General features: G+C 45.3%; 4 protein-coding genes across 7 annotated transcripts; 2 read left to right on the top strand and 2 right to left on the bottom strand.

Annotated features, from left to right (window-relative positions):
- The first annotated feature begins 8100 nt into the window (after positions 1–8100).
- Positions 8101–39236, top strand: PCP2 (Purkinje cell protein 2). Its single transcript, XM_061616586.1, has 4 exons — positions 8101–8202; positions 21822–21942; positions 23402–23576; positions 39134–39236. Exons 1-4 carry the CDS (start codon positions 8101–8103, stop codon positions 39234–39236), a joined length of 501 nt encoding a protein of 166 aa, XP_061472570.1.
- A 1976-nt stretch (positions 39237–41212) lies between these two features.
- LOC133380065 (protein PET100 homolog, mitochondrial) lies at positions 41213–48135 on the bottom strand. Its single transcript, XM_061616587.1, has 4 exons — positions 48026–48135; positions 47201–47287; positions 41829–41861; positions 41213–41612 (listed from the first exon to the last, which is right to left on the bottom strand). Exons 1-4 carry the CDS (start codon positions 48089–48091, stop codon positions 41535–41537), a joined length of 264 nt encoding a protein of 87 aa, XP_061472571.1. The 5' UTR covers positions 48092–48135; the 3' UTR covers positions 41213–41534.
- Positions 48136–48150: 15 nt separating this feature from the next.
- XAB2 (XPA binding protein 2) lies at positions 48151–65590 on the top strand. Its single transcript, XM_061616585.1, has 19 exons — positions 48151–48337; positions 49494–49642; positions 50000–50123; positions 53393–53590; positions 54316–54450; positions 54600–54764; positions 56183–56327; positions 56914–57065; positions 57771–57890; positions 58311–58442; positions 59194–59325; positions 60632–60745; positions 61376–61538; positions 62160–62350; positions 62921–63043; positions 63455–63626; positions 63731–63857; positions 64909–65018; positions 65371–65590. Exons 1-19 carry the CDS (start codon positions 48293–48295, stop codon positions 65430–65432), a joined length of 2559 nt encoding a protein of 852 aa, XP_061472569.1. The 5' UTR covers positions 48151–48292; the 3' UTR covers positions 65433–65590.
- A 1114-nt stretch (positions 65591–66704) lies between these two features.
- On the bottom strand, positions 66705–117800 carry CAMSAP3 (calmodulin regulated spectrin associated protein family member 3). Of its 4 annotated transcripts, none has more exons than XM_061616580.1 (18): positions 117341–117800; positions 97034–97299; positions 89739–89873; positions 88753–88851; positions 86840–86887; positions 84956–85094; positions 84685–84824; positions 84045–84138; positions 81712–81763; positions 78088–78164; positions 77193–77265; positions 73520–75242; positions 72428–72561; positions 70144–70373; positions 69848–69944; positions 69177–69295; positions 68771–68889; positions 66705–68454 (listed from the first exon to the last, which is right to left on the bottom strand). In XM_061616580.1, the coding sequence occupies exons 1-18, from the start codon at positions 117486–117488 to the stop codon at positions 68152–68154; spliced, it is 3996 nt and encodes a 1331-aa protein (XP_061472564.1). In that variant the 5' UTR covers positions 117489–117800; the 3' UTR covers positions 66705–68151. The 4 variants fall into 4 exon arrangements, with proteins under 4 accessions (XP_061472564.1, XP_061472565.1, XP_061472568.1 ...); XM_061616581.1 differs by having other exon boundaries at positions 78088–78161; XM_061616584.1 differs by lacking the exon at positions 86840–86887 and having other exon boundaries at positions 78088–78161.
- Positions 117801–129770: the final 11970 nt, after the last annotated feature.

Genomic DNA, 129770 nt, shown 5'->3' with positions numbered 1-129770 from the left:
TGTTGTACTGAGTTGTTGGAGAAAATAGCCTGGAGGAAACTGTGTTCAGGAAATGTGCATTTATTACACAAAACTATTGCTCGTAGGGGGGAAATTCCTTGAGTACCTAGGTGCTCTAGGCTGGGGTGGCTAACCTCTGGTCCTGCAGGTGTTGCTGGACTCCATCAGCACCAGCCAGTAATGGTGAGGAATTGTGGTCTAGCAACAGCTGGAGGGCACCAGGTTTGCTACCCATGTTCTAGGGAGCACTAAATATGCATTAGATTGCATTGTAGCTGTTGGCTTTGGTGGGAAGTCTCCAATTCCTAGTTTAAATGGCATAAAAAAAGCCAGTTTTCTTGAACAATTTGTTTGATCCAGAAGACTTGATAGGAGGAATGGAGATGATGCACCATTTTCAAGATAGGCAGTAGTCTGATCTAGATAGATCTTCCTTGCAGTTATCCGTAGCATTTTATTGATGCCTGCAACCCCAGACTCCAAAGAGACTGAAGGTTAAGATCCTGCCCCCTGAATTTTCTTACTCTGAAATGAACACTGAGCCAGGATGCAACTCCACTTAAGAAGCAGGAGCTGCTCATCATTACCATGTATCTCACCGTTGTGTGCTCAGAGAACATCAGCATAACTGCTTTGGGCACACTCAGTGAAGGGGGTGTGGGGATAGCACAGCCAGTTTCTCTGAACCCCAGGCTTTACGCACCTGCCAGAAAATGAACAAATTTGTTCAACCAGAGTAGTGGCCCCTATCATTGACCTTCTAAGGCCAAATGTCCATGCAAATTACCTGGATAGGGAAGCCAGGCTTCTCATTTGTGGCCATAGTACAATCCTGTAAGTAGGATTGTGCAAGTAGGTGTTACAGATGATACACATCTGGAGGATTCTAGACTACAGGAATACTTCATGTTTGTGTCACCCCCCTGGCACAGGCTGAGGTTGTAGAAATTGACAGAAGAGACAGTTGGTAGCCACAAATAGGAAAATTATAAGAAGTTAACTGAACTCAGTGCATTTTTGACTCCCTTGAATGCTGCTGTCACCATGAAACAACTTTTTAAATTGCTTTTAAAAAATGTGTTTTTAAATTTGTATATTTTGTTTTTAATGTTTTTAATTGTTGTAAACCACCCAGAGAGCTTTGGCTATGGGGCAGTATACAAATGCAATAAATAAACAAACTTCTCCTCCAATATTCTAAGTCTGGGAACCTTTGGCTTCCAGATATGTTGGACTTCAACTCCTATCAGCCCCTAGCCAGCATTCCCAGCATTCAGGAAAATTATAATCTAGCAACATCTACGGGTCCACAGGCTCCCCATGCCTGTTTCAAAGGCTAGTGAGTAGAAAGAAAGTGCCGACTTCATTGTCCTCACCTTTACCTTTAAAGGTAACATTTGCTTTGACATCCTTATTAAGGGCTGTGTTGCCTCAGGAGGGTACGTCCTAGGCAGAGAATCCATGTGTATGGAGCTTCTAACAAAGCAGGACTGGGGCAGCACCTTATCATGCAGATTAGTGCCATGCTGGTGAAAGTAAGGCCATTTCTACCATTAGGCAGCGTTCTGGCAGCTGATTTGAGGTGTCATGAATGGGCAGCAGAGAGTTATTTTTATAGGATATAGACTACTGAGAGCAAGGGTGGGATATAAAATAAATAATAGGCTATAATTCAACTCTATTTCATTTTAATTCTATTTTTATATTTTTACTCTCTCTGGAAAAAGTCCTTTTGTCTTTGTCTTTTTGCCTGCCACAGGTGCCAAAATAACTTGGTGAGCCTTGGACATTACCTATCTTGACTTATGGGGGATGGGTTTGCTGTTCTGCCTCAGGCAGCAAAATGTCTTGTGCCAACCCTGGGTGAAAGGCAAAGCCAGGGGCTCAGCATGACACAAACAAAAAACAGTACAGCCATAAGAGTACAACAGTCCTATAATTCTTTGTCCAGATCTATGAGAAGAATGGCAGGTAGTCACATACGCACATGTGGACAACAGCAGTCATTGGGAATGACTGACATGGCACCTACGGACCAATCTGACTTTCCTGCTAGGTGCTGCATTTGGATCCCAAGACACCTACTTCTTCTGAGGATAAGACTGCACTGCCATTCTGCAAGTCAATACTGAGCAACTCTTACACTCTTCTACTGTTGCAGGTGGCTAGGCCATGGTTCCATGCCTCGATTGGACCTGTGTGGAGGAGTCAGCCATTGAAAACCAGACAAATTAACTTAACTAATGTTCATGCTTACTCTGAGTGAACCTCACTTCCTCCCATCTTTACTGAAAACACTATTTTTATTTATTTATTATTTATTTATTAAATTTCTATACCGCCCCATAGCCGAAGCTCTCTGGGCGGTTCACAACAGAATAAATACATCAATATACAATTAAAACCACATATAGAAATTAGAACACTCAAAAATACTAACGTTAAAAATACTGATATACTAAATACTAAAAGCATAAAGTATAAGATACAAAGCTGTTATAATGTTGAATGATTAAAATGATTAACATAATTAATTAAAATGCCTGGGAGAAGAGGAACGTTTTAACCTGGTGCCGAAAGGATATTAACGTTGGCGCCAGGCGTACTTCAAGGGGAAGAACTATGAACTCTCTTAAATGCTGCTGTCACCCTAAAGCAGTTCTCCCCTCTGACAGTCTAATGCTAAGGACAGTATATCTGGATTCCCCCCTCCTGCTCCCTGCATCTCCTTTTGGCTGACACTGCCCTCTTCCAAAGACAGAGACTTTCCAACTCAGTTATTCTCTGCTGCTGTGTATTGCAACAGGGGAGTTCTTTATCTCATCCATCCCTTTTAAAGGCCAATGAATGAACGAGTGTGACTAATGCTCACCCTTAAGACCAGTTTTCTGCTCCGTATCGCTCCCTTTCTTACCACCCCTCCCTAGAGAAGCCAGTGCCATAGAAACTTGCTTTAGATAGGTTGGCAAATGGCAGTGATTACTGGAGTTAACAAGGCTCCAGGGGGCACAAAACTCCATAGGCCCTGGGTTTGATAGTGTGAGGAAGTGGAGAGCGCACAACATAGCAGAGATAGAGGAGAGGGGTCTCCCGCAGGCAGTGGATGTGAGTCGCATTTCAGGTAAGGGAGAAGAACATGGGTGGCGGGGAGTCAAGAGTTTTTCTGTCTGTAGTTTAGGCGGGCTAGCTCACTCTGTTGTGCCTTTTCCCTCTCATAAAGTACATCACAAACCAAAGGGGAAGGAAATAGCAAAACTACAGGTATCTGTGGCAAAAATAGCTCCTCTTTTTGGGGAAGGGCCACAACTCAGTGACAAAGTACATGCTTTGCATGCAGAAGGCCCCAGGTTCAATCCCTGCCATCTCCACTTGAAGAGATCAGATAGCAGGTGACAAGAAAGGCCTTTCCCTGCTGGAGAGTCGTGGCCTGTCAGAACTGATAAAATAGGCTATATGGACAAAGAGTGTCACCTGATGATTTCCTCTGTTCCTAAGGATGAGATGGGATATTGGTTGAAAGTTTCACCTGATGTCATAGTGATATTAGATTATTGACAGGTGGGTGGCCCCACTTACCAGTCAAATTGGCCCATGGGGTTGGGGAAGGTCAGAATCCAATCCATTGGCTAGATCCAGTTCCCCAACCCACTTTAAAATTTCAGTCTGCAGAATATGATGTAATGCAAGGATAGCTAATGTGGTGCCCTCTGTGTTGTTGGACTCTGTCTCCCATCAGCCCCAACCAGCATGGGATGATGGGAGCTGTAATTCAGCAAACATCTGGAGGGCACTATGTTGGCTAACCCTGATGTAGCAGCACAGTCTCTTGCTATGATCCTCCATCAGTCACTTGAGACATATTCCTCACCCACTGTAGAACAAAATTGGAGTCCCACACACTAAAGGTAGAATGAAAAGAGTGCAGGCAAAGGGAATGATAGAGGAACAGGGCAGAAGCTGTGGCTGCATCATCTTGTACAATAGCTCTCATTTGCAACCTGGCAGTGGCAATTCTAGCCCCAAGTATGGAATGCCAATCCTGACTGTGAAGTAAAACCCACCCACTGAGTCTTCCCAATTTATATTTTGCTGTGATCCACCTCCACCCAACATGCTATCTCTGCTTGTAGTAGATCCTGTTTGCTTCACAGAATAGCATATCTGAAGGTATATGGAATAGAGCTTTCATAGACAATCTTAGAATTATAGAATAGTAGAGTGGGAAGGGGCCTATAAGGCCATCCAATCCCCTGCTCAATGTGGGAATCCAACTGTGACCACATTAACACCATACATTTATTTCACTATTATTCCACTTTAAACAGGCGTGGCTTCCTCCAAAGAATTCTGGAAAGTATAGTTTGTGAAGAGTGCTGAGAGTTGTTGGGAAGCCCCTATTCTTCTCACAGAGCTACAATTCCCACAGTTCCCTGGGAAGAGAGATTGGTTGTTTACAACTCTAGCAATTGCAACTCTGTGAGAATAGGAGTCTCCTAACAATTCTCAGCAAGTTTCACAAACTACACAGGATTCTTTGTGAGAAGCCATGACTGTGTAACATGGAATAATAGTGGAATAAATGTATGATGTGAATGAGGCCTTAAAACATACTAAACAGGTGGCTGTCCAGCTGCCTCTTGAAAGCCTCCAGTGTTGGAGAGCACACCACCTCCCTTGGAAATTGGTTCCATTGTTGTACCACTCTAACAGTCAGGAAGTTTTTCCTGATGTTCATTTGAAATCTGGCTTCCTATAGCTTCAGCCCATTATTCAGTGTCCTGCACTCTGGGACAATCAAGAAGAGACCCTGGCCCTCCTCTGTATGACAACCTTTCAAGTACTTGAAGAGTGCTATTGTATCTCCCCTCAGTCTTCTCAAGGCTAAATATGCACAGTTTTCAGTCTCTCCTCATAGGGCTTTGTTTCAAGTCCCCTGATCGTCCTTGATGCCCACCTCTGAACCTGTTCCAGTTTGTCTGCATCCTTAAAGTGTGGTCTCCAGAACTGGACGCAATAGTCAAGATGAGGCCTAACCAGTGCCAAATAGACGGGAACTAGTTCTTTACATGATTTGGAAACTATACTTCTGTTAATGCAGCCTAAAATAGCATTTGCCTTTTTTTGCAGCCACAAGCTGTTGGTTCATATTCAGCTTGTGATCAACAATTCCAAGACCCTTCTTGTCAAATATTGTTGAGCCAAGTATCCTCCAACTTATAACTGTGCACTTGGTTTCTTTTTCCTAGATGCAGAACTTTGCACTTATCCCTGTTAAATTTCATTCTGTTGTGTTCAGCCTAATGCTCCGGCCTAGCAAGATCCCAGGGTATTAGCTATCCCTCCCAATTTTGTACTGTCTGCAAATTTGATAAGCATTCCCTTGACCTCCTCATCCAAGTCATTAATAATTTTTTTGAAGAGCACTGAGCCCAGGATGGAGCCCTGTGGTACCCCACTCATTACCTCCCCCCAATTTGAAAAGGAACCATTGATAAGCACTCTTTGGGTATAATTCTATAGTCAACTGTGGATCTACCTGATAGTAGTTCCATCCAGCCCACATTTAGTTAGCTTGTTAATCAGAATATCAGAATATCATGGGGCACTTTATCAAAAGCTTTGCTGAAGTTGAGATATATTATGCCCACAGCATTCCCACAGTCTATCAGGGCTGGCAGGATTAATTCTTGATAAAACCATGTTGGCTTCTAGGAATCACTGCATTGTTTTCAAGGTGCTTAGGTGGATAGATGGAGGAAGGATGACTACACAGAAACAGAACTTTTTTCGCAGTCTAGAAGGGCAATCTAACATGTTATAGAGCATCTTTATTGATTTTTTCAAAAAATCCCATCTTTTAGTGCCTAGTTTGATAATGTAAAGCAATGGTGACTGTGGTACATAGAGTTTGAGGGGAGGATGCTAGAACTGGTGGGGCACACTTGGCCATCCACCTGTCTACCTCATGCTGGCAGCTGCAGTAGTGGGCACATGCCCAAAGCAACAATTTGGGCCTGCTTGAAGTGAGCATTTTTTAACCAAAGGAGGAGGGGATTAGGTTTTCTTGTTTACATGTGAGGGAGTGCTACAGAAAGGGGAATTACTACCTGCTCAGCCATCTACACTGACAGCAGTTTCCAACTAAGGACGTTGCCAGCCCTACGTGGAGATGCCAGGGATTGAACCCGGGACCTTCTGCATGCAAAGCAGATGCTCTACCCCTGAGCTATGCCCATTCCCCACTTTTGCTCTCCTGCCTTGTGAAAGTGGTCGGTTTCTTGGCTTAAGGCTACTCCTTTCTGTTTTCACTGCTTGATTGGAGGAGGAGGTATTTTCAGTGGAGGGGAGGCAGTCCTGTACCTCCTCCATCCATCACCTTCCAGAAGTCAATTCCTGCAGTGTAACTTCATATGAAACCCTCTCTATCATGTGCACAGTCTTTACACATGATCTGCCCCAAAGCACCATCAAACTGTCTGTCTCCCCAAACTCAACCATTAAAAAAAAATCATAGATCTGTTGCTTCTTAGTGCCAACCTGGATCTGTGGCATGCAGCCATATAGATCCTCATGATCTTTACAAGGACCCACCCCCAACTACATTCAAATCATGACTGTGTAGATGTCGCCTCAAATTTGATTGTGGTTTGGAGCAGATCCCAAGACAAATCTGTACCCTGGATTTCTGTTTTTGTGGTGTGGCATTTGCCAGATCTGTAATTTTTACAATTCAGTCCACTGAAATAAATGTGACCTGTGATTTGTTGGTGGTTGGTGAATATCAGCTATAAAAATCATGTTACAGATGTATTTTTTTCTTGGCAAAGAAGGTTTCTGGACCATATTTTATATGCCCATGTTACAAACATTTTTAAAATTAAAATCTTCCATATTTGCAGCATTTTGTGATCCTGGCTCTTTTTCTGCTCTTTTAGATATGGCAGCCATTTTGTGATATATCATGTCCCATGGCAGCCATTTTGTAATATGCCACACATCCCACAGCAGCTATTTTGTAACTGGTACCCATAGCAATTTCTCAAAATTCCAAATGTGCTCACAAGCCCAAACATGTTGGCAACCCCTTTCCAAAGTGGATCACAAAGCAACCAATAAATCAATATAATAATATCAATTCACAAGCAATTAAAAAATAAAATAAACCAATAACATTAAGTAACACTGAAAAACAGCAGTAGATAAGATAAACCCATTATTAAAATACAGTGCTATAAAATCACTCCAAAGTTCACTGGAATAAAAACCTTTTAAGAGTTCTTCTAAAATCCAATGAAAAAGGACCGTCCTTGTCTCCCTCAGGAGGATATTTCAATATGGGAAGCCACCACAGAGAAGGTCCTGTCCCTGATACCTATTCAGTTAATTTCTATAGAAATGTGACATCATTGGGATCTATAGGGTTATACTGTTTTGAAACTACATTTTACATCTCTCTCAAAATAATAATAATAATCCAGCAACCTGAAAGGGTTACAACCCATAGGTCACCTTGGCTTTTGACCTGGGACATAATCTAGCAATGAAAAGATGGCACTGGAAAGGACAAGGGAAATGAAAGTTGATGATAGAACAATGGTTTTGTTGGGGCTTGTCTTGCTGCTTACATTTCTTAATTATGTTTGTCTCTCTGCATATTTCATCCCAGACCATCACTGCAACATCATCACCTGCACAGTGGGAACATGTCTGCCCAGGTAGGGATTTTTTCATATGAGAGGGTAGTCCAGGGCTACTGCTGGATTTGGGATGTATTCTGAGAATCTGCTTACACTTGGCCTCAATGGCTTATCGGAAAGCAGTAAGCATGGCCCTTGAGAAGCCCATTCCTGGCCTCCTGAGAATTGCAAAAAGAGAATTCAAATGGCTGTGAGAGAAAGCTGATAGGGAGAAGAGCACCAGTTAGGAAGGGAACGAACAGGCATAGTGTGTGTGGGGGGGAGAGGGGGGATAAGGAAACTAGGGCATCCATTTCCCCATCTGATCCCAACTCTGACATTTTCTTAGGTGATAAAGAAGAAGAGTCATGGAAGTGTTAAGCGTCCACGGAAGTTCTTCCTGTGCTCACTCAGAGCTTTGTCCATGCCTGGCCGCCAGTACCAGGCCTTGCCTAGTGCCTTTCTTGGTGACTATGATACCAGCACCTGCTATACCAGCACCAGGACTACCAAGATGCCTCTTTCAGTGAGTGAGTGACACGGCACCCTCCTCAAGACTCTCCTGTGTCCCTTCCATCACGCTACCCCATCTGTTGGACCTCATTGCAATCTAATGTCCCCCTCCCTAAGGGATTTACCATTAGGGGCAGATTCTTCTTTCCTTCTCCCCTTACATGTGCACACTGTCCTGTCCCAGACCCTGCCGCCAAGATTTGCTGGGCACATTGCCCAGAGCAGCAATATGGTTCTGTTTTAATCTGGGACCAGGAGTTGGTGCCACCATTGTGCTTGCAAAGCTGTACAAATCCTTTGGCATCCTTCTGCCCCAAAAGATTCACTTGCCACCTGTTGTACTCAACAGTCAGCCAACTGCATCAGCTGGACCAGATCAACCTTTGACACTCAACAACTTGAGTGTTTTTAGCGCTTTGTTTGCTGCCCTGGGCTCCTGCTGGGAGGAAGGGTGGGATACAAGTTAAATAATAAGTAAATAAACAAACAAACAAACAACTTTTTCTCACACTGTGGAAGTCTTTTGGCTCAGTGGCTTGGCCTACCTACCTACCTGTTCTCTCCTCCAGTCCTTTGCTGTAAAAAGTTCACTACTAACAACTTTCCCTTCCTTTTCACCGTAGACTTTTCCTAGCTACCAAAGCCCATTTTTCCCTTCAAGAACCTTAAAAGCCACTGAAGAGCATTGTTGACAATCCCCACCCATCCGCCATCACCCTTCCAACTTTAACTGCCACATTATAAAGGGTTTCCCACCATTTAAAAACTCTTAATTGTATGCCTCATGCAGTGAGTACATCCAGAGTACAAAATCCTTGATCCCAACTAATTCCTTTCAGTTTTTATCCTTTGGGTCTGGAATAATCACGTGCAGCTGTGCCCACAAGCATCCCTTTATTTATTTATTTATTTATTTATTTATTTATTTTATTTTATTTATATACCGCCCTAAGCCCGAAGGCTCTCTGGGCGGTGTACAAAAAGATAAAACAAGCACAGTGTATAAATACAATAAATACAATAAATCAAGAAACAAAAACAAACAAACAATAAAAGAACCAAACAACGTCCAAAATACAAAATAATAGTGAAATACTGTTAAAATACACTTTAAAATGCCTGGGAGTATAAAAAGGTTTTCACCTGGCACCGAAAAGATAGTAGCGTCGGTGCCAGGCGCACCTCATCGGGGAGACTGTTCCACAGTTCGGGGGCCACCACTGAAAAGGCCCTATTTCTAGTCACCACCCTCCGAGCTTCTCGATGGGATGGCACTCGGAGGAGGGCCTTAGATGTTGAGCGCAGTGTACGGGTAGGTTCATATTGGGAGTGGCGTTCCACCAGGTATTGCGGTCCCATGCCGTGTAGGTTCACTTTTATCCTTGTGTTCCACCATGAGAAAGGAAAGTGTAGACTAAAGGTAGGATGAAAAGATTATCCTTCCTTATCTAAGAGAATGTTGGTTGGTTCCCATGATCCTTTTACTCCGATACAAAGTGTGGCAGGCAATATTGTTTGGGGGTTGCATTTTGTTTTGGCAGTCAACACGATTTTGTTCATGCTTTTTTGACACTCTTGATCCTAGTGTCACACTCCAAGAATCAAGGTGCTGTAACAATCTGTACTGTATTATCCTTGGGGTGAAGCTTCTGACAATCAGTTGGCTGAGCTAATGTGATGGCAAGGAATGTTCATGAACATTCCGAAGCTGTCAACATATTTGCAGACCAGCTTATCTGAGGGAAACCCTTCCAAACACACAGGGCCCAGAGATGGGAGTAACTTGGGAGGAGCAGACTGAGGACTGGAAAGAAAGCCCAGAATGTAGGAAAGCTTTGGGGCAGGGAGGCTAGAGTCAAGGTAGCTGAAGGACAGGAACAAAGTACACAATGCACTACAAAAAAGGAACCTGAAGAGAAGAAAGGTGAAAAAAGAGAAGGCTTAAGGGAAAATGTTATCAGAGGCAATTTCACATATTGATTTGGAGGATTAGCAAGACAATTCTTTGGCTGCAGGTTTCCAGATTGTTTAATGTCATTTATTGGTGCTGTTAATGCAGTTAGTTTGTAGCCAATGCAACATGCATATGGGCAAACACCCACGTGTTCGTCTGTATTCAGCAAGTACGAATGTGGGATGTTTGCTGATGTGAAAGACAACATTCTGTGGACAGTCACAGTGGAGGGCTAATTGTGCAGTTGTGTGTGTATAAGAACCACTTCTAACTATCAAAGCAGTTCCTGAAAGTGCATTGAGAGAGACAGGAGCAGTAAGATTATTCTAGGTATAAAAGACAGCATTGCACCCTCAAACGCTGGCTGTGTCTGTCCACCTTATGCTGTAGTTGTCAGCAATGATTTAAGTTCACAGTGCCCATTCATAAAATAGGCTGTTACTTTGACGAGTTTCTTCAGGATTTCTGCAGTAGAGCAAAGAATCTAAGCCAGGCCTGATCCACTCAGCAGTGGGGCACCCTTTCCCACTCTGAGCCATGACACCAAGAACAAGGAATCCAGCCCGTTCATATGGCAAAGCAAGCATTCAGGAAGATAACTAGCTTTTTAGCCTCGCAGAGGCTTGGCAAGCTAGAGCAGCTTATTGTAAAACAAACTAATGGGCAACTGAAGTGAAACCTCAGAGCAGGTAAGGAGTTGCATTCAGTAATGTAACAACATAGTGTCTCCTTCTGCCTGTTCCTAAAGAGATGGGTCATGCATACTACAAACACCATTTTGACCATTATAAAACATGTGTGAGCAAGCCTGTCAAAAGCAATTATTTGGCCTACTAGGAAAATGCTGTATTTACATACTCCTCTTAACATGTATATCACTTTGTGATTTGGATTATCTGCAGTTGGGTTTCAAGCTTCAGTCTGAAAATGCTGTTACCAAACATTTTCTTTATAGCAGGAGTGAGGAGCCTGTGGCCCTCCACTTGGTGAACTTCAGCTCCCATCATCCACTGGCCATACTGCCTACAGCTGATGATAGCTGGAGTCCAACCACATTTAGAGGGCCACAGACTTCCCCTCCTTGTGCTTTATAGTCTGGCATCCTCTCTAGTCCCCTTGCATAGATTTTGACCTTAGAAGGGAGTCCATAGAAAGGTGACCCTGTGTTACTTGATGTTCACCATTCCCACATGATAACTACAAGATGCCCTTAATCAAAATCAATATGCCCCTTTTATGGATTCTTATTAGAAAGCATCCAGATTTATTCCCTTCCATTTCAAAGTTGATCTTAATTTATATTTTTTAATGAAGAGTTTAAATGCAACTAGAGGACAGGATTGAGGGGCCTTGTGACTTTGAACTTCATGAATCAATTAGGGGTGGCTAACCTGTAATTCTGCAGATGTTGTTGAACTCCAACTCCCATCAGCCTCAGCCAGCATGGCCAACAGTGAGAGCCGTCAGGAGTCCAACAAACAGGAGGGCACCAGATTAGCAACTCCTGACTTAAATCATTTTAGTTCAAGAGGAATGGGCTGATTTTTACTATATGACAGACTTGAGATCCTGTGCTTGAATAAATCACTTTGGTTATTTCTTCTTTCTGCATCACCTCCCCCCTTCCCTAGCCTAATAACTAGCACTATCTCACCAGTAAATGCAGACTTAACTCAGTTCCTCAGAGCATTTCAAGATTTAGGTGAGGAAATAGCAATCTTAAATTTGTGTCAGAGATCCCTCAAATAGCAATCTTAAATTTGTGTCAGAGATCCCTCAAATATCAAAGATTGGGGATGAGGTAGGGAATGATACTCTAGGCTCATGTGGAAAGTTGGCCATGCTGGAAGCAGCACAAGAAACTGCTTTTGGCATGATGGGTGTCCCTTGAACTATACTGGCTGCCCAGTCTAGGCCCTGAATGGAAGGCACACACCGGATACCTATTCTTTTGCCCATATTGGTGTTCCAGTCCTTCGTTTGAAATGTTTACGCAAGGGATTTAACATTCTCAAACTCCAGATGGCTTCTGTCTCTAGTTTTCTCAGAATTCCATTTATTTATTAGGTTTCTTGGATTGAGGCCTTTGTGTCTTGGATTCCATAACAATCCGGTCTATAACATGAGAGACGCTGAAAACTTTCAAAGGTGTGAAGTGGTGAGGATTGCAGGACCTTCACTCCACCTTTCAATTTGCTTTGCACTTTCACTGACCGTTGCCTGCACAGCTATGAAGCTTTGTGTTTTTATGACTATCCAAAATTCAGACTGAACAGCAGACTGTTTTTCAAGATAATACAAGTATGTAGTTAATGTGAACCAACTTTCTTTTAGTCGTTTTTAAATTTTGAGCCCTCATCCATGTAATACGGACTGCATTTTATCAGTTATTATCTTGTGGATATTTGAAATTTGTACATTACAAGTGGGATGTGCAACAAAATGTTGTACTGTTCAGGCTTCCAGCCACTCCATTCCATCATCCTACTCCCCAGTTTTCTGTTTTCGTCGCAACAGTCAGCAGTCCATGGCCAGTGCCACGGAGCATGCTCAATCCTCATTGGGCTGTCTGAGGATTTCCCTTCCCCTGCTTACTCTTTTCTTCTTATTTTGTACTTCTGCAAATCTTGGGGCTTCCCCGAGCTTACTGATACCTCCCTCTTGTACCCAGGTGGTACTCCTTTGGCCACATAAGCAACAGCACTCACAGCCTGAACATCAGAAATAAAGGGAATGATGTATTTGTGTTATTGAAAATATTATTTGTACATTATACAATTTGTCTGGTTTCAGTTAGGATAATTTCGTTTGTGTTTGTGCCTGTTCTCTGAGTTTGGGGATAGACCGCTAGGGCTCTATTGGGACATGTTCAAAACTACCAAGCAAGGACCACTAGTGGCATGAGAAAATGGTTGAAGTTGCCTAATTGGGCCAGCCACATGATCACACAAGAGAACGCTGATCTTACGGAATTATCTGTCTCTTCTTATACTGTGCAATGTGAGTTTACTCAAAACAATTCCCAAAACGTTAAGCATAGGTTATCAACTTCAGTACAGCTGCTCCCCCTTCTTAACTGAAATGGGAAAGAAGTCAAATTTGACTTCTTGTAATACTGTTTGCTATTGTTTGTATTGTACCTGGGAAATAAAATAAACATATTAACTTTGAAACAAAGCACTGAGATGCATCTGATTCCTGGTAATGTAATCAGCAGCAAATTTCTAAGTAAAAAACAAAGCATGCATTTGCAGGCACTTAATTATGAAGAGAGAGAAAAACAAAACAAAAAAGCAAATGGATTTTAACCCCTTGTAAAGGCTGTAGTCTTCCTCACTTACAAGAACTTGCATATTCAAATCAGAAAGCAGCTTTCTGACTGACTGCGAGTTACATCTAAAAGCTAAACCAAGGCCTGGTAAAGCAAAGACATCTAAAAGATTGTTCCCATCCTTCACAACTCACGTAACCTCAATAATTTCTCATAATTTGAAAGAAGAAAACAGGAAACACAGCCCATACTTGGGAGAGACGGATGACATTCCAACCATGTGTTTGTTTCTGAAGTGAAGGCTGACATGATTCCCATGTAGATAATGAAATTAATTTTCTCTGAAGCTAAAATCCAATTAACAAAAGTAAAAGGTACCCAGGTGGCCTAAAAGGTGGCCTAAAAAAAAGTGCAAAATCCATATTAGGCTAATACCTTTATTAGGCTAAGAAAAATAGCACAACATAGTGAGCAAGCGTTCAAGTTCTCTAGTAGAAGATGGTAAACAAAGCTGGGGGGGTGAGGGAAGGAAGAAAAAAATGGCTGATGGTAACTCTGAGTCTCCATCTGATAAGAGTCTTAAGACAGCATGTGGGCGGAGGTAGCAGACATTCAAACAAGCCTTTTTTTGGTGCTATGCAGGTATCAGGTTGCACCAAGGCCAACTGGGAAGAAGAAACATACATAACTATTGATTACCCATCTCTGTTACCGAGATCTGCCTCTATGCAATAACATGCTGGGGAGCTCTAGTTCTGTTGTTTCACAAAGGACAAAGGAACACATTTTTTGTTTTTGAAATACCTCAAACCTGAACACACACCCAATTGCATAATTTCTGAAGCTGGAAATCCACAGACATGATAATTATTGTTTATTATTTATTTATTTAATTTGTATCCTGCCCTTCCTCCCAGCAGGAGCCCAGGGTGGCAAACAAAGCGCTAAAAACACTTTAAAACATCATACAAACAGATCTTAACATACATTAAAACAAAACAGTGTTAAAAACATTAAAAACAACAACTTTAAAAAGGTTAAAAACATTATTAAAAAAATATTAAGCAATTCTAACACAGACGCAGACTATTTGAGGAAGGATGGGAAAACAAAGCTTTGGGGTGATAAAGGAATGCCAACTGACCACGTTCTATTAATGAGAAAAGTAGACTTTTCTGAATACAAACTTTCTGAGAGAGGTTGTACAGGTTTTCAAATCTGGTACAAAAAGGAAAGTGATAATCGGGGACTGGGAATGACTAGAAATGTGTCCTCAATGTTTAGTCGTATTGGGAATTAAGTAATGGGAGTGGTTGCATGGGAGGAGGTGGGTGGATTCTCCATCATTCAGAGCTTCTACGTCAACATTTGTTGCTTTAGTCAGACAGACATAGTTGCCTTGGTACAGTAAGAACTCACTGTCCTCTTGTGCACAGCACTAGTGCAGGTTAGGGCTTTATGCTCTTCTCTAACCTGAACATTTTGGTGGCTGAGGGGGCAGCTTCACACATGACGAGTGTCCCATGGACATATTACTTGCATGTGTAGGGAATTAAATACGCATTGTGTGTGTCAGTTTCAGCATCTGCACATGTAACAGGCAACCCCAGGTGGCAGTGGTTTCCCACAACCCAGGGTTTGATGGATATTGTTTTATTGGATTTGTATTTTTGATTAATGTCTATGTCTATTATGCCTAGGACTCCATTGGGTGAAGGGTGGCCTAGCAATATTTTAAAGAAAGAAATAAAAGCCAAAAATTAGCAAATTAGGCGAGGAACGTGTAATGTAATAAAGGAAAGTAAGGAAACATCAAGGGGGTTATTATAGATCAGAAATATTGTATAGATCAGAAATATCATATCACACTCAGTGTACTTGATCCAGGCATGCTGTCATCCTGTATAACAGGTGTGGGAAACCTGTGGCCCTCCAGATGTTGTTGGACTTCAGCTCTCATCAGCCCCAGCCAGCATGGCCAATGGGCAGGGATGATGGGAGCTCTGGAGTCCAGCAACATCTGGAGTGCCACAGGTCCCCCCTTTCTCTTATAATGACATTTGTTTACTACAAGAATGCTTATCTCAAGATGCAGATGGTCTATAACGCAGGTGTGGGGAACCTATGGCCCTCCAGATATTAATGAACTACAACTCCCATCAGCCCCAGCAAGCATGGCCAATGACCAGGGATGATGGGGGTTGTTGTTCAGCAACATCTGGCGGGCCAAAGGTTCCTCACATGTGCCAAAAGGTTATCTTGGACTTTGGGCAAGTGGCTATAAAAAGCCCTAGTTTATTTAAACTAAGTGACTGTCAAAAGATGGATGTGTGTGTTGCCACTGATCACCAGCCTTCACTCTGTTGGAGAATTGGCTGGCACTATGGGATAAATTAAGGAATGATTAGAACTGGGCTCCTACTGGGAGGAAGGGCGAGATATAAATTTAGTTAATAATCATAACTTTTGCTACACTATGCTAAGCAGCTTTGGGAAACTGAAATAAGCATTACGTTTGGCTTCCTTTATTGAGTGTGTGCTTGAAGAAATGCCATTTTTATACTGAAAGTGATGAATTTCTAACTAAGCTGGTTTGTGTGATTACAAATAAAGAGCTGATTTCTGCATTATGCCCTATTTCTTTGAGCTACTACAGAGGATAATGTTAAAATCCCATATCTTTAGCAGTGAACTGACAAGTCACCTAATGGGAAAATGTCAGAGAAAATCCTAAAACAGCCTTCACTAACTAGGCACCCTTCAGTTGTTTTGGACTAATTCCCTGAGAGGAGTTGCAGTCCAAAACAGTTGGAGGGTAGCAAGTTGGTGAAAGCTGTCCTAACAGATGCTGTTGATTCCAAGGGAACAATATGCATGTTTTTAAGAAAGACACCCTCCTGCTCCATATATTTTGACCTGCCTGTCACCCTAGCTTCACAAAAAGCCTCTGTAACTCTTAACTCTGGATGCTGCTCCACGAGCTAGAGGGAGCCCCAGCTGACGAAGCGTCAAGGCGAGTTAAGCAGCAGAGCGAGTTCGGCAGCAGGGCGAGGAGGCCAGGGCCCCCCACTCTGCCCGTTTGTTCCCTGACCTCAACTAAACCGCAGTCTCCAACCCATTAACGTAATAAACCTTAAACAAAACTATGCAGGTAAGAAGGCAGCAGGGGTGTGGGGGCTTTCCAGTGTTTTGCACCGCCTGCAGCATGTACGACTATCTGCCTGTTGGACAGAAGTCGTGGGTGTGCTCTCGGTGCAATGAGCTCCTGGCTCTCCGGGAACGACTTCATTTCCTTGAGGCCAAGGTGGCGGACCTGGAAAAGCTGAGAGAGGCAGAGAGGTGTGCGGAGGAGGCCTTCAGGGACGTTATAGCTGTGTCCCACTCCAACAATGATAGCTCTCCTGCTATCATGGAGAACGATGGTCTCGGGGAAGGAGAGCATCCAGCTGAGGAAGAGGGAAACGATCCCTTAGAAAGGACCCATTCCTTGGGGGATGAGCAGCTATCCTCTCGTGCGGAGGATATATCTCCAGGGGGTGGAGGGATCCTTGTAGTGGGTGATTCGATCATTAGGAACATAGACAGTGGGGTGTGTGACGGGCGTGTAGACCGCAAGGTGTTTTGCCTGCCTGGTGCGAAGGTTGCGGATATCGCCCATCGTTTAGATAGTTTGGTAGACAGTGCTGGGAAGGAGTCAGTGGTCGTGGTGCATGTTGGCACCAACGACATGGGGAAATGCAGCCGTGAGGTCCTGGAAGCAAAATTTAGGTTGCTAGGTAGGATGCTGAAAGCCAGGACCTCCAAGGTGGCTTTCTCTGAAATGCTACCGGTTCCACGCGCAGGACCAGCCAGACAGGCCCAGCTTCGCAGTCTCAATGCGTGGATGAGACGATGGTGTCGGGTGGAAGCGTTCGGATTTGTTAGGCACTGGGGAACATTTTGGGACAAGCCGGGCCTGTACAAAAGGGACGGGCTCCACTTGAACCAGAATGGAACCAGACTGCTGGCACTTAAAATTAAAAAGGTGGCAGAGCAGCTTTTAAACTGACTGAGGGGGGAAACCCGACAGGAGCTGAGAAAGGTCCGGTTCGGAATAAACCTCCCCCCTGGGATAAAAACCAAAGAAATGATGAAATTTTAAAAGGGGTAGGCCTAGAAGTAGGCATTGTGAGAGCAGGGGCACAGGATATAAATTCAGAAGAGCAAAATTACCACAGGCCTAACCACAAGTGCCAAAGACACTTGAAGAGAGACACTGCTTACAAGTGCCTGTACGCTAATGCTAGGAGCCTCCGAACCAAGATGGGAGAACTGGAGTGCTTGGTCTTAGAGAAGAGCATTGATATAGTGAGCATAACGGAGACCTGGTGGAATGGAGAAAACCAGTGGGATACGGTTATCCCTGGATATAAACTATATCGGAAGGACAGGGAAGGACGTATTGGTGGCGGAGTTGCTCTGTACGTGAAAGAAGGCATTGAATCCAGCAAGCTCGAAACCCCAAAAGAGGCAGACTCCTCCACAGAATCGTTGTGGGTGGTGATACCGTGCCCCAGGAGGGACTTAATACTGGGAACGATCTATCGTCCCCCTGATCAAAATGCTCAGGGAGACCTTGAGATGAGATATGAAATTGAGGAAGCATCCAAACTAGGAAATGTGGTAGTAATGGGTGACTTCAACTACCCGGACATAGACTGGCTGCATATGTGTTCCAGTCATGACAAAGAAGCAAAGTTTCTAGATATTCTAAATGACTATTCCCTAGATCAGTTGGTCATGGAACCGACCAGCGGGACGGCAACCCTGGACATAATCCTCAGTGGGGACCGGGACCTGGTGCGAGATGTAAGTGTTGTTGAACCGATTGGGAGCAGTGACCACAGTGCTATTAAATTAAACATACATGTAACTGGCCAATTGCCACGAAAATCCAACACGGTCACATTTGACTTCAAAAGAGGAAACTTCACAAAAATGAGGGGATTGGTAAAAAGAAAGCTGAAAAACAAAGTCCAGAGGGTCACATCACTCGAAAATGCTTGGAAGTTGTTTAAAAACACTATATTAGAAGCTCAACTGGAGTGCATACCGCAGATCAGAAAAGGTACTGCCAGGGCCAAGAAGATGCCAGCATGGTTAACGAGCAAAGTCAAGGAAGCTCTTAGAGGCAAAAAGTCTTCCTTCAGAAAATGGAAGTCTTGTCCAAATGAAGAAAATAAAAAAGAACACAAACTCTGGCAAAAGAAATGCAAGAAGACAATAAGGGATGCTAAAAAAGAATTTGAGGAGCACATTGCTAAGAACATAAAAACCAACAACAAAAAATTCTATAAATACATTCAAAGCAGGAGACCATCTAGGGAGACAATTGGACCCTTGGATGATAAGGGAGTCAAAGGTGTACTAAAGAACGATAAGGAGATTGCAGAGAAGCTAAATGAATTCTTTGCATCTGTCTTCACAGTGGAAGATATAGGGCAGATCCCTGAACCTGAACTAACATTTGCAGGAAGGGATTCTGAGGAACTGAGACAAATAGTGGTAACGAGAGAGGAAGTTCTAAGCTTAATGGACAATATAAAAACTGACAAATCACCGGGCCCGGATGGCATCCACCCGAGAGTTCTCAAAGAACTCAAAGGTGAAATTGCTGATCTGCTAACTAAAATATGTAACTTGTCCCTCGGGTCCTCCTCCGTGCCTGAGGACTGGAAAGTGGCAAATGTAACGCCAATCTTCAAAAAGGGATCCAGAGGAGATCCCGGAAATTACAGGCCAGTTAGCTTAACTTCTGTCCCTGGAAAACTGGTAGAAAGTATGATTAAAGCTAGATTAACTAAGCACATAGAAGAACAAGCCTTGCTGAAGCAGAGCCAGCATGGCTTCTGCAAAGGAAAGTCCTGTCTCAGTAACCTATTAGAATTCTTTGAGAGTGTCAACAAGCATATAGATAGAGGGGATCCAGTGGACATAGTGTACTTAGACTTTCAAAAAGCGTTTGACAAGGTACCTCACCAAAGGCTTCTGAGGAAGCTTAGCAGTCATGGAATAAGAGGAGAGGTCCTCTTGTGGATAAGGAATTGGTTAAGAAGCAGAAAGCAGAGAGTAGGAATAAACGGACAGTTCTCCCAATGGAGGGCTGTAGAAAGTGGAGTCCCTCAAGGATCGGTATTGGGACCTGTACTTTTCAACTTGTTCATTAATGACCTAGAATTAGGAGTGAGCAGTGAAGTGGCCAAGTTTGCTGACGACACTAAATTGTTCAGGGTTGTTAAAACAAAGAAGGATTGCGAAGAGTTCCAAAAAGATCTCTCCAAACTGAGTGAATGGGCGGAAAAATGGCAAATGCAATTCAATATAAACAAGTGTAAAATTATGCATATTGGAGCAAAAAATCTTAATTTCACATATACGCTCATGGGGTCTGAACTGGCGGTGACTGACCAGGAGAGAGACCTCGGGTTGTGGTGGACAGCACGATGAAAATGTCGACCCAGTGTGCGGCAGCTGTGAAAAAGGCAAATTCCATGCTAGCAATAATTAGGAAAGGTATTGAAAATAAAACAGCCGATATCATAATGCCGTTGTATAAATCTATGGTGCGGCCGCATTTGGAATACTGTGTACAGTTCTGGTCGCCTCATCTCAGAAAGGATATTATAGAGTTGGAAAAGGTTCAGAAGAGGGCAACCAGAATGATCAAGGGGATGGAGCGACTCCCTTACGAGGAAAGGTTGCAGCATTTGGGGCTTTTTAGTTTAGAGAAAAGGCGGGTCAGAGGAGACATGATAGAAGTGTATAAAATTATGCATGGCATTGAGAAAGTGGATAGAGAAAAGTTCTTCCTCTCTCATAATACTAGAACTCGTGGACATTCAAAGAAGCTGAATGTTGGAAGATTCAGGACAGACAAAAGGAAGTACTTCTTTACTCAGCGCATAGTTAAACTATGGAATTTGCTCCCACAAGATGCAGTAATGGCCACCAGCTTGGATGGCTTTAAAAGAAGATTAGACAAATTCATGGAGGACAGGGCTATCAATGGCTACTAGCCATGATGGCTGCGCTCTGCCACCCTAGTCAGAGGCAGCATGCTTCTGAAAACCAGTTGCCGGAAGCCTCAGGAGGGGAGAATGTTCTTGCACTCAGGTCCTGCTTGCGGGCTTCCCCCAGGCACCTGGTTGGCCACTGTGAGAACAGGATGCTGGACTAGATGGGCCACTGGCCTGATCCAGCAGGCTCTTCTTATGTTCTTATGTTCTTATCCTTTTTCACTTTCCAGATGAAACTGTTCACTTTGGTCTTTCCCCAGCAGCCCAATGAACAAGGCAAACACATCCTCAGACACATACAAAACACACACACACTCACAACTCATGCCGCTCCCTGTTTGCCTTTTCCATCATCCAGCTTAAGTGTTATGCAGATTCCTGATATTTTTCTTTAGCATTTTCCTCCAGTGGGTTGACTGGAGGAACAGAGGACATAAAACCTAAAGCTCAAAAAACAATGCACCTATAGTTTTATGCATTTTTTAAAAATCCTATGCTTTTAAAGCATTTATGATTTACCTTTACAGATGTCTGGATTTCATAGTGTCTGATGTCATGCCTTGACTAAGAGCAGGAACGGGAAACCTGTGGCCCTCCAGGTGTTGTTGGACTCCAACCCCCATCAGCCCAACCAGCATGGCCAGAGGTCAAGGATGATGGGAACTGTAGTTCAATAACATCTGGAGGGCCACAGGTTCCCCTTCCCTGGCTTAAGTGTGACAGCTGTGAGCCAGGAAGTCGCCTGTTCAAATCTCACTGTTGCCACAAACTCTCAGGAAGCCCTCAGGAAGCCTCTTTCTTCCTCAGTCCTTATGGCCCCATCTGCAATATGGGGACAATACTATTTGCCTACCTTACTTGCAGAGCTGCTGTAAGGATCGTTGAGGAGATGTATGTGAGCTGCTTTGGATACTCAACATAAGCTCTATAAATGCTAAGTATTATAGCTGGTGAAGCCAGTCTTATGACTACACATGTCTGTCCATAAAATGCTGTGGAGGCCATCCTTGCTTCCTGACTGGTTTAGTCTGACAAGGCAGAGGAAGCCGCTTTCCCCAAAATTCCAGCTCTGCCAGATGGAGAAAGGATCCAGAGAGGAAGGAAAGCCCACATGGCACTGCCTGAGAGCCATCCTGGGGAAAAAAATAGTGTGTAATCCAGTATCGTATAAGAAGGTAGAAAAACCCACAGAAGGCATAATGGTGTGCCTCTCGCCACCCGGTCCTTGCAGAGTCCTTTGCAAAAAGTTAGAGAACTACATAGCTTTGCTCCTCATGTTGCTGATGAAGGCCGGGAAGGGCACATGGGTAGGTGATGTCAGGCCCTGTTTATTCATTGCTCTTCTTTTGCAGTCGGGTTCCCCAGAACAAGAAGGATTCTTCAATCTGCTGAGCCATGTACAGGGAGGGCGCATGGATGAGCAACGCTGCAACATTCAGATTGTTCACAAGAGTGGCTCACACCCTGAGAAGAGTGAGTTAACCAAGGCTGGGTGAGAGGAGCAAGTAAGGGGGGAAAGGTTCAGGTCAAGAACCATGTGTTTGGTGAGTGAATTTTTGGGAAAGCTAGCAAAGATCTTGGTCCCACCTACCTAGGTGAAGTCCGCCTGTCTCCTTGGAGGTCACTTCCTCATAAAATTGCTGGTTCCAGTCCTAGATGTGGATAATATGTGAAGATTAGTTAATGGATCTCCATGAGAAATTCTATTGCAGGTCATAAAGCCTTTATAGAATCATAGGTAAAAAGCCAGTAGCTTGAGAAACCTGTATGCATGACAGAATGAGGGATGGAGAAGAAATTCAATTCAGTTTACTTTTAAAGGTGAACCTACCTAAATTGCACTTTTTGAAACAATACGTGAACCAAAACAAAGTCATGCTTTGAAATCCACACCTCTCCAAATTTTGCAGTGCAGTTCTCCAGCCAGAGAGCCAGTGTGGTGTAGTGGTTAGAGTGTTGGACTACGACCTGGGAGACCAGGGTTTGAATCCCCACACAGCCACAAACCAAGCCATTACCTAGAGGATCTTGACTGCACTACACAAAAGTGTCAAAGAAAATGGACTACAGTCTTGAATGCTTTTCTATTGCACAATCAAGATCCTCTAACTAATAGCTTGGTTTGCCCATGAAGATTGTTTCAAACACTGGCTGAGCAATCATGAAAAGATGAGGAATATCACAACCCAGACCTGGAGCCAGATGAGCAAGGATATGACTGCAGTAGTACTGTAGTAGGTGGAATCAACAGGCTGTCATCAAAAATTCTGTGTCGCCATTTTCCACCCCAACACCGGATGTCTAAGAAGAAGCCTGAGCCTGTAGGCATAGAGGTCTTACTTTCATCTGGAAGGGCTGGATACAAATGCAAAAGGCAAGATATAGGGAAACCACTGTAATATTTGTTCCTAGGGTCCAGAACTTAATTTTTAATAGGAAGGTGCTCCTTTTATGATGGAGTTGGGATACACATTGAAACAGGATGTTGCAAGTTCTCCAGAGGTCTAAGAGGGCTTGGGATAGTCCCCATGATTCCCTAACAAGGTCAACCATTCAGAAATGGAGAAAGTTAATACATTGGCAACTCTGAATGTGGTCTGTGAGGCTCCCTTCTAGATTAAAACAGCAATGCTCAGATGCTGCCTTCTCAGTGAAACCATCTTGTAGCTCTACCAAATTGGGATCTAACAAATCCAACGCCCTGCATCAGGAAACCTGATTCCACAGAACAATGCTATACAAATGACAGGATGCTTTTTGTGTTCGGATTATAAACCAAATACTGGCCGCTCAGTACAGGTCCCCAAATGCACTGATAGAAAAGTCTGAGCCTACTGCATAAGATGTCCATGATACTTAAGGCAGGCTAAATCCTAGCGCTGTGCTCCTTCTGTATACCCTTCCCTAATGGCCATTTCTGTTTCTTGGGCAGAGGACAGCCCCAGCCCACCACCAGAGATGGACAACTTCTTGGAAATGCTGGCACACACACAGAGCCGGCGGATGGATGATCAACGTGTCAGCTTCAACTACCTCCCAGGCTTCCAGAACACTGACTATAATGCCAGCAACAAACCAGCCTCTGGGGCTACCAAGGTGAGAGGGAGGTGGGAAAGCATGTGGGGGCAGGGAGCAAAGAGACACTGGGCTGGATGTAGACTTAGACATGCTTAGAGTAGACCTATTAAGCCCCAATTAATAGGGCTTAAGATAGTCATGACAACCTTAAATTCCATTGATTTCAATGAGTCTGCTTTAAGTATGTCTAAGTCTAGATCCAGCCCCCAAGGTTATCTGCACAGTACAACAGCAGAATGGCTGCAAAGCCATACAGCCAGTATGCCACAATCATACCCTGTTTCTCCAACTTCAGAGGGCTCTTCTTATTAAGGCTGGAAACAGACAATAAGACTTGTAGATGCATCATAGTTAAATGCATTTATTTTCTTTTTTTAAAAGTATGCCCTATCTTCTCACTCTAAAAGCCCTCAAGGCAGCATACATAAATAACTCTCTCTCTCTCAAATATATATGTGTGTAAATATATAACAGTGACAGAAATTAAGAACAAGCTAAAATGACACCAAATAATGCAAAATGGAAAATGGAAATGGACTGCCTTCAAGTTGATTCTGACTTATGGCGGCCCTATGAAGAGGGTTTTCATGGTAAGCAGTATCCAGAGGGGACTTACCATTGCCTTCCTCTGAGGCTGAGAGGCAGTGACTGGCCCAAGGTCACCCAGTGAGCTTCATGGCTGTGTGGGGATTCGAACCCTGACCTCCCAGTTCATAGTCCAACACCCTAACTACTATGCAACACTGGTTCTCAAATAATGCAAAAACAGCAGTAAAAATACTGAAAAAAAGACATTGCAGCAAAAACAAAATGCAAACATACCTCCACCAACTCCACCGCACCATAATCATCATCAAAGGTCATGTTTTGTTGTCCAAACATTACAAAAACCTGCAAAACATGCTTATTAGAGATGAATATGGGAAGAGTATGAATTCCAAGAGCTACAATGCAGCATTGTCTGTCTACTAAGAAAGTTTCATCTGGGCAGCTATCGTGATTGTTGTGTAAAAGAAGTTCTACCCACTAGAGGGCAGTATCACTTGTCTCCTCAGAACTGCCCACTAGCAGAAATTATACCTTTTTTTAAACCAAAATAGTTTGCCTTGCATCTTCTTTAAGCCCAACTGTTACTGCTACTGGTAACGCTATCAAGAGTTTCAGCTAGTTTCCAAATTCACTTGCAGCTACAAGTGAGGGTTATTTATTTATTAGTATTTCTACACAGGGCACAGAAATGGCAAAGAGTTGGCACAAAATTGTTGTCATCATCATATATTTAGCATTTCTACAAAGAGGTTTCTGATTTTTTGTTTGAGTGGTTTATTTTGTTGTTCTCAGAAATCCCATGGAGTAGGTCGCTACTATTCTCATTTTCAAAGTGGAAAACTGAAGATGAATTAAGACTGCTCTCTATAAGGCAAGGCTAGGTTTGAACATTGGTCTTCCAGGTGAAAGTAGGATCCAGTGCAATTGCTGCTTTTAATATAGAAAACCTTCTAGCTTTCATGGCATATGTTTTAAAAGATGAAGGCAATGCCACCTAAAATCTCAAAAAGTTGGTGGGGTTTGGAGATTCCAGTCCTAATGCACATGTCCAACTAGTGCCCGTCCAGATCCCATGAACCTCATTCCTTCTTTTCCTGTAATAGCACCCCCTTTTTTCAAGCAGATTATTTAACCTAACAAGGATTATTAAACCTAACAAGCCCATTATTTAACCTAACAAGGATGTCATCACCTCAAGGAAAGTATTTCTTTGTTGAAGCTGAAATCCTAGCTTCCACCACACAGTCATAGGTTGTTTTCACATGCAAGATTTAACATCAGCTTTATTGTAAATAAGCTCCTAAAAAGTCTGCATTGACAGGGACATACTTTGCTTCTGAATTTTCTCCTACATTAATAGTATTCACACATGACACAAGTATCTCAAGAGAAAACTCAAAGCTGCTTTTTAATGTACGAAAATGCATACATACATGTTCAGACCCACACACACTTATGCTCTATTTCTGTCCCAAGGCCAGCTTAATTTTATTTATATCTACAAAATTGAAACATGTGCAACAAATATAGTTCTGTCTGAATGTATTATCATCATTATTAATTATATTTGTTACCCACTCTTCACCATAAAATCTCAGGGCAGATTACATCTAAAAGAAATATGATACAAAAAAACCCCCACCTCCACCCCAAAATCCCATACAATACAGTGCATACATATCAAGAAACCAGATGGTATATAGAGGAACACACTAACAATAACAGTTCAACTGTCAAAGCCCAAGGAGAAGAGGTGAGTCTTCAATGACTTCCTAAAGCTGTAAAGAAATGGCACCTGATGCATCTGTGTAAGGAGGGAGTGCCACAGTTTTGGGGCCATTACAGAGAAGGCTGTCTTGCAGGCCATCACCCCTCAAGGAGAAGGCAACATACAACTACACTGCAGATACCAGAGAGTTGGGATTAGCCACTACAGTATATAGCCACCATAGCCACAGAAATGAGATTGAGGGCTACTTCATTCTCTCCCCCTGCTCAAACTTATGTGGTTCTAGCCGCCTGCCAGAGCTGTGTAAACAAACACTAGGTTCTTGACCACTCATAATCAGTCATATTGTGCTTCTACTCTGTAAATGCTTTAGGTAATCTCCACTAAATCTATGTACTTTTTTTTGCAAAGTACTCAATCTATAACTTTCTTCCAGTGTGGAAGCAGAAACAGACACACACACACCCCACAGAACAGAGCACATCTGCTTTAGAAGCAATCCCTCCACACATTGTCTCTTTCCCATTGTCCTATTTACACTCCTGAATTATGCAAGTATTAACCTCCCTTGTTGGGTCTCTTGGACAGACTATCCCTAACCCTTGTCCTGCTCTGGGTGGTCTTGTGATATTCTCCTTGATACATAACTAATTAACTCTTTATTTCTGTTTCTTTCCTGTGTTTTCTTGCTGGAACAACCATGTCCTTCTGTACTGTATCTGTACTGTGTAGTATCGTGTCCACCAGAGGTATCTCCAAGATGGCACTTTCTATAAACTTTTTAACATCCTGGGGCTAGATTTGACTTGGCTGCATGGATGCAAAGTGAAGAGCAGAAAGCATTCTCTTGACACATACGGCCTCTGCAAATCTAGGACAATGGAAAGGGAATTAAACATTTTACAAAAAAACAGGGGCATTAGCAGCTGAATCTGGGCAAGGAGGACCGGGAGGCAGTTTGGCATATCCAGCCTTTTGACATCCCTATGGTCTCCTGACACCCACGAAACAGTGAAGCTGGCCTGGGGAGTAACATTTTAAGTGCTGAAAGTGGATCCAGCTGCTATAAATGATGACATTTGCCTAGATTCCAGTAAGCACCCAGAAATGCCCAGGACTCAGGTAGCATGCTGCCTCTTTTTTGCATGCTTGCTTAACTTTGGGGTGCTGGTGTCCTGTGAACTATGTAGTACCACTCACTAATTTGCCTCATCTCAAAGGGATGTAGGCATGTTACATTTGCACAGATGGTAACCACACAGTCATATGATGGTCGATATGATCAGATTAGTTGATACAGTCGGATTTACAGTACTTCCCATCTCTACAACTTTGCTGCAGAGGTTGTACATGGCACTGGTGTGTCAAGTTGGGGCTGAGCTGAGCTGAAAGTCTGTTGCAAAGAGACAGCATGTACTGAGCTTGTGCTGTGTAGTTCTACAGTAATGTCACAGCACTGTTGCCTGCTGCATACAAGTGCAGGAGCTTTGATGTCAGCTCAGCTTGCTGCTCATTTATTAGCCATATGCAAATAAATGCAGGTTTACTTAAACCATGGGGTTGTGTGTAGAGGGCATCCCACTACTTCCGTGGTTTTCAGAATAGTGAGGGGGGGGTGAGACCACTTAGAGTAGTTTGGTACACCAGGCAGGGCTCAACATTCCAGGGACTTATAGGAACTTGAGGCAAATGGAGTCTTCTACCCTCAACCAAGACAGATAGACTGAATACCCTCTAAGAGACGATTGTCATTGATTGCCCATTGGATGTGGGAGAGACACTGCTGCCCCACTTTGCTCCATCATCCTGACCTGATTTGAGCAGATGGGCTGTTTTAATATTGTTTCCCATTTGTGGTTTTAGGAGGTGCCAGAAAGGTTCTGTTCCATGCCTTTTCTAATGCCCTCTCTTATTATTGTCTCCTTAACCCCCAAACCCTCAGCAACTGCCTGTATGCAAGTGTGCTAGGATTGTTGTAAGCTCACCTGTGAAAAAGATGGCTGGTATGCTAGGTTTGAGGTAAAATATTTGAGAAATATTCCCCTAAAGCAGCTGTTACAAATAATTCACTAGTGCCTTATGAGTCACTAGGTTTCTGGCGATGGATATGAGATGCTCTGTCAATAAGGAAGTCTAGTATTGGGGGGAATAGGGGATTGACAGATGTGCCTTGAACAAAGGCAAAATTACATTTTAAGTTCCTCTGGAACAAAGCATTCAGTGGCCAAGTCATTCCTAACATGGGGCTGCAAGACATGGTTTTGGTTCTTCGCAGCAGGCAAGTGGTGACAGACAATACTTGGAGACGCAAGTCATCAATGAGTATAAGAAACAGCAACAGCACACACTGCATCCACCCACAACCTCTTGAAGTCTTGATGAAGGTCTGATCAGTCTGTATGTCTCTGTATTTATATGTCTGGTAGGGCAGCTCCATCGGGAAGGAAATGCTCCCATCTTTGTTGCACTACCACCGTTGTATTTTTTTCTTTGCAGAAATGAGTTCCTCCCTAATTCTGGTCAAGGAGAGCAGCAGACAGACACCGGTCTGATGCCACCAGGCATAGCATTCTGCCACTTGCCCAACAGCACCCCCTTATTGCAGTACGTGCCCTGTTCATTCTCTCTGCATGCCCTGCCATTCCAATAAAGGCTCAGAAGATTTGTTTCCTTGTTGGTTTCCTTAGCAGATGACCCTTAGCAGTGAGAGGTGGGAGAGCTACACTGCTGATACAAGGAACAGTCAATGCAAATAACCATGATCTCTTGGTAGTACTAGGGAAGAACACTGTGGTTTCTTGCCAAACACACACACACGGGAAAAGGAGGCAGGTAAAATTACACCAGCTACGTCACTCTCTACTCCCAACTGTTCAGGGAGTAGTTAAGAATACAACATAATGCTTTTGCAATAGGCTTCACCTCTGAGGTAGCTGGACAGCCATCTGTCAGATATGATTTAACTTGGATTTCTGCACTGAGCAGGGGGTTGGACTTGATGGCCTCATAGACCCCTTCCAACTCTACTATTCTATGATTGAGCAGCACTGCATACTGCTGGACTATCAAATTGCACTCATACCGTTCAGAAAAGAAAGTTGATATCTCCACCATTAGTCACAGGTGCTCTCCATATCACAACCACTACAATAAACTTACACACATGTACAGTACACATAGACTGTCACTATTTCGGGGGAGAATTCAATCACATGCTGACAAATTCCGTTTTCCCTAAGCCTGGTTTCCCTAAGGGGATGAAGCCTCCGCCACCATCTTTGTTGATGGCACACATGCATGCTACACGCGTGCATCTCTGCCATCAACTAAGATGGCGGCAGGGGCTTCAGTACCTTAGGGAAACCGCAGTTGCCATCTTTGTTAAGGGCAATGGTAAAAGACAGCAGACAGGTAAGTGGGGAGATGTGGGGGGACGTAGGGTAATGTGGATCACAGAAGGGGAGCAAAGGGGCAGCTGAGGGGGCCCCTGCAGCTCCAGGGGCCGTCGGGCCAGTGCCCAACCTGGCCGCTCTTTATCCAACATTAGTCATACTCATAGTAGACACATTGAAATTAACTTGGGTCTGTTCATTTCAATGGGTTTACTCTCTTAGTTGGACACAAACCTAAATATATAGGTATAGCTTAATGCCCAAACACTGACATATTTGGGCAGAAGTGCAGGGAATCACCTTGTGTGGACAATCGCAAAGGAGGCTAAAGTGTCCTTACTAGATAAAGGACTGAGGGTTTGTACACAACATATATTTAAGGCACTTATTTGGGAGACGTCATGTGCTTTAAATGTATGGCATGTACACAGCCATACACTCACTCAGTTTAAAGAGAATGAAAGTTGTGGAGCACAGAGAAAACATACAAAAAGAGCAACTTTTGCCACACACAAAAATGACTGAATGTGAAATAAAAGACACAAATGATAAAAACATGAACATGGCAGGAAGTCAAGATAAACTATTCACAGAATAAATAATACCAGACTGGTGGAGAGTTGCTTCAGTAACAAAAGAATAAATAAAGCTATGCAGAACTCTAAAACAAAATTAAAAAATAAAGAATATGTCTTGATCTAGCAAACAGCAAAGGAAACCGGGACTCAAAGGAATATACAGAGCTCTATCTGCAGAAGCTGTCTTCTTCAGTGCAATGTAGAGAGTAGCCGGAAGTGCCCCAAAATGGGTCTGCTACACAGAGTTGTCCTCTCCACTGAAGTAACTAGGCAAAACTCTTTGTGTGTGGTGCTTTAGATTGTGGCAAATCTTAACAAAGCCTACATCCCAGCTCCTCATTATTTAGATGGGTCATTTTAAACCCAATGCAACCAGCACTCACAGCCATTTCAATTTCTATAATGCAAATGTTTTTCAATTTTACTTGTTCATTTAGATGGATAATGCAAAAATTAATTTTCCAGTATGGCAACTAGCAATTTCAAAGACACATTTTTCACATGGTGAGTGTCACTATCATCATCAAACGCACAAGGAAGCGGATATTAAAGTAGCTAAGTACCATAATTGGCACTTTTTAGGTTAGGACGACTTCACATAGAAACAGAATCCGTGACCTGATAAAAGAGAAGTAAAGCACATCACACGCATCTCCAGGCTAAGACCTAGTAGATAATTGGCTAAACTTTTAGTTATGCTGCTACACATGACTGGAGGAGCTCTATGTACTATATATTATTTGTGATCAGCCACGGCAATCTGATGTGAGTGGGACCTGTTCCTAAAGGCTCTAGGATAATGGGGATCCAGCACATACAATAATAATATATTGTACAGTAATATTATAAATCAGATCTATCAGATCTATTAACAATTCCATAGAATTGAGTATTTATAGGAGTAAATGGATTTAGTTCAGCTCTTTAAAAGTTCTGATGAAATACTACACAATAACCTCACTTTCCACCTGACTTGTTTTATTCCTATCACTGTGTATATATGAACTCCATTTGGGGGACAGTGCCAGTCTATAACATATCCTGAATGGCAAAAACTGATCAGGTGAGCTACTGGGCAATTGATGATCACCATGCCTGTACTTTTATTGGTGCTTGGCGGCTTGCTTCATCACAATGATACACAAATCACAGCTGACCTCTCAGTTACAGCGGTATACAATGTGAACATAGACCAACAGGGGTCCTGGTCTGCATTATTAGTAGACAGGGCAGAAAGAAGGGAAACACCTTCCAGTGGCTTCACATTCCCTACTCCTCTCGTTCCTCTTTGTATTTACAGAATACAACATTGTACCAGGAGATGGCATACATCAACAATTGGAAACCAGACCATGGAACATGTACATGTAGTAACCACCACAGATGCTCACAGCAATACAACATAAGCAGTTTGGATAAAACACACCTAAGCATTTGTGATCCCCTGTGTGCACATCTCCATCTTACTCATGCCTCCGTCCTGTGTGTGGGTAGTGTCATTTTGGCTACATAATAATTGACACCCTGAACATTGCTGATAGAGGGAATGGTACTCAGGAATATTTGACAAGGTGGTGAGTAGAATGGGATCATGCAAACATCTATGTATTGTATGAAATGCACACATTAAGTGTATGAGCAACTATGACAGTTCTAGTGAGAATAAAATCTGGGAATAAAAGGGCAGGTACACACATATAGTGACTAAGCAAAGATGCCTCCTGGAACAAAGACAGAGTGATTGCACACATGTTAAGCACAGTCCAACACAGAGTTAGGCACCCACTAATGATTTTCATAAGTGTACATAACTTTATGGTGGATTGTGTCCATCAGCCATAATGGGCTTCTCAGTGGGTTATGATTCACAGCCAAGTGTAAAGCCCAGCCAACAAGTCTGTGACGATGACACTCTGATCCAGAATCAAATGCTACTTACACTTGTGCCCAGGTCAAATCACACACAATGATAAGATCCACTCATAAATGCACTGTCATTGCTGGATAACATAACTCCAGACTCCATGTAACCAGACAAGCAGTTGTCGGCAAATAATTAACTGCCAGGCCCAGTCCAACTGAAGGAAGAGGCTGCAGTTCTTCCCCTTTCAACCAGGAGAACATCCTTCTTTAAACCAACTGGAGCCTCTCTAACAGCAGCAATTTAAGCTAGCAGCAGAATCACTGAATGATGAAGAAATGCCAAGCACCAACAACAGACCGCAGAGTTTACACAGCATATGTAATCTGCAATTCCCCCCCCCCAAAAAAGTCTACCCTCACCTAATAAACAAACATTTTCAAGGAGGCTTACAACACTTCCATTAACAACAACCACCACAAATACCATCCTAAAAATTGCCATCCTTTAAACAAGAAAATGTCAGCAAAAACCTAAAACCACCTCATCAAAGGTAAAAGCTTAGGCAAATGAAATAATCACTTGGCACCTAAACAGTATTAGACTGTGCGCTAAGTGGGCAACACATTCCCCATTTACCAGTGCCTAATCTCTAGTGGTGGGGTCACCAGAGAAGGCCTTCTGCTGAGCTCAATAACTGGGCAGGTTCATAGGGGATTAGCCAGGTGGTCTTTTAGATACCCAGAACCCAACCTGTATAGGAGATTAAAGATTAAAAGCAGCACTTTGAATTGTGCCCAGAACTGCACGGGAAGCCAGTACTGCTCTTTTAAAACTGGTGATGTGTTCCAACTAACTGATCCCAGTCAATAGTCCAACTGCTGTTTTTGGAAACCTACTTAGGGTTGCCATATTCCAGTTCCACAAATCCGGGCAGGTTAATTTGCATATTATGTAAAGTATTTGCATATTATGCATATTAAAATTTGGATTGTCCAGTTGTTTTGTTTTTGTGCCTAGGAATTACCACCAAAAACTGGGGAAAGATGTGAGAAATCTTTTTTTTAAAAGCAACATTTTCAGCCTTAAATGCCTAGACTCTAGTTTCCAACACTAAGGAGTATTTATTTATTGATTAAGAGAATTTATATCCTGCCCTTTTGCTGTTAAGAACAGAGCTCAGCACAGCTTACAAATATAATAAAAACAATAAAAATACACAATCAATATAAAAACATAATAAAAACACAAAATAGCAACAAACAAAGTAAATCAGGGCAGCAGTACAGTTAACCATATACAATATATTTCAAAGATGTGGTGGGTGGAGAAAAACAAGAAGCCAAAATGTTAGGAAAAGGAGTCTTTCACACCACATGCTCAGTTCTAAATACTGTTGCAGCAAGTTTTACAAGTTCCTCCAGTATTCCACTGGTGCAGGCACTCAGACATTCAAAGTATTTGCATGTTTCTTAGGTTTTATAAAAGCAGAGCTTTGCTTAACTCAAAATTTCTTTTCCCTTTGATCAACCACATCTACACAGGTTCCACCTCCATACTCAAAATGAAACTGGGCCTGGAAGTGTGCAACAACTCCACACATACCTTGCTAATTAGATTACCAATGCCAGGATGTCTGTCTTATCAACTACTCTCCTGCTCCCCCCCCCACCGGGCATCATGAAAGACCCAGTCCTGGGCTCAGAAAGAAAATAAATATCTGGTCCTCTTCAAAGTATTGATAAGCCTCTTGTTTTAATTGAAATAATAATTATAAATTCTTGTTCTTATCACTAATGGGAGTTAATTATCTTGCATATGCTGCTGTTGCTTCTATAGCTGTAACGGAGTGAGGTTAAAGATAAGTGAAATGCAAATAGGAAAAAAAAACACAGAAGGCAGTAACACTTTCCTAAATGTAATACCATACCAACCACAACAAGATTCCTATGAGTAAGGCAAAAAACTAAGCATCTCACAACCAGTCAGGATTCCTAACCAAAAAGCAAAAATATGATAAATGAAGAAATATTTATATAAGCATGACTATCAAATATATTTATTATTTACACAAACTGTAAAGATATTTATAGTGCAATCCTAGGTTTATTTATTCAGAAGCAAGTCCCAGCGTATTCAGTGGGGCTTACTCAAACAGGGACAGAAATGCAACCTCAAGTGATAAGCAACTTCATTCACACAACCCAAAATTCCGAATCATGCCACTTTACGCTGTTTTGCAACTGTTTATACTTGTTTTATGGTTATTGGATTTTAAAGGGATTTATTTCTTGTTGTGAGCTGCCTTGGTTTCCAACCCTACCTCACAGGGGTGTTGGAAAGACTCCATACACGCACACGCACACACTGCAGATGTATAAATACATACAGCCCATATAATAGTTTATTGTCAAACCAGTTGGTCATTGCAGAAAAATCAGTATTAGTTTTTTAAAAAATCAGTATTACTTTCCTACAGAATAAAAACTGTAATACCTAAGTAAGCCCTGCCTACTTGCTTTAAAATAGGACTGGAGAAGGGGGCAGAAAGAGTTAGAACACAAACACAATTCTTTTTTACATTCACTCCAAAGTCCCATTGATTTTGAGCACATTCATAACCATGTCTACTCAAAAGTAAGTCCTAATGAATTCAATGGGATTTACTCTGGGCATATGGGATTAGCATGCTTTTACCCCCACAAAAGCAAGTATTGGGAAGGTTTTGAAAACACTGCCCAGGATCTGACTCCTGCACACAAGAGGAAAAGAAACTGAAATGTATATACTTACCCAATTTATGAGATTTCAGATAAACAGGGGGTGAAACCACCATTTTGTTTTCTAGACACTGCCTCAGGTGAATGAAACTGAAACACAATCCCTGATTGGCTGCAATGCTGAACGGGCGGGGTTAAAGCTACGAAGTGCTATAGCACTACTGTTTAAAGAAAGATTTAACAGTCGGGGGCGGCTGACGTTTTTATGTACATCTCGAGAACCGGACCACCTAGGAACTTAATTTTTTAAAAAAATTAAAGCTGAATCCGGGCCACCTAAGGGGCTAGCTGGTCGCCAGGTGGCATGCATAGAATCCGGGTAAAACCCGGCTAACCGGGCAATATGGCAACCCTAAACCTACTGTGATTTCAGTATAGTATTCAGACAGCCTCAGATATAACATGTTGCAGTAGACTAACCAGAATGTTACTAAGGGGTTAATAATAATGGCCAAGCTATCTCTGTACAGGAGGGGCCACAGCTGGTAAAAGACATTTTGTGCCACAGAAGTCACTTGAGTATCCACAGAGCTGAGGTACATCCCAATACTCACCCCAAACCCAACATGTCCTCACTCTGCAGTTTAATGTAGATATTAAAAAAGCATAGGGGTCAAACTAGAGCTCTGTGGAATTTAATAGGGTTAGGAATTTTAATAGTCCTCCAGAACCACTCCTGGAACGGATCCATCAGATAGAAATAAAACCACTGAAGTCCAGAGCCCTTTGATTTTTATCCAGACAGCTGGTCAAGAAGGATACCATGATCAATGGTGTCAAAATCCAATCAGACATCCTGGAGAATTAGCAAAGTCACACTCCCTCTGTTCTCCCAGTGCAAGTCATTCAACAGGGTGACCAAGTCTGTTTCAGTACCAAACCTAGGTTGAAAGCCAGATTTAAATGGATCTAGATAATCAGCATCATCCAGGAATGCCTGGAGACGCACAGTCACCATCTCTTCAGGCACATGGCTCCAAAAGGGAGGATCTGCAATCGGCCAATAAGAACAATGTTTGGGGAAGGTTTCTTTAGGAGTGATTTCACTCTTTCTTATAACAAGGCATTAATAATCTGTTTGACCCAGCTGGTCATCTCTCTTAAAAGACAGAGTTATGAGCCAGGAGGAATAAGTAAATGGAGAGGTCATGTGACTTCAAACAGCTTGTTCACATCCTTGAGGTGCAATAACAGAAATCCATCTTAACAAGATAAGCACCCTGGACATATCCTGCAACTGCATTGCTGACACAGTGGCATCCAACTCAGTATTATGCATTATATTGTAAATTGTTTTAAGCCTTTCTGAGAAAATGAAAGTATGATGTTTTAAAATAAACCAATAGAACGTGCTTCAGTTGTAAGAGCCAGGTTTATTTTATCTGATTATTAGCATTTATAGCACACCCCATTCCCAAGGCCTGAGTGGGAAGAGGTATCAATAGACTTTTTAAAGTGAAGAAATATTACATTAAAATGCAATTGAAATATTTTTAAACATCTGTGACTAGACTAGGCTAAACTCTTGGACTCACATCCTGGAGTTACAAGTTAACCACCAGAGGATAGGAATTAGTGGGGTCTGAATTGATCTGAGTATATCACTGCCACTTTCCCTTTATATATTCAGCTAGGAAAGCAAGACTGTCTCTGTATTATAACTTTTTCTAGTAATATACATGCCAGCAATATTTTTTAGCCTTAGAAGATGTAGTGCATTCTTAAGAACATATTAAGGCTAACCACCACGAATATTTAAACAAGGACACATTTATTAAGGCAACAGAAATATTAGGCACAGAAAAAAATGCTAAACCAGAGGGTTTTTTGCTTAGAATTCATTTCAGGTGCTAAAGCCAAATCACACAGCTTGGCTTCCTGGCACATCTTCTGTTTCCATTCCAAGGGTACAGAGCGGATTCATCTATTCAGAGGTGTGGATCTCATTATTGTGAGAAGATTCATGGTACATTGTAATTTCATCTATACGAGAGTTTTTTTATGTTGCTTACAAACATTTCCCAACATAAAATCAATGTCACCTTACAGTAATTGATTTTGAGTTTCAGTGTTTCAAAATAAAATATCATACATAAATGAAATTACAATGTACCATTTGTAATTCAGTAATATGAGAGCATCGGTCAGGGGTCTGATTACTCTTGCAAGACACTGTACATAGGTAACTGCTACAAGGTATCTGGCCCAAAGTCATCTTGTACTGGGAAAAAGTTCTTACAGATAACCCCAAGCACATTTGAAAGTATTGATCTCCTTACTCCCATGGAAAAGACACAAAGAGATAATTATTGTCTGAAAAAGGCAACTTCTGCCACTAGAGTCAGGCAATTTGAGACTGTGATTAGAATGTAGTAGATTATCATATATTTGCCTCTTGAAGTGTCTAACACCTTTCATCCATGGATAGTACACAAGATACTGGCTGATAATCAGACCGCATCGCCCTCTATGTGCCTGCCCGGGCCTGGAGATCCTCAGGAGAGGCCCTTCTTTCAATACCTTCATCCGTACAAGTACAACTAGCGAGGATATGAGATAGGGCCTTCTCGGTGGCTGCCCCTAGGCTTTGGAATTCCCTCCCTAAGGAGGTAAGAATGGCCTCTTCCCTGCAGTCCTTTCGTCAACAGGTAAAAACTTTCTTATTTCAGCAAGCCTTTGATTCCGAAGGCGGCTAAGGATAGGCCCAAAAGGAAGCTATATTGTTCTTGCTTATTTTTTAATTATTCTGATTTTATGAATATAGTTTCTAATTATCAGAAACAGTTTAATGCTATTTTAAATCAGAGTTCATTTTTTAATTATATCTATCTATATTTATTTATTTATGTATTATATGCTTTTAACTTTGGTAGGTTTTAATTGTATCTGTTTTTTATCTGGAAGCCACCATGAGTTCCAATTTGGAAAAACGGCGGGATGTAAATAAAGTTAATAATAATAATAATAATAGTGACAGGAACTACAGTGCTTCTAAGTTTTATTTTGCTGCATAATCATTCGTCTGTCTTCTCTGCATTGTGCAAGCACCTGAGTCCTAATCCTATTTCAGCATCACACTCAGGGTTCACAAATTATTCACAACTTGAAAGAGTGCACATGATTCTTTAATCTTGTTTCACAACCCATCAGGCCATTCTTCACTGAAACCCAATCTCTTCTAGGTCCTTGGAACTTGAAAGATGTACAGATCCGACCAGAGGCACACTGAAACCTATGGTCAACAACACCGTACCCCTACAGCAGGGATCACCTAACCTGGCACCCACAAGTATCAGGCTGGTGGGGCGTGTGTGTTTTGAGGGTCATGGAGGGGCTTTTCTAAAGTAGAGGGGGTGCTCAAGTATGCTGTATGTGTGAAAGAGATAAGAGAAATGGAGATGCATTTGGGCAGAGAGAGAGAGATGTATGTGGGGTCAGTGCATGCATACTTATCTGTCACTGAGTGGTATGCGAAGGAACTGCTAGGCTAAGTTGGCATGCGCCATGACCAGCAAGACATTGAGGACTCCCATGACAAGCATGGGAGTGGAGGGGGAAGGGAGGAAGCAGCGCTGACTATACTGTAATGTTGTTATGTCATGCCTCATGGCAGCCATGTTGTGTTATGCCGCACCCCCATGGCAGCCATTTTGTCACTGGTGTTGATACCACTTTCTCAAAATGTGCTTGCTGGTCCCAAAAGGTTGGTGATCCTGCCATACTGCAATGTTCCATTTTTCTCCACTGAATGGAGCTTCCTGTGTTGGACCTTTATTTCACAGCACACAGGTTAGAGATGCTTTCTTCTTCTTCAAATGAAGAAAAACAAATTTGTTTCATCCAACAAACAACTAAAGATATGGAATTACCAAAATTTCCATTAGCCACTTGAGGGTAAAGTTCACATTAAAACTAGGATAAGATCTGGATACATCTTATTGCCAGGGGGTGCACAAAGGATTAATAGGGAAAACAATACCTCCTCCCCCTCATCTGTAGGTTTGAAAATCACCACAAAAAAGTAACTATTAACTTGCTGAAGTTAGAAAGTAGCGGTCAATTACAACCTCCTGGGGATACTAGTTCTGTTCATGTGCAAAGCCTGCAGTTATTTTTCCTGTTCTTGTACACCTAACTGGGAAAGGAGAAATTAAAGCATCCTCTGTTTTAGACTATAGACTCTACAAGTCATTATCAAAGGCAAACAGTTAAAAAGGGGCATGATACTGGTCAGATCGGCAATCAGTATCACTGTAGCAAAAATTGTGTTTTAATTTTGTTTAACAAACGTTGCATTCCATCTCATCTTGAATCCCCAATATGTATTACAACAGACATATACTTCTTGCAACTAATGGATCTTTTCCAGATGGCTAGGATGGAATGTGAATTAACAGGCCAGAGTCCCCTGCAGAAGACCTTAAGAAGCTGTATCTGGTGGCCAGGAGCTGTCAGTAACATGACCTGCATTAGTTGCAGAAAAGGGTGGATGGGGCTAACGGTGATTCTGATGGCAAGCTAGAGGATGTATACTGTACAAAGCCACTGGGATCAGCAATCTGATGTACAGAAAAGGTATAATCTATGTTCATGCAAACCAGTCTTAGGATATCAGGATCACAGATGACATTAGATGAGGAGAGAAAAGAAGAATTAGAGATGAAACTGACATTTCCTTTATTTCAACAGGAGAGCAGGGACTTGGATTTACCAGAATGTGCTGCTTCAGATTTCTCAGTTGATCTCATCACACCGGTGGATGATTATTTCTCCTTCATCAACCGCATCCATGGCAAGTAGCTTGAAGTTGCTAAGGGCAAAGTAAAAAAGTCCAATCCTCAAACCTGCCAATGGCCAGGATCCTAGCACTTCCTCCTAAAAGCGTAGATCTGCAAGACCTCCTCTTCCAAATCTACCATGGTTTCCTTTAACCTCACCTTTCTTCCACCCCAGTGCTAGAAATGTAATCTACAAACACCTCTGACAACAAGGTTGTTTCTATCTTCCTCTTTTGAGATATTTAATCCCTTGTAATTTCCTCTTCCTGACTTCATCAAAAAGTCTATCATGATATGACCTCCTGTCAAGTCCTACTGCCCTTAGACATAAGCACACACCTTGTTTCTCAAATCCACTAAACACTCGCACTGCTTCCCTGTAGGATACAACCAGCTCTAACTCAAAAGCCTCCTAATACTCGCACCGTAGTACTTTACTTCTCTCCCTCTTAAGGAGTTGTAGCGATGTTCCCTCGCCCTTCCAGAGTGTGGCCTCAATGTAAGATTGTAATTTTAAAAGTTTTCTTAGAACAGAATATAAAACAGATGGTTATTTATGGGACAGGGTCATGTCAAGCAACAACAGAATATAATGAAAGTACCCTCAAAAGAGTTTTGGAGAATTGTAAAATCAAGTTTTCAAGGCACCAGGTAATTGCACAAGAGGACTGCCAGATTAACACTGGTCTAAAAAAAGTCCATTTATTTTTCAGAAGAAAAGGGAAAGATGAACAAAATGTAAAAAGATTACATCCGCCCCATGCTTTGAACAGGCTGCCCACTTTTTAGTGGTCTTTAGGCACTTCCATGCTTTTGAGGGTGAGGTTCAATGACATGCTGACACATTCAGTCTGTGCAATGAAAGTGGATTTGGTGCTGCTATGCCACAAATCCACTTCCAAAAAAAGTTGGAATTTTTGAGATAAGGAAATACATTACAACGTGCAAGATGACAATTGCTTAACACAATGTCATATAACCTCCCTACAAAATTTGCAAACAAATCAGGATAAATGCTCACTCAACAGGTCATCTAGAAGCAACCTTTGTTTTTAGAGTGCCACACATGCATTTATCCATTCATTCAACCTATCTTAAAAAAAAAGAGTTGCAAAATACTTTGATAAGGGGGAGGAGGGAAGGTGGCTTAACATCACATTACCAATCAATTGCAGGGGTAGCCAATGTGCTGCTGTTCAGATGTTGTTGGATTTCAACTCCTGCCAATGTAGACATCAACGTCAGGGAGCTGTAATTCAACGACATCTGAAGGGCACCATGTTGACTACCCCTGCAATAAGGGCTCTCTAGAGGTGGATCTTCTCTACATAACTCAAACCTTCTGAACCATTTTTCTGACGATCTCACACATTGAGGCAGACAACGAAAACAAAATGCTCCTAAAACATAGTGGTTTCTCTCACATACCTTTCACATAATAATGCAGCCATTGCTATCCAGAAATGTAGTTCTAGCCTCCAGCTCTCACTGACCTGGTTCACATATCATATTAAACCATAGCTGAATATGCTGCTGAAATCACAGGCACTTCACTCCTCCTCCACTTCTGCAGCTGCTGGGAAATAAGCCATGGCCTGGTTTGTCACGTTGTCTGAATCTGGAGTGATGGTTTCTCTCTAAACAATCGATAAGCGGAAGTCACAGTTTGTTCTTGACTGCTCATGGTGTGTTTGGAGAGTGACATGTCAGACCATAGCTTACTACCAAGAGACAGCTGGGATGAAGGAGGAGCACAGTGCCAACAATTTTAGCAGCTTGCACCGGCACGCTGCTTGTTCACATTAAACCACAGTTTATTTTAACTATGGTTTAATGTGATGTGCAAACCGGATCAGAAGAAAGCAGCGCAGAAGGACTTGCAAGGGTGCTTTTGGCTACCTTGATGAAATAGTGTGATTTGGGAGGGGTAAGTGAAACATAGTATGCACCTCTGAAGACACTGGGATACCTTTACTGTAAGATATGCAGAGGTTCAGCTTTTCCATATAGAGGTTTTTATTCAAAGTAACTCACATGAGTCAGCTGCCAAACTTGCGAGCAGAGTTCAGCAGCTGCACGAAGCAAGAGGCAGAACATGATAGAAGTACCCTAAACCCACTCCCCTTTTTTCTAGAAGGGCTTTGTGGGCCAAATGGGCATGCACAGAACCATTATATGGGAATACAAAGTGGAACTGTTGCAATTCCTTTCATCCCATAGTCCAAAAAGTCTTTTGGAGAGGCATTTATTAAGTTAAAACTGAAAAGACATTGGTGACAGCAACTTTCTTGAGAGTGCATCAAATCACGGGGAGACGTTATTACTCCGCAGTTGCCTGCAGCAGCCGTTCCTCCCGCTTCTTCCTCATTCGCTCTTTGAAATCTTCTAGCTCTTTTCTCTGGAAAAGACAGAAGTGCCAATTTCACCATAAATGTCCATTTGCTTAGCCCACGGATAGGGAATCTGTGCCCCCCCCTCAGTGGACTCCGTCAGCCCCAGCCAACATAATCAATAGTCAAGAATGATGGCAGCTGTAGGCCAACAATATCTGGAGAGCTACAGGTTCCTAACTCCTGGGTTAAACATACAATATTAATAGCTGAGACATATTTACCTGGTAACTATCTTCAGGTGGATAGATCTCTCTCTGCAGGAAAAGGATGAAGAAGAGAATCATTTGACTGGAGGGACTCAAAAGTCATGTTAAATCCAAAGGTTAATCCACACCATCTAAATTTTACCAAGTTCTACAAGCAGGTGAATTTGTCAAAGACACCAAGAGGACAGGGAAAATACATCCAGCTGGAGCAAGTGAACCAGCCACATCATATGGCAAGAAACCTGTATAACACAAAGATAGGAGGAACCTAGCAAGACAGCCAATCTCACTTGAGGTTTTTTCCATTTAAGCCTGAATGCAGTAAGAACATACCACACTAACTCAAAAGCATTTTACTGACATCTAGCAAACTCTGCTCCATCATACATCGCCCAGTTAATACTAACTCTGATGCTTCCATGGAAGGTAAGAAAACCAGAATTCCAGGAGAATTGAAAAGTCTTCCTAATTTTTAAGAGGCTGTCCCTGTGGTCTTATATAAGAACAACTTTCACTGCGACAGAAACACCACTGGGACAGAAACACAGAAATCCTGGCTCCCATTCACTCTTAACACGGCTGAACAATCTTGCGTATTCTCTTATAATCACGCTGCCTAATAGCAACTTGAGATAGCAAGTAATGTAATGTAGCCAAAATGGGGCCACAGTGAGAAAAATATCAGACTGCTTGGGGGAACTTTCAGAGTTGCAGAAATACAAAAGGGGGGGTCCCTAAGTGCCCCACTGCCCAAAATAGCCAATGAGTATTAAGAATGCTCATTAGCATGGAATATAGAGTGACAGTTGGAAAGGAAAAAAGGAAGCGTTCCCCCAGTTGTTAGAGAAAATACGGAGCTGAGGGCTCTTATAAACAACTATGATGGGAATGTAAAAAGTGCAACTGTTCTGTGCCTGTATTGTAGAAAAGATTATAAAGATAACTGGCCAAAAACTCAGCTTTACTCCAGAAATGGCACTGTTAAATCTATTTCTGGGAGATAATAGAGAGGTTCTCTACAAAAAACTAAAAAGCTTCATGCTGATAGCAGCTAGAACTGTAATAGCTCGCTTTTGGAGAGAACTAAAGGGATTGACGGTGGATTGCTGGTATAAAAAACTATGGGAAATTGCCCTACTGGAGCAACTTACAACTAAACTACACATGTCTAAAGGAAAGAAGAAAAAGGATGATTTCACAGCAAACTGGTGACCATTTATTTCCTTTACAGCAGGGAGCAGCATGAACTGTCAAGTCTCAAAGCCTTTTAAAGTTATAGATAATTTAAAACTTTTAATTTTATTTTATTATAATATGGAGCAAATATATGCATTGCCTGAGAATATAGGATTAACAGGATTTAGTGAAAGGGTCCCCCTTTAGGATGCACACTTTAACGTGGTGAAGGGGTTTGAGAGTGTTAAAAAAAGCTGAGAGCAATGCTGTCAGGAGTCTAGACCAAGAGGCTAGACTCCTAGCAAGGGCACCCAAGGCGGAATGGTCAAAGACTGAGACACCAGACTAAGATGCATCCAAACTCAGAGGAAGGCAATGGTAAACCACCTCTGGATACCTCTTACCATGAAAACGCTATGAACAGAGAATCCAAAATGCAACACGAGATAGTGCTGGAAGATGAGACCCCCAGGTCAGAAGGCACTCACTGAGCTACTGGGGAAGAACAAAGGACAAGTATGAGTAGCACTGTGAATAATGATGCAGCTGGGTCAAAGCCGAAAGGAAGCCCAGAGGCTGATGCGCACAGATGCAAAAGGAGAGTCTGGAGTTGTACGACACGCACAATAGGAACATGGAATGTCAGAAGCATGGACCAGGGAAAGTTAGAAATAGTCAAGCAAGAATTGGAACGTATCAACATTACAATACTTGGCGTGAGTGAATTAAAATGGACGGGAATGGGACATTTTCAATCAGGCAACTACAAAATATTTTATGCAGGAAATGAGATATTAAGAAGAAATGGGGTTGCTTTAATAGTGAGAAGTGATGTAGCAAAAGCAATTAGGAGCTACAACGCAAGTTCTGAGCGAATGATATCAATGAGATTAAATGGGAAACCTATTAACATAACCATCATCCAAGTCTATGCTCCAACAGCAAACGCAGAAGAGGAATTGTAGAGATTTTACGCAGAAGTACAGGAAGAAATTGATAACACAGCAAAACAAGATGTGCTCATAATCATGGGGGACTGGAATGCAAAAGTAGGGAATAGTGAACTAGGAATTGTGGGAAAATGGGGCTTAGGAGACAGAAATAAAGCAGGAGACTTATCGAATTCTGTGAAGCCAATCATTTGTTTCTTGCAAACACATTTTTTGAACAACTGAAAAGACGACTATACACTTGGACATCACCAAATGGTCAATATAGTAATCAAATTGATCATATAATTGGTAGCAGAAGATGGAGAAGTTCCATACTTTCTGCAAAAACAAGACCAGGAGCAGACTGTGGTACAGGTGATGAACTCGTCATATCAAAAATCACAGTAAAGCCAAAGAACAACAAAGCAATCATAATGCCAAAATACAATTTAGATAACATCCCAGAAGAATATAAAGATCAAATAAGGAACAGATTTGAGGCTTTAAACTTAGTTGACAGAGAACCAGAAAAACTATGGAATGAAGTCAGAGGCATGATCAGGGAAGAATGCAAAAAGACGATACCACTAGTTAAAAAGAGAAAAGGACCTCAATGGATGACTGAAGAAACTCTTAAAATGGTTAAAGAGAGAAGGAAAGAAAAAGCAAAAGGAGACAGAAACAGTCAGAACCCTAAATGCAACAATACAGTGACTAGTACGTAGGAACAAAGAGAACTATTACAATAGTTATTGTATAGAAATGGAAGAGGACAACAAAAAGGGAAGAACAAAAGCCCTATTGCAAAAGATCAGAGAAATGAAAGGGAAATTTAAACCAAGAGTAGGGATGTTGAATAATCAACAGGGGAACACACTGACTGACCGAGATGAAATAAAAGGAAGATGGAAGCAATACACTGAAGAACTCTATAAAAGAGATGCCAGGATGACAGATTCATTCACAGAGGAACCGTATGATGAAGAACCAGAATGTTTAGAATGTGAGGTGAAAGCTGCTCTTAAAATACTTGGAAGAAACAAATCACCAGGAACAGATGGCATACCAATAGAGTTGCTACAAGCTACTGAGACTGAATCTGTCCAAATTTTGACAAAAATCTGTCAAGAAATATGGAAAACTAAACAATGGCCCACAGACTGGAAGCATTCAATATATATCCCAATTCCAAAGAAAGGGGATCCCAGGGAATGCAGTAATTATCAAACTATTGCCTTAATATTCCATGAGAATAATGCTCAAGATTCTACAACAAAGGCTCTTACCACATATGGAGCGAGAAATGCAACGGATCATATCGCAAACATACGTTGGATAATGGGACAGACCAAGGAATTTCAGAAGAAAATCACCCTGTGCTTTATAGATTACAGCAAAGCCTTTGACTGTGTAAAGGTATCCCTGCACTTATAGTGCGAGTCGTTTCCAACTCTTAGGGTGACGTCTTGCGACGTTTACTAGGCAGACCGTATATATGGGGTGGGTTTGCCAGTTCCTTCCCCGGCCTTTCTTTACCCCCCAGCGTATGCTGGGTACTCATTTTACCGACCACAGATGGATGGAAGGCTGAGTGGACCTCGACCCCTTTTACCGGAGATTCGACTTCCTCCTTCTGTTGGAATCGAACTTTGGCCATGAGCAGAGCTTCGGCTGCGTTACCGCCGCTTACCACTCTGCACCACGGAGGGTCATTTTTGACTGTGTAGATCATGAAAAACTATGGAATGTTTTAAAAGAAATGGGGGTGCCACAGCATCTGATTGTCCTGATGCACAACCTATACTCTGGACAAGAGGTTACTGTAAGGACAGAATATGGAAAGGGTGTGAGACAGGGATGTATTTTACCACCCTATTTGTTTAATCTATCCACAGATATGGAAAGCGGGATTGGACCAAGATGAAGGTGTGAAAATTGGAGGGAGAAATATCAATAATTCAAGATATGCAGACAAGACCATACTACTAGCAAAAAACAGTAATGATTTGAAATGAATGCTGATGCAAGTTAAAGAGGAAAGCACAAAAACAGGACTACAGCTGAACATAAAAAAGACTAAAGTAACGACAACAGAAGATTTATGTAACTTTAAAGTTGACAATGAGGACATTGAACTTGTCAAGGATTATCAATACCTTGGCACAGTCATTAACAAAAATGGAGATAATAGTCAAGAAATCAGAAGAAGGCTAGGACTGGGGAGGGCAGCTATGAGAGAACTAGAAAAGATCCTCAAATGCAAAGATGTATCACTGAACACTAAAGTCAGGATCATTCAGACCGTGGTATTCCGGATCTCTATGTATGGATGTGAAAGTTGGACAGTGAAAAAAGAGGGAAGGGAAAAATCAACTCATGTGAAATGTGCTGTTGGAGGAGAGCTTTGTGCATACCATGTACTGCAAAAAGGACAAATAATTGGGTGTTAGAACAAATTAGACCAGAACTGTCACTAGAAGCTAAAATGATGAAACTGAGGTTATCATACTTTGGACACATCATGAGAAGACATGATTCACTAGAAAATACAGTAATGCTGGGAAAAACAGAAGGGAGTAGAAAAAGAGGAAAACCAAACAAGAGATGGATTGTTTCCATAAAGGAAGCCACAGACCTGAACTTACAAGATCTGAACAGGGTGGTTCATGAGAGATGCTCTTGGAGGTCACTGATTCATAGGGTTGCCATAAGTTGTAATCGACTTGAAGGCACACAACGACAACAGTGAAAGGGTATTCCAAGGAGGGAAAGAGGGTGCGAGGGAAGGTTTCTTTATTCTTATAGATCTGATATTGTCTCTCTTATTGTTATTGTGTTATGTGAAAATCTTGTAATAAATAAATAAATAAAAAGGAAGTGGAGAGGAGTGGAATGCACTGCTTTGAGGGTATAGGTGGCTGGAACCCTGAATAGGAACAATTGTTTTAGGATGGAGGATAAGCTGCAACATTCTGTTGCTGGTCCCAGTTATTGTTTTTATATTGTTTAATTTTGCTTATTCTAACAAAACAATGAATCCTGCTAAATGGTAGACTTTGACCATCTAGATGTCTTGTGTGTGTAATGCCAGACTTTTGCACAATTGCTTATACAAGCCAGGCTCCCAGCAAACGGGTGTTGAGGAAAATGCAACAAAAGGAAATCTGTGTGTTAAAAATTCTGATTCTAGAGCTAAAATCAGCAGCAGGATTTTAAATATAGATAAAAACCACACAGGAAAAGTTCACACTCTTCTTCTAATTACATGACAAGACTGACCTTCCGCTTGATTACATATTCTTCAAAATACTCTGCCTGATTTGAAATCCAGAACATAGCAACAGGAAAAGACAAATACAGCATCATCTGCAAGAGAAAGATGAGAAGTCATATGCTGGTAGAGGTGCATTGTTTAAATCCAACAAAGTGACACCTTGCAGAATTTTATTATACTCTGTCCAACTTGGCCCACGATGGTAGAAGCTCCTACTCATCCCTTTGCTAAAAGGTCTGGACGACCATCATATGGCAGAAAGGGGCATACACCAGCAAAGTTAATTATGCACTGGAAGGGTATGGGGAGAAGGAACCCGTTACTGGCAATGTTGCTTTCTGGGGCAAAATACTTGCAGCACCATCTCAGCATAATGAATAGCATGCTTCACTGATTTCAGCGTCAGGCTGCATATAAATTATAGCCACAGAAATCTTGGTGCGCGTGTCTGGGGGTGGGTGGCGGACAGTAAGTGTAGCTTGTCCATTATGCGTATATGAAACATAACAGATATTCAAAACTACGTTTATTTCGTTGCAAATAAGATAAAAGATTCTGAACCCATTCAAACGATCTAGTGGCCCGCTCTTTCAAAATATATTATCCCATAAACCGAAGCACCCCAGGGAACGTGCGCCTGAATAGAACCCAGACCCTATCGGTCCTTTCTTTAACTCGTATTTTGGTCGGAGGGTCCCCAAGAATGTAGAGAGGGTGGGGTGTGCAGAGCGGGTCACCAGGAGGTGGACCAAAGAGCGGGGGAGGCTTTGTCGAGGGAAGGTGCCGCGCGATCCCCTTTCACCCAACCCGGGGGACGCCGCATCACAGACCCGGAACACCTCCAGCTTCACCCCCATTACGCCTCTGAGTTGATTAGCTCCTCCCCCTATTGCCATCCAAAGATGGCGCCTGAGACCAACATAGTGCCGGAGGCGGAGAGAAGACAGGAAGGAAACGCCCCCACTCTCGGGAGACCAATAGGACTATTGCTGGTGAAGGGAGTCGCGACCGGAGGAGAGAGATCGATCTCCGGACTGTAGCGTCTCTCGTGCGTCATTACCGTGCGCCCTGCTTGCCCAGGGTGGGAAGATTCCGAGATGCCAGAGTTGGAAACGGTGTTGGGGAAGCGTGAGCTCTTTTTCGTGAGTAGGGCCGGACGGAGGTTGTCGAAAGGCGAAATGCTCGGATAGGTCCCCTCTCCAAGGTCCAGCTCTGTTTCCTTGCAGAGCTGAATTATTACCCCTTTGTAAAGATATGTGTGAAGTAAAATGAGAGCCCTGCTTTGAGCATGTGCAGAGCTCTGTTCCCGAATACTGAATAAATGTAGTTGGGCCACGTTAAGGAAAACCAATAGAGTTGTGGTGGGCTTCGTAATTTTGCGAATATGCCCCGAGAAGGTCTTGTTCTTGGGAAAAAGTAAGAGACCATCTACCTCTACCTCTACGGTCCTGTTTAATAGCAATGGGCTATCTTCAGCTGTGGATCAGTCTGGTTGCCAAGTATGCAGGAATGAAGGTTGCTTTGGAAGACATCAGTGAAGAAGCTATGGTCATCTTATGCAGCTATCTGTACTGAATCCTTCCAGAAAACTCCTCTTTTGAAAACTTAGGGCACAGAGAAAAGCATTCACATAGCAGGCTTCCTGCTAAGGGCAAGTTTTTGAGTTATAACCTTGCACAATAATTTGCTTTGCATTTGTGTAGTCAATTTTAAATGTTAGAATGCTTTGTGTACATTATTTCATGGCCAGGCCAAGTGTTATAAGAGCAAACTGATTTCTTTTTGTACTTTTTGACTCTCTCTTTCTTGTAACATCTCATACAAATAATGTGATAGGACATCAACATGTTGGACATCTCCTTGTCCTGCCAGCTAATTATGTGGAAGGGGGTGTCTGTCATGATGTCATTGTATGTTGTTTGAGTTGGGAATTACAAAGGAAGAGGCATAGAGTGACAGTTGTTCCAGTGGCTCTTATAACATCTAGTACTTTGGCCTTCAGTAATACTTTCAGTAGTCCTGTAAGATAAGGCAGTACTTCTCTCCTCCCCCCCACCCCCGGCTTGGAGCAGGAGGAGCTGAGAGTGAGCCAGAGGCTGCAATTTGAACTGATGACTTCCCAGTTTGCATTTCATATTATTAGCTACTGAGCTTACATGTAAAGTTTACATGCACCCTCCTTTTTTCAGTAGTCTGAAAGTCGCACTGGGAGTGTCTAAGCTGTAGTGTTGCACAAAGAAAGAGAATGGTATAGTCTTTCTCTAACTTTGAACCCCCTTGCTCCCCACCTCTACACAGGAAGAGGAAGACTTGCAGTATGAAGAAGAGATCTTGCGCAATCCCTTCTCTGTCAAGTGCTGGATCCGCTACATTGAGTTCAAACAGAATGCTCCCAAGCATATCCTGAACCTGATCTATGAGAGAGCTCTTAAGGAATTGCCAGGCAGGTATGCAGCTGTGTCTCTTTCTTAGATGGAGACTGCATGCAGGTAGTAGGATAACCTTTTTTCAGTCCAGGCTTTAATAAAGCATTATTGTTTTAAAACTGCCAATGAAGGGATAGCTGTAACTCCTCTAGACCAGTTTGAGGGGAGCTTATTATGATCTGATTTCTGGCCTGTGCTGAAAGGAGAGACAAATACCTTCAGTAGATGGAGTTCCTTGCTGCCCCTGTCAGTGTTTCCGTGATTTATTTTAGCAGAAAGATAGCATGATCACCAAAGTTGCCTAGCAATGAGAGATGGGAACAGCACGGCCAAATCTTTTACTTTGATGCTAATAGTTGCTCCTTTTGTGTTTTGCAGCTACAAGCTATGGTATAATTATCTTAAGCAGCGGCGGAAGCAGGTGAAGAGCAAGTGTGTAACAGACCCCTGCTACGAAGAGGTGAACAACTGTCATGAGCGTGCCCTTGTCTTCATGCACAAGGTACAGTGGCCGGTGATAGGCTTAGAGGGCTGGTAAAGCCTGGGAGGAGTGAAGAAGTCATAATTGCTAGTAATCTGGCAGGATTGTGATGATGTCTGTGTAGAGACCTGTGTAGAGGTCTTGTTTGATTCCAGACCTTTTTCTCCACAGCTGTACTGATGGGGTCTATAATGATGGTAGCTACTCAGGACAGAGATGGTGGTCATAGTAAAAAAATATATGAAAATGTTAGGCCAGTGGGTGCTGTAATGAAGAGTCAGAACAATTATATGCTCGTTATCAGTAGGAAGTGGGTTGCAAATAATATTAGTATCATAATGCCTAATTCTAAAACTGGAAAGCAAATAATTTTTTTTCAGAGTGTTGAAGGTGATAGGATAGAGCCATCATGCAGGTGGTATGTACACTCTACTAGAGACAATAGCAGGAAAACAGGCTTTGCAGGCTGTAGCATTTCAGAGACCCACAAAACATCTTTGAGGAGTGGCAACAGTAGGACCAAAGAAATGTGCATGTGTTGAGGGCAATCATGCTTCTACTGCACTATGTTCAACTCTCTTAAAGACAAGAATCTTCAGCCTATGAGCCCTTCTCAAAAGAATGTGATAGAGTTGGTTAAAATGCCAAACAGCAACCGAAATAAAACAATCAAAACAGCTAAGTAGCATCTTCCTTAAGAAGAAAGGTTTTAGAAGCTGGGGCTTTTTAGTTTCACGAAAAAGACTGATAAGTTAATTTTTTTATTTAAATATTTATAAATCCCACTTTCATAAAATCACAACAAGGCTGTGTACACCACACAAAAATTACAACAACAGTAAAACCATCAGTAAAACCATCCATAGATATTGGTTGATTAAAAGAAAAACTTCAAAGGCCTGTTTAAATAGCACTGTTTTTAGGCAGCATCTAAATGAAGGCAGGGATAATTCCTGCTGAACCTGTACTGGCTAAGAGTTCCACAGGGCAGGACCTGCCACACTAAAGCCTGGGCTGCTAATAAAGGCCAACTGAACCTCAGGGTGTGGAGAACTACCAGAACTGACCAACCAGAGGATCTCAGTGATCAAAGTGGAGCATAAAGGGATCAGACGGTCCTGAAGGTACTGCTCCTGTGAGCGGTCTAGTTCCTGCATTCTGTACTAGCTGCAGCTGCTGGACCAGATACATGGGTAGCCCACATAACGCACATTACAGGAGTACCCTGAATAACAGACACTTGTTTAACAGACACTCGCTATAACAGACATTCTCCAACTCCACCATACCCCACTTAACATATGCGCGCTTTGCAATAGTGGACACTGACGGAACGCCCAAACTTGCGTTCCATGTGCCACTTGCGTTGCGAAGTGTCGTCTCCCGCAGCATTTAGAGCGACTCTGAGCGACTGTCCTTTCTCTTCTGGTCTGCTTCATCCTCGTTTTCAGTAAATATTCTTTAAATTGTTTAAATTCTTAACTACAGTACTGTACTGTACTGCGATCAGAGCTGTGCCTGCCCCATCCTAGGTCAGCGGCGGCAGTGTGTGTGTGTGGGGGGCACCTCATGCTCTTTACAGTACTGTAGATCCCCCGATTTCATTTTATACTTCTCCATTGTCCCATCTTCCTTTCCTGCTTTGATTGTGATAAAAAAATAAAATTCTTTAGATCTCCCTGATTTCATTTTATACCTCTCCATTGTCCCATTTTATACCTCTCCATTGTCCCATCTTCCTTTCCTGCTTTAATTGAATACTTTTCTCTCTCTGCCTATCATTAGTTCTGGCTTTTGCCGCTGCTGGCTTGTGTGTGTGTGTGTGGGGTGTGCATTGGTGTGTGGGGTGTGCATTTCCCTTTCCTTCAGTACAGTACAGGTACTGTAGTACAGTACTGTACAGTATTATGTACAGTACATAATGGCAGATACAAAGAAAAGTCATAAATTTATCACCTTAGATATGAAGCTTATCTTATTTTATGTTTATTTTAGTTCTAAATGCGTTATTTACATCAGTTATGCCCGTATATGATGATTGCAGTGCAGTACATACATCGATAAGTGGGAAAAAATGGTGCTTCACTTTAAGTACATTTTCACTTTACATACACGCTCCGGTCCCATTGCGTATGTTAATGCAGGGTATTCCTGTATAGTACTGAAGGCTTGATGTTACCAGTGCATGGACCACTGTGGTCAGGCTACCATGGTCGAGGAAGGTCACAGCTGGTGTACCAGCTGGAGTTGGTAGAAAGCACTCCTAGCTACAGAGGTCATTTGGGCCTCTAGTGACAGAGATGGATCAAGGATTGTGGACCTGCTCCTACAGAGGGAGTACAATCCTATCCAGAAGAGGCAGTTGACCTATTTCCAGGACATGGGAACCACCTACCCATATTTATACAATGAAGATCAATTTTGAAGAATGAATAGAGATATTCTCTTAAAAACACTGGAGCTTGGGTCACCCAGTGAAATTGGTTGGCAGCAATAGGTTCAGGATAAGCAAAAGGAAATACACATAATAACTTGTGGAATTCCTTTGTTGCAAAATGTGGTAATGGCAACCAGCAAATTGGCCTTTTGAATAAAGAAATAGATACTAGTGGAGGTTACTATTGGTGGCCATTAGGCAGAATAGCTAAGAATGGAACTATTGTATTCAGAGGCAGTTACCTGCACGCTATTGCCATAATTTATTTCCTTATCTATTTAAGGCATTTATATACTGCTTTTTGGGTGGACCTCACAAAACAGTTTACACGTATTTGTTTCTGAAAATATTTATATATGGCTGTTCATTTTAAAAAAAAGCAAAGCAGTTCACAACATATACAAATACAGAGCAAAACGTTATACAAATTTAAAATAAAAAAGTCAGTCAACTACCTACTGCAGAAAGATACTGTCTCAGTTGCCTGCATAAACCTGGTGAAATAGGAGAGTTTTCAGGAGGCATATGAAAATCAGAATAGAAGGTGGCTGCTGAATCTCCATTGGCAGAGCATTCCCCAGGACTGGACTGATGATACTAAAGGCTTGATTTCTTCTTGTTGTCTCGCCTCGTTAACCTGGGGGATGACCAGTGATATTCCAGCAGATGATAATGATTGAGCTGGGATATAAGCGTTCAGGTGATCCCTAAGGTACCCTTGACCTAAGTTGTAGCTCACTTGTGAACTTCCCAGTGGCATATACCTAGGTCCTGATTGAATCAGGCTGCTGAACAACATGGACTGTCTGGTTCAAAAAGGTAGTTATTTTCTTACTGTCATGTGTGACTGTAGATGCCTCGGATATGGCTAGATTACTGCCAATTTCTCATGGACCAGTGTCGGATCACTCGCACCCGCAGGACCTTTGACCGAGCACTTCGAGCCTTGCCCATCACACAGCACCATCGTATCTGGCCACTCTACCTGAAGTTTGTGCGCCTTTATCCATTACCAGAGACAGCGGTACGGGTCTACCGTAGGTACCTGAAGGTAAGAGGGCTAACATGTCTTGCCTAGTACTTTTCATTTCTGAGCTACTTGGATGCTCTCTCTAAAGAAGGTGTTGTTTGCTCAGTCACCGCAGAATACATTTTTATGCTCTTTTAGACTCTTCTTTCCATTATTAGTATGGACTAGGAGCAGGGCAATAATTTTTTTCTTGTGTGTAGCCCTTGTGAGACTTTCTGGAATACTTTATTTGACTTGGGTAGACAAGGGTGTTTGGAAGATGTTCAAAGGCTAGAAAGGATTGAGAGATTGAAAGGCTGTGGAATAAATTCTTTAGTGGCACCAAAACAATTGAACTCATATTTGAATTGTCTTCCCCGACAAATCTTAATTAACTTCAAGTAACACACTACGGATAAATGATTTTGAGGTTTATGGCAGATAAATGATTTTGAGGTTTATGGCAGAGGTTTGTTTATTGACAACCAGCTTTTGAGTTCTTGTTTCTCTCCTTGTCCTCTATTATGTACTGTTGGCAGAAGATAACTTGTTTTGTTCCTCAGTCTTCTCTCCCAGAGGAGAGCTTTAGTTACTTGAGCAGCCAGCCAAATACCAAGAGGTGTAAACTAGTTCTTATGTACCTAGCTAACCTCAAGTCAGCGTTTCCAGCAGTATTGTGATTAATCTACGCTATCTATTCTACTGCCAACACTTTGGTATGGTTAGTGTTCTGATGGATTCTGAGCTAGACACATTTTATGTTGCAGCTGAGCCCAGAGAATGCTGAGGAATATATTGAGTACCTGCGCTCCATTGACCGCCTGGATGAGGCTGCTGTCCGCCTTGCTGCTGTGGTGAATGATGAACGCTTTGTATCCAAGGAGGGAAAGTCCAACTACCAAGTGAGACTCATGCAACTGCCAGTCAGCCCTCCAAAATTATATGGAGAATTTCTTTTTTTCTTCACCTAGAGTTGCCTCTTACAGGCCTTTCTGCTTTTCCTGCCTCTCAGCAGCCTGAAAATCTCTCTGATATCTTCTCTCTGTTGCAGCTGTGGCACGAGCTCTGTGACCTCATCTCACAGAATCCAGACAAGGTGAAGTCTCTCAATGTGGGGGCCATAATCCGGGGTGGCTTGACCCGTTTCACTGACCAGCTGGGCAAGCTGTGGTGTTCCTTGGCAGACTACTATATCCGCAGTGGGCATTTTGAAAAGGTAGTCACCTGAGCCTAAAGGCTTGCACTGTGATGCAGGGACATGTCTGGAGCCAGATCCCAGGGGGAAATTCATGATGTCACAGAGTGTAGCATTCATGTCTTTGAATCATTTCCTTTTAGTTTCATGATTCATCTGAAATGATTCATTCACTTTTAAATAAGGCTTTTATTGATCTTGTAGGTATCAGTTAGTAAACAGTAGGCACAACAACCCCCAGAAATCCATCCAAGCTACCAAACAAAAATGGAAATGGATAAACCTGGAAGGCTGCCAAAAGGGAGAAGCTACTGAGCACAGAGAAGGGACACGGGTGGGGTAAAGGTATGGCTGCAGTGGATACTACGCTGCATTGGAGGGAAGGTACTGCATGTATCACTGTTCAGAGAGGTACAAAATGTCCTGCTCCAAGGAAGTAAAGATTTTTGGAGAGAGTCTCCTACTATAGATTTGTATTTTATTAAATTATTTTTGTCCTGCCTTTGTGTCCATCAAATATATTCATGGCATCTCACACTACACAAAGCACAAATTAAGCATCTGTTGTTGCAGTCCTAATACATCTCAGTGCATGCTGTCACTGAAGACTTTTAAGTGGAGCACTTCCTTTCTTGTTCCTCTGGAAGTGGATGTTGTTTAAATGAGGTTTAGTTTCACTCAAAAGCAGGGATTCCTAAACTGGTTCGTGGACCACCATTGGTCCACAGGCTTCACTCAGGTGGTCTGCCACGTGTCTGTGCTTTTGTGGCTGAAGACAGCAGATGGCACATCAATCGCATTAAATAGTTATGTTGATTTTTTATTCCATTTTTATTGCTGCTGTTATTTTATGGTATAACAATTTGAATTCTATGGAATTCAAATGGTAACACAACAAAATATAATATATAAGAAATAAAGGAAGCAATAAAAATACAATTAAAGAGCATATAGAATCTAGCACAGTGCATTACAATCGCTACAATGGGCAGAAAAATAATGAAGTGGCCGCCAAGACTCTTGGCAGTTTTCAAGTGGTCCGGGGGGGGGGGGAACACCCCACATGTCTGTATGAGATATGTACAGACCAAGGAGTGCTTCACTTGAATATATTTCTTCACCAACATTTACAGAGAGAAGCCTGTAACTAGAGTCGAGAATTGGTTCCTTTCCTAGCTTCATGAGAACTGAGATACAGGCCTCATATTTTGATCTGATGCCTGTCACAACTGCTTAGCCACTTTCAGATCAAGAAAGCAGACTGAGCAAATTTTATTCAGTATCCTGCTGTGCAGACTGTATTTCCAAAGGCTTCCTGTCCATGAGGCTTCATAATTCCAATGACACACAGCAGGGCAGCACTGCTGTGGCTCTGTGTATTCCAAGTTCCTTTGCAGAGTACAGCAGTGCCAGCGACCCCTTTGCCCTCTCTGTCGTAGGCTCGTGATGTCTATGAGGAAGCTATACAGACGGTGATGACTGTGCGGGATTTCACTCAGGTGTTTGACAGCTATGCCCAATTTGAGGAGAGTATGATCGCTGCCAAGATGGAGACCAGCTCTGAGATGGGACGCGAGGAGGAGGGTAAGAGCAGTGCAGCTGGTGGAGAACAGATGCTGCTGCTTCCCTTCAGGAAGAGGAGCAATGCTTGTCTAGACTTGCATCTAGGGGAGACTGTGCCAGAGTTGCTGCCGCTCCTTAGGGTGTTTCAGTGTCTCCCTAACCCTTTTAAGTTATGGCAGATGTTTCTATTTCTGGCTGTATGATTGATAAAGCCTTATGTTAAAAGAGAGCTGCTTTCTCCCCTGTCCCTTGCCAGCTGGGTGTGGGCACATTACTTCCTAATTCCCTTCCTCCCAGTAGAGTGCGAGCAGTATGCTTCTGAAAACCAGTTGCCAGTAGCCACAGGAGGGGAAAGTGCTCTTGCGCTCAGGTCCACAGGATGCTGGACTAGATGGGCCACTGGCCTGATCCAGCAGGCTCTTCTTGCTCCTGCTGGGAGGAAGGGCGGGATATACATTTAATAAATTAATAAATAAAGAAAGTTCTTGCCCTCTGTAGCTTGGGATCACACGAATATATCTGTAAGAAAACAGAGGGGGAATTCCAGCTAGAAGTATCTGCTTTCCTGCAGTATCTCATTCCTGCTTTTTTCTCGGTGGGGTAACAGATGATGTGGACCTGGAACTGCGCCTGGCTCGCTTTGAGCAACTGATCACACGCCGGCCCTTGCTTCTCAACAGCGTCCTCCTGCGCCAGAATCCTCACAATGTCCACGAGTGGCACAAACGTGTGAAGCTGTATGAAGGCAAACCTCGGGAGGTAGGGAAACGTTAGCCATTAGTGAGGATTATGAGAGCAGAACCAGTGCTCAGAATGGGGGAGCTGCTGAACTCTTAGGCCAGCCAAGGCCGTGAATGTACAAACAGTGCTGTTCCACTTTATCGAATGCTGGGTTACAGCATCAAAGATGAATGGTGAAGTTCATGGTTTGGAGCTGAATCTGAACTCACTCCAAGGAGTTGCTGTCACCCAGGTATAGCCCTGACTGTGGCAAATGTTGACTCGGCATTTTGTCTGTGAATGTATTTGAGCTTCCCTTCCATGTAATCTAGTGCCATAAAGATTCAATCTGCTAATGGGAGCTCAGCACATTTGAGTTCCCAGGCTTGCTCAGAGGTGTGTTCATAGATGGGTACACATACTGGTCCAATTAAGCTTCCACCCTGAAAAGTGACCTGCCATATGGGACTGAGGTGGAGATGTGCTGTGAAGAGCCTTTAACAGGCTCTTCCTGGACTTGTCAACCATCCAGAGGTCCAGGGTACTCTCCTTTACATCTGCTAAGAAGCAGACTGCTTTCTACAATAAGGACTTGGTTGGGATTGTACTAGGAGGCAGCGTCTACTTTCTCTCTGCTGTGTTTCACAACACCCACCCAACGGTGCAGGAAGAAAGGAAGGAACCTGCCAAAGGTCAGTCAGTCTTACTCTCTCTTATTTTCATCCCTCTTCCTACTCTCTCCAGATCATCAACACGTACACAGAAGCAGTGCAGACTGTCGACCCCTTTAAAGCCACTGGGAAGACACACACGCTGTGGGTTTATTTTGCCAAGTTCTATGAGGTCAATGGACAGATTGAAGATGTGAGTGATGCACCAGTTTGGAGGCAAATTCTCTTCTATCCGTTTCTTTCAGAATGTTTTCTGCCTCGCTTTTCTAGCTGCTACCTAGATTCATAAGAGGGTTGAGTTCTGAGTTGCATATGTCCTTCACAACTAAGGCTAATCACCTTGTGTTTTTATTACTGTGTTTTATTCTTCTTGTAAATTGCTTCAGAAATTTTCGTTATGGGAAGTGATTCATACATTCAATAAACCTAACCAAACCATGATCATTATGAGATGATAGGGGTTCTAGGGAGGCCACCAGTCCTTGGTAATAACAACATTGCTCACATAACTTGCCACACTATGTAGCTTAGCCCACGGAGGAGAGATACTGAAACTGCAGGCTCTTTCCGGCCCTGTTTTTCCCCTCATCTTCCCTGCTTTACTTGTTCCCAGGCCAGAACGATTTTTGAGAAGGCCACCAAGGTGAACTTCAAGCAAGTGGATGAACTAGCCAGCATGTGGTGCGAGTATGGTGAAATGGAGTTGCGACATGAGAACTATGACCAAGCACTGCGCATTCTGCGGGTGAGGAGAGACAGTAGAGGTCTGGGAAGAGGGGATCTGAAAAGATTCCTAAGCTTTTATACTTAGATGTGAGGTCACCTGATCTTCCTGTCTGCAAAGTTAGAGGGGGTGTGTGTGTGCGTATGTGTACGTGTGTGTACACACAATTACTAGGGGCTCCACCCCTGCTCACGTTGCTCGCCAACCCCTCACCAATACCTGTACCCTTAGACCTCGCCAATCCCCCTCCCCAAGAAACTCATTAAACTAAGGGTGGGGAATTTTTTTTGCTCCTACCCTGTGGGCCAACTTTAATAGGTGAATGGAGCAATCTCAATGTCATTCACATGGCATGACTGCAATGTCACATGATTGACACTTGTCAAAGTTGGCCCACAGGGTGGGTTCTCCAATGCTGGTGTAATTAGTTAGTGTGTGGTGTTTAGACGTGGTTAAGCCTTCCCCCTGCTCTGTAGTGCTGCCTAAGCCCCCCACTTTCCCCCTCCCCTTTTAGACCATCCTATCAAGAATGTTCCTCCACAGCTTGCCTGAGCTGCTCCCTGCTGCCTCCTCTCTCCTCTACTGCTGTGGTATACTTCACAGCGCCACCTGTCTGTTGGGCTGCAGACTGCAGCTTGATGGATGCAGGGCTTACATTTTTATTAATATAGAAAAAAGAGCCCCATTCTTAATTATTAGTATGTGCTGCTAGTGTTCCATGCAACCTGCTTCTTGCACTTTCACCAGCATCTATTTTCTCTGGTCCCTGCAGAAAGCCACAGCCATCCCAGCTAAGAAAGCGGAGTATTTTGATGCCTCAGAAGCTGTGCAGAACCGTGTATACAAGTCCCTCAAGGTTTGGTCTATGTTGGCTGACCTGGAAGAAAGTCTGGGCACCTTCAAGGTAAGTGGCATTTTCTCTCCCAGTGCTTTTTGGGGCTGTGGGAAGGGCAAGTTCCTGATTTCCTGTGTGGAGCATTCATAGGAGCCCACCTCATCCAGACTGTAAAAGTATTAGCTTTGGACTCCTGCTCTTCTTTCTTATTATGGTACTTCTCTCTGGCTGTTTTAATTATTATTCAATCAGCTTTAATTTCCTTCTGCCCATAAGTGTTTGAGAGCTGTCAGAGGAAGTACTGGGCAGTAAAGGTCTCCTTGTGCTAGCAGGAAGAGACAGAATAAGGGTCAACATCTGTTAAGTAGACTAAAGACAAATTAGAAATCCAGTCCCAGTTTAGCAGGCAAAAGGATTAACCACTGGGACAAGCTGCACCAAGGGTGAATGACTTTTCACCACGTCAGCAGTCCTCCCAAAACAGAAAAGAGTCTTTCTGAAGAAGCTTCACCAGGCACAAACAAGCTGGCTTTTGAATTAATATTCCTTGGTTTTGGGTAGCACAGAGTCAAACCTTGGATATTCCATGGACCTCTTGGTTTGCTGGTTACTGCTGTACTTGGAGCTCTTCCAAGTCAACCAAAACGACTGTTTTGGAACTGTTTCCTAGTCGTCTTTTAAGCCATTCTAGAGAGTGTGCTCCCTCCTCTCCCCCTTCCATAGCTTTGGCTTTGAAATAATCCAGTGACGAAGCATGATAACTGGGGGGGATGGGGCACACAGCGGTTCCTGTAGCAAAACCATCGGCTCCTTCCCATGGCTGACTAGAGAAGAGAATTAGGGTCCAGACAACTGGCTCCCATCTCATGGAGCTGTTGAAAATCAGTAGTAGACCAGCATGATGCAACTCAAGCCCTTCCCATTCCCTGAAACTAAGTTTCTGCTTGCAGAATTTTGGTACCCACAGCTTCGGTAACATGTTTAGCTGGACTCTTGCCTTCTTTCTGGACTTCAATGTTTTCCCTTTTAAGAATGATTATTTCTAGCTACTTTGTAAAGCGCACTGTTTCAGGCTGCCTATGGCTATCATCCTTGCTCCCATATTCTCTCATAATCCAACTGGGGCCTACAGAAGCTCCTTGATCTGTGATCTGTTTGCATTGATCAGCTGTGGGCAGTAACCCTGCATGCTATTCTTGAAAAGGTAGGCTCTATCTACAGCAGAGACTCGGGTGTTTCCTCCCTCCTGATCTCCTTGCCCTGTATCTCTGGGCATAATTGAAGGGCTAGTGACTGAGAGCCCTAGGCTTTACCTATAACTCTGGTGTCAGGTGTCAGAGGCCAACCTAGTATTTCTTTCTGTTGCCATCACCAGTCTACTAAAGCCGTGTACGACCGCATTCTGGACCTGCGCATTGCCACCCCACAAATCATCATCAACTATGGTCTGTTCCTGGAAGAGCACAACTACTTTGAGGAGAGCTTCAAGGCATGTTGGCCCTACTTATCCCTCTTTCTGCCCTCTGTAGTACTTGGGGTAAAGGGGAGTTGCCCATCTTGGAAGCCACTGGGTCTTTTAAAGGCCTCTGTTGGAGGTGCTGGTGCAGAATAGAGAACCGTGACCCTGAAACATCTGCAGTATGCAGATCCTACATCTTTGAAACATGTAGATTAGCACAGAAATTTCTCTTCAGATTGCATGGCAAAGATGGCGTGTTACACTGAGAACTGTAAAAGCGAGGATAATTTTGAAAGGCCTATAATGTGTAGGTAAAAAATTGGGGAAGTAGTTAAGACAAGAGTTAAGGAGAGATTTACCTGGGCAGGAGCCAACAGTTGTATAGCAGAGCGTATGTTTTACACGTAAGTGTGTCCCTCGTTCACTCCTTGGTATCTCCTGTTTAAAAGGCCCTCAGGTAGCAAGGCTAGGAAAAGACTTCTCTCTTTGGGAGATCTTGGATTGCTGCTGCGAGTCAAAGCAGATAGATAGAACTGGGCTACATAGACCAATCGTCTGACTCAGTATGGCAGTTTTTGAATGGGCAAGTGGGGAATAGGCAGAAGTATGCTGATGAGAAGAAAGCTCTGACTGACATTCTGACCATCCACTCTCTGGCAGGCATACGAGAGGGGCATCTCATTGTTCAAGTGGCCAAATGTGTACGACATCTGGAACACCTATCTGACCAAATTCACTGACCGCTATGGTGGGAAGAAGTTGGAGCGTGCACGGGACCTCTTTGAACAGGCTCTGGATGGCTGTCCCCAGAAATATGCTAAAAGTATGTGGTGCTATGCTCTCTTGCAAGGAAGTAGAGACGCTAATCCATCCCATCTGAAGATCATTATGTGTGGGCGGGAGCTGGTGGATAATGGGAAAAATCCATTGCCCAAGGGCATAGGATGAGAGCTGAGATACAGGAAACGGCAAAAAGAGGCAAGGCCAAAACAGCAATCCTGTACTAAAGGACTTGCTTCTAAAGCCAGCTAGAGAGGATCTGTGTCCATATCCAGGGGTTGCCAACATGATTGTGTACAATTCCCAGTGGCCCCAGGCAGCATGGGCAGTAGTCAGGCATGATGGGAGTTGTAGTCCACAACATCTGAATGGCACCACATTGGCTATCCTATCTGCCTCGAGGCCTGATAAGTGCCTGTCCTGCAGGAGCCATAGTTAAGAGAAACTCACCATCTCCTCCTGTCTCGGTGCAAGAGGGTAATCTGGATCTGAGTAATTCTCTCCTCAGGCAGTGCTTATTTAAACTCTTTTCTATGGTATGAGGAGTATCCCTAAGCTGCTTTTGTAGTTCTGGACCTATAGTCTATAAAGGACCAAAACATCTTGGTGAGAAGAGTTGACCTGACAGAGATGAACTCTTGGTTAATTCCCCATCTGTTCACAGCTATTTACCTGCTGTATGCCAAGCTGGAGGAGGAATATGGGCTGGCACGCCATGCGATGGCAGTGTATGAGCGAGCCACTCAGGCTGTGCAACCTTCAGAACAGTATGACATGTACAATATCTACATCAAGAGAGCAGCTGAAATCTATGGGGTTACCCATACTCGTAGCATCTATGAGAAGGCTATTGAGGTTAGTTTCTTCTCTCCAAATAGTGCTGTATTTTAGTTCTCCAGGTCAAATTGCCTACCTTGGCTGTGTAATTTCCCTTACATACGACTTCTGTTATCACTAGTCCCACTTTGTGGGTATTGTGCAATATGTTCTTGCTATTCAGCACAAGTTACAGTGTTGGTCATTCCCTTTATAAAGCCCTATATAGCTTGGGATCATCTTCTCCCACAGAAACTTTCCCATTCCCCGAGGTAATCTTTCAGAAGCAAGGCAGATGAACAGTAGAGAGGGAAATAGTATGAGTCTTTCTGATTGTGGCACTCAACCTTTGGAATTCTGCCCTCAGGGAGGCTCGTCTGCTGCCCGTACATATGTCTCTGTCGCCATGTAAAGACCTTTTTATTTAAGCACCTTAACATCATTTGAATTTGGTTTTTTCCCTGCTGCTGCTGTGCTCTTGCTGCTTCTGTCTTTCAGTTCATTATATCTGTTTTGACTTTTTTAAATGGTTACTTGGAAACCCTTCTGGCAACAGAAACATTGAAGGAGCAGGGTACAAATTTAATCTGTCTAAATATCCCTTTGTAGGTGCTGTCAGATGAACATGCTCGGGAGATGTGCTTGCGCTTTGCCGACATGGAGTGCAAGCTGGGGGAGATAGATCGAGCAAGGGCCATCTATTCCTATTGTTCGCAGATATGTGACCCCCGAGTAAGTCTGATACCTGCCTGGCAAGGCTTCCTATGTCCTAGTACAGGAAAGCTATAAATGCTAGCTCTCCACTAAGTTCAAGGATAAGTGGTTTTTTTGTAACAATAGTATATCTTGTTCCAGCACAGATACAAGGATTGCTACTTTACTTAATCTGTCCTGATGTAGACTAAAGTGGTATGTGCGTGCTTCCTGAACAGATGCCCTATCTGTGTATGTCCATTGGTCATGACTGTCCATTCCTGGTGCAGAAGATACATTCCACAGGAGCTGCAGATCTGACACACCACCCCCTTGTTGCTTTTTCTGCACAGAGGAAAGGCCTTTGAAATAGGAAGGACACGTTATGCTCAATCAGTTGAACTGTGCAGTCGCTGCCTCCTCTGAAACAGCACTTTTTCTTCTCTCTAGACCACTACCAACTTCTGGCAGACATGGAAGGAATTTGAGATCCGACATGGAAATGAAGACACTATCCGGGAGATGCTTCGCATTAAACGAAGCGTTCAAGCTACGTACAATACTCAAGTCAATTTCATGGCCTCACAGATGCTGAAGGTTTACAGCAATGCCACAGGCACAGGCAAGTCTTATCCCCTACATAGTCCCTGGCAGAGAGAGCTGCGTTGCTTGTTCTGTTCTAAAACCTTTCCTGCCCCTCCCTCCTGCTTGTGCTTTTGGTTTCAGTGTCTGACCTAGCACCTGGGCAAAGTGGCATGGATGACATGAAACTGTTAGAGCAGCGGGCAGAGCAGCTGGCAGCTGAAGCAGAGAGAGATCAGCCCCGAGCTAAGGAGAAGATCCTGTTTGTCAGGTGAGTGGCCTGGGTAGGCCAAGGAGACTTGCCAGCTTCCTCCCTGTGGGCCACCACCCAGCATGCACTAGGATCAGGGGTCATATATCTCAGTTGGGCAAGAACCGAGCTGTTTGTCGTAAGCTTTGAAAGTTCTCAGAAGTAGGAATGGCCTCACACCCTGGCTGCTACTAGGCAGTAGGCAAAATGTGTTTAATGGGGAGTTAATATATTTGTGTGTGTGTGTTCTGGTTACAGGTTCTAAAAATATTTTTTTCAGAATTCAGTTAATAGAAGAAGAGGGCACAGAAGTGTAACAGCAGCCAGACACCCTCTTGTGCTTTTTAGTGTGCTTACTGTCTCTGCTACTTCCAGGATATTTTTTAAGATGGGGGGGGGATTGTGAGATTTGTAAACAAAAGCATCATTTGTCCCTCAGCTGGGTAAAAATTCTGTATGTGTAACACATGCACTCAACTCGGAAATATAGTAGAATTTTAGTTCTTACATTCTCATAATGATGCCTTGGTCTGGTAAGGAGCAGGCAATTGCCATCAGACCCAAGGTGGGTTTAGTTGTTATGTGACTAATGCTGTCCACACAAATTCCTATATCTTGGAATTAGAATAAAGTTGGCAACTAGCACAAAACAGGATTCTTCTCCCCTTGGTGTTTACAGATCAGGGATACAGGAAGGAGAATAGCAGTGGCATAACTGAAGTTCTAACTTTCTGACACCACCGGAGCCATCACAATGCATTTTGTTTTCTTGATGGTTGTTAAAAACATTTGGCCTCATTATAACAATTATGGTCATGCGGATAGCCAAGCTGTAATACTGACCTAGCACTGAAATAGCCATTGTCTAGGTTGTAAGAGGTGGCACAGCTGAGTCTACTAGTTTTTAATTATAGCCTGTGGTGGTGAAGAGAAATGTGAAGCTGGAAGACCAGCATTTGTTTCTGACGGGGATGTCTTTCACCACAGAGCTACATGTGGGGGGCAGTTGCTGTCTGAATGCGGCTATGCTGGCTCCCTTGTCATTCATCAGTCTCAACTTCCTTATTTATAGGAGTGATGCTTCCCGCAGTGAGTTGGCCGAACTGTCCAAACAGGCTAACCCTGATGAGATAGATATTGAATTGGATGATGGAGATGAGAGTGAGGACAATGAGCCCGATGGTAAGTTAAGAGAGGAGGTTATATGGTTTCACTTAGTTTGTTGGGGATGGGCAGAAAAAGGTTTGAGCTCTAGGTCAGATGCAACAGAGCAGCAAGGGTTTCTGATCTGGCAATTGCCTGAAAAGCTTTTCTCTGCCCCCTCCTGGTCTCCAAAAAGGGGGTTGCTGAAAGAGATGCTGAGGGAAAAACTATAAGTAGATTTTTGTGTGAAGAAAGTTTTCAACTTGGTTCTTGAGACTAATTGCAGAGTGCGGGACTGAATCATACAATTCTAGTAACAAAGTAGATTTTGTAAGCTGGAACTCTGACTGTTCCTGCTTTATACTGATTATCTTGCATTTTCTTCTTGCAGAGGTTCAGCTGGAGCAGAAGAGTATTCCTTCTGCTGTGTTTGGGGGCCTTAAGGATGACTGAGCTGCTGTTGATGGAAGAACTGCTTTGGGCTAGGGCTAAAGGCTGCCCTCTCTGTATAAACTGGGCCTTCTGTTCACTTGTTTTAATTAAGAGTCTAATTAGTTGTAGTATCCTTTTCTATTCTGTGAAGTTGCTATTTATAAAATCTTTTTGTCAAATGACTGATGTAGTTCTTCACGGGGGTGGTGGGGGGGAATAATGCCAGCTGCTGTATAGAGGAGCAAGCAACCTTCATTGCCAGAGGTAGCTGTTATATGGGCATGCTTTTCATGGCTGGAACTCTACCCTTCTTAAACTGAGGGGCTTCTTCAGTTTGTGTGTAAGCACAGCTTTCAATTCAGTGAAGTGGTTAAACAGAAGAAAGCTCCACAGGGGTTATATTAACTGGTACTGACTAATAAGCATTAAATGTATGTTAAAAAAAGTCTGTGGTGCAGAATGTTGTAGGGTCTCTAACACATTTCTTTAACAGAAGAATTCAACCTCTGTCACCTGCTTTTGGTGGTGCCAGTAGTTACGTCAGAAAATGCCTGCAGGCAGGAGCTGAAAGTAAATTGTTCCCAGGCAGCAGATGCTTATTCACCAATGTATCAAGCTACGGGGTATGTTCACCTAAAGTGATGTGGTAAATTACCACTGAACCAGTTGTGCCTTTCCTACTGTGAGAGTTCCTCTAAGTGGTGTGCAAAAGCCATGCTGCAATTGGAGAAGTAGGCAGAGATCCCCTTGCTTGACTTAGTTCCTATCATCTTTATGCCCACTGGCCATGCTTGTTGGAGAGTTGGGAAGCCCAACAAACAGCTGATCGGCCACTGTTTCCCAACCCCTGATTCAGAGAAGCAGTGAGGGGCACTACTTTATTTAACCAAGCACATGAATACCTATTACTCCCCACCCCACTACTTTCACCAAAATATCAGTGTAATTGCAGGTAGTTCTATCAGAGAGGCTACTTAGACAGATAGAAGACAGCAGCTCCAGTAGTTATATATCTGCATGAAACAATGAACAAGAGCAGAAACACCTACACTTGTCTGCATTTATGCTATGCCTTTTCTTTAAGAGCTGAATAATGGACACAGACTGGAACTGAAGTCAGACTCTTGTCCCATAGAGCCGATTTTAGAGAAGGGAAAGAGGGCTTTTAGAACCATGGAGACAAGCTGCTACTAGTTCATTACAGTTGCTTTCAGTGGCTGTTATTGACCATGTGTGTGAGAAGTACAGATAACTCTTACATATCAACTGTACAGGCTTTTCTTCATAGCCCAAGCCCCCCAAAACACACCAAGTAATTATCACCAAAGAGCTTATTTAAGTTACTTTATTAAGCAGTCAGGGGAAAAGTTCCTATCTGCTTTTCTTTCTTTTTTAACACCAACCCAACCCTTCACTACACTGTACCTCCCCCCCAACACCTATATAACATTCAGTCATCAACAAGCAACCACGAGAAACCTGGACTAAAAGTTGAATAGCACTGGCCTTTCCCAGCATCCTCCCACTCTGCCCTGAGAGCAACTACTGCCCCAGAAGAGTAGGAGGAAGATGATGACCAAGCATCAGTGGGGAGGGGGAACTAATAGCCTTCAGGGCACAGGCCTCCTCTGGTTCTTGGAAGGGTGTGGAACAGCAGCCTATATTCATCACCTGCCACAGCCCAGAGCTACCGCTCTACACTGGTAGGAATAGGGGTTGGGAAGGAAGAAGAAACGAGCCTGCTTCTCCCCAAAGTTGTAGGAGTTTACTGTTTCATTCATTTGGCAGCTCAGTTCAGGATGCACAGAGGCCTGCTCTGTGACTACAGCAACTGCCAGCTTTCTCAAATTTAATTGAGAATGGCCAGCGAAAGCTTGCTCTTGTCTCAGCAAAGAGACAGGCTCCTTGCTAATAACCTGCCATCCCCCCAAATGCCTGCTAAAAAGTTATTACACGTAAACACCCCTGACCATCCCTACACCAAATAGCCCTTGTTAACGAGGGAGCAGACAAAAAAAACTGCAAGGGAGGACAAGACACAGAAGGAAGGAACATACATACATCCACTCACACACGGTTCTGTGCTACCCCCCCATGCCAACCTCCATTTACAAATTCACCCTACCCCACTGTTCCAATTTGCTCCTTTTTTATATACAAATAATTGAAAAATCATTAAATAGCTCCAAGATATATATATATGTATAGTATGTATAAATATAAACAGGGATACCTAGGCAACGAGAAACCCAGCACAGAACAGGGGAAGGCTTGGGCCTCATGCCTCAAGCAAGCAGGAGTCGGAAAGAGAAACCCTTCATTTCTGTGGTGGTGGTGGAGGACCGACATTCAGATGGTGGCTGGAGGCAGACAGAGCATGCAGAGCCCAGACGCATCTACAGGCCCAATATAGGGCAGTGTCACTATGGCACCTCTGAGCCACTCACTTATCACAGGATTTAGAGTAATTTCCAGAGCATCTGTCCCCCCACACAAGCCAATAGCAGTCTCCGCCTCAGAGCAGGCATAAGAACGATGCCCAAGATTCTTGCGTGGCTCTGACTCAGCCAAAGGATAGTGCTGGTCCAGGACACCCATGATTAACAGGTCCATCTACTCAAGCTACCCGTCACAGGAGGCCATCTCTGGGGTTCCATATATCCAAGCTGGGCTGGCAACGTAACCGCAGCTTGAGAGTCCAGGCCAAGGAAACAGTGGATTTGAGGTCTGCAAATCCCAGCTATTTTGGTGTGCCTGGCTTCTTTGGGGTGCCTGGCTTCTTAGTCTGCCAGAGGTGGCCTTGGATGGTGAAGGCATCCACGCTCATGGACATGGTCTTGCTGGGGATCTGAGTGAAGCGCTTGCGATCAGAGCTGTACTTGTAGATGCCCTCAATCATGGCCAGGGTGATGGTGCGGGGCCCATAGCCCGCCAAACGTGTGAGTTCATCTGTCTCCGCTGACAGTGTGTAGAGTGCCCGGAACTGGCAACTTGAGTCACGGAACAAAATGAGGAAGTGATTGGCTTTGCTCTTCTCAACTTCCTAAAATTGAAGGGGCAGGGAAGGAAGGAAGATGTATGTAAAACAGGCTGTATATGGACAGAGTTGAGGTACAAAAAACATCTAACATTCAGCCTTAGAAATGTCTGAAACACAACTAACAAGTACAGTTCTAAGTTCTTGTGAGTGGTCATAAAGTGAAACCAGGTAAACAATAGCAGCCCACATTGTTTTCTTTATCCCTACTGAGAGGGAAGGTTGTGTCTTTCATGGTCCACAGCAGCCAAGCCGCAACCTCTCTGTTGCGCAAGCCACATTTAACGACCTGTCCCCCAACCCGATTTCTCCCTTAGCTTACCTCCAGGATGCGATTTTTCTGAGGCTCATTGACTTTGCCAGCAAGGCAGCAGTGAGATAGCGCATTGTGGATAATGTATTTATTGGACTTGGCACTGGGCTCCTTGTACAGCTTGGGCCCTGCAGAGAGAAGGCGAGATCAGCAGAGAAGGCAGAGCATGTGCCTCCCTAGGGAAGGCAGCCCCAGCAAGACATGCAGAGATGCTCAGAAATCCCTTGCTTGGCAAGGTGGAGAATCTGGAGGTCCTTTAATGCACTTGTGCAAGCACAGCAGAGGCTAGATCCAGGTGACTGGCTTTACCAGTGCATTTGGAAAAGCACGGGGATCCAGCACAGCCTCCTCCGTAGTGTACTAGGGGGGAAACGGGGGTTGTTGGAAGGGCCGAATGAAACAGCAAGAGGTTTACCAGTGTACTCTGGAATGGAGGCAGGCGAGGAGGCAGTCGACGCGTTCTCCCAGTCACGCTCCCTGCTCTGGTTTGACAGCAACCGGCTGGGGGACATTGGCCCAGAAGGAGAGGCAGCACTGCAGAACAGAGAAGTGCTCACCCTTAATTCCTGAGAGCACAGTGCAAGCCCATTTCTTTGGCCATACTACTAGCCAGAATGCTCTAAGCCCAAGAGTTCCTAAACTGGTCTGTGGATTACCAGTTGTCCACAAGTTTCATTCTGGTGGTCCTTGTCATGCCTGTATTAAATATTCATGCAGATTTTCAATTGTATTTTTACTGCTTCTTTTATTTCTTGTATTTTATTGTATTACAACTTGAATGCTATGAATGTAAACTGTAATGCACTAAAATACGATATAAGAAATAAAAGCAGCAATGAAAATACAATTAAAAAGCATACAGCACCAAGCACAGTGCATTACAATTGCTACAACAGGCAGAAAAATTGTCAAGTGGTCCGCCAAGACGATCGACAATTGTCAAGTGATCGGAGGGGGGGATTTGGAAACCCTTGCTGTAGCCTCAGACTCAAATCCCATTCACGTACACCGCCTGCTTCATTGTGGCCTCGTAAACCATTAGAGCAACAAGGCCAGAACAGCTAATGAGAAGCACTACAAACTCACCGGGAAGATCTCTTGATGGAGAGTGAGTTGCCAGGATCATTGGCTACTGTAGAAAGTGAGAGAGTCGATTGGGAGTACACCTTGCTGAGCTTGGAGCCTAAGAGGAACGCACATGAACAGGAGTTGGAACTGCATGTAAACAGCCACAGATAAGATGGAAGCCTACCCCTTTCCTAAGCCACCATCACTCCTGCCATGGGGCACAGCAGCCACATTTACACGTTTTTTCCCCACCTGCAGACAATGCCTGGCTCCTGTCCCTCTAAGTCCCACTTCTAGCCAGCTGCAGCTCTTACCAAGGAGCCCTTTTACGGGGCTGCGGGCAAGGGCGGAATCATCGCAGAAGACTGTCTTGGGTCGCCCCTTCTTCAGGGCACGCACTGTGGTGGGCTTCTGCCGCAGCACCTTGTCTAGGTCCTCCATTATCTTGAGCTGATGACGCCGCTGGTACTCCTGGCGGGTGAAGTCGCCACGCCTTGGCCCCACCACTTCCTCTTCCTGTCGAGGCCGCTCATCTGCTGGCAGTCTAGAGAAATGCAGCCGAAATACCACCAGAGGTTGAAAGTGAGTACAAATCCACCAGGCCTAGGCCCAGAATCGTCTCTTAGACCAAAATCCACCAAACATTGTGTACAACAATAGGTAAAAGGAAGTTGTTTTCATGCTGTATTCTGAAATCCCTCCAGGACTGCTCAGTTAGGGGGGGAAATCAGTAATTGCAGACAAGCCTCCCTGAACTACCCCTCTTCTCTTGTAACATGAAGCAAAAGGTTGCTGGACTACAGCTCTCATCATCTCTGATCACAGGTGATGCTGGCTGACTCTGTGGGAGGCTGATGGAAGTTGGACTCCAAAAATGTCTTGAGGGGCACAGATTCCCCATCCCTGGTTAAGGCCTTGTAACTGCAAATTAGTGATTACAATGAGCTAGTCTCTCAAGGGAATTTATGGATTTGGGATGTTTCATGGCAGTAATATATAACGGCAATAGTCTTTTTGCCTAACATGCATTATGGAAAGTGCCATTTTTTTTAAAAAAAAATCATGGCTTAAATTAAGATAAATTTGCAACAATGCCTTGCTCACAACTCTATTCTAAAAAGCATCAGACTTAGCCAGCTAGTCAACAGAGGAAATTATATTTTTGTTCTGAATAACTCTGCAAAGTAAATATGCAAGTTTAAAAGTCTGAAACAACTACATAATTCAGTGACAGTGCCATTCTCCTAGTCTACATCTCATTCTTGGGACCGCAACAGCAATCAAATTCAGACAGGAACCGACATCTTGCCACAGGACAGAACTGGTGGCAGAACCAGGCATAGTTAGGCAGCTGCTGAGGGCCCAGTACTGCTTGAACTGGGGTCCTTTCACCTGTCCCCATTCTTTGGCTCAAATTCATAGCAGCAGACACGTAGGAAGCCACCATTTTGTGGTGGGTAGAGGTGCAAACATTTGTTCTTCCCACAATGCCCCAGAGAGACGCTAGATCAGGTCATGGAGGGAATGTCAAAATGGTGGTTGGCTCACAAGTCCCCGGCAGAGTTTGCACTGATGCTGTTGCCCTCCATGGCACTAGCAGTGAATGTTGCAGGGTGGAGGTGCAAGAAATAGATGGCACTTTGCCATGTCACTTACTTAAACACACACACACACCCCTCTGGTGCCAGTTGTGTAATGGGATAGCTACAACAAAGTCTATGGCCTGCATGTCAGCACGGACCTCTTTTGCCCTGGATATCTTAGTTCATGTACAAATCCCATTAAGTTCAGGTGTGGTGAACCTCCAGCTCACAGGCTAATCTTGTCCCATGAGACCATTTTCCCAAAGCCATGCCTATCAATCAGCTGACATCACTGAGTGACATAAGCTGGCAGGCAGGGCTCAATTCTGCACTGGCTGCACCTGCCAGTTCCCCAAGGGAACTGGCATGCAGCCAAAGCAGCTGGATTTAAATCCTGCTCAGAGTCCTGCACAGTATAGTATTGAAGTCTCAGCTGATGACTGGAGACTTTGATCCTGCTGGGCGCTGCTTTGCCATCACGTTCATGCGAGCGAGGAGGGAGAGATAAATATCTGGCTCAACAGGCCAAGAAGGTTCCCCATCTCTGGTTTAGTTAGAGAGTCCTTTGACTTGGCTCTATATGAAGTGTCCACATTTTGTTTCAGGAATGATCCAGACACCATTCTTGGAATAAGTTTAACAGATTTGTGTACTTTATTCTCATTCTGAATGGCCAGACCCTGACTCTTACCCTTTTGACATTGAAGAGGGAGTGAAAAAGGCCCCATAGTGACACAGGAGCTAGTTCCCCAGAAAAAAAGTTGCACTGGAATTTTTGTTGCACTGGAATCAGTACAAAATAAATGAAGCCGTAATTATTGATGCATTAAGTATGACTTAATTGATTGGATTTCTGTATGTGTTTGTGTGTTATGGAACTGGAGAAGCCAAAAGAGAAAAAAGGGGGAACACTGGAACCTGCATGGTACCACACCACAGCAAATGCCACTCCGGCTGCCTTTGTACATGCCCACGAAGAGGGCCAAGACAGTGGCTTGCCCGTATCCCGCCTCACCTGGCCTCCTCTTTCTTTTCCTTCTCTGCCTCCAGCCATTGCTTCCTGCGACGTGCCTCCTCAGTGCGGCGCTGCTGCCTCTCTAGGAGGCTGGCACGCTTCTGCGCCATTTCCTCCTCAGCCTTCTCCTCATCCTGCACAAAGACAGCATGTCAGTATATGGAGGGGGGCTGGGCTGGGAGAGTCCTACAAGAGGCAGGATCACTTTTTATTTTCAGGATGAGAGTCACACAGCCAGACCAGGCCTTTTCCCACCCACACTCTCTCCCTCTGGAAAAGCCCCACATTAAGACCATATACAGAATACTCTCATTCCGCTCCATATATCCAGTGTTATCCTGCCAGCTGTGAGCCTTGCCCAAAGTGGGATTCAAGATGGCATGAGAATCCAAAAGGGAGATGACAGAACCACAAAAACCTTCTTGTATTCTACTGATGTCTGGGGCCACAGGATTATTGAGCCTTGAAATGAGGTCAAAAAGGCAGAAAGTTCAGTTGTCAGCAGCTTGGAATCCTGCCCCAAAATCCCACATCAACTTGGCAGTGGGCATTGCCCAAATCATGATCCATGCTTGTGCCATCTCTTAATCTGAGGCTGAGCGCTGCCTACTCTTAGGGCCTGTTGAAGGTGCTGCAGAGACCTCCATTACCAGTAGAGAGCAGCAGCAGCTGGTGTGATTTAAGCTGGCAGAGCAGAAAAATGCCTCTAAACAACATTTTTGCGACCCTCAAGCATCTCAAAAGGGAGATGTGCATATTAAGTTGCAACCACCCACTCCTTCCCTGAGCAAACTGACCAGCATGTTCTGCATACACTTCTGTCTGCCTGCCAAAGGGCCTCTTGGAATCCCTGTTCCATCGCAGGCCTCTCGCCTGTATCCTACCCATCTTACCCTAAAGCCAGCCAGCAGAGCCTGAACCAACCTGCAATGCATCCTATTCCAGTTCAGAACTGGCTGGCTCCAAGGACATATCCCTGTCCAACTCCGTCTTACCAAGGCCATTCCCATTCTCCATAAGCTCATCTATAGAAAGTGGAAAGTTTCAGTCATCAGCTAAGAATTCTTAGTAGCCTAGGCTTTACGTTCTCACCTTGAAAAAGAAGCCCAGACCAGCACGGGGCTCAGACTCCAGTGCCTCGGTGATGGATTCCTCCAGCGAGTCGTCACCATCCGCATCGTCCTCCTCCTCTCCCTTCAGGCTGGACAGAGGGATTTCAATCAAGCTACTGCGTCGGTCACTGGGCGAGGAGACGTCACTGGTGCCATCACCTGAGACACGGGCATTGCCCCCTTGCGGAGGCACTGAGGCCACAGGCCGCAGATTCCCCTGGGCCTCCACCTCTGGCACAGGCAGCTCCTCAACGTCCGCAAAATGGATGGAGGACCGTGTCTGCACAGGCACCTGGCTCGGGGAGAATTTGCGGAGGTGCGGAAGGGTGTCCACATTGTGGGGAGGAGTTAAGACTCGCGTGAGGGGGGGCAGCTTCAGCTCAACCGGCCGGGTGTGCCTGGGGCTCTTTGGTGGAGCAGGGGCTGCAGACTTCTTGGGGGTGGGTTGAGGGGAGCGAGACTTGCGGGAAGGGGACGGCGAAGGCGAAGGGGAGGACAGCTCCAGGGAAGAGCGGGTCGGAGCCCCCTCACGGCCGGTCCTTGGGGCTGGGATCACCCAGGCTTGTGCGCTGGGCTTCTTCTCCTGCATGAGGCGTTGCTGCTGTTCACTCAGGCGCTGCATGTCCAACTGCAGTGAGCTCAGAGCAGTGTTTAGCTTGGCCACCGCCCGGTTGTAGTCACCCAGGTTCTCGTCAAGTGCTCCCCCCTTGGTGATCTCAGGGGAGAAGGTCACCTGCTTATTATCCAGGCGGGCTCGAGGGCTTCCAGCCTCTTCCTCAGCCTCCAGTTGGGCAAGCCGCTCCTCCAGAGTGAGCCGACCATCCTCAGACTGGGCCTGGGGATCAGGGGTCTTCTGGAGCTGCAGGAAGGCACTTTTGCCCAAGCGCTGGCGGTGCCGGGTGAAGATGGCCTCTATGCGCTTCTTCTGAGCCTCAATGGCACGGCGCTTCTCCTCCAGCCGCGCACCCAACTGACTCATCTCTGAGCTGAGGGCGGGGCTTTGGGCGGGGCTTTCATCTGGTGGAACAGGCCCAACCTCCGAGCCCTCAGAACTGATCCCGCTAGACTTGCTGTCAGTTGCCGCCAACTTCTTCTTGCGCTCTGCAAAACTGGTCATACGCACACCAGAGGCAGACGAAGCAGTGCTGTCAGGCTGTGAGCTCAGTGAACTCACGCATGAGGTGGAATCATTGGGCTCGCCTGCAGGCCTCAAGGGCTCTTCAGCATCAGAGTCCAGGCTGCCATCCTGGGCTGACTCTGTGCCATTGGGCGGCCCGTTGTGACAGCGGTAAACCATGGGCACCTTTTCTGGCACAGAGGCTTTGGGTGGCTCTGGCGAGTGCAGGTAAAAGCCATCTGGGGCTCCCTCGGGGAGCAGGCGCTCACTGCTGTGAATGATCTGCAGTGCCTCCTCAATGGTGGGCAGGTCAGGGTACCCGTTGCTTAGTCCATTCTCTAGGGCCAGTCCCTCTTGAGTCTTATGCCCAGCCCCATGAAGCGACGGTGCCACTAACCCATTGGGGGCCTCAGCCACATCAGCAGGCCGTGGGCGGGGGGAGCGGGGCAAGGAGGAATAGAGGGCAGGCGCTAGGCTGTCTGAACTGACAGAGCGGAGGATGCCAACTGGGTTCCCCATCACGATATCCACATCGCTATCCAAGCCAAAGGGGATGCTGAACGAGACCGCCTGCGACAATGGGTGGCTAGGAAAGAGGCGTAAAAGAAGAGGGGATTATTACGAGCAGCACAAAGAAGGAGTGGTGGAGAAACTGGGGTAGTCCACATCCACCGTCCACGCATGGCCAATTACTTCTTCTCTCAAATCTATATTCCAAGTCTGTAGTCAAGGAGAAGTATGGGGTGCCTTTTCAGCCTTTGACAATATAAAATCTCCTACTCCCATGTACAGTCACAGACAAGTTGATATATGGACCTGGAATTCTGCATCCTGAGAATCTTAGCTTACATTTTTTTCCAAAACAAAAACAAACCAATCTTCTAGCCCTCAAGGACATTTAAAAAAAAAAAAGGCTTGGAAGTGTGATTAGTTACATCTCAAAAACCTTGGGAATTGAATGGCAAGATTGAGCAGATTCCTGGTGGTTGTGAGATGAGGGTTTCAGTGCTGTGCAACATGCTTTGCCTATCCTGGTGATGAGAAAGCAGTAAGGATTATGCAATATGTTTGCTCAATTCTCTTTTTAGATTGCACTGGCAACTGTAATTGCCTGTGTACATTGTTCAAGCAGGCTTTTTATTAACCTTGGAATTTTATGCTGGCCCTGATGTTTTAATTATGCCATGCTATTTGTGTTTGGGGTTTTTTAAACTGAATTGTTGGTTTTTTAAAAACTCTTACAATTTTAGTTAAGAATATAAAAAGAGCCTGCGGGATCAGGCCCATCTAATCTAACATCCTGTTCTCACAGTGGCCCACATGCCTATGGAAAGTCCACAAACAGGATTTGAGTACAACAGCACTCTCTCCTTCTATGGCTTCCAGCAACTGGTATTCAGAGGCTTACAGCCTCTGACTGTGGTTCTTTGAGTACAGCCGACCTCTGTGATCATTACTTTAGCAGTTGGAAAGGCAGGGTACACATTCTTCTAATAAATAAATTTGCATAAATTTATAGATTGCAGAATTCAGATTATATCTCAACCCTGAGATTATGTTAATGCAGAATCTTGAGGTTTTCTTTTTTAAAACATCCATTTAATTTATTGCTACTGTCTCAAAGACAAAATGATCTTTGTGAAAATGTTAATAAGGAAGGTGGGTCTTTCATTAAACGTTTGAGGTTGTATCCAACACTGCACGAGAGGACAGAACATCCCCTTCCTCTTCTCCCCCTACAGCCCCTAACTTTGCTCCAGAGGGTCCCTTAGAACTCTCCAGAGCAGACTTGAGGGGCGCTTGGAGAGTTCCACTGTCCAGGCAGAAGTCCACTCCACTTGAGCAAGGGCACAGCGGATACAACTCTTGAATTGACAAGAAGAATTAGATTGTTTTCCATTTTTTAAATATTCTGACTGCATAATAGGAGATTTAGCTTTTTGCACATATTTGGTATTTTGTTATGATCTTGGGTCCTTCTCCCTCTTAAATATAATGCTTTAATTATTAGGTCATGAGAGCCAGTGTGGTGTAGTGATTAAGGTGTTGGACTACGACCCGGGAGACCAGGGTTCGAATCCCCACACAGCCATGAAGTTCACTGGGTGACCTTGGGCCAGTCACTGCCTCTCAGCCTCATGAAAACCCTATTCGTAGGGTCGTCAAAAGTCAGAATCAACTTGAAGGCAGTACATTTACATGTTTAATTATTAGGTTGAGTTTCACCCCCACCAAAAATACTATCTATTTTTGAATGTCTAACATGTAACAATAATCCTTAAATTGTTTACAACTGTAAATACACATTCTGTACTACTAATGTATATAAAATGTGTAATAGCAAGTATGATTTCATGCTGCCCTCATGCTCAAATCCGAACCAAAAGCTTAACATCCTTTAATTCATGTGACCTTCCCGTTCAAGGCACCCACCAGTCAATCGCTCTGCATTCTCATTAACAGGTTCCTACTATTCCTCCCAGACTTGTAGGACTCCCATCCCCATGATCCCACAGTGCCTCCTCATCCTTCTCACCTGAGCTGCTTCTTGCTCCATGCTTTACCAAAACCCTCTACGTGGGACATGGATGTTGAGTGATGCAGGGAGCCTATTGGCACAAAAAAACCACCAAAGTCACAAGAGAGCATAGGACCAAGAGGATATCACAAGGGTGTCCCAGAGGCTTGTTAGCAGAAATAAAGGATCTTGCTCAAGGAGGTGGCCCAAATCTGAGATGGATCACTGTCCAGACCCTAGGGCAACCTTCGCCAACGTGAAGCCCTCCAAACGTTTTGGACTACAGCTCCCATCGGCCAGTTCTACTGGCTGGGACTGATGGAGCCTTCCAGACATTTTGGACTACATGTTGGCAAAGGTTGCCTTAGGGGGACAGTAAAACATGTCAAAATAAGGAGCAGATACACAAAAAAGTGAAATACTACTCTATTTTAAAAGAAGCTCTACTCTGTGTCCTTCGCAAAGCACATATCTGAAAGAAAACAAAAGCACCATCTGTCCAAGAGCACAACAAAGAAATTAACACAAACTCAAGAGCATGTTTAATATAACTCGGACTGTCCAAAACCATCTTTTGAAGTTCGATTTTTGATTAAAATCTAGTTTCTCAGTCTGCATTTTCCACTGTAGACCAGTTCAATCTTGTTTATGCAGAAGTTCCACTGTGTTCAATGGGACTTAATTCCAGGTAAGGCTATATAGCAGGGATGTGGAACCTGTAGCCCTCCAGATGTTATCAGACTACAACTCTGCTGGTTGGTGCTGATGGGAGGCCAGAAACATCTGGAGGGCACAGTTTCCACATCCCTGGTGTCAATAGGGCCTCTAAGAGGTCACTTGACTTATACCACAACAGAATTAGGGAACGCCTTTTGTGTGTTTTTTTTACATGGGGTTTGTAGCAGTATCTTACCTAAAGAACCACAAAGTGGGGAGTGTGCCTGCCCTCCAGGTAGCAGTGGGTGGCGGAAGTTGAATACTGGGGAGCTGCTGGTAGAATAAGAGATTATATCATATTAAAACAGGAACATGGCTACGTGTAGTAACATAGGAAAGCTGGTACTGTAGTTCGTTAGTTAGGAGGGCAGTATCTGATTTCTGCAGCTGCACTTGCCAGAGTTTTCACAGAAAGGGCTTCAAATCCTCTGGCAGCGCACACACACACACACACACACACACACAGCTTTGCAAAAGTAATCAGACCCCTGACCAATGCTCTCATATTACTGAATTAAAGATAGTACATTGTAATTTCGTTCTATATATTTCATTTTGAAAGACTGAAACTCAAAATCAATTATTGTAAGGTGACATTGGTTTTATGTTGGGAAATGTTTGTAAGAAACATCAAAAACTGGAACATGGTGCTTGCATAAGTATTCAACCCCTGTGCTGTGGAAGCCCCCAGTGTACACAGATGAAAGAAACTGCCCTATCAAGGACACAATTACCTTACCATTGGCCTCCATCTGTGAACCATTAACGTTGCTGTCACACTGTCATAAAAACTATATAAAAACCCCACTGTTGAAGGATCATTGGTCAGGCTGTGGATATGAAGGAAAATGGCCAAACAGCATTCTACAGAAGTGAGAGATAATGTAATACAAATGCATAGATTAGGAAAAGGGTAGAAAATAATATCCAAGTGTTTGGATATCCCAGTGAGCACAGTTGGATCAATAATCAGGAAGTGGAAGCTGTATCACACCACCCAGGCACTGCCAAGAAAAGGCCGTCCCTCAAAACTCAGCACTCGAACAAGGAGACTTGTGGGAAAAGCCACAGAGAGGCCAACAATCACTTCGAAGGAGCTACAGAGTTCAGTGGCTGGGAGTGGAGTAATGGTGCACCAGTCAACCATATCAAGAGCTCTGCAGAACACTGGCCTGTATGGGAGGGTGGCAAGAAAGAAGCCGTTACTCAAAAAGTACCATCTGAAAGCACATCTGGAGTTCGGCAGAAAGCATGGGAGTGCCCCAGCTGCGATGTTGGAGAAGGTTTTGTGGTCAGATGAGATCAAGATAGAGTTTTCTGGCTAAAGCTCAAAGCACTGTGTGTGTCGTAAACCTAACACTGCCCATGCCTCAAGACACACCATCCCTACAGTGTAGTATGGTGGTGTCAGCAACATGCTGTGGGGATGCTTCTCATCAGCAGGCACTGGGCATCTTGTTAAAATCAAAGGAAGAATGGATGGAGCAAAATACAGGGAAATACTGCAAGAGAACCTGCTTCACTCCACTAAAAAACTGAAGCTTGGGAGGAAAGTCACTTTTCAGCAGGATAATTATCCCAAGCACAAGGCCAAAGCAACATTGGAGTGGCTCAAGAACAAAAAGGTGAATGTCCCACAGTGGTCCAATCAAAGTCCTGCTCTCAATCCCATTGAGAAGCTGCGGCATTCTTTGAAAATTGCAGTCCACAAGTGACATCCAACCATCCTGAACAACCTGGAGCGAATCTGCCAAGAATGAGCCAAAATCCCTCCGACACTGTGTGCAAAGCTGGTACATATCTATCCCAAAAGACTTAAAGCTGTTATTGCAGCAAAAAGTGGCTCTACCAAATATTAATGTGTGGATATTTATGCAAGCAACATGTTTCTGTTTTTTATGTTGCTTACAAACATTTCCCAACATGAAACCAATGTCACCTTACAATAATTGATTTTGAGTTTCATTCTGATCACTTTTGCAAGACTCTGTGTGTGTGTACATACACACACACACACACACACACAGGAAGGTTGCAGAGGACAACTGGGTGCTTAAAGCCAGTTTTCATGTGAGGAAAATGACTGGTTTGGGGTGTGTGTGTTTTTTTAAGGGGAGGGAAGGGGTGATAGAAACCTAAGAAGGAATTTACACAACACTAGAATCACTGCGTTACATTATATATGCACACTGCTAAGTGTCAATCCACTCAATCATTTGGCAAATAAAGTGAACAGACTTGCAGGAACAAGTTCCTTTAATTTGCTGCCTAGAGGCATTCCCATAACTTGCAAATGGGAGGAGATTTCTGCCTATCTTATGATCAGAAGCTTTCCCTGTCCCCCAAGAAAAACTATCATTTCTATTGGCCTGGAGCACTTGGAGAACAGCTGCTCTGTCTGGGAGAACTCCCCCTCTTTCCTCCACCAGTGCAACTCAATACAGGTAAATCAAGGAGACTCTCCTGATCAGCAGCTACAGCTGATGAGGAAAGGGAGCACCTTGCTCCCAACACAAGAACAGCCAGGGACTCTGTTTTCTCCCTAGGGCACAGGAAGGCCCAGCTAGCCTGAAACATAAGGAGGCCCTGAGCCACCAGAAAACACAGAATTGCAAGAATAACTCCATCCAGATCAAGTTTCCACAAAGAGTTTCTAATTTGTGAAGAGGCCCCTGGGCTAGCAGAGAGGAAAAAGTCAAGCCTTGGAACCTTGGAGTACTGGCACATCTGAAGTGGAAGAGGCTGAGCGGTTAAGATCCCTGGGTTCTTTAGGAAAGCAGGGACACTAAGGTCAACAACACAGAAATGGTGAGGGATTTCAAGGACTCTCTACAACTCAGCCTGCTGCAGCAGCACTGTCTGTACATAAACCCACTACCCTTAAAAAGGAGGGAGGGAGAGAAAATGAGAGAATGAGAGAATATTTACCAGTTCCTAAAGTAAGTCAGGATCTTTGGGCATTGTTGAGAAGGGAACAGTTAAGCCACCAGCACCTTACCTTCAAAGCTCTTGTGAAGGAGTGAAGAGCCCATGGCCCTCCAGATGTTGACAGCCAACAGTTCTCATAATTCCTGACCCGCAGGCATGCTGGATGGGGCCAGCTGGGGTTCAACAATATTTGAAGGAGAACAACAGACACCCCACAACTGCCCTTGAGGCTGCTTGGAGTTCTCTGTCATCATGGCTTTTGGCCTTGGCAGGTTGCAGTCTGGACATTGTTCCCATCCAAGCCTTCCTGACAGCGTTGATTCGTATATGGGAGACTAATTTGCCACGCTGCCAAGCCAAGGATGCTGGTGACAGCACGCACCTAGGCTAAGGCAATTTCATTTTATGGTCTGGAAATGGAGCAGACATGGCAGAACCCTGTGACGGTCCTCTTGGTGGGAGAAAATTTAGGAAACTAGTGCCCCATAGAAGAGGGTGCACTATGGGAAAGGGCCATAGCTCAGAGGTAGACAATCTGCCTTGCATGCAGAAAGTCCCAGGTTCAATCCCCGGCATCTCCAGGTAGGGCTGGGAACATCCCGTCTGAAACCCTGAAGAGCTGCTGCCAGTCAGTGTAGACAACGTTGAGCTAGGTGGCCCAATAGTCTGACTCAGTATAAGGCAGCTTCCTGTGTTCTTACGCATGGAGCCCTCAACCATTCGCCAAAGCTCTGCAAAACCCTAGTGCTGGAACGAGGCATCAAAGGGAAGGTGCCCCATAAAAATCCTTTAGAAAGACAGAATCCAAAGATGACTGGCAGCATAGGCAAGAGACGGCAAGCCTGGCGCAGGCTTAAAGCGGTGGCAACGAGAGTACCAGAGACTCACTCACCTTTTGTTGTTCCCGCTGTTGGGCGTCAGAGAGTCATTCACCCCAGGGGAATCTGGAAGAGAACAGCCACTTCACTGAACAAGCAGAGAGAAGAAAGGAGCAGAGAGCTCAGGCTGGGGATTCAGTCAGTGAAAAGGTCAGGAAAGGGTGGGAACGCCAGCCACGTGTACCGAAGGGCAGGAGAGCAACCTGCTCCAATCTCCGCTCACACAGGAGGCCATTGTTCCAGGACTGGAGCGTGCCAGTTCCCAGCAGCCTCTGCCACGGCCCAGCTCACTGATGGGGCACTGATTAGGGAGAGGGGAGGAGGTGTGGCTGTGACGGACTCCTATCAAATAAAGAGCCCTAATGTGGTGTTACATGTGTGGACACACAGTTTAAGCATAAAGATTTATCACCTGGTACCTAAAATTTTGTGAGGGGGAAAAAAAAGTTTTCTGATCACGAGGAAAGACCATAAAAGCATCTGTAACACCAAAATGCAAAGTTCCCAGGAAAGGCCAAGACTTAACAAGTAGTGGGGAAAAACATGAATATTGGTCAAAATAAAACAAATCAACATACACCCTTAGGGAAAGGCAAAGTGAGCTCAACTTATATCCTGTGACAGAATCCAAAGACACTCCACAGACAAACATGAAGGGAACTACAAATATGATCTTGCAGTTAAGCAGATAAAAGTGACTATTAGTTGTAAAACAGACCTGTCACTTTTGGTTTATGCCATCTGACATGGGAGATGTGTGCCATAACCCTGTCTTACCCTTAAGAGAAAGAGAGGACCTAACTGCAAACTATCAAGTCCAAAATCTTGCACAAACTGGGAATGATATCCTGCGCAAGTCATCTTTTTCTCAAAGCCTTAAGAAAGTTAAGCTTTTTGCTTTAAAAATTTTAAAAACAGGAATGTGGGCCTCAGGTTTGCAAAATGTCTGGAAAACAAGCAATTAGTAATAATGTCTTAAAAAACAAATATGACTGCAGCAAAGACGTTTTGCAAATCTGCCTTTCTCTCTCCCCACGGTGTCTGTCCTCCCTTCCCTAGATTTTCCTCCAATACTCCAAACACTTGAAAAAATCCCAATTCTCACATTCAGAAGCATAGAAAATAAATAATGCACACTTACTACATTTTTAAAAGGGGGGCTTGAAAGAGTTAATTATTTGGACAGAGGAATAGTTTGATTGTTTTGCCTGCTGGGAATTTTATTTATTATTTATTTTTGTTTATTAAATTTATATCCCGGCCTTCCTCCCAGAAGGAATTCAGGGCAGCAAAGAAAACACTCTAAAACTTCTTAAAAACAGATTTTAAAAATATATTAAAACAAAACATATTTAAAAACATATTAAAACAAAACATCATTAAAAACATATTTTAAAAACGCTTTAAAAACATCTTAGAAAGCAGTTCCAAGACAGACGCAAACTGGGAATTATTAACACGAAGTATACCAAACTCTGCCCATAACATCTATACTGACTGGCCCTCTACCATATAATGCTGCCCGACAGTGAGAATACAGTATCCATAGGAGGCTGGAAATGGACGACCTCATTCCCATCCTGGGGCACTTGCTTCTCAAGCTAATCACTATCACTAGGTTAAGGTGTGTGTGTGGGGGGGAAACATTGCTTGGGGGAGGGGCACAGCTCAGACTCTGGAATACCTGGCATCTCCAGATTGGTCAGGGGGAAAAGGCTCTTGGAGTGAAACTCTGGAAAGTCATTACTAGTCAGTGCATAGACAGTAATGAGCAAGAGCTTCACTGGTTGCCAATTTGCTACCAGGCCAGGTTCAAGGTACCTGTGTTAATTCACTAAGTCCTAAACAACTTGGGCCCAAAGTACCGTAAGGACTGCCTGACTCCCTAGGTTCCATCTCAATCACGGAGATCTTCCAATGGGGCACTTTTGGTGGTTCCTCACGCCCCTGAGGTTCGCTTGGCCTCTACCAGGGACGGAGACTTTAGTGTGGCAGTCCCTGCCATGTGTAACTCCCTACCAGTACAGGTTCGGCAGGAACCATCCCTTTTTTCTTTCACATGTCTCCTGAAAACTGGCCTGTTTAAACAGGCCTTTTAATATGAATTTTCTTTTCTAACCAATGCAGTACTTATGGCTGCTTTTATTATTGTTTTTAACAATGTTTTTGTTGGTTTCTAATTCTATCCTGTTTTTGTATTTTGTAATGCTGCCTTGATATACTTTTATGGAAAGTGTGGCTTAACAATATTTTAAGACGTAAATAAATAAGATGAATCAAAGGTCTGACTTGGTACAAGGCAACTTCCTACGTACCACATACATACACAGGCATGCCACCTTCTTACCTTGAAGTCCAGGTAGCTCCTTCGGACGCACAAAGTCAGGCTTAAGCACCTCAAAGCACAGGAACAACTCTGACAGGAACACCCCAACGTTTATCTGAAGAAGCAAAGCAGTTAGTTAGCTAAACACCTTCAAAGCCCTGGGACTTCCCTTCACTTAAGCCAGAGTTGAGGGTGGGAGAAGTGCAGTCTTTGCTCTGCCACCTCCCTAACCTGAAGCAGGTCTTGCCTGGACTGCAACTAGCACTCAGGATAAAAACCCTTCCCTAAAACTGTTCTCCTGCCCCCACCCCCAGCATCACTCTGCCACCTACCACAAAAGGGCTTCCTTGTCCCTGCAAGATCAGCTTTTAATGAGTGTAGCGTGAGGCACCAGCAAAGACTCAGCAGGGCCAAGACAGGCTGGACACTCAGTCCAAGCGCTAATCCCCACTTGCTGCACATGAACAGCCGCATGGGACGTGGAGCTAGACTTCCCTCCACCATGCCAGGGCTGTGGTGCAACCCCTTCCAAGCGGCTACTCGGCCCCAAAGCTGTGCAGGCCTTCCCTTACTGTGGCCAGAGCACCAATATTTTTCTCCGGTGGCACAGAGTGCTGAGGATGGCCCCTCTCCTGCCCTGCTCCCCAGTTCCAGCACTCACCCTCAGCACTGGTGGCATGTACAGCAAGTCCTCCAAGGAGAGGAAACAGGAGCCACCCAAATAGTCCAAAGAGAAACTCTGGATCATCTGCAGGTTATACAAGCTGTCTGCCACCGACATGGTCTCCTTCAGGCACACATCTGCCGGGCAAGGTAAGTACACAAGGGCCGTCAATGCGGGGAGTAAGTGATGGGAGCAATACGTTCATGATAGCTGTAAGCTCCAAATGGCCACCCCATCCCTCCACGCCAGGCCCAGAGGACTGACTCACCCTCGAGGCGCACAAGCTGGGGGCAGTAGTAGTGGATGGTGGCAGCAATGGCACCCCCACTGGCCAGATCCTTCATCCCAGTGATGGTAGGGAAACAGGGAGTCTGCTTGGGCAGCGCCTTGTCCTTTCGATAGCGGATCTGCACAGGACAAAAATGCAGAAGGAAGTCAATACAACAATGGCAGGACCTAGCTCCCCGTAACGGCCAGTTTAAAAAGCTGCAACAGCGCCCTCCCGTGCTCAGGGTTCCACACCCTAAGCTCCTCTGCCCACACCCTAAGCTCCTCTGCCCACACCCATTCCAACTCAACTTTACCACCCTGCAGCGTCCCTCATTGAATTCCTCTTGGGAACGCCCAGTGGGTAAAGAACCAGCTCCTCCCCTTCCCCAAAATGTGCACACATACAATATGATACCTCCCCCACCTCAATACCAAGAGCAGAGTGCATGCTGGGAGAGGGCAAAGGATACAAAGCAGGGAAGGAGGGGGCAAGCAAATCCCTCTAAGGCACAAGTTCCTCTAACGCAGCCAAGAAGGAAAAGCAGGAGGGAAGTGAAGGAAGCAGCCATGATAGAAATAGAAAAGGAGACACCCTCCTATAGCAGCTCTGAGTGACCCCACACACACACACACAAAGAACAAGAGCCATTTCCCCTCACTCCCCCACCCAAGAGTTCCATGGGAGGCCCTGGCCTGGCGCCCGGCCCAATGGGCTAGAGCACCACAGTGGCCATGGTGGGTCCTAAATGGGAGGATCTGCCCTGGGTAGGAAAGAAGACAGAGGAGCCAGAAAATAATTGTACTTCCCACTCCAAGAAAACATGCTTGTCCTCACCCCAGGACACAGCAGACAAGACAACAAAAGGCAGCCCCCACACCAGAGACACACACAGAGCAGGGCAGGCCGTGCGCCGACAGTGTACAGGGGCAAAGAGGGGAAAGGGAGGAGGTGCGCATACAGACGGACACAGACACCCAGCAGGCCAGAAAAAGAAAGAAAAAGAACAAGGGGAAATAAGAGGCAAATGAGGCGCCTCTGTTTCTGCTGCAATGAGCTGGAGGGAGGATCAGAGGGAAAGAGTTATATCTCTGCATAATGCGCACACACACAAAGAGTTGGCCATATACAGCAGGCTTTGGAGACGAACCTCCTGCCCTAACCCTAACACCACCACCCATCCCGCTGAACCCAGGAATTCACAAGCCAAGGAGCACGCCTTCCCTGTCTCAGCCCTCCCCCACCGCTGGTTCCATCTGCCAGCTAGAGAGAAGATAAGGAGAGACGGCAAACAAACCAGAGGGGATGAGGTTCACCTGGCTATAGAGGCCAAAACAGGCCAACTCTCCTGCCCACCAACTCTTGTTGAGAGGGGTGAGAGGGTTTGGGCTGTTGGCCGCATCCACCTCTTCCCCTTCTCAATGCCTTACAGTTCTAAAGAGAAGAGTGGATGGATGCCTCCACGCTCATTGTTCTAAAAATCTAGAGGGCCTAATACAAACAGGAAATGCAATTGTAAGATTTCTGTGGGCTCTGAAAAGGCAAGGAGCACATGGCTCATTGTTTGTGATTGGACCCCTTCAGGGCATTAGGAACTAAATCCCAATAGTAACTGGCAGATCTCTTGTACCATGGGCATTGAGAGCCATTAGAGATAGCTACTGCTTGCTTTGAACATGGGGAAAGGTCCCTGGAAAGTGTCAGTGTGGCGGAGGTGTGTGGAGAGCTCGCCTCTTGAAGCCCCAGGCAAGTTGGCAGCATATGGGGAAGAGGGCCCAAGCCCATTGCAGCAGGAACAGCCAGAAGTTTTAGAAATAGCAACCCAAGTGGATGGCAAGGTGGTGCAGGCGGGCGGTTGAACACGCGCGCCGACGGATACATTACCACAGGAGGCTTATTCCCCGACTCCTTCAAACAAAAAGCGATGGCATGCTGGATGCAATAGCAAAGAAAAGAGAGAGCCTGATCAATGCACCCGCACGGAGGGAGGGGGGAGGGAAGGAAGGAAGGGCTGCTGCCTTATAAGACTGGGAAAGGGCAGGATGGGTAGGAGGGGAGGTTGTCACTGGGAGAACCTAGCTTTGGCGTAACGTTGTGCCTGGAATGATTTAAAGCCTCCCAGCATGCACTTGGAATCTTGAGAGGCCTTCTCTTCCCTTCTGGAGCAACTCACACTCCTGAATGCTAAACATACCACATCCAGACCTTTTGGACAAGGCCACGTCCTTGGCTGCACTGAGTACAGTGGGGCAGCAAGCAAAGGGGGGGGGGAGGCAACACGAAAAGGGGAGGGAAATAAAGGCATGTCATGTAACTAGCATGCTGTTCATACTTGGCAGCTCCAGGCGTGAGCTGCCCTGCTCTGGCTGTCTCTTAACCCCTCTGCACAAATGACAAGTGGGGATTCTCGGTCAATCTCTGAGACAGGCTCTCTTGCCTGTTCCTTAGACCCCAGAAGCACCTGAAACTCCAAGGAGGCTGTGTTATTCTGGGCAGGAAGAACAGACCCATGAACCACCCCACAACCATCACCAGAACCAAGGAGGAACCTGCCCCTCAAGTACCCCAACACAGGTAGACACATGGAGCTAAGAGAGACCAAAGCAGGTACGGGCTGTGGAGGGAAGGGAGATGAGAACAAAGGATGCTGGGATATACCAGCATCCCAGCAGCTGGTGTCTCATATGGGGACATTCCTACTCCCCAAGGTAGGGATCCCCTCTGCCCTCAAAGTCTCCCAAGTTCAGGCAGATGCCCATCTCATTGGGACCAGAGCATCAAAGTCCCCTGAACCTTTCCCTCAAGAGAAGCCCTCACAGAAAACACACACAGGCACCTCTGCTCCAAGGCCCTAAACCCCCAGCATCCTTTGCTCTGGGTCCCCCTGGCATGCAGCACAGGAGCCGAAGCAGCAGGGAGATAATAAGTAAAGCCACCCACTTACAGGAACCAGTTTCCAGTACCACCTTGTGGAACACTGAAGCAGAGGAAGAGAAAGGCCATGGGGAGAAGAGGAAAAAAAGATGCAGAAAGACAGCTCTGTCACATACCACAACATGACAGTATCACACTCACAGCACAGGCAGCCGGAGAGGCAGCTTGGCTGGGATGAGGCCATCAGACCCATTGGGAACAGGAATGGGACAGTTCCCCAGGCAGACAACCCACCCTCAAAATGGCGAGCACAGCCAGTGAGCCAGCCCCATGGAACAGATTTGGGGAGAAGTCACAAGTTGCCCAGGCTACCCACAATGCAATGGTAAAGCAGACAAAGGCCACCTCGCAGACAAAGGCCACCTCGCAGACAAAGGCCACCTCACATGGTGAAGCAGAAGATTTACAAAAGGGACAGAAGGGAAGTCATTGTGTTGGGGGGAGTTCCCAACCTTGAGTGGAGGGGAGGCGGTCAGAAGGTAGGAAGTAAATTCTATCTACTAAGGAAAGGGGGAAGGAAGGGTGTGGCTCATACACAGAACAAAGCTGGCATGAGAAAAGTCACCCTTCTCTCGTTGCTTTGCCATACTTAAACTAATGGGGCAGGGCTCACAAATCACCTCCCCCCCACCCCCACCCATGCCACAATCTAGATCAGCCTTTCCCAACCAGTGTGCCTCCAGATGTTGTTGACCACAACTCCCATCAGCCTCAGCCACCATTACCAATGGTCAGGAAAGATGGGACTTGTGGTCCAACAACATCTGGAGGCACACTGGTTGGGAAAGGCTGATCTAGATGCTAGTCACATCAACCTTCCCTACTTCACTCAGAAGGAAGCTGCAACCACCAGACACACGCACCTTGGGGCCACTGTTGGAGGCCTGGGTCTGGCCGTCTGAACCAGGAGCAGACTGCTGAGTACACTCCTGCTCGGTGCTTTGCTGTATCTTGTGGATGATCTGGAGGGAGACAACAAGGAACACGTGAATAGGAAACACCACCATAACTGTCCCGACAACATTTTCCCCAACACACACACACCTTTTATGGTGCTAAAAGTCTCCTCCTTCCTATTCCCTCTCTCCTTCCAGAGAGGTCACATTATAAAATCATGCATGCCCTCCTGAGCTCAGACCAAAACAAAGGGTCTTGTGGCAACTTATTAAAGACAAATAAATTTGTTACAGCATAAGTTTTCATGGATTAAAAATCCCCTTATCAGATGCCTGAAGTGTAATACTCAGCTGGCACATGGGTGTAAAACAAAAATGTTGGAGGGAAATGGCAATGAAATGCAACAAGTACAGTCTGTGACCATTGAATGTGAGCTTAAATGTATGCAACATAAGCACAGACCTTGCACAACAACAGTAATTAGTGATAATACAAAACAAGCCAAACAATAAAGAAGCTGACCTTTTTATTTTATTTAATATATATTGTATCCCACTTTCCCATGAGATCATATTCAAAGCCACTGATAAAATTATGTTTGCTATCCTGTCCCTTTCCTTTGAGCTCAGGGTGAGACTTCACCACAATTTAATCAGTATCCATCTTTGTCCTCAAAGGGCTCCCAAATCTTAGCAATCCATCACAGCCACCTTACCCCAACCCCACGTTTTCCATGTCCGAGGTCGGGTGGTGCAGCTCGACATAGAATAGGGAGACCAGAGTTCAAGATCCCATTTAGCCATGAAGCTGGTGGGGACACCACCTCTCAGTCTAAGCTCTTTCACAAACTTGCTGAGTGAATAAAGTGGGACCTAACCCCATGGAGGCCAGCTTAAGCAATCTGGAGAAAGGATGGCTATCAAGCATTATTGACAGATAACAAATAAAGTACCATGTCTATCCAGTGCAGAAGTTTCTGGTCCCAGGATATGGCCACTGGATCAGTGCCTGGTGCAACACTTAATGAGCTGGTGGCTTCCAAGGCAAATGCTGTCATCAGGGAGTCAATCAATGCCAGGTGTGCACCCTGTAAGTGTGGCAGGTAAGACAGAAGACATAGGGTATGTTAGACAACCTGTGTTTAGCCACAAGGGCATCCTTTCCCGCCAATGGAGTCAGACATATATTTGACAACACCCTCCAAGGTATGAAGGATACAAGAAAAGGGAGAACTATCTGTCTGCTAATGTTGGGACAGGTGGAAACAAGCTTAATCCTTCATTAGGATGGATAACAAAGGAAGTTTGGCTTATTTCTCTTCTGCCCCTTCCTTAAGTTCAGAGAAGCACAGATCAGCTACACATTGCTCTACAAACAGAGATCAATGAGCTAACCCCCTTGGCATATGCTGCTTTCTCCAGTTCAATAACAAGGCAAGCAGACAGTTGTATCCAACTCAGTGTTACATGAATGTTCCATTAGCGCAAGGAATTCTGCTTGCTCAGTAGAACGTTTTCCCTCTCCCCTCCCCCACCATGTGCCACCTAAATCGGTTCTAGGGGTTACCCCAACTCTCTGCAACAGATGGGGGGAGGGGCACATCTTGTGGCGCACACATAAATCCTTGCACTAATGGGGCACTTTAGTTGACTACCACCCAGAGTGTCAGGAGCATGCTACAAGCACAATGTCATGGGTGAGGATGAATGAGGGTGAATCTATCAGATGCAGGTTTGGGGCAAGAAAAGAAATTCAAGGACTGGAGCCTTGACCAGATCATAGGAACATGAGAATCGTTCTTGTGCCCAGCCAAGCAAGCTCAGTCCCACGTTACCCCAGTCTTACACCACAGGAGACCCAAGATTAGTTGCCCTAAGCTTTTAATGCTGTTAAGGAGAACTGGCACCTGGAGGCAAAGGCAACATGTGCTAGGTGCAGATATCAGGCAGTCTTTATTCCCAGCATATTCATCATGTGCGCAGCTTGCCTGCCCCCATTCCTCCAAATTCTACATGCAAGACCTCTCAAGTGCCAGACAAGATACCCAGACCCAAGAACTACTGGATCAGGAGCAACAGCCTCTTCAGCTTCTGGGCAGATCTAATAGGATAACCTACAAGCCAATTATCTCTGGGAAGACCCTGGCAACAATGCCAGCAGCCTTCTGATATCTTAAAGGGGTAGGGATGGAAGAAAGCATCCCTCTAGGTAGGACAATTGTCCGAGCCATTTCCACTCTACAGTGACCCTGCAGTGGTTGACAAAGGTCACTTTTCTCAATCGGTTACTGCAATGCAGCTATCCACCACAACACCCACTATATGGGGAAGGTTGCCCTTCCACCAGTACTGTGGAAAGAGAATCAGCAGGTAGAAACAGTGGACTGGAAGGCCAAAAATTGCCTGTGGTCTCTCCAAGCAAAGCTAAAAACCATCTAATGTAAGAAGTTTGAGCTGAGATCTCTTCCACGTGTAGTGAGCTAAACTTGAGTCATTTTCCACAGCATCTTATGGGAATGTGAAGGAAGGTCACAAGCCCTGAAGAACAGCATTTTTGCCTCTTAGGTTTGGTTCCTGTATAGAACGGAACAGGGAACTCACCCCCCCCCAAAAAAAACCCACCCCATAGCAACAGCAGAAAGAGCAAAAGTCAATGGTTTTTTTGCCAGCAGAGAAAGCAAAGTCTCTCCTGAATCAAGTCTTGTCCCACATTGATATTGATGGGACAGTTTATGCCATCAGCACAATCAAGTGGTAAAGCTCTCTCTGGACTGTGTACCTCATCAGGATGCAAAGAGGGAGTCGTATGTCTGAATGCTTTCCGTCAAGAAAAACTCCCTGCATGTAGAATAAAATGCTGAAAAAAAGAAGCTAGACCATGGATGGCCTCCAGACATTGCTGGACTACAACTCCAGTCATCACTGGTGATCCTGGCTGGGGCTGATGGGAGTTGGGAGTGTAACAACACTTGAAGAGCCACAGATTCCCCACCCTTGGACTAGACGGAACTCTTTCCCCCAATATGCTCATTCTCTACAGGCAGGGATGGGAGCATGGGAGCAGTATTCAACAAGCTTTGCTGCTCGCTTCTGTATAAACCTTACACAACAAGAACAACAAGATCTGCTGAATCCCCTGAACAAGCTCTGTCAAGCAGACCCACATATGTACAAGGCAATGGAAAACCCCTTACATACATAGTAAAACCATTTCATGCACATGCTACATGTCTATTTGTTCATTCACAGGATTACAGCTCTTGCATGACCCTGGGATTTATTTATTTATTTGTCAGGGAGGTCATTAGAGAGAGCAAGGTATCAAACTTCAAAAGGCTCCCTAGAGCAAGTGGGCTCACTGAGTGCCCAACAGTAACTCAACCTTGTAAGCAAAGGCCGCAAGTTGGCTAGATGGAGGCTTCTGGGTGCTTTTGCACCACACCCAGGCTTTCTTGGCTGCCTGAGCATCACAGAGGGAACTGCAGCAGCGGAAAAAGCTGTTGACTCGGCAGTGAATAAAGAATGGGTGTTAATGTGGAGCTCATACTCAAGAGACGGAAGAGTAGCATGCAGAACAAGGGATGTGCCAAGCCTGAAGGAAAACCTTAAGAACAGGTCTCTCTCCCTCTTTAGACCGGGACCACACCTAACACTCCTTAAGGCAGAAGGTACAGGAGACCTCTGGCTACAAAACCCTGTTCCCCTGGTTTCTTCTCCTCTCCTTCAATGACTGGGCCCCAAAACAGGCCCAACCATGCTTGCTCTAGCCTACACCATGCTGCACAAACCTGAATAAGGGCTTTGTGGGATAAACACACAGAGGCTGTGTCAGACAAGGCCAGGGAAGCAGGAAAATAGCCACTGCTCGGCTCTGACTGAGGTCTGCTTTCCAACACCGTCACTGGCAGTAAGCCAATATGGCTGCCGCTACCAGCAACCTCCACAGAGCAAGCAAACCACAGCTTTGATCTCCTATGTCCTTGGAGTTCAGGGGTGGTGGTGGTGGCGGCAGCCCAGCTAACCTCTCAAGTGAGACCCCTATGTGAGCATCCTGCCCCATGGGGAGCACCTGTGCCTGCCTTGGGAAGAGGAGCTGTGTCAGACTCAAGAGTCTCCATCATTCCTTTCCAGCTTCCTCAACTGACAGCCTTTCCCTAGCACACCACAGGAAGCAAAGGAGAAAGAGCATCCCTCCCTTCAGTGAATCGGAGCCCACACCCCTCTGCCCACCCTTGGCAGAATCGCCAGAGCAAAAGTGACAGCAATCAGAGTGACCCGCTCAACACAGACCAGTCCTGTCAGGCACCTGCTGGCAGAGCCCCACCAGCAGCTGGGATATCCCCCTCCCCCTGCTATGCATGCACACACACTCCCCAGGCAGAAGAAGGATAATTGCTGGGCCCCAGGAACAGAAAGCAAAAATCCCCACCCCCACCTTCGGGGCTTTAACAATCCAGACAGCCTTCCTACCGCTGGCTAAAGAACCAGAGATGCAGCAGCAGCAGCAACAGCTTCGACTTAATGGGGCTCCCACACACTCCAGGTCACCCCCCAAACCCCCTCATGGAAGGGAATTTTTGCCATCTGCAGCTTTTCCATTTGAACTCCTCATCGCTCTCTCGCTCTCACTCTCTCCCCCCCCTCACACACACACACACACACACACACACACACACACACACACACACACACACACACAAACCCCTCTGCCTTTCACACCTGAAAGAGTGTAGAATTCCCACCTTCACTGCTCTTATCCCCCATCTGCTTTCTTGCAGAACAAAAAAAAAAAACAACCCTTAGCCTTTTCCACTGCATTCCCCCACCCCACCCCCAGCAAAGCTTCCTGCAGGTCGATATACTGGGAAGAGAGAGGGGGGAGGATTTGGGGGACAAGGGTCAGCTATTGTACAGAATCCCCCCCCCAAAGTCTACTTACTGTTGTTAAACGCACACACCCCACGCCTCCTCCACAGTCTGCTTGTATAGGTCCTTCTAAAAGGAGATATACACAGCCAGACATCTGGCGTTGCCCCTGCTTGGAGACCACAGCAGCAGTACAGCAGAACCAAAAAACACGCCTCTCTCTCGAATGGGAGAGTGTCCCTTCTCTCTTGCCAGTTGTGCTATGAACTGTTACCCTAACATCCAGGTTTAAGGAGTCCCGAATTCCCTTGTGGTTTTGTACAGGCAGGAAAGCCTCACACCTTGTGCCAAGGCCCTTCCTTCTCATGTCCGTGCAGAAGTGCAGGCATGTCTGGCCTTAACTCAGTGGTGCAGCACCTGCTTTGCAAGCCGAAGGCCCCTGGCATCTCCAGGTAGCGCTAGGAATGTCCCATGTCTGAAACTTTGCAGTGCTGCTGCCAGTCAGTGTAGGCAACACCGAGCGAGAAACACCAGTGGTCCGAAGTCGCATAAGGAAGCTTCCCATTTTCCCCAATGCCGGCCAACTAATCTGCAGCACACAGTTACCCATCTATGCTCCTTGGTAATATCAGCCTTTGAAAAACACTGGGGCTACAAAAGGGAGCAACAGCAGGCTCCTGGTTCCCAACAGAGAGAGTCTAAGACCTGAGGGGGGGAAGTATTCCTGGGGTGGCTTCAACCACACCTCTGCCCTCCCCACCCACTGAGAGATGAGGGAAGGGGTTCCCACGGGTGGCTGGGATCTAAGCTTGTAAAGGCCCCACCCTAAAGCTGCAGCGCCACTGAAGACACTCCTTGTATTAACAGGGCAGGCAGGCGAGGGAGGGAGGTTTGGGGATTTGTCTGTCACCCTCGGGCTTCCTCCAGGCCCCTTTGTACGGGACAGCCCTGGGAAGTGTCATATCTACTCAAGGCCATCAAAAGGAGCAGCACATTTTAGAGCTGCATCCTCCCCACTCACTACACAACTCAGAGCCTGCCTTTGGAGGGGGACCCTTTCCAAGAAGAAGTTTCTTCCTTCCCCCTCGCCCCCCAAGTTACATCAAACATATGCCCAGAACAATCAACACTCTTCCTTCATACAGCAGCACCCATCACTATGGCAGCCTTTGCCAATCTGGTGCCTTTGAGATGTTTTAGACTACAGCTCCCATCATCCCCAGAGAGCACAACTGCTGATGCAAGTTGTAGTCCAAAACATGTGGAGGGCACCATGTTGGCGAAGGCTATACTACTGTCACCTGGGTGCTAGACCCACCCATAGCAGCACCTCACAGGACACAGAGCACCAGGCACACATATCTAGGCAATAACTGTGCCCATTTGAGCAAACCGTTTTACAAAACGTTCACAATTTGAAGTACACACAAATTAGACTCATTTTTAATATAGCCTGGCACAAGAGAAGCTTCTCCCACCACAATGTTGCAGTACAGTGGGAAAAGTGCACATGAAATCCTCAAAAGACAGATCCTCTCATTCAAGCCAGCCTAACCTGCGACCCTTCAGGACCCATCCCTGACTGCTGGACAACTGGCTGGGGCTGATGGGAGATGGAGGCCAACAACATCTGCAGGGCCACAAGGCAGCCATCCCTGCCTTAACACACGTAACCCAGCATACCACAGTAATTTAGAACAGTGGTTCTCAACCTTATAAAGGGGCCCCTTTTATAAGTTCAAAAAAGTTCATGACACACACACACACCCAGCTAACTGTACTTTTAGCCTCTGTTAATTGAAAAAATTAACAGTGTGGCAAAATCACATCTCCAAATATCCCTTTCCATAATACCTCCCTGTCTGCAGGGAGCTTTTTGCTTTCTTTGCTTAATGCGAAGGTTCATCAAATTGGTATCTCCCTCCCCACACACACACATAGTCCGAAGATGGACAGTCCTGTCTCCCAACACCAGTGGGTTACAGTGTTAGACTAAGAATCAGGTTCAAATCCCCACCTAGCTATGAATCCCACTGGGTGACTTTGGGCCAGACACAGTCTCTCAGCTTGACCTATCTCACAGGGTTGGTGTAAGGATAAAATGGAAAGGGGGGGGACACTATGTGCACCACCTTGAGCAACTTGGAGGAAAGGTGGGATATCAATGCAAAAATAATTAAATAAATAAATACATTTCAGCTGCAGTAGGCAGACCCCAGCCTCAGCCAACCTGCTGAGCTTTTTAAAAACAACAACAATAATAACCAAGCAGCAGCAATGTGGTAGTGGTGGGGATGCTGGGTTGTGAAGACAAAAGGGTGGATAGGTTGAGGAGGGGGTTAGTGCTTTTAGGCCTTGGGATGATCATCAGAACTGATGACTTGGTTAGTGTGCGTTTGGGGAATGAGAGTGGAGCAGATCAGTGCACGCCCCTACAGAAACGCACCTGCCCCTCTTGCAAGCATCTGCAGGTGTGCATGCATTTGGGCACGTGGGGGGGGGGAAGCCCTCAACTGCCATAGCATCTGGAGAGAGAGCTGGGAGGGTAGAGTGTAGGTGGAAGAAAGGGGGGATGCTGGCACACACACTTGGCCTCAGAGATGGGGGGCGAGCAAGTCCTGAGCTTCCTCACTGCTCCTTGGCTCCGTCTGGGCCGAAGGCGAGATCTGGGCAGCCTCACAAATAAGAATAATTTTTAAAAGGAGGTAGAAGTGAAGCAGGAGCCAAGAAAGGCAGGCAGGCTGGTTGCCAGGAAGGAAGGGCGAAAGCAGCCTTTCCTTGCAGCCTCGCTTCTTTTTTGCTTCATGAAAACCTCTCTGCTCTCATTCTGAGTAAGGGTGTCATCAGCAGTGGCAGTGCGAGGAGATGAGAGCTGGCAATAGTAATCCCCTCTTCTTCCTGGTAGCTCCGCCCTCAGCCTCCTTCTGCATCTGCCATGTGTTTTATAGGCAGATGCCTGCCTTGGGCGTGCCTGAAAGATGCTCTGGTGCTTCAACAAAGTCCTCCCCTCTCGGCTGCAGCAGCAGCAGTGTCTGCAGCAGCAGTGGGGAGCAGACAGTGCCCAGGGAATGAAGACTTTTAAAAATAAAAAAAATAATAATTCATTTCTTTACTGTTCGTAGCCCCTCTGGATTACTTCACGGCCCCCAGGTTGGGAACCCCTGATTTAGAACAATTCTACCAAGTTCATTCTGGGAAGGTACTCGCTGAGCTCCCCACCTCTGTTACGGGTTTCAGCAGATAGTTGGAGAACCGCTCGTTCCTTTTCATTCTCAAGCCCCCCCCACCACCACTCCAATTTGCACAAATGGTATATATACCCACTGCAGGAGCACCAGATCAAAATGTTTCCCCTGGGAATGTGTGGCACTTGCAGGCTTACCAGTCTGATTGGTTTGTGGTGCAGATCGCTCTCCTTGACAGGCTTGTCCTGGAAGGTGGGCACCAAGCCACGATGGGCCAGAAGCTGGAGCAAGGCAGCAATGTCCTTGGGGGAAGGGGCCCCATCAGGGCCTGAGGGCAGGGCCTGGTGCCAGGCACGGCAGTAGATGTCGGATGAAAGCAAAAGGCGGATGAGGGGAGGCTTCATATGCTCCTGTTCATACTGGTCTGTGTAGAAGGGTTCCCGTAGCTCAGCAGGGATGTGCTCTGCAAGGAGAGAAACAGTCACACTATTTCTTGTGCCCAGCCAGCCTCCCAAAAATATCATGCCTGGCTCATCATATCTTTCACACTCCAATCCTCAGAGCCTTCTTGGTTCTCAGTACCCCAGTTTCTTTTCCATCACCATCTCTGTTTCAAGTTAGTGAGCTGAAGTGGATTTTGATGCAAGAAACTCAGGTTCAAATCCCCAATCAGCCATGAAGCTCAAACACCACCTCTGGGTCTAACCTAGCCTTCCCCGCATCTGATGCCCGATATTGTTGGACTCCAACTCCCATCAGCCCCAGCCAGCAAGGCCAATGACCAGGGATGATGGAAGTTGCAGTCCAACAATGTCTGAAGGGCTCCAGCTTAAGGAAGGTTGGACTGATCTATCCCACAAGAATTGTTATGAGAATAAAAAGAGATCCCCTGTTACCCTGATGGAGAATGGGGTACCAACGCAATGAAAAAGAGGGTTAGCAAGAGAGGAGGTGGGGCAGATATGACATTTTCTCCTCCAGGGCCCTTTTTTGTACATCATTCTCCCCTGTCCCCACAGACCTGTCTCCTGGGTTACGGGGGGAAATAATTCCACAAGTGGAGGCTGGCTCAGGCCCAGTCACACAAGATACAGGGGATCCTGCAAAGCCTTCAAAATGTCAAGGCCAGCAGGGATCCTTAATGGTACTATAGGATGTCTCATTTACTCCTCTCAGCTTGGGTGAGTGGAAATCAGACAAATTGCAGATACATACAGCAGCTCAAAGCTGTATCAGGATGAATCCTGCCATTCAGGACCAGGATGAGCAGCGGCAGAACCCAGCATCCTTGGGCAGCTACCAGGGCCCAAACAACATGGCAGGGCCCACCAGAGCTGCTGTTTGGTCCACACACTCAGTCGGTCCCTTGGTCACAGGTTTCTGCAAGGCCGGATTATCCATTAGGCTTAGTAGGCTGAAGCCTAGGGTCCTGGAGCTCTTGGGGGCCCATGGGGCACTGGCCTGAGGGCCCCTGGAGCTACAGGGGGTCCTCTGCTCTCCTTCAGCGATCCGTGGAAACATCCATGGACCGCCATCCCTCTGCTATCCCCCTGCTTTACCTACCTTTCCGTTGTTTTTTGCAGCGTGCAGATTTGCCATCAATAAAGATGGTGGCCAAGGTTTCCTTAAGGGGCTGAAGCCTCTGCTGCCATCTTGGCTGATAGCATGCATGCGTGCTACATGCGTGCGTTGCTGCCATCAACAAAGATGGCAGCAGAGGCTTCAGCTCCCTAGGGAAACCTCGGCTGCCATCTTGATTGATGGCAAACCTGCGCGCACTGCAAAAAACAACGGAAAGGTAGGTGAAGCATGGAGATAGGGCCCCCCAAACACCAATCAGCCTAGGGGCCCTCCTCAGCTTAATCCGGCCCTGAGTTTAGGACAGTACCACTAGCAGCTGGTAAGCTGGGAGGGTGGGCAGTCTTCCAGGAGTGGATGTTTGTAGGAGATCACGGCAGGTGCAGGAGCAGCTAAGCGAGGGCTGGCAGCAGCACCTTGCATTCGCCTGACCCCTTAGTTAATGCCTTACAGCGACAGAGAAGCTGCCCAACATTTTGATTTTCTCACACTGCACCAGAGTGACTGAAGAAGTGTTGCTCTGGAGCAGAGATGGGAAAGCTGTGGCTCTCCAGAGTGCGTTGGACTCCAACCCTCATCAGCCCCAGCCAGCAGAGCCAATGGTCAGGGATGATGGGAGTTGTAGTCCCCCCTGGGAGGGGAGGCACAAGTTTCCCACCTTTGCTCGGGAGTATTGTGGTAAAATTAAAACGGCAGGTGGCTTCTCAGACTCAGGTGGGTGAGCAGGGAAAGCCCCAGCCATGATCAGGGAGAGCCACCCCAAGGCCCCTCTAATCTGCAGGCCTCCAAAAGGTGCCCAAGGAGACTCTGCTCTAGATATGCGGCAGGATTTATATCTGTAGTCTGAATCCCCAATATACACACCTCTGCTCCCATTTTCAAGGATTCATAGACATGCAATAAGTTAGCAACTCACTATGGTTCAGGCTATATCCCTGGCATAACCGGTGGACTGCCTGCAGGGTGCTGCACCCTCATCCCCTTCCTGCACCCGGATGGGCATGTTGGTTTCAACAGGAAGGGGGAGCTTACTCATTTGGGGAAGCTGACTCAAATTATCTTGCATCCCAAAACAGGGAAAGCCAAAGCATACTGCACAGATTCATTGCCCGTTAATATTCTCTTCCATGACTGGCCTATCTAGAGAGAACAGCTACCTAAAAATACAATGAGGTCCTAGGAACCTGGACAAGCACTCTCATCCCAGACCCTTTTCCTCAGCGCTATCAGAGCCAGAGCAGGAACAAGCAGTCCTGATGGCCGAGGTTGGCCACGATGATAGAATCAGTCAGCATCTTCGAAAACATCAGCCTTTCCCAACCTTTGGGTCCCTAGATCCAACTCCCATCAGACCCAGCCAGCATGGCCAATGGTCAGGAATGATAGGAATTGTAGTCCAGCAACATCTGGGGACCCAAAAGTTGGGAAAGGCTGGATTAGATGACATGTGGGCAACCTGCAGGCCACTTGCAGCCCACCCTGGATGCCCAAGCTACCATGCCTACCCACCCCCAAATTTAGTGCCTGCCTCCTGCTGGATTGTGCTATTGGGCGTAAGTGCCATGTGAACTGTCCTCCTCACAGCCTGCCGCACAGCTGCTCGGTGGGCTGAGCGAGCCTGATCTCTGGCGTGGAAAGGAGCCTGTTCACCACCACCAAGCAGAAAAAGAAAGGAAGGGTCCTGATGGCTACCACAGTCCCTGATTTCAAAGGATGTGTGCATGTACATGTGTAGTGACAAGTGTGTGGGCATGCATGCAGCCACACCATGCTGTTGGCATGCAGCCCTCCACCGTTCATGTAGCCCTTGGGGGTAAAAACTTTGCCCATTCCAGGCTAGATAGAGGTGGCAAGTGAGAGACTAATCCCTCCATGCCCTTGCTACACAGGGCTTCTGGCATCATAAAGCACATGCGCACGCACAGACAGGCACAGCGTTCCCAGATACATGTGATTTGGCAACACTTGCAATTTAGAAGTGAGGGGGTTTCCCCTTCCATTCACTTCCATCGCCATGGCAGGAGCTCTGCCTTTTCGGCACGTTTCCCCTACAGCAAAAGGAAAAGGAAGAAGCAAGGAATGACACAGCAGGGAAATTACCTAAGACAGCTGCTCCTCTATGCTGGGGTACAGAGACTAGATTGGAGTATTCCTAACCTTCGTTGTAGGCTCACAGGACAAAAGGCGGAGGTGGAGCCTCACAGGGACAGTCTTAGCTGTGCATCAACTGGGGACTCATATGCCAAGAGCCAGTGTGGTATAGTGGTTAGAGTCAGACTGGCACCTGGGAGACCAGGGTTCAAATCCCTGCTCGACCACAAAGCTCACTGAATTACCTTGGGCCAGTGACTGTCTCTCAGCCTAACTTACCTCACAGGGTTGTTGCGAAGGTAAAATCAGGAGGGGGAGATCCATGTTTATACGCCACCTTAAGTTCCTTAGAGGAAAGGTGGGATATAAATGTAATCAGAAATAAATAAATACACCCCCACTAGGCAAGTACAGTGTGGGCATATAGTTTAGGGGGGGGGGCGTGATTAGAGCTGGCATCCAGCCATAAGAGAAGGAACTTAATTTCTATCCTGGTCGCAAGATTAGCAGCAGCAGCCTCAGACACATCCACCCACTCCAGGGTGAGGATGGAAAGGAGATCCACACCATTATCAGCACTACTTCAAGGGGAGTGGAGCAAACGGGTTAGGAATCTGGAGTGTAGCCTCTCAATTGTAAGAGAAAAACTGTAGTTAATGGATTAAACTAGGAGTCAGGACAGTCCTTGCTTTGAGAAAGGAATGGGCTTTTGTGGGAGCTGGGAGAAGGCCTCCCACAGGCTCCAGAATAAATGCTAGCGGCACAAGCTTCTCTTTCCCCTTTTGGAAAGTGTAAAGTCAGTCCCTCCCACTGTGTCTCTGGCACTCTGGGCTGTGAATGGCAGGTACAGGGAAAGCAAGATCTATCTGCCTCTCTCTGACAGAAAGATCATGCCAGGGCTTACACGCACGCGCTCTGCCAGCCATTTCCTCAAGAGGTGAGGCCACGAGACTGAAGCTCTACGTGTCAGTGCCTGCCAGTGAGTAGGCTGGGAGGGACGGCACATTCCTGAGAGTGCGAGTGTGCAAGGGGAACAGGTGGAACAGCTTCGCCAGCTGATTCAGCATCACCTGATCACAACCACAACTGCACGAGACCAGACTTGTGGCTACAATCCCAGCTCCTTCCCGCCCCATGGCTCAGAGCCCAAACAAGCAAAACCCATCCACCCTTCCTGGCAGAGAGCCCATCACACCCACCTCCAAGTCTTTAGGGCACCCAACATTGAGAGCAGCCTGCTTTGGCTAGGGAGGTGGGGAGATACAGAAGTCCCTAGTCAAGTGTTTTAGGCCGTGAACACAGCAGCCCCCATCCTCTCTCAAGATTACTTCAGTCAGGAGAGGGGTACATGTTGTTATTGAGAAATACAGGCAGAGCAGGCATAGGATAAGAGGCCACAGGCCGAAGACTGAGCTGAAGCCTCTCATCACTAAGAACATGACCAAACAGGTGCAGTGCAGAGAATACATCTAGCAGCACAGATCTTAAGAGAGCACAAAGAGGTAAAATCAGAGATGAATGGCTGCATATAATACTCTGGATACCTGTTCCCCCCTCACCTCACTACATGCATCAGTCATTTCCCAGGACTAGCATGGCTGTTAAAATCTACTCCTTCCCTCTTCTGCCCCAAATGCAACCACGATGGGCAGCTTCTCTGCTCAGCTATAGCAAACCCAACAAAGCATCAGCAACATAAAAACATTAAAAATCAAAAAACAATAATTAAAAGGCCTGGCTACTCAAAAGCCATTTTAAACAGCTGCATAGGCCTGCCGGCACAAAAAAAAAAGTCTTCAAGAGATTCCTGAAAGTCAAAAGCAAGGATGTGTGCCAAATCTCTGCTGGAAGAGTGTTCCATAGCTTGGGACCAGCAATACTAAATGCCTGACCTGGTTGTGGCCGGTTGGGCCTCTGTAACACAGGGGACAACTAACAACGTTCCTTCTCCAGATGGCAAAAAAAGCAGTGGAGCTCAAGGATTATCAAGACAACAGGTTTTACCTTCTCTTAAGGAAGCAATCATTCAAGGTATGCTAAGAGTATGCAAAAAGCCCACCATATTCCAGGGGCCACCTCTATCTTACCTTTGCCATCTGCTCCAACACCACTCCCAAGGAACCAAGACCCTCACTCTCCCATACTGTAAGAAACAGGCCCACACAGGCTGGCTCAGAAGGCTAATTGTGCCAGCCCAACAAGTCGTCTCTTAATTTTGCTGCAAAGGCCTTGCCCCAAACCCAGGCTCACTTGATTGTTGCACTAATATAAGCGGATAGACGCTACCTCTTTCCTGATATGATCCCGGAAGTTCCAAAAAGATTCACATTCTTGGGGTGGGACCATATCTGCCCTTGCCAGGGGGGTGGGGAGGGTATCCCACTTGATACTTGTGTCTCAGCTTGGACTCAAAACTGTCCTGAAGAAACATGTCCTTATATCTGGAGATGGTTTCTATACAGCCAACATCTCTCTTCCTTCAGGAGAGGTCCAGGTTTGCAATAAGGGATTTTGCTAATGCCCATTAATATCCAGCTCAGAAAGAGTTCAACAAGAACACAAAGCCCTTTCCAAGAGCCTTCTCTGGAAAAAGAAGGAATGATATCGCCAGTTAAATGTTAAACAGTAGTAGTAATGGTAGTTGTGGCAGCAGCGTTGAGCAAGAGACTGGAAAGTAAGACCATCTTGAGGCTATCACTGATGCTGCCTGAAACCTCAGGTCAAGAGTACTTCAGTACACTGATCCACCAACCTCAAGAGAACACTGTTGTTTTGTACTTCACAACAGATGAAGGGGCTGCTTGGTGACAGGCCTCACCAGCCTAGCAACAAATCAGATGAGACATTTACCACATGGTTTGAACTAGTGCGGCTTGCTAAACAAATAGCCAGTGCAGAGGAACCAATCTGAACTAAAGCCATGGTCGGGGGGGGGTGTAACCCTTTGCCCCCATTGTGGTACTGATCAGAATCAGATCCCCATACACCTGCTATTCACAATGGAAGGAAAGTCCCCACTGATAGCCAGAGCCGCCCCTAGGCATTGGGAAGCGGGGCAGTTGCCCCAGGCCCAGAGCTTTGGGGGGCCCCCGCACTTGAGGATCTGCTCACCAGCTGGCTCCTCCCTCCCTGCCTGCTCGCCTTCGCCACAACAGGCAGGGTGCAGCGCTCTCTCTCTCTCTCTCTCCACCCAGGACAGGGGCTCGCTCGCCTGCCCGCCCGCCATGCCAAAGCTGCAACCACCACCGCCGCTCCTGCTGCGGTCAGTGAGTGGTAGCCACCCCAGGGACTGTGAGCTGGGCCGGCAGTTCTGGGACTGGTGCCTGCACACCTATGGCGACTCAACCAAGACCAAGACGGTGACCCGGAGCAAATGTGGGGGCCCCCCAACTATGCTTTTGCCCTGGGCCCCGTAGATGCTAAGGGAGGGCCTGGTGATGGCAATAGGCGCTTTCCTCCCATTGCAAATGCCAGATTCAGGGAGGGGCTTATTCCAATCCTGACTACAATTAAAACTCCTCTGCTCCCCCATGCCATGGTCCTAATCTGAGTTGGCTGCCGCCGCCACCACCCCCAAACCACTGGCTATATCTTCTGGTTTTAAAATCAGCCACTCAAGTGACAGCTGACACATCTAGTTCAGTTCTCACATTAAGATGTTACTCTGACATCCAATGAGGTGCTAGTGAAGGGATCAACCCAGCTGCCATGAAAAGGGAGTTACTACACCACATAGGCCACTGCCTTAAAAGAAAAAAATGCAAAAGAAAAGAACCTAAACCACAAAGGGCAGATTGAACAACATACGCTCTCCCAACAATTATGTCTACAGCGACTCCCTTCCCTTGCCCCCAGCCAGCCTCACATGAGCCTTAACACATTTAATGAGCAGCAAAAAAATGCCACACAACAGCCAGTGTGGTAGGCTGTAGCCACTGACCACAAAGCACGAGGACAGAAAACCATCCTTGAGACGTAATTGGAGGCACGACGAATCCCACAATTAGAATCCACATTGAGCCTGCAGGTTTTAGGGGAAATGCTGGTGAAAACTTAAAATAGTACAGCGTCAATTCCTTCAATCACCACCACAGCAGGGACACACCATGGTGCAAAGAGAACAACCTTCCAAATGACAACCTCAGCATCTTTCAGAGGGAAGCAGGAACTCCCAAGCCTGGGAAAAGAAGCTAATAGTCCTTATTCTTGGCTTCAGGTTCCCAGCAATAACCCTCTGCTCCCCTTCACAGTATTGCTCTTTTCCAAAAGCTGCAAGCTAACTCAGAGAGGTATTTCAACAGTCAGTTTAGACATACACAAAACATTCAGGTTCATTTAAATATTGGGTACAAAATGGGATGTTTTCCACTATCCCAGGCAACATTTGAAGAGTGTAGTGCTCATTCTAACCTGCCCTTGTGATCCTCAGAAAAAGACATGAATGAATATGGGATGGAGACCATATAAACAAGTTTGGAAATAACTGAAACAAGCACAATGCAGCCTGTGCTCAGGCCCAAAACTACATATTAGATGCAAATGTGTGTAAAAGTAGGTAGCTAGTGTTTGCATTGGGGAACACCAGAAAGTGCCTTATACCGAGTCAGACCACTGTCTGTCTAGCTCAATACTGGCTACACTGACTGGTAGCCGCTCTCCAGGGTTTCAGACAGCTGTATCTGGAAATGCCAGGGGTCGAACCTGGGACCTTCAGCATGCAAAGGAGATGCTCTACCACTGAGTTGTGGCCCTTCCTTACCACTGAGTCTACGGTCTATCATTAGCTATGGAAATCCCCTTCAGGCACATTTGATGCCACATGCAAGGATGCATTGAATGTCTCATCTAGTCTGGCCTTCAGACACACACCTCTGAAAACCCACAGGAGGAAAAAAGCCAGGGAGGAGGGGGAAAAGAGAGAGATTTGGACATGGGAAACAGCCGTGAGGAAAAGGGTTAAGTGTCTCCCTCATGCTACTTCTTTGGTTTGGATAGCCCCCATCAGCAGCTTTCCCCCCACCCCCGTTCTAAAAGGGCACTGAGCTACCATTACACATGTTTGAAGCTAATATGCAGTCTGGGCCTAAGGTAGCAAAGACTCATGTGGTGAAAACACCTTGAGCACTTACTAATCCATGTTAAGTCAGGAGTTAATCATGAGATTGCACCTGAAGTGCCTCGAATGACAATTCTAACACAAGTTAACAGTTTGTTGGGACACAGGAAGTGGGCAGTATTTGTAGGAGGCACGCTCAATCCAGAAGACACCAGCCAAGTGCTTCGCAGCTCTGTCCCCAAGATTCTGCTCTTCTCTACCCCCAGCAGGTAAGTCCAGAAAAGGGAGGAGCGGAGTGTTGCATCAGCCTCTCACAAATCAGCAGCTTCTCTGGATCATCCTTAGGCCTCAGCAAGCCTATTCTACTACTGCAGGCTAAAACTGCAGGGGCTTGTGCAAGCACACGTGACAAGAGCTTCCCAGGGACTATGCAGGAGCCAGAGGGGCGAACGCAAAAACCTGTCTCTGACATAGCACCACACCCCCATTTGACAACAGGTCCAAACATGAAAAGCAGGCTCCAGGGTGCAGGTACTGTGCCCTGAAATGACATCAGCTGAATGCATATATGTACATAAAATGCATCCTTGCCGTTATCACTCAAGCCTGCTACCTGGACTGCACTTCCAAGGCACAGGGTATTTCCTCTAAAGCACTCATCCGGACAGTAGCTCTGATGAAAAGGGTCCGAACGTCAACATACTTGATGCCATAGCAGGGGCTGCATCTCTGGAAGGTAAAGTCTGAACAAACAGAAACTCGGAAAGGTGAAACACAGCATCGGGGGTCTGGGAAAACTCATGAAGAAAGATGGAACCTGCTGTCGCCAGGAAGCAGATAAACATGAACTGGCCCCTGTCCCAAACATGGCCATGGAAGTGGGTGCTCTCTCTGGACGTTGTTTATTTATTTATTATTTCATGTATATCCCGCCCTTCCTCCCAGCAGGAGCCCAGGGCGGCAAACAGAAATGCTAAAAACACTTTAAAACATCATAAAAACAGACCTTAAAATACATTAAAACAAAACAACGTTAAAAACATTTTTTCGAAAGCTTTAAAAACATCTTTTTAAAAGGGTTAAAAACATTATTAAAAAACACATATTAACAAGCAATTCTAACACAGACGCAGACTGGGATAGGTCTCAACTTAAAAGGTTTGTTGAAAGAGGAAAGTCTTCAAAACGCGCCAAAAAGATAGCAGAGATGGCGCCTGCCTAATATTCAAGGGGAGGGAATTCCATAGGGTAGGTGCCATCACACTAAAGGTTTCCTATGCTGTGCAGAATGGACCTCCTGATAAGATGGTATCTACAGGAGGCCCTCACCTGCAGAGCGCAGTGATCGACTGGGTATACAAGGGGTAAGACGGTCTTTCAGGTATCCTGGTCCCAAGCTGTATAGGACTCCAAAGCCCATCATCCCTGAACACTCTTTGTGCTGGCTAGAGATGAGGGTGGTTGGGAGTCCAACAACATCCAGGAATCCAAGTTTGGAAAAGACTGCTCTACAGCACTAGATAAGGGAGGCTCTGTGATCAACAGGAAAGCACATAATCCCAACAGATCAAGGAAAGTGATCTTCGCTTACTTGGTAATGTTAATCAGCAGGACTCTTTGTCACAGAACAATTAAAAGTGAGATACACAGACTAGATCAATATGTAAAAGGAGACTGAATTCTCAATGTGATAAAATAGAGTGTACTGCATCAGATTGTACACAGAGGTTTGACATCTTTGAATGTTCTCCCATTTAAAAAAATTTTCCCAGCAGAAAATTAGCAAAGCTAAGAGAAGGAGCTGAGCTAGAACTTCTCTCCAGAATGTCCTTTTACCTTTTCTTTCTCTCCTTTTCTTTTTTACACACGGGGCAGCCTTCAAAAAAGGTTATGGTCGCCAAATTAGATCAAATAGATCTAATCAGTTCTCACTTTTTTTCCCCCATGGACCAGCTGAAACTTCCTGGAGGTCTTGGTGGACCACTTCATAAACTTTTTTTCTTCAGGACCTACACTCCCAAAACTAGCACCCTGTTATAAACATCATGGGCCCTAGACCAGGCCATGGAGAAGACCCCTTTCACTGATGTTTTAAAAATTATTTTTAGGTAAAAATGAGTTGATTGCACCAGCGCCATATAATTAAAATCACAGACCTTAGACCAGGACCTTGTGAGCCTGTTCAATAAATCTGTCCCTGGTTAAAAGAGCCTCAACTTTCATTGCCAGCAAAAATAAGTAATGTGCAGGGCCAAGTATTGACATTCTCAGCTGTTGCACGTTCTTTTTGCAGATTACCTGAATGGAACTCACAGACCACCATTTGAGAATCTGTGGTCAATTGTTTCATGTTCTACTGTCTGCATAGGCAGAGCCTAAGTTACTTGGTCTAAATAAAGGGGAAAGGTTTAAGGGAATTGCTAAGACATACTAAGATAATGATTAATACATTTTCTTGTTAGAAAGGCTGCATATAAATATTTTAAACAAAATAGCAAATACTACCAACATGGGTAAGGGAGGTAATTTCTCCCTGCTTGAGGACCAGAGAAGTGACTCTGGTTGAGATTGGTTGTAAACTTAATGGATAGCTGATATTTTGGAAGGTGCTGGGCCTGGCTGGGTACAAATCAAGATCAGAGGGTACAAGGTACCCAGGAGCATGGAACAAAACAGAGTGAGATATGGGACTCAGAGGCAAAGGGGTTTGACTCAAGCCAGGAAACTGTTTTTTAAAAAATCACATGTGGGAGGCTTAGCCAAGCAGGTGGATTAAAGAGAAAAACAAACAGGGCTGCCATCGCCTCCCCCACCATCTCACAACACCAAGGTCAGGCTCTGTGGCAGGGTTACAGCCAAACAAGAGGGGAGAGATGCAGAGGCAGCAAGCTGTCTACAGGGGCAATCTTATGGAATTCAGAGACGTGCCAGCTGCAAGACAATGTCAATAGCACTGCACAGCATCAAGACACAGGATGGCAATATGCTTTCAATTTCTTTTAAGAACTCTGCTGGATCAAGCCAGAGGGCCTGTCTAGTCATCCTGTTTCCCACAGTGGCGAACCTAGGAAGCGCCCAAGTAGGGCCTGAGCCCAATAGCACTCTCCTACTCAAGCTCCCTAGCAATGTATTCAGGGGCATACTGCCTTTGAAACTGGAGATAGTAAAGCCATCATGGCTGGTAGCCTTCGATAGCCTTATCCTCCATGAATTTGTCTAACCTACCTTTAAGGCCAGCCAAACTGGTGGCCACCCCTACCTCTTGTGAGAGGGAATTCCATAGTTCAGCTATGCGCTGTGTGAAGCAGTCCTTTCTTTGGTCTGTCCTGAATCTTCCAACATTCCGCTCTGTTGGATAGCCCCAAGTTCGAGTATTAAGTGAGAGGTTCTCTCTCTCTACTTTCTCCATGCCATGCATAGAAACCTCTGTCATGTCATGCCTGACTCAATTTCCCACCCCCCAAAAAACTAAAAAGTCTCAAATGCTGGTCTTGCTCCAGCCCCATGGTCATTTCGGTTGCCCTTTTCTGCCCAGCAGGCAAGCCTTCTACTCAACAGAAAATCTGTGCGAGGAAAAAGGATTCCCTGAGCTTTGTAGCAGGGGTGGAGGACCTGTGGACTTCCATATGTTGCTAAACTACAACTCCCATCATCCCTGCTGCCCATTGGCCATGCTGGCAGAAGCTGAGGAGACCTGGAGCCCAACAACATCTGGAGGGCCACCGATTCCCCACCTCTGCTCTATTGGCTTGCCGGGGTAGGGGTGCTATCGAAAACGAACAACTGCTATGCCGACTGCCACTCCCTTAGCAAGGCCCTTGACAGAAGTGGGTGTGCACTGCATTTGGGAGAAGCTGTTTTGCCATCTTGGTACTGTGCCAGGATATCCAATCAACACAGAAGGGAAGAAAATCAAACCATTTTCCACCCGAAAGGGAAAAAAACCACCAAGAGGCAAAGACTGTTAGCTCATGGCCACATTAGGCACCCTCAACAGGTTCACTAGACTGGAGGCACAGCCAAGGATGGGAGTTGCTGGGAAATGTCTGCAAACTTCCACCCCAGCCTGGCTGGCATGACAGAGCAGAACTTAAGCCTCTTCCTATCTGCAAGGAAATTCTCCACAGCTACAAATACTTTAGAACCTCATTCCCACCAATGATTTCCATCCCCTTCCAGTCTGTCCACCCCAGAGAAAGCACTCTATAAGTCTAGGCAGGTGGACAGAGAGACTAAGCAAACAGGCAAGGCAGGCAGCAGGAGGGTCACAGACACACACACAGGCTGTTAAATGCAAGATTCAGAGTCACACAGTGTTGCCGATAGCGAGGTAGGATTGCCAGTGGCTACTCAAAGCAAAGAGAGGTCAGGCAAGCAGGTCAGGTTTCTACAAAGTTTACTGTTGGAATGGATGTCCCTTATGACATTGATGGGTCTCATGCTTATGCATAAGGGTTGCATCCCAACAAAAGTAAGCTGCATAATATGGCTCCACTGATTTATAGGTTGAAAGAGAAAAGATCCATGTTGCAGAATGAGATCAGGAGGCGGATTCTGGCCCTGAAAAGCTTGAAAATGATTACTTTAATGGTAACAAACATATCTGGAAATGACTTATTTGGATCCTGACATATGGCGACCCTATGAATAGGGTTTTTCTGGTAAGCAGTATTCTAAGGTGGTTTACCATTGCCTTTCTCTGAGGCTGAGAGGCAGTGACTGGCCCGAGGTCACCCAGTGAGCTTCATGGCTGTGTGGGGATTCAAACCCTGGTCTCCCAGGTCATAGTCCAACACTCTTACTGATATCCAAAAGGTTAACTGCAAAAAATCCTTTGTTTTACAACAATCATTTGAAATATTGCTTTGCTTCTCTTCTCTCTGCCTTTTCTACATCCAGCTGCTGATGATATATGGCAGGGGTAGGGAACCTCAGGCCTGTAAATAATATGTGGCCCTCCAGGCCTTTCTAACTGGCCCTCAGAACTCTCTCTAGGCCACACATCCTCACTGACCCTGTTTGGCACCCCAAATGTTCTAGCCTGTCTGGAATGTGTCCGATAATGCCTCTTGCTTGCCTAGATGGAGGATAGAGAGGGGTGTGTAAGAGTGTGTGTAGAAACTACTGTACAAAGGTAACATTGACATTTATTCTTCCGGCCACTTTGCCTCCAGCCCCACCCACCATTGATGGGTGGCCCCCAGAAGGTTGCCCAGAAGGCCGTTCCTCGCTGCTAATATATATATGTATGTGCCTACAGCCATGATCAGTGGGCCAGAATTGAGCACTTGTAAGATACAGAACTACTCAGGGTTCTGTTCTGTTCCAAGCCTAGTGGAGGTTCAAAGTTCCTCAGCAATGACACAGGATCTACAGGGCACACAGCTGTACATGTTGTTAAGTCAGCGCTAGGAAGGGTCAAAGGAAATTAGGCCATTAGCAACGAACAGCCATGGCACAGTTAAAAAGGACCAGAAGATCTCAAAGTAGTATCAAGGAGAGGTGACAGGCACATTCCTACCAATAACTACCCTGGCACCAGTTCAGTCAGGCTAGAATAGCAGCTCTTAGCAGAGAATTCAGCTCATGCCAATCCAGCCTGACATAACAAGGCATTTCCCAACAAGAATGTGGTCAAAAGATGCATCCACAACAAGACTCCATTGATGAATACATAACTTCATGGTCGACAAGAGAAATCACACAGAAGGCCAAAGTGTGGGTATTTCAGATCCCCTTTTCACAAGAAAAGCCAAACTGCTTAATGCTCACTTTGCTTTCTCCACACATACAAAAAAGGTAATGGTTGCCAAATTAGATCAAATAGATTTGAAGGGAAAGGGAGCCATCAAGTTCAGAAAAAAGCTAGTTAAATGTTTGCATCCATGTCCTAACAAACTACACCCTCAAATGCTAGATGAACTAGAAGCAGAAACCTCAAAGCCTCTAACAATCATCTTTGAGAAATCTCTTGAGACAGGTGAGGTTCCAGCAGACTAGCAAAAATAGCTGCCATATCTATATTTAACTGGAAGAATAAAAAATTATAGGCCCAAGGTCTACCTATAAAGCCATTATCAGAACAAATTAATATTTTTTTAAATAACCTGTTAAATAGATGAAAACAAGGTGATCATCATGAGAAACCAACATGGACTTGCCAAGACCAAACCAATGAGGACCTCAGGAAGCTGCGTTATACTGAGGCACACCATTGGTCCATCTAGCTCAGTATTGTCTACACCAGGTGTGGGGAACCTTTGACCCTCCAGATGTTGCTGAACTACAACTCCCATCATCTCTGGCTATTGGCCATGTTTGTTGGAACTAATGGGAGTTGTAGTTCGACAACTTCTGGAGAACCAAAGGTTCCCCACACCTGGTGTACACTAACTGCCAGCGGCTCTCCAGGGTTTCAGGCAGCCCTACCTGGAGATGCTAGGGATTGAACATGGGACATTCTGCATATAAAGCAGATGCTCCACCACTGAGCTACAGCCCTTCCACATAATCATTATTCTTTGGTAGGTTAATTGCTAGGTGAAGCTTCTGTAAAATTCCACAGAATATTCTGAGAAGCAGAAATAGAGATCAGAACGCACTACCATGAAGGCAGCACCCAAAACTACTTAAAGCTGCACCCAAATAGCCAATAAGATGTTAAAAGAGGGGGAGAGTTTGGAGGCATCATTGTGTGATGTCCAAATGGAGTCTCTCCCAGGTGTAGTGCTATTCAGCATTTTCATTAATCACAGGAGCAGAGAATATGTTTGAATTTGTAGATGATGATGCAAAAGTTCAAAAGAGTTTGAAACACCACAGACAGCAGGATTAAAATAAGTTTCCTTGACTAACTGAGGTACAACCAGTAAAATATCATTAGTAGGCCATTCTCTAGAGCAGTTCCTATTTTAGTCTTTTTAATATTTGGTTTCTGTAAGCCACTCTTGTGAAATTATTATTAATATTTGATGCTGATGACAATGCCCACCCTCATCCAGGGTCTCTAGTTATTGTACACAACTAGAGCTGGTTCAGCACCAAAGTATCTTTGCAAAACTGAGAAACAAGCAAGGTTCTCACAGCACCAAAGAAAAAATCGTCAGATTTTTGAATCAACATAAGCTAAATAGGAATTGGCAAAGTGATGCTGTTATAAAAAAGGCTTCACTTATTGAAACAAACCACAAGGCAGGAGTAAAAGGGTTCTACGTAGAGATTACCTTCTAGGAACACAGTAGTGACAAGGTCCAGAGGAATGTTTTAAAGGATTAACAAAATTTAATATACAGAAAGGCTGAAGACAATCATTTTACATGTAGAAAAGATGGGAGGGAAGATTTTTATCCTGCCCTTCTTTCCCCTCCAAGCAGTACAAAGCAGTCTACACGGGTTCTCCCATTTTATCCTCACAATAATGTTGTCAGGTTCATAAAACTGACAAATGGTGACTCCCCCAAAGCCAACCCTGGGGGCTTCATGGCTGTCCACAGGGCATGAACCCAGAATTCTCCAGTCCAAAATGCTATCTACCAGAAAGAAACCATAGAAATCCATCCAAAGGAGAGGTGGTACAACAGTTCACCAGAACCAGGAAAGACAAACAGCCATGAGTCCCAGTTGCAGCAAAATGGATTTACGTTTGGGACATCAGAAATTGCTTTAAGGACAGCAGAACAAGCTACTGAGGGTGGTTATCAAGACACCTCAGCTAACTAGCACCAGATGGGACCCCTGCCATTGGCCTGAGCAAGACTAGATGACCCAAGCCCCAAGTGACTTTCTAGAAGGGCAGAAAGCATTCATGTACCTGGGACACTGCAACATGGAGCATCTCTGTACCCATGTGTCTCCCATCCTACTGTTGGCTATGCGTATCTCATTGCAGGTCAACCATTCTATGGTTTCAAGGAGACCCTGAACAGCTTTGCCCAATTGCATAAAGTATCTACTATGGTTCGGGACACAGAGACTGGGTGAAACCTAGCTGCGTTTGATTTTAATCTTTATATTTCAACTTCCATTTTGGCAAATGAGGCAAAATTTCATTTTGCATGCCTGCACTGCAGGCCAGGGTATAGTTTGTGTGAGGGAACAATGCAAGGGTAAGCTGCCAACAGGCTGACACCTTTATTCTTGGCACCTTTGGTGAAGGAAGAACTTCGGCTAAAGTGAGACAACTGTCAATATCCAAACAGCCATGACTGACAGAATGGCAAGCGGCAATGAAATAGTGGTTAAAGGGGCAGCATGGCTCAGTCCCACCAAGCTGGATCACTAGGAACATAGGAAGCTAACTTACACGGAGTCAGACCATTGGTCCATCTAGCTTAGTATTGTCTACGTTGGCTGGCAGCAGCTCTCCAGAGCTTCAGGCAGGAATCTCTCCTAGCCCTACCTGGAGATGCCAGGGACTGAACTTGGGACCCTCTTGCATGCAAGGCGGATGCTCAGCCACTGAGCTACAGCCTTTCCCACTAACCAAGCAATAGGTTTGTGCTCCTATCTCAGCGGGCCTGCCTTGCTCCAGTCACTCCCACTCCTCCTCCATTTCCTGTCCCTCCCTTTGCCATAAACTCTTGAACTGTCCCAGTTTGTGAACCAACATAAAGGGGATCACCTCGCACAGGGAAGCTACAATAATGCACATAATTACCAGCAACAACATACACGGCAGTCTCAATTAGGAAACCTATCAATGGTTAGCCAGTTCCTGACCCAAGTATGGGGAAGGCACCAGTTGCTGGATGTGTCAGCCGAGCACTATGTAGCAGTGGGGCCCAGGCCCTGTAGCCACAGAATCAGCTCAGAGAGATTAGGATATGCCAAGTGCCCTTCCTTGACCGCTCAGCTTTCAGTAAATAAAAGGCATCTGGCTCTTTTACTTTGTTGTTGTTATGTGCCTTCAAGAAAAAAGTGCAGGCAGTAAGTAGTGTGTCCAGTAAAGCAAGCTGGCACACATCTTCTAATATTCAGGCCACTGAGCTCAAGGATGACCAGTAATCACTTAGCAACTTGGTTGTTTTTTTTAAAAAAGTATACTGAAATTTGAAATTACTTAATAAAATTAAATAACGTAAAACTTAAAAGGCCACTTCCATTTAGCTCTTTGCTATTTCATACGGATGTCCTAAAGCTCCCGCATTGTACCTTTCGGTCATATACAAATCCCAGGCTTGAGGCCTACTCCCACCATTACTAGTAGCTTATTTCAGAAGCAGGTGCTAACAGTGCCATGTGCATTTTCTGATATGGGACAAGCAGGTGTCACATTCAAAAGGGCTTGACTTGCAGACAGAGAGGAGTTTAAGGGTTCCAGCCTATGGCAAACCCTGGCAGGCACATTCTCCACACTTCACTGGACTTTGAACCTAGCAGTGGCTAAACAAGGCTGATCATTCTGGCCTCCATCCAAGGCAAATGACAAGGCTCTCTCCCTTCCACCATCACAGTGTATTGTTTTATGTGTCATCAGTGTGACACGGAAGGGCAGGGACAAGGGGAACCTGTTCTCACTTGGGTTTGACCAGATCCTATATTTACACTAACTCCAAATGAGAGAACTGGTCATCCAAATACACCCCATCTGAGCGCACACACGCGCACACACACACGCACACACACACACACACGCACGCTCACAAAAACACACGCACACACACGGCACTTCAATATCCACCAAGTGAGCCATTCACGCTACTCCTTTCCTCCTGTTGCTTCATGGAATCGTTGTTCCACCTCACCCAGAAGCGGTTGCACTTCATCTCTAAGGGGAAAACTGCTTCTGGGCAGAAAGGCCCTTGGTTGCAGGAGAGAGAGAGAGACTAGTCATTCATTGTCCCACAACCTCACAAGCCATTCCGTTGTTCCAAGCTCTAAGGCTGGCTGCACACCAGCAAGCTTCAAACCCTATTATGTTACTTCCAGGTCAATCGCCTCAGAGGAACACCCGTCCTCGCCACCATCCTTCCCTCCCCACATACATTCATACAAGGAGGAAGGCCTGTCTGCTCTGGCTGGCATCTCAGCCTCCTGGCTACGGGTATGCCAGCAACATGGAGCTCCTTATACTTTTAGCCAGAGCTGCCAAGGGCTATCCTGTTGGTCCAGCCCTCCATCTTGCCACAACTAGACAAAAATAGTGGCCATGCTACCCACAGTGAGCCCCCCACTACTCGACACATCCACGCAAGACTTGGCAGATGCAGAGCGTTCTTAAGGCAGTATGACTTCTCTGAGAATACAAAGCACACGGGTTGGCCCATCACTCTCTTGGCAGCAGGGAGGATGAAACCGGGAGAAGGAAGCATGATCTGGGTTAGCAGGGGCACCACAGCGGTGGTGAAGACAACACTCTCTTTTGTGAAGCCACAGCAAGGTCAATTCCCCCACCGGGGATTGTCTGGTACCCACTCCCCTCCCCTCCCTCCATCGTGCATGCAAACAATATCAATCTGCTAATCCTCACAGAATATTAATTCCAAGCCTGACAGAGACAAAGAACAGTGGCAAGAGCTCAGGGATGCCAAGGAATGTAATACCGGCCCTGGCATTGCCAAGGTGCTGAAGAGGACCTAGCTAAGGATGCAAAGTGGTCCTGGGGTTAGATGCCCTGGGCCAAGGCAAAAGCAGGGGATCAAGCATGAGCACAGCAATTCGTGGGACAGCGCTAATGACCTCCCATCTCTCTTACCACTTCAAGCTTCCATTGCCTAGCCTAGGAGTACAGCTCTACAGCTGGGGCCATGCTGATACCCAATGACATGACTTCCCCTCAAGGAATTTAACACTAGCAAGCATGCCACTTAACAAAGGTAAACAGCAATAATGGCATCCTGTTCCCAGCATCTGCCTATGCCACCAACTAGGGTGGGGCAGCTCTGACACCCTCAGGCTCCATGGGCCAACTGGACCGCAGGGTGCTCAGGAAAAAGACAGCGTTTAGTCTCTGATCTCACCTAACAATATGCTAGTCTTGCAGACGCTGCCAACATTATAACAAAAACCATCACAAAAGCTAGGGAGGAACTGAGGTTATTAACGGGGGGGGGGAGAGCCACACACTTGATTTACATCGGACAGCTCTTAGGAGAGCAGCTGCAGTAGAAATGACAAAACAGCCCCCCTCCCCTCACACGCCCCACTTTTAACAGTGCAAAAAAAGGCACCCTCAGAGTCCAGATGCCAGTTCCCGTCTCCTAATCCTAACCATCTGGGGATATCCCGCACCTGCCTGGGGAAAGATATTAAGCGATCCTCAACAGGAGGAAAGGAACAGATGCGGAACACACACACATCCCACCACCGCTGGCTCTATCAGCCCCACCCGGGCTATCGAGAAGGCGGCGGGCGAGCGAGCGGAGCCCATTGTTAGCGCTGAAAGGGTGGGATGGAGGCAGGAGGGTTGGTTGCCAAGGCAGCCCACCCAATCCCTCCCCGGATGCTAGCAGGTAGGGCATCCCTTGAAGCCGAGAGCCTCCTCTCCGTCAGATGGGGAGCAGAGTATATTATACTAGCCATCCACAGAGAGAGCGGGGAAACAGTAGAGAATGCAGCTCAGAAGCAAAACCCAGCCTACAAGCCCCCAGAGACAGAGATCGGGTCGCAACAGCGCCCCAAAGGGGGAAACAATCACTGCCTCCTCTCGTAACTCACAGTCACTGAAGCTCCCCCCCCCTTCTAAGGGAGAAATCAGGAAGGAAAAGAAAGCTTACTCCGTCGATGCGGTGCCAGCTCCCAAATCCCTACCATCCCTACCACCACCTGGCTCCAGCCGTACCTGCACCCCCGTAGCCCTTGGCGAGCACCCAAGCCAAGCTGGCAGCGCTACGCGCCCGAGGGAAATCATACTGATCCAAGGGCTTGATCTCCGGCACCAGGAAGCTTTTCCTCATGGCCGCGGCTGCAGCGGGGGCAGCAGCCACCATGACCCCACCACCGGGCTCGGGAACTGGGTTCGGCCTGCTTCGGCGTCAGCTGCGGAGAACAAGCTGCTGGTGGTGGTGGCGGCGGCGGCCCCAGCCGAGCGCATCCCCGTCAGGTTTTCCCTCCCTCCAGCTCCAGGTGCGAGAGCCCGCCCGGCCGTCCTCCTCTTCCCCCTCCCACGTGATCCAGGCCGTCAATCAGCGCGGAGGCGGGGCTTGCCGACAGGTAATTGCCCCGGGTAGGCGGCAGTGTAAGAGGGTTGGGCGGAATCGAGCTGCAGTCCGGGGTGGGTGGGGCGTGTGCGCGCTTTGCAGTAGGCAGTCCGTCCGCGGCCGTCTGTCCGCCCGTCATGGGGGGGGGGGGAGCCTGCAGCTTTATTGATCTTACTCGTGAACACACACACACGCGGCGGCGAGGGGCAGAGAGGAGACGGGGATTCTCTTCCCCCCCCCTTCGTTTCTCCTGCAGAGAGACACAAAGGGGCTGCAGCCCAGGCTGGAGCAAGCAAGCGCGCGATCGATTCCTCCCTCCCTCTTTCGCATGCACACCTCCACCATGTTGGGAGGCAGGCACGACCCTCCCACGGGGCGGGGGAGGATGAGACGGCCTTGTGAGCGTTCCCCCCTCCTCCCCGTTTCTCATTTACTCAGCTAGTACGTGGTGCGCGTCTAGCTTCGCGTTTTTCCTGTCCCGCGCCCAGTAGATGGAAGCTTGCCGGTGGGGGTGGGGATTTAAGCCAAGCACAGTTTTGGTTGTTCCTTGCGCGCTCCCGGTCTTCCCAGCAAGGATCCTGTAAAATAATGTTTTAAAAGGGTAAGCAAAGCGGCCAGTGGTTTGGAGCACATTCATTACGGGAAAGGCTAAAGGTTTTGGCAACTTGTAACATTATAAATGAGGGGGAAGATATTAATTCAGTGGAAGTGTGCTTCTGAATACCAGTTGCTGGGATCCTCAAGTAGGGAGAGCTTTCTTTGCACTCAGGTTCGGCTTGTGAGCTTTCCATGGGCATCTGGTTGGCCACTGCGAGAACAGGATGCTGGGCTAGTTGGGCCATTGGCCTGATCCAGCAAGGCTCTTCTTGTGTTCTTATGATGCCAGACCACTGTGTTAGGTTGCAAGCAAGGCATAATGGCAGGACTCAACCTGTATCTTGCTGATGCCTATAAAGGCAAATGAGATTTAAAGCACATTTTACAAAAAAGGGGGGGCAGAACCCTACTTTCTTCCCCATCCAGTTTTCTCCTGGGCAAGGTTATTCAAACAGGAAAAACATTTTTTTAATTGGAGGGGAGGGAGCATGTGGCTGGGTTCAGTTCCTTTTCCTCCCACCAGTGCTGCTCTTGAAATCATCTAGTCTGCCCCATGGATAAGAACATAAGAAGAGCCTGCTGGATCAGGCCAGTGGCCCATCTAGTCCAGCATCCTGTTCTCACAGTGGTCAACCAGGTGCCTGGGGGAAGCCCGCAAGCAGGACCCGAGTGCAAGAACACTCTCCCCTCCTGAGGCTTCCGGCAACTGGTTTTCAGAAGCATGCTGCCTCTGACTAGGGTGGCAGAGCACAGCCATCACGGCTAGTAGCCATTGATAACCCTGTCCTCCATGAATTTGTCTAATCTTCTTTTAAAGCCATCGAAGCTGGTGGCCATTACTGCATCTTGTGGGAGCAAATTCCATAGTTTAACTATGCGCTGAGTAAAGAAGTACTTCCTTTTGTCTGTCCTGAATCTTCCAACATTCAGCTTCTGTGAATGTCCACGAGTTCTAGTATTATGAGAGAGGGAGAAAAACTTTTCTGTATCCACTTTCTCAATGCCATGCATAATTTTATACACTTCTATCATGTCTCCTCTGACCCGCCTTTTCTCTAAACTAAAATGCCCCAAATGCTGCAACCTTTCCTTGTAAGGGAGTCGCTCCATCCCCTTGATCATTCTGGTTGTTCTCTTCTGAACCTTTTCCAACTCTATAATATCCTTTTTGAGATGAGGTGACCAGAACTGTACACAGTATTCCAAATGCGGCCGCACCATAGATTTATACAACGGCATTATGATATTGGCTGTTTTATTTTCAATACCTTTCCTAATTATCGCTAGCATGGAATTTGCCTTTTTCACAGCTTCCGCATACTGGGTCGACATTTTCATCGTGCTGTCCACTACAACCTCGAGGTCTCTCTTGGCGGTCACCGCCAGTTCAGACCCCATGAGCGTATATGTGAAATTTAGTTTTTTTGCTCCAATATGCATAATTTTACACTTGTTTATATTGAATTGCATTTGCCATTTTTCCGCCCGTTCACTCAGTTTGAAGAGGTCTTTTTGGAGCTCTTCGCAATCCCTTTTTGTTTTAACAACCCTGAACAATTTAGTGTCATTAAACTTGGCCACTTGACTGCTCACTCCTAATTCTAGGTCATTAATGAACAAGTTGAAAAGTACAGGTCCCAATACCGATCCTTGAGGGACTCCACTTTCTACAGCCCTCCTTTGGGAGAACTGTCCGTTTATTCCTACTCTCTGCTTTCTGCTTCTTAACCAATTCCTTATCCGCAAGAGGACCTCTCCTCTTATTCCATAACTGCTAAGCTTCCTCAGAAGTCTTTGGTGAGGTACCTTGTCAAACGCTTTTTGAAAGTCTAAGTACACTATGTCCACTGGATCACCTCTATCTATATGCTTGTTGACACTCTCAAAGAATTCTAATAGGTTACTGAGACAGGACTTTCCCTTGCAGAAGCCATGCTGGCTCTGCTTCAGCAAGGCTTGTTCTTCTATGTGCTTTAATAATACTATCTAGCTTTAATAATACTTTCTACCAGTTTTCCAGGGACAGAAGTTAAGCTAACTGGCCTGTAATTTCCGGGATCCCCTCTGGATCCCTTTTTGAATATTGGCGTTACATTTGCCACTTTCCAGTCCTCAGGCACGGAGGAGGACCCGAGGGACAAGTTACATATTTTAGTTAGCAGATCAGCTACCTCCACGCCTCCCATTAACCCCTGGTAGCATAGCCAACAGTCAGGGATATTGGAAGCTGTAGTCTGGTAACACCTGGAAGGCCAAAATTCCCCACCCCAGCCTAAGAGTGGTCTCCCAACCAGTTGGCTTAAGTCCAAGTAGATTGTTTTACTGTTTACAGCCCTATGTACACAGGAAATTTCCAGAGCAAGCCATGTAAGCCATATTTCCAAGTAAACCTGTGCATTGTTTATTTATTTATTAAATGTATAGCCCACCCTTCCTCCTGAGGGAACCCAGGGACAGCTATGTTGCCAAGATCTAATTGACCTTCATTGTGATGCATGAACACTTAAACCTTGTTTCTCAGTGTTCCCCTAAAATCTGCTAGTTGCTTAATACAAATTTTAACAAAGTAACTAGTGACTCCTATGGGACAAAATCATATATTAATACTCAGTTTCAAGGACAAATAGGTTTGAATATGACAAGGCACTGTGGGCTGATCCTATGTGCTTATTCTCTGTGTCTAAATACAGCTGAACTGGTGGTATGGGTGATCTGCCTATTCCCTGGGACCCAGTGTTGAATAGATTAGAGCATTAGGATTCTGACATCTGGAATATCCTATATCCTATAGGAATATCCTATAAAAGACAGACATCTGGAAAATATGCCTCCAGTCCTAAACAAGAACCAAGCACCACCCAAAAGAAATGTGGTTAAGTCTCAAAATACATTCCTTGTTTTAAAAGCATATTAATAATTTCGTAGTTGAAGATTGTTATCCTGGGGTGATCATCACAGGCCCCGCAGAGCTCCAGGCAAGGTGGTAGAGAGGAAGGAGGAGTGCCATAGGTGTATGTTTGCTTAGATGTGTGATGTGGGGCAATATAATGAAAAACAAACTAAAATCCCTCTACATGTACATGCAAGCAGGTACGCTAGACCTGGAAATGTTACACACACACTTTCAAAGCTCTGTTACTCAACCATCTGATGGCCGTTTCTTCTATTACGCTATAACAAAAGCCCATTAGTACGGCATGAAGGCATTAACCCTTCCTCATTGTTTCTCCTCCTCACCCCCCACCTTTTCTTCCTTTCTTATCACACTAGAACTTCAGGGCTTTTGTTTGTCCTGAATCTACTGCCAGTCAATTTCACTGGGTAACACCAAGTTCTAGTATAAGAGGGCATGGAAACTAGACTTGTATCAGAAGCTGAGCCAACAAATCAAGTACTTCACAGAATAGTCAAGTTGGAAGGAGCCTATAAGGCCATCGAGTCCAACCCCCTGCTCAATGTACCTGACTTGTCTAACTTGCTTCAGTCCATAAATCTATTCCATTTGTCAGTGGTTAGGAATATACATCAGGATTTTTAGTTCCTGCTCTTTCTTTCTTTCTTCAGTCTTTACATAAGTTTGATCTTATAACTTTTTGAAGGCCCATCCACCAACATGAGCTTGGTCAATAGGCTAGGATAAAGATGCAACACCTGTTTTATGGGTTTGGCATTGCAGATATGTGAGCCCTTGGCAACAACCTCCAGTACCCCACTGGTTGAATCAGAAAAGCAGAGGTCCTCGTTTGCAGAGCAAAGTCTGGCATTACTATGGTAGGGGAATGCAGCGCAAAGCTCCTGCCTGTTAATCATTAACAGATATGTGAAAGAAGTTAGTCAAAGCAAACTTGAGAGCCTTCAGTGCTCTCCAGAGTAAATGAGCCTGACCTCTAGGGCCCCTCTCACAGGTGCATTTACACTTTACAAACTTTAGAACAGGACACCAACCTCCAGCTAGAAATATGGGGAAGAAAGCATATTCCATGTCTTGCTCAGATGCTGACTGTCCTTTAGCAGCAGACAAGGAAAAAGGCTGCTGATGACCTTATTTCAATGCAGAAACTTTGTTTTTTGCTTCCGTGTCATAATGGTTCCAGCACTCCCTTTTGAATCAATTGCCAGATGTTTTTCACAAATTTCCCCTCACTTAACCGACTTAGACTTTGATACAAACAACATTTTGAAAGAACAGGGAATGCCAGGTCCCCCCCACCCCAAATGTAGGCAACTACCCCCCACAAATCTCCATACTGCTATCTTGCCTCAGTATCACTTTAGCCTTATCTCGACCCATGACATTGTTCCAGAGGTCCTCTGGATTCTTCCCACATGTTTTGCCTGCAGTCCTGCCCATACTTACCTGGGAGAAAGCCCCACTGAACTCAAAGGGACTTGAGAGAAGAGTGCCCCCTGTTGACTGAATTACCTTGCTGTCTCTTTACATGTTCCTTGCTGTCTCTTTACATGTTCCCGTCTTTATACCAGTTCATACATGAAACTGTTTATCCTGAGATCTACTGTGAAACCAGTTCATGGAAGACTGCCAACTATTTGCAGAAGCAAGTACAACATGCCATGGTATGTCTGTCTGAAATCATTACATTGTACCATTTGTTATACCTGAGCAGCAGTGCAGTTACACCTTAAAGAAGGGAAGGAATGCTCTTTAGATCAGGGACGAGAGAACAGAGGGAGAGATTTAATTAGTAGTACAATTCCAGCTCTTTTGTTGTTCTTTTTTCTTTTTTTGAATGACAGGGTGTGTCTGTACTATCGATTTATCACCATTTAAGTGGTTTACTTACCAATGAAATTACTTCCACCATTGTCTGATCCACATGTCCACAGTGATAATTATTTCTCTGTTTAGCTGTTGCTACTTTACCCTGCATTGATTATTTCCTGGCCCATATTCACCTTGCAACAAAGACTACAGCAGGAAGTAACTCAGTTACTTCTTGCCTCTTGGAAACAGAGTAGAGGTAGACCAGTGGCCTTCAGTGTTTTGTAGCCCAAGATCCACTTTAACCCAGAGAATGGTCTGAAGGTGCAGGTCTACTGCTGAAGATAAAAAAGTTGAGGAACCACATGACAGCTGGTGTAGTATAGAGGCTAAAAGACTGAACTACAAATAAGGCAGTCCCTGGTTCAAATCTCACCTGTGCCATTAACTCACCTTAGCCTTAGGGGCAAGCCATTCTCTTAAAGTCTCCATCTCTGCAATATGGGGGATGGTAATACTGACCTTCTTTACATGGTCATTGTAAGGAGGACATCTAGGTAATGCATATAAAAGGGTTTGAACATTTGAAAACACTATACAAATGTTAATGAATAGCACATTACAATTAACCTACTCTGACTTCTTCAGCAGAGGAGTGGAAAGTAAATATTAAACGGTTCAGCTCCCATCTGCAACGTGATACAAACTGATTACCTTATTTATTATTTACATCTTTATCCAATATTGCAGTCCTCTACACAATTACCTGGGAGTAAGTCTTGAAATCAGCAGGACTTCTAAGTAGACATTGGATTGTGCTGTACATCTGTCCTGTAGTCTCTCTCATCATCACCTCTCTTCCCCCATTAATCTTTCCACTTCTGTCTTCCTTTTTCTTTCTCCAAAAGATGGCTGAATTACCAGTAGTGTGACTCACATTGGATAACTTCAAAACCCCATCCCCAGCAGTTAGCCCAGAACCTCAGTTTCATTTTTTTCCTTAAAGTAAGACTCTATCCCTCCTAAAAAGAAAGTTATGGAGCAAAATGTGCAGGTACTCTTCTAAGTAATTTATGTCAAATGAGCCAGTTTTGCTGCTCCTGCCTGTCAGTGTTATTAGCCAATGAGTGAAGTCAGAGCTGTGATTGATTTGTGTGGACACCAGGCAATAGGAATCCCTGGGATCCTAAAAGTTCGTGTTTTGCCTTCCCTTTTAGTGCACTTTTCCTGCTTCTGACTTTTTTTTTTGTCCTTGGAATCTGCATATTTTCCCCTACCAACCAGGATCCAACTTTCCTCTGGTGATTTGTCTGAGATCAGGTAGTGTCTACAAGTAATTTTCTTCAAATACTACTACACAATAGGTGTGGGTAAATGTTAAAAAACCACCACCCAAAGGCAAATGTGAAAACTTTGCAAGGAGGCTTAGGCATGTCTACTGCTTTGCAAGACCTGAAGATCAGGGACTTATTAAGAATTCACTGTAAAGTTAACTCACAGTACAATGGCATGCATGTTTAATCAGAAGTAATTCTTTGTGTTCAGTGGGGCTTACTTCCAGATAAGTGGGTACAGAATGGCAGCCTAGGTTTTGGTTTAGGGTTAGCATTGGGGGAAAACAGTCCTGTGTCTTTAGCAGCTGTAAAGCCTTTTTTAGTATGGAAATGCAATTATGGGAAAAGCTTCACCATGACTACTCTAATTTTTGTGTTATGCCACGCACACATGGCATCCATTTTATGACTGGTGCCCCCAGTACTCTCTTAAAATTTGAAATGGCCCCCCTGGTCCAGAAAGGTTGACAACTCCTGGGCTAGAACAGGAAGGGTCCAGCTTCTTCAGCCATAACGCTGCATGAGGGGCCAGCCACTCAGCAAGAAAGAAGCTAGCTGTCAAAGCCTACTTCTCCTTTAATTCCTTTCTTCCTCTCTTGCCCAAGTAAGGAATTGCATGATAGCTATTACCATGTTGTTTGTCAACAGGGAATGCAAGAACAAACACAAGAGTAGCTACTGAGAAAGATCTATAAGGAGGCAGTGTAGTCATGCAGACAGAAGGTAAATTAGGCTTGGCAGATTCTAACCTTGATGAGATTCTGATGCACCTAAAGGTTGTGACTGAGAGAAGAGCCAGTGTGCTGAATGGCAGTTCCAGTCTTCCTTTTCCCCCCACCCCACCAGTTCCACTGCAGTTTGCTTGTATTTCCACACACACACACACACACACACACACATTCATCAGCAGTGTGGAACCAAAAACCTTCCATGCAAAGGGACAGGAACAGGTGAACAATGGGCAGCTTGTTTGGGGAGAGGAGAGCAAATGTTGTTTGGCATAGGAATTTGTCCTACCTAGGATGCAGAGAGTAATTGAAGCCCTGTCTTGCAGAGCAATCCCATACTCCAATTATGCCCGCATGGGGAGGAGAATGAACTCTATACATGCTGGCAGAATGAACTCTATATATGCTCAGCCTGGGAAGGAAAAACAAACACAAAAAATCCTAAAGTGGAATTAAAAAATGGTGCACACACGAGCCCACCATTTTAGGGAAAAGCCAATGGCAGTGCTCACATGCCACCCAAACACAGAGGGAGCCAGTGAACATGCTCCCTGCCTCACAATGCACACAGCAATGCCAGAGTGCACCCAATTGTCTTGCCCCTTATATACCCAGTCGATCACTGCACTCTGCAGGTGAGGGCCTCCTGCGGATACCATCTTATCAGGAGGTCCGTTCCGCACAACATAGGAAACGGACCTTTAGTGTGGCAGCACCTACCCTTTGGAATACCCTCCCCTTAAATATTAGACAGGCACCATCTCTGTTGTCTTTTCGGCACTTACTGAAGACCTTCCTCTTTCAATAAGCCTTTTAAGTAGAGAACTTATCCCAGTCTGTGTCTGTCAAGAATAGCTAACTTTAGTCAAGCTGAAATGGGTCAACCAGAGAGAATTCTGGGAGCCTATGGTTCCCTAGGACACCCTACTGGGGGAGATCTGCAGCTCATTGTCAGACAGACAATTTGCAACCTTAAGAACATAAGAACATAAGAAGAGCCTGCTGGATCAGGCCAGTGGCCCATCTAGTCCAGCATCCTGTTCTCACAGTGGCCAACCAGGTGCCTGGGGGAAGCCCGCAAGCAGGACCCAAGTGCAAGAACACTCTCCCCTCCTGAGGCTTCCGGCAACTGGTTTTCAGAAGCATGCTGCCTCTGACTAGGGTGGCAGAGCACAGCCATCACGGCTAGTAGCCACTGATAGCCCTGTCCTCCATGAATTTGTCTAATCTTCCTTTAAAGCCATCCATGCTGGTTGCCATTACTGCATCTTGTGGGAGCAAATTCCATAGTTTAACTATGCGCTGAGTAAAGAAGTACTTCCTTTTGTCTGTCCTGAATCTTCCAACATTCAGCTTCTTTGAATGTCCATGAGTTCTAGTATTATGAGAGAGGGAGAAGAACTTTTCTCTATCCACTTTCTCAATGCCATGCATAATTTTATACACTTCTATCATGTCTCCTCCGACCCGCCTTTTCTCTGAACTAAAAAGCCCCAAATGCTGCAACCTTTCCTCGTAAGGGAGTCGCTCCATCCCCTTGATCATTCTGGTTGCCCTCTTCTGAACCTTTTCCAACTCTATAATATCCTTTTTGAGATGAGGCGACCAGAACTGTACACAGTATTCCAAATGCGGCCGCACCATAGATTTATACAACGGCATTATGATATCGGCTGTTTTATTTTCAATACCTTTCCTAATTATCGCTAGCATGGAATTTGCCTTTTTCACAGCTGCCGCACACTGGGTCGACATTTTCATCGTGCTGTCCACCACAACCCCAAGGTCTCTCTCCTGGTCGGTCACCGCCAGTTCAGACCCCATGAGCGTATATGTGAAATTAAGATTTTTTGCTCCAATATGCATAATTTTACACTTGTTTATATTGAATTGCATTTGCCATTTTTCCGCCCATTCACTCAGTTTGGAGAGATCTTTTTGGAGCTCTTCACAATCTCTTTTTGTTTTAACAACCCTGAACAATTTAGTGTCGTCAGCAAACTTGGCCACTTCACTGCTCACTCCTAATTCTAGGTCATTAATGAACAAGTTGAAAAGTACAGGTCCCAATACCGATCCTTGAGGGACTCCACTTTCTACAGCCCTCCATTGGGAGAACTGTCCGTTTATTCCTACTCTCTGCTTTCTGCTTCTTAACCAATTCCTTATCCACAAGAGGACCTCTCCTCTTATTCCATGACTGCTAAGCTTCCTCAGAAGTCTTTGGTGAGGTACCTTGTCAAACGCTTTTTGAAAGTCTAAGTACACTATGTCCACTGGATCACCTCTATCTATATGCTTGTTGACACTCTCAAAGAATTCTAATAGGTTACTGAGACAGGACTTTCCCTTGCAGAAGCCATGCTGGCTCTGCTTCAGCAAGGCTTGTTCTTCTATGTGCTTAGTTAATCTAGCTTTAATAATACTTTCTACCAGTTTTCCAGGGACAGAAGTTAAGCTAACTGGCCTGTAATTTCCGGGATCCCCTCTGGATCCCTTTTTGAAGATTGGCGTTACATTTGCCACTTTCCAGTCCTCAGGCACGGAGGAGGACCCGAGGGACAAGTTACATATTTTAGTTAGCAGATCAGCAATTTCACATTTGAGTTCTTTGAGAACTCTTGGGTGGATGCCATCCGGGCCCGGTGATTTGTCAGTTTTTATATTGTCCATTAAGCCTAGAACTTCCTCTCTCGTTACCACTATTTGTCTTAGTTCCTCAGAATCCCTTCCTGCAAATGTTAGTTCAGGTTCAGGGATCTGCCCTATATCTTCCACTGTGAAGACAGATGCAAAGAATTCATTTAGCTTCTCTGCAATCTCCTTATCGTTCTTTAGTACACCTTTGACTCCATTATCATCCAAGGGTCCAATTGCCTCCCTAGATGGTCTCCTGCTTTGAATGTATTTATAGAATTTTTTGTTGTTGGTTTTTATGTTCTTAGCAATGTGCTCCTCAAATTCTTTTTTCGCATCCCTTATTGTCTTCTTGCATTTCTTTTGCCAGAGTTTGTGTTCTTTTTTATTTTCCTCATTCGGACAAGACTTCAATTTTCTGAAGGAAGACTTTTTGCCTCTAAGAGCTTCCTTGACTTTGCTCGTTAACCATGCTGGCATCTTCTTGGCCCTGGCGGTACCTTTTCTGATCTGCGGTATGCACTCCAGTTGAGCTTCTAATATAGTGTTTTTAAACAACTTCCAAGCATTTTCGAGTGATGTGACCCTCTGGACTTTGTTTTCAACTGAACTTTAGCTTCCTGAGATCAAAAGTCAGGAAGAGGGGGCGTTGTAGATCAGGACCCTTGGGTGAAGCTGTCTAGCCCCCTAATCTTCAAAGGTTTCAAAGGAGTGGATCATGGCAGGGGCGGAATATGGCTAATTGCCTCCCCTCCATGTTGACCAGGAAACTCCATAAAAATGAAAGATGCTCCTTCAGTTTTTGTTCCCTATTTCCATCTACTCTGCTCGCCTGAAGTTTGACAGGGAAAAGCCGTTTGGTGACCAGGCTATTTGACTGTGAGTATAGGATCTTAGCATAGCAAGCTCTTGGTTATTTTCTTTTGTCTGTAATGAACCTCTCACCTTTGTTATGCCAATCATCTCGTGTAGCCCGGCTGAGGGCGATTAGCTTTGAGGAAACAAATTGCTGCTCTTTTTTGTGTATACCTTCCTTTTCATTTAAATAAACTACTCTTTTATAGATGGTGTGTATTGGCTTGGAACCAATGATTCTAAGTCTAGTCTTTGATCGCTGGACGCTACTGATTACTGTTGATTAACGTGGGTTAATACCCTTGGAACTCACATAGGTCTCTGAGATCCCCTCTCTCAGGAAGAAACCAGGAAGAGAGGTGGTGGCAGTACTACCGGGATTTTAATCCTGAAGGAGGGAGGATTTGCCTGAGAAGCAGAGACCCAAAGGCGTTGGGACTGTTCTCAGAAGCAAAGAATCCCTCTTGGGGCGCTGAGGGCAAGGGACCCCAGGGGGACAATTCTTTGACAGTGTCTGTGTTGGAAATGCTCTTTAAGATGTTTTTGAAGATTTTGTTTTAATGTTTTTAAAGATGGTTTGTTTTAATATAAAGTCTGTTTTGAAGATGTTTTAGAGTGTTTTTAGTGTTTTGTTTGCTGCCCTGGGCTCCTTCTGGGAGGGACAGGATATAAATTTAATAAAGAAATAATAATAATCCATGTGCCACTGGGGCTGACCCAGTAGTGCTCTTGCTACAGCCAGTCCCAGGCAACCTGCAGGCAGGAGTCTTAAGTCCCCTGGTGCTCCTCACAGCTACCATTTTGGAGCACAACACACACACACACACACACAGAGGGGAAGAAAAAGAGCTCACACTTGACATAGCTCCCCTCAAGAGAACATCTGCAGAGAGCACCCGCAGCCTTCCTGGGACAAGGATCCAAGGCTCATCTAGGGAGGAAATACTCTCTTGTAAAGCTGATGAAGGGAGCAGCCAAGACATGCAGCCAGAGTAGCCACAGAGACACTGATGGTGGCAGCCTTCAGTAGCTCACTGCATAGGGAATGAAGCTGGGAATCATTCAGGAGATGAGAGTTCAAGCCTCAACAGGGGGAGGGGGGAATATGAGCCTACTCACCTTTTGCATGCATGTATGCCCCCCAACTCCCAAAAAGCTATGTCAGGGGAAAAGATAGAGAGCTTCCAGGACTTGAACCCAC

Source organism: Rhineura floridana, chromosome 3 (genome assembly GCF_030035675.1).
Source record: "Rhineura floridana isolate rRhiFlo1 chromosome 3, rRhiFlo1.hap2, whole genome shotgun sequence".
In the NCBI taxonomy this organism is placed as follows: domain Eukaryota; kingdom Metazoa; phylum Chordata; class Lepidosauria; order Squamata; family Rhineuridae; genus Rhineura; species Rhineura floridana.
Note: the sequence above shows the minus strand (reverse complement) of the source record. Positions and strands in the feature narration are given on the sequence as shown.

Excerpts from the sequence above, each read along its gene's own strand:
- PCP2 (XM_061616586.1), top strand. The coding sequence starts at position 8,101 with ATGCCTGGCCGCCAGTACCAGGCCTTGCCTAGTGCCTTTCTTGGTGAC. Across the intron at positions 21,943-23,401 it reads TGGCTCACACCCTGAGAAGA|AGGACAGCCCCAGCCCACCA; the intron begins GTGAGTTAACCA and ends TTTCTTGGGCAG. Across the intron at positions 23,577-39,133 it reads GCTACCAAGGTGAGAGGGAG|GGACTTGGATTTACCAGAAT; the intron begins GTGGGAAAGCAT and ends ACAGGAGAGCAG.
- LOC133380065 (XM_061616587.1), bottom strand. The coding sequence starts at position 48,091 with ATGGCAATAGGGGGAGGAGCTAATCAACTCAGAGGCGTAATGGGGGTG. Across the intron at positions 47,288-48,025 it reads TGAAGCTGGAGGTGTTCCGG|ATGATGCTGTATTTGTCTTT; the intron begins GTCTGTGATGCG and ends TTTCTCTTGCAG. Across the intron at positions 41,613-41,828 it reads CACCTGAAGATAGTTACCAG|AGAAAAGAGCTAGAAGATTT; the intron begins GTAAATATGTCT and ends TGTCTTTTCCAG.
- CAMSAP3 (XM_061616580.1), bottom strand. The coding sequence starts at position 117,488 with ATGGTGGCTGCTGCCCCCGCTGCAGCCGCGGCCATGAGGAAAAGCTTC. Across the intron at positions 97,300-117,340 it reads CAAGGGCTACGGGGGTGCAG|AGCACATCCCTGCTGAGCTA; the intron begins GTACGGCTGGAG and ends CTCTCCTTGCAG. Across the intron at positions 69,945-70,143 it reads CCCCGTAAAAGGGCTCCTTG|GCTCCAAGCTCAGCAAGGTG; the intron begins GTAAGAGCTGCA and ends CGTTCCTCTTAG.
- XAB2 (XM_061616585.1), top strand. The coding sequence starts at position 48,293 with ATGCCAGAGTTGGAAACGGTGTTGGGGAAGCGTGAGCTCTTTTTC. Across the intron at positions 59,326-60,631 it reads AAAGTCTGGGCACCTTCAAG|TCTACTAAAGCCGTGTACGA; the intron begins GTAAGTGGCATT and ends TGCCATCACCAG. Across the intron at positions 63,627-63,730 it reads CAGCAATGCCACAGGCACAG|TGTCTGACCTAGCACCTGGG; the intron begins GCAAGTCTTATC and ends TTTTGGTTTCAG.